At 49.2% G+C, this 141,028-nt stretch overlaps 4 protein-coding genes and 1 long non-coding RNA gene across 8 annotated transcripts; 2 read left to right on the top strand and 3 right to left on the bottom strand.

The window, feature by feature from the left end:
• Nucleotides 1-35,235: 35,235 nt before the first annotated feature.
• Nucleotides 35,236-37,582, bottom strand: FOXL1 (forkhead box L1). Its single transcript, XM_054199781.1, has 2 exons — nt 37,291-37,582; nt 35,236-36,321 (listed from the first exon to the last, which is right to left on the bottom strand). Exon 2 carries the CDS (start codon nt 36,157-36,159, stop codon nt 35,236-35,238), a length of 924 nt encoding a protein of 307 aa, XP_054055756.1. The 5' UTR covers nt 36,160-36,321; nt 37,291-37,582.
• Nucleotides 37,583-43,213: 5,631 nt separating this feature from the next.
• Nucleotides 43,214-45,072, bottom strand: FOXC2 (forkhead box C2). Its single transcript, XM_054199780.1, has one exon. It carries the CDS (start codon nt 44,687-44,689, stop codon nt 43,214-43,216), a length of 1,476 nt encoding a protein of 491 aa, XP_054055755.1. The 5' UTR covers nt 44,690-45,072.
• Nucleotides 45,073-51,156: 6,084 nt separating this feature from the next.
• Nucleotides 51,157-68,568, top strand: MTHFSD (methenyltetrahydrofolate synthetase domain containing). 3 transcript variants are annotated; one of them, XM_054200787.1, is made up of 8 exons: nt 51,157-51,220; nt 51,377-51,480; nt 53,016-53,129; nt 53,882-53,995; nt 55,900-55,990; nt 56,854-56,966; nt 57,182-57,307; nt 65,540-68,568. In XM_054200787.1, exons 1-8 carry the CDS (start codon nt 51,193-51,195, stop codon nt 66,053-66,055), a joined length of 1,206 nt encoding a protein of 401 aa, XP_054056762.1. In that variant the 5' UTR covers nt 51,157-51,192; the 3' UTR covers nt 66,056-68,568. The 3 variants fall into 3 exon arrangements, with proteins under 3 accessions (XP_054056762.1, XP_054056761.1, XP_054056763.1); XM_054200786.1 differs by lacking the exon at nt 53,016-53,129 and adding an exon at nt 53,177-53,290; XM_054200788.1 differs by lacking the exons at nt 51,377-51,480; nt 53,016-53,129 and adding an exon at nt 53,177-53,290 and having other exon boundaries at nt 51,159-51,220.
• Nucleotides 68,569-76,994: 8,426 nt separating this feature from the next.
• FOXF1 (forkhead box F1) lies at nt 76,995-81,474 on the bottom strand. Its single transcript, XM_054199606.1, has 2 exons — nt 80,376-81,474; nt 76,995-78,673 (listed from the first exon to the last, which is right to left on the bottom strand). Exons 1-2 carry the CDS (start codon nt 81,436-81,438, stop codon nt 78,513-78,515), a joined length of 1,224 nt encoding a protein of 407 aa, XP_054055581.1. The 5' UTR covers nt 81,439-81,474; the 3' UTR covers nt 76,995-78,512.
• A 1,144-nt stretch (nt 81,475-82,618) lies between these two features.
• On the top strand, nt 82,619-103,201 carry LOC128908892 (uncharacterized). Of its 2 annotated transcripts, XR_008466154.1 has the most exons (5): nt 82,619-82,723; nt 98,579-98,792; nt 101,119-101,288; nt 101,445-101,644; nt 102,406-103,201. It is a non-coding gene; the product is annotated as an uncharacterized LOC128908892 (long non-coding RNA). The 2 variants fall into 2 exon arrangements; XR_008466153.1 differs by lacking the exon at nt 102,406-103,201 and having other exon boundaries at nt 101,445-102,395.
• Nucleotides 103,202-141,028: the final 37,827 nt, after the last annotated feature.

Below are 141,028 nucleotides of genomic sequence, written 5' to 3' on the forward strand. Positions count from 1 at the left end.
TGCAAGTGGGTACATAGGAAGTGTGTTTCAGGAATCATCTTGTCTTGACGTCAAAGCAAGCCATCACAGAGAATGGGGAAACTAAAGCCTCAGGAGCAGAAGATGACTTTGCTCTGGTTTTTGACACGATGTATATTGTGGGCAGCAGGATTTTTACTGTCTGTGACTGAAAGGAGGGAAAAGGAGATTGAGATCCCCCAGAGACTTGGTTTTGGATGGTCAAATGGCCTGCAAGAGCATGCAGGCATCTGCCTTTCAATAGTGAAAGCTGGGTCAGGAGGAGTTCGTTCCCAAGGGAGAGAGATCAGGGCCCTGCTTCACTCCACAAACTACAGTCTGGCAAAAAGATGGACAAACGCCATAGGAATCTGAAAGATGTCTTATTAGGATATGTGTGGCTCATATTTCATTCTACCAAATGTCTAGCTATATTAATGAAACCCACGTTTCATTGTCTCAGAGAATTTTAAGGCCAAAGGGACAATTAGATCATCTGATTTGACCTGGGTAACGTGGGCCAGAGAATTTCACCCATAGAGACAAATAATGTGTGTTTGATTAAGTTCAGTTAACACAATGTTTCACCAAAACAATAGAAATGGATGCACTTTCATAATCCATATTTTTAGGAAAGATCTTACAATTTACGTTTTCCCTTTGGGAATAGGAGCTCAGCCTTTATTGTTCTTTTAAACGGCAGCGCTGCCCACACTGGTGGCCTGGCCGCACTCCCGTCGAGGGGGAGGACAGGGAACGGAAGCCACAGCCACATCACAGGGGACCACGCACCATCATATGTTGTGCCAGTGGGGCTGGAGCCCTCCGAGTCCATTATACCCCCGAGTCAAGCCTGTGGGGCTGGTGGGGTCTGCCCACAACGCACCTTGGCCTACGGAGCGAATCCAACTAGGGAGATCCTCCCTCCCTCTCCCCAAACCCGCTCAAATGAGCAGTGCTTAGATTGAGGACGCTTCTGCAATTTGCCTTTTATTCATCATCATCATCATCATCATCATCCATCATAATTAGCAGAAACACGGTGGAAGATACTCAGACGTTCTGGCCATGAGCAGAGAAAGAAGCTTTGAAATAAAATATCGTTATTATGGCTGCATATTTCAGCTGGCACCAGATGAAGACTGTTGCGATGAGCACTGCACAAGGAATTGCTGGAAGACACCATGAACAAACGGCAGGAGAAGACCGTCTAGTGGCGAGAAAACCAAAATATCTTTACAACCACTGGAAATCGTTGAACTTTTGACAACATTCTTCACGGCTTCCCTCTCCTCTTTCATCGGCTGTGGAAGTGATCAGCAATTTTTCCCATTCAAATTTTGGCAAAAAGCTGTCTTTTGCATCCCACAAAAGAATATCCCGTGTTCGTATTTCCTTATCCCAAGTGATAAACAGAAGCACAAAGAGACTTTCCTAAGGTCACGCAGGAAGCCTAAGGAAGGGGCTGGGAATCAAAACATGAATTTCTGGGTCTGAGTCCGTCATTACAATCTATAGAGAAAATGATGACAAATCCTTTTATTGGCTATAAGATATACAACGCACATTCCTTAGCCTAAATAATGTACATTTCAAAGAGGGATAATTATGAAATTAGGAAGAGCAGCAGCCAGCTATGGCAGTTTCCCAACTACTGCCAATGCTTGTGCAGAACTTCAAATTGTTTAGACGAGGGGGGAAAGCTTTGTCATGGGCTGCAATCACTGCCACTTTGCATTTTTCTGACGAAACCCATGGAAATGGTTATGATCCTGAACAAGTGGCACCTGTGGACACCGTTTTTCACAAAGCTTTCCATTTCCAAACTGGTTCAGCTTAGTTGAACGGAGCCTTTTGGTAACGGAGTTGTTCAAGATGTTCATAGCACATAGTGGAAAACACTGACTCTACTGTCTTTTCTCCTTTCTTTTTTAAGACTCCTTTTTTTATATTTTTTTTTTTTCATCTTGTGGTCCACATTACTCATGGCCTGCAAATGATTCCCAAGAAAGCCACAATCAGTGGATTCTCCCTCTGTCTGTAAAAACAAGGCTGGATCCGACCTGCCGTGACGTCATCGTTAGCAGCCCGTTTTTGGCTGGAACCAAGCCGTGAAGCCGATTCACACGCGCACGGCCACCCCTCACGAGGTTGGCATTGCAGAGGACTAGCGACGCTCCCACGGTCACTGCCTACGGCTCGGGCAGCCCGTCCTGGTCGGTGGAGCAGGACTTCTTCGACCACCCGGCTATCTGCCGCGCCGGCGGGGCTACAAGGGGTTTATGCTTTTAAAACACAAAACACGGGGTATAAAATAACGAGAGCGCAGCGGAGGACTAACTAGTGGCAGGCAGTGGGGTGCCACAGCAGCTTCGCGGGGGCTCAGCACCTCTCGTGGTGCTGAGCTGCTCAGGTGGGGCAGAGACAGGGCAATGGAAAAGGCTCCTCAGACAACCGTGGGCAAAGCGCCTTTGCAGCCCAGGATTATCTGGTTTCCAGGCTGAAACGTCGTGACCTCAGCCCCATTCCCTGCAGACTTAACCCAGCGATGCTAATTTAGCGCCAGCGTCCCGGTTGGCAAAGTGAGCAGGGAGGCCGTCAGCTAAAGCTCTCCTCCACCCATCGGTCCTCCTCAATGGAGGTCTGAGTCACACGGAGCACTGGGAGACGGGCGGAGGAGGCAGGGAAAGGTGTCGCTGGGAACAGTCATCGTTTGTGCTACCTGCCCCTGGGTACAGTGGGACTTTGTTCTTCCACCAGCTTGCACCAACACGGGAGTTCCTCCTCCACGAAGCACATGCATCCCCTTTGCCAAACGGTAGACTGGAGAAATTAGCCTTTACCACCAGAACAGCCTTGAAAGGTGGCAGGTTTTAGCTGTTCATAATCGCGTTGGAAGGGGGAATTAATTTTAAGTTATCACAAAAGGTGACAGAGTTGTCTGTCTTATGAACTGCCGCTGATTCTGTGTGTACTGATCTGTCGAGGAGAAAAGAGCCAGAAGCCTTTATTGGCTTCGCTGTGCCTAGCGAAAGTGTCTGCCCTCTTCCAGAAGATAAGTTCAGCCTTGTTTATTTTCATTTTAGCTATTCAGAAACCTCCGTTATGTGCCGTACCAGACAATATTGCTGTGCCTTTAAAAAGGAAAGGAAGTGTGGTCCTGGCAAACATAACCAGAGCAATAAAATATAAATCTTTGTAATTGTTGTGGAGACAGAAAGCAAAACAAACTGTACTTAAGTACATTGTAAGAAAATGTCAGAGATTTGAGGGAATGGTCATTAGCATACGAAATCATTTATCTCCCATGAGTAAGAGAGTTGGACGGAGACCAACCCATTTAATTTTCAGTATTTTTCCTTTTGGGATTTCTTGGAATGTCAAAACTACTATTTTTTCCTCCAGAAAAGAAGATTGACTTCAAGGCTGATGTTCAGAGACCACAGAAACAAGTTGAACACGGCGTCAGCTCCCCCAGTCACCCCCTGCACACGTGCGTAGCCGAGTGCCCGGCTAGGGGTGCGGGATGCTCCGTCTGCAGCCTCGGACCCCGTGCAGCGTTCGTGGGTGCTGCTTGGCATTGACATCCAGCGCCCGAGACGACTCGCAGACTCCCGTACCATCACCCCCACCCACGAGGGTGTCGGCAGGACATTAAATTTGCTCAAATGAAAGTAACAGTTTCCTGTCGGTCTGCGATTCCCAGGGCCACTGCATAAAACGATCCCAAGAGGAGTAGTATCCTCCTAGCGTCACCTCAAACCACCCACTGTTCAACCGGTCCCGCCGGTCCCTTCCCTGACGGCAAGCTTGCCTGGAAGCCACTTTCACAGACAGACACTTCTTCCCCGTGCCTGACCCTGTGTCATCCCACCAACACCACATCTCCTTTCTTTATTTGTTTAAAAGCTAAATTACAGAGGGAGAAGGCTATTGGGAAAAAACGTGACATGGAGTATCTCCACCCAGAAGGCATCGGGTGATGGGTGAGGTGTCCCAATACCCTTCAGCCCCCCGCCCCGAGAGGGTCCTTCTCCCAGGAGAGCCAAAGGACGGGGATGGGTTGAACCTGATGGGGAGCCCCACGCCGCCGTGCTTGGTTACACAGCTGCCGAGCTGAAACGCATGGAGTTATCTGAGACAGTTATGGAAACATTTGGGTACCCTGAACTTCTCCCTGCTTGGATTCTTGTCCCAGATGGGAAGAAAATGAAGTTCAGATCTTCTGGGATTAATATAATCAGAGAATCTGAGAGGAGAACTCGTGAGTCGTTTTCCTCCTGTCTTTGATGAAGGGGGTGTCTCCAAGGTTAATGAACTGCATCCCTCACAGTAGGCAAAATGATATCACACGTGTTTCAGCGCAGAGCAAGCTTGGAGGTACCGTGGCAAAGGTTTATTCTTTTAATTATAGAACAGGAAAATCGTGTTTCAGCTCCCTAGTAGGACTGTTCCTAGCAAGAAAGTACTGAACAGTACCAAATGCAAATATCTTGCCTTTTTTTTTTTTTTTTTTAAATAAGGTGGTCAAAAGGTCTAAGGGGAAGCAGGGATTTTGGAAGTATGCACAAAGTCAACAGTGCAGTTAGCAATGGGATAGTAAGATTTCACAGCTCCGCTTTGATCAGTATTTCAGAAAAGTGAAGCCGTAGTACTGAACGTCCTCTGAACTGAAACCAAGGCAGGCTTTGTCTTTTATCTCAAATATCAGCTAAGAAAATTAGAATGATATGAAAATGCTGAACTCATTACATTTTATTCGCGGTTTTGCAAAACTGCTCCAGTAAGGCATATGGTTTCTTAATGAAGGTAAAAATTTCTGGGACACTCTAAGTGCTTCGCAGGGTCTATGTGTGAGACAAAGAAGTCATCATCTCCCCAAAATATTTTGCAATTTGAAGCTGCAGTCACTTATTAACTGTCCTTGATTTTTGGAGCATACTGGTGGTTTCATTTTCTTTCCAGAAGACACTTTGAAAGCTGTAGCCGCTAAAAGTCAAGTGGGAAGGCAATGCTTGATTTCGCTTTTCAGCCTGATTAAATATTTTCTCCTTCCCCTCACTTTATTTAGTCCTTCTTCATTATTTTTCTTCAGTGCAAAAGGCCTTACGATGTTTTTTTGAACCAACACGCAAGCAAAAGCAAAATGCCCGTCCATAATTTGAAGCAGATGCAGCTTCAACACCCAAAGCTTGGATTGTACCCGGAGGTTGTGTTATGGACCTCTCTTCAGAAAATAATTAGGGGTGGATTTGGTGACGTCTGTGGCTTTGGTGACTTCAGTGGACTTGGATCAGGCCTGTAGCTGTCTAATTGACATCCATTTTCTTCCTGAACACCAAAATGACATCCACCACCTGCATTTTCATGGCTAAGTGGAGACAGCCCTAGGTGAAAGAGATCCTAAGCAGGAGAACCAAGCATGATGTTAAGAGGTTTTGCTAACACTTTTCTACCTGTTATCTTTTGTCCAAAGCACTGTCTTCCTCTAGGAAGAGTCATTATTAATAAATAATTAATGAGAGCTCAGAAATATTCTTTACTTTCTCCTTATTCTTGTCAATGTGTAAGTTCAGACAACAAAAACTCCTACCAAGCATCTTCTCATCAAAATACCCGCAGAACTACAAGTGGCACACCGTCAAGTGACAAACCCCATCCTCATCTGGGATGACGGCGCTGGTCCTGGTCCAAACCTCTCAGAGGCAATGGGAGATCGGGCAGAGCTGAAGGTCAGGGCCTATTTGTGTAATTATCCTGTGTCTGTTGTTCTTAGCAAAACCACAAGACCTCGCTAAAGCAGCCTCACCCAGGATGCTTCTAGTCTACGGGGGTAACACAACAGAGCGAAGAGTTGTGTGAAATTTTGTTTTCTTTAAAGCGAGCAGAGTCTTTTAAATCTCTTCTGAATTTCAGGCTCAGCATCATGAGGGCTTTTTTTTCGCAGAAAATGAGTGACAAGACCAAAACCGCTCTGAAGGCAGAAGTTCAGCCTGTCTGTGGGGAGGGGGTGCAGGTGGTGGGGAAGGTCAGGGCCACCTCCAGCAACAGCACAGACAAAGTCTCCTTGGAAGTCTTTGGTTTCTAATCTTTAAATTTCATCCATGCCTCTGCACATCAGTACCAAGCGCGCTGTGGAAAATGAGGAATGAAGTGGAGGCAAACCAAATTTTGCTGTTCCGAGGATGAGGAGCTCTTCTTCCACATGACGGTGAAGAAACAAGGGAAACGGTGCTGGGAGTGGGGTGGGATGGCAATGCCGGAGCCCTGGGGCAGGTGTGGAGCAGGAGCTAAGCTTCGTGCATTGCAAACTCTCCCTTGACAGCGGTGCTACCGTCACCTTCGGCTTCCAGGGCTGCTCTGCCATCACAAGCGACCGCTTTGCTTTGGGCTTCGACAGAGCAAATGTCCGTGGGAGGAGGATTTCTACATTACATCAGCACATTTTCAGGGAAATAAAATGCTGTGCTCTGAAGCGCAACTATTCACAGCAGAAACGCCCCACATTCATCCAGCTGAGCAACATAAACAGCTCCACCGCACTTATCCGTCTGCAATCAGGACGCTCAGCAAAATAGCTGAAGAAGCATTTCATGAATCAGTTTGCTCAAATGCACTTTGAGAGAGTGATAATTGGCCTGGCAATATTTCTGAACAGAAAAGGAGGTTGAAATTAATTGTCCTCTAGATAGAGTTGTTGGCGGTTGTCCTCTGGTCTCTTGCTCGGGTGCATCCCTGTTGTTGAGGAGCAGAAGGAGGAAGGGTGGTACAGGACGGGGCAGCAGCAGTTGAAGCAGCTGCTTTGTCCTACTCTCACCAGCGCTGTTCTCAGATACCGCCTCAAGTCCTGATCTTCCCTTCAACAGCACCTTCCCCAGCTCTCCCGACCCAAGCGAGCTGTGGTTGCCCTCACACTTTGCCCATGTCTCTCCTAGCATGGCTTTTTCCAAGAGTTCCTGGTTGACTTAAGGTCTTACTTCTACCTCCAAAACAAATCCTGGGGGGCTCCAGGGAGGTTGTTCCAGCCAGTCCCTGCACATGGGGTACGACCGACAAACCGAGGAACAAAAAACACATACGTGTTTATCTTGGGATGCTCCAGTCGCTGGTGACTAACCTCGCTAAGCCTTCGGCTCCGGGATGCGGCTTGGCTCCGTTTTGCTTTTTTGCAAGCTGGCAGGTGACGCCGTGCCACCGCAACCCCCTTTCCCACTCCAGGAGCTTTTTGTGCTGAGACACACCACCACCCCGGCGGCTGGATGCTTGGTCAGCGCGGAAAGCCAGCTGTTCCCAGCCCTCGGCAGCGCCTCGGTGGCTCCACGTCCTGCCAAGGCACCAGCTCCACACTGCGCGTTTCCAGACGCATCTTGGGACACGAGGCTTCTGGGACACCTTTGCCTGCACTTCTTATATATGAGCTTCCCGCTGTATTTAAGGATTACTTCTCCTCTTCGCCTTCCTGATGTATTGTAGGGGCATTATCAGCTAGAATGAGGCTTTACAGAGCAAGACCCCTGATCACAGATGAAAGCTTTACAAAGTTTCCCCCCACACACACTTTTTTTTTTCTTTATTTCACAAATTCTACTGGTTACAGACCCATAAAATTACTTTTTTCTCACTCCTCCTCTTCCTACAGCCTCCACCAGTTTCCGGTTCAGGGATGCCACAGGAGCAATAGCCTGCCTGCTCTGCTCCCCATGAACCAACTCGTTTTCACCCCCAAAGACAAGGACATCCAGTCGTCCCCAAGCTGACCCTTGAAACTGCTCTTGTCACAAAGGTGCTATAGACTGAGGCAACCCGAAGCTTTTCCAAACATCTGTCTGTGGGGAAAACCAAGGAATTTTACTGGTTTAGAAATGCTTTATTTGTGGGTGGCGGTGGGAACTAAAGCAAGGCTGCTGGAAGGTCACCCATACAAGGGCTTCTCTTTTCGTTCAGAAACAACTGGAACCTTCCTCTGCGTTGGAGGATTTTTATGATAATGAGCGATGCTCTAGTGTATTTAAGCAATTTTCACTTCTTTCTTTTTAATCATGTGGGGTTTATAAGAACCTCCTGATATTCAGAGAATCCACTTTAAACCTTGTTGCCCATACATTTTCCATTGCAGATGTTCTGGGATGAACCGAGCTCTTTCATCAAGGGCTTCTCCACAATGGAAAACTTATTAATACTAATTAACTGCACACCGAATTGTGATCCAGTGCTTGGATCCAGCTCACCCTAAGCTCCATTCTCCCACTCCGTTGTACAAAAGTACTCCAGCACTGCCTCTCCAGTGGCACAGAAGTGCTGACTTCGCAAAGCCCGTAAGCAGATGCAAAAGTTTAACAGTAAGCTGAAATCTTTCTAATTTCAATGAAATCACTCTCAGGCTTACAGTTAAGCATGTGCTTGGAGTCTTTACTGCACCATCGCCTACATGTAGAAAATAAAGCCAATAATAGCTTTCTTTTCCTTTGGCTTCTGTGGTCTTTGTGTCATCGCAATGTGGTGACAGTCAGTTTTTTCCTCTGTAGCATTGTGGTGGTATGTGTTTGTTTAAAAAGAGTTTTGTAGCAGGAGCAATTTGCCTCACTGCAGAAGCTGAAATGGCGATAATCGGATTGTTTCAAATTGGGCCCCTCTGTTATCCATCCCCTTGGAGGCACGGAAAAGCGGTTGGCCAAGGGAAAAACAAGCTCATGAAAATGCTCAGCGTGAGAAATGCCGTTCACAGTGACGTGGGAAATCAAATAGCACTGGGACTGCACGGATCTCTCTTCATCTTCTCCCACTAGAGATATCTTTATTTTAAAAAAATGGAAAGAAAAGCAGCCTCCCAACCATTACTAGATATTCATGTACATTGATATAGGTGCATTTTTACCTGAGCACGGGATAATGTCGTTTTGCCAGAAAGTGACTGTGCTTTTTAACTTTGGTTGGTGCCCCACCCTCAGTAGGTAAACTCTCTCTGAGATCAGTGATCCCTGAGGAACCGTGTCATTTATCCAAGTGTTAGTAAAATTGTGCGTTAGTGTGCTCCTCCCTGGTGTAAATCCACGTGTTGGTTCCCCGTTCACAAGAGTCAAGGGTTTTTTTCTCTATTTCAAACTGACTCTTGAAAATTTACTTCGCAGTCATCAGTTTTGGTAGGGAAAAAAAAAAAAATAAAGGAGGGAAGGAACGGAAAAAGAAGAGGGGGGAAATTCCCATACAACAAAAAATCCATGACAGCAGAATCCAGACAAACAAATAATAAAAAAAAATACCTCCTTTAATTTTAGTTGGGTGCCATGGCTTTTCTGGCTTGGCTAAATTAGCTGAGAGCGAGAGTCCCCGTGCAGTCCCATCGCCGTTCCAGCCCGTACAAACAGAGGAAGTGGTTTCCTGGGAACAAAACCCACGTGGAAGTTTTGCTGATGGTGCTTTACCTCCCATCATTTCCTCCTCTCTTCACATTTCACACGTAAACCCGCCAGCAGGACAGAGCGCCTGGTGCCCAGGTCAGATTTATCTCATCTGAAAGAAGAGGCGCACAACTCATCATCCATTCTGAGCACAACTCAAGTCCCACCATGGCTCAGTTCGATGCCTCCTAAAACGGCAATGCCTCCTAAAATGGACTCCATCACATAGTGATTATTGGTGGGACAAGAAGAGCTAAAAGGGCTTTCTCCCCTCCGTTAGCTGTGGTACATATCTTTGTCATGATGCCATGGCCATGTGGTCCTCAGGCCATATAGATGCTGTGTCTGCCCCTACTTAAAATGATGTTGTTGCCGGGGTTACTTTCTCTTAAGAAGTAAAAGGCGGTTATCTCAAGTTCAAAGTGACTGAATTTAAAAAAACCTTTGGAGCAACCAAATACCTATGGTGGTCAGGTCATTTCTGTGTCTCACCTGGCTGCAAGCAAGGACCATACAGGTCCAAGGGATGATGCCATAATATCAGTCTCCTGACCCACCCAATTCTCGCCGTGAAATAACATGTATTTAAGACTGTAGAAGGATTGTATTTAAGACTGCAGAAGCCTAGCTGCTTCCAGAGGCACATTTCCCAAGTCATGGCAAAGATTAAAAGACTTTAATAGGTTAAAGCACCCGTCTCTGGGGTCAAGACTGCATCCAGAATATTAACTGGACTGTCTCTTGAACGTGGCATGAACCACATGGAGCAGGGATGTGCCTGCTTTTTGAGGAACGATGCTAAAGTACACGCTCTTTAGGGAGCCACAGGACATTTAATGGAGCAATGAAGACAGCGTGGTAAGACCGGACAAAGTAATCAGGGAGCTCATAGTCCAAAAGGTTGTTTCCAAACCAAAGCAATGATGCCTTTCATTGTAAAAATGATATATTTTCTCGTTTTGTTAATTACGTTATGTTAAAATATTGAAAGTCTACATTTTGCAGAACCACGAAGAACAACAGCTCTGCTGAACACCTCAAATGTTAATAGACTGCAGGTCTTACAGTGGTTTATGTCTTGAAAATTAAGCCTTTAACATGTGTTTGAAGATTCAAGCTTCAGCCATTTCAGTTAATTAGAAAGCTTAAAAAATGCAGCTTAATGAATTCAGTGCTTGTTTATGTTAAACTGTCAAGGAGTCAAGCAACGAAAAAGTGTGATTTGGGGAACATCTGATTGCAGCCCATGTGGAATTCCATATGTCAGGGAAGCTGGAAAGCATTTTATTGAGCCATTGTCTAAAATGTGAATTAATTTCCTACTACTTCATAAAAGACTTCTTGGTAGGGTTGACAAAGGATTTATCATAATTATTGCTCTGGCCTGGATCATGATTATAAATGATACGTGTGTGTATTTTGTTTATAAAATTCCCAATTTGCAATTAAAACAAGCTGTAATTTTCTTTTTTTCTGCTTTCTCCTCAGCGGCTGATCTGAAAATCTACCATTTGTTTTCAAAATTAATACCTGTCAAACATTTCTTTTGCTTTACAGTGCCAGGAAGAGTGAAAAAATAAGAAATGTTTGAAAGATTTTAACAGAAGAGGGTTGGTACCGAGCTGGTAGAGAATAACGATGCTTCATATTTGTTAGGACAAAAGCTGCAACCACTTTTCCGTGCGTAGCTGTTTCATTGCCCGAGAGCCAAATCAAACACCCTTAATCATGTCAAGCACTAGCAGATTGTTTGATTTTAGTGAAATCACTTTCTGAGGTTCCTGAACTTGGTTTTTCTCTAAATTATCACTGAAAGCGTTTGCATGGGTTTTGTTGCAGGTGTGGATGTCAGATGCACGAAAGGGAAGTGTTAAATTAACAGGATTTCGCGTACTTCTCCAGGTGGATGTGTTTCCACTCCAGGAACAGACTGGAAGGCCTGCAGCATCCCAGGACTTACCTGGGCAATACGTCCTGGTTGGTGAATATCAACTAGTCATGCAGCATTGACTTAAAATACTACGGCCATATTACGAGGGGAGAAGGTGAGAGCAATCCGCCGTCCTGACGTGGCGTCCCGTGGGAAGTACAGAACACCAGCAGAGCAAAAGCCAACTCGGGCATTCGTAAATCCGATGAACTGAGGATGCAATGAGAGGGGTAAACGGGTCTTAAACATGCCTTGGGTCTTACTGGGGTCATCGCCCTCAGCAGAAATTTGGCATTTGTACAGCTGGGCCTGGAAATGAAGAGTCTCAGCCCAAGATAACGTTATGTCCTCTGCAACTCTCATTTCAGACGTGTAGATGATCCTTCAAGCCATAACACCGTGTACCGCAGCAACAAACATGTGCCAAGGTAATTCAGTGTGGGCATTTTGAGTCCTCTCTCTTTCTTCCTCTTTATTCTATTGCCTGGGGGATTTCTTTTACATCCCAAACACTTAACCCAGTCCTTTAGGATGCACAACGATCTGGGTGAGGAGCTGACTGACTTCAGATGGATCAGATCGATGACCTTGGCTTTACAAAGTTGTTGTTATTATCAAATCAGTTTATCTTGTAAATGTGGAGAACAGTGGTCAAAGAGGATATTCTGAGTCTATTGAAATACTTACTGATGGTAAAAGAAGGGACCTGAGGGGGACTGAAAAGAAAATTTTGATAAAATTTAACCCAAAGTAGAATTTTAAACACCCAAATGATCCATTTAAGGTCATCTTCTCATTTTCTTAACTGTGTACAGTAGCTTTAAGCCTTTCAAATCTATTTTTTCCTCTTTGATACCATCTCTAAGTTTGCAACTAGAACCACAGCCATCCTGGACTCCTTGACTGCCTCAAGAATAAACAATTCCGCAGACAACGTCAAGCCTACAAATCACTCGTGTCACTTGTGGTTTGTGTAAACCCCTGGTCCACGCTCTTGGAAATTTTGTCTTAAATGCTGTTGCAAACACCAGTGGTACTGGATATACCCAAAGTCAATAGATGGTCCATTAAATATAGTAACTGCCCATGCAGAAGCTTTTTCCCCTCCCAGTAAATCAAGCTCCCATTTTCCATTCACAAAATCTGTGTGTCTGTGCGTTGTTTTTGAAGTTGACTATTTTGGATGGTGTTCAAACATCAATACATTTTTATCACAGGTTTGGTTTTTTTTTTTTTTTCCATAGGAAAGTTAAAAGCCTAATGGGATCGCTGCACAGAGGCGGAAAAGTTCCAGGGGAGGAAGTAATATATGATAAAAAGAAGGGTGTTTGATTTCAAAGACTTCTAATAGAAAGTTTCAGAAAACCATGAATAGAAAACACTTACACTAATACTGCCAGCCTACATCATGTATATCAAATAAAAAAAAAAAAAAAAAGTAGTTTCTTTTTTTAGCTCTTGGGGGAAATTAAAATAACATACTTGTACAGGAGAATATGCAATCTAAGTGAATGCTTTGTTTATATTTAATACAACACAGGGAAAGTATTTTTGAATTCACCAGGGCAAATCAAGCTGGATAGGTTTCGCTGCCCTGGACCGACCGTTGCAATGAGCCTTGCGCTGGGCTGTATCCGGAGCTTGGCTTGGGTGCCACCACGCTGACTGCGCTGACCGGCACCGCCAGGGCATCAGACCAGACTCAGGCATTCACTAAACCCCTTCTCATAATCTTAAACGTGTTTCATTTCTTCTCACTCCTTCCTTTTCTTGTTTGATGTGAAGTTTTCCAGAGTGTTTTTCCTTGGTTCAGTTCCTAATTTTTTTCTCCGGAGACAGGATTGCATCCATCTTCCTGCGAACATTTCTTGACAGTTCTTTGTCCCGGTTCCATAAATACGTGTGAGTTCATAAACCAATTTTCAGAAGGCCAAGTTTTCTCTGAAAAGAAGAAATTTTTTTACACATGATGAAAGTGATAAATAATAGCTATTTGTATGTGTAAGGCAAGGTTTATGGAAGCTTTAGCCAGCTACTGGAACCCATGGAAATGTAGAACGGAGTTCTCGGTGTTGTTTCTGCTTGATGACCTAAGTAGAAACGCTTGGACCATCAGAACATGAAACAAACCTTTACTCTCAGTGGAAGCATCCCACAAGGGAAATCCACTTCTGCGTTCACCCCGGCAGAAGTTTAGCAAACCTTGGCTCAAACTGTGATGCCAGATTGCAGAGAGGCTTAGTAGCTGCACCCGTTTATTTCACTTTTTTGCATTTCTTTCTCTTTTTTCCTTTCTTGGGCTTGTTTGTGAACAAGTCTGGCTTAGCCAGCCCTGTGCTTGCACCCAGGCAAAATCCTACCGGGAGGTTTTCCTCCCCCAGGCTCCCTCTCTGGGCAGCGCAGAGGCGTGGGGTGCTCCGCGGGTCTGAGTTATCCTTGGGCAGCATCAGCCACCGACGATGGCGGTTATTCACAAGCCAAGGCAAGGCAAAAAGGAGGCAAAGGGAAGATGTGGCCGTGTCCCAGAAAGCAGGATTTGTCCCTCATTACATGGGGTGTGGCAGGACACCCGTTCCAGTGCATCCCGTACCCACATCCTAGGAAAACGTATTCACAAACACGCTTGCTAACTCTAACCTGCCGCTGAATTCCAATACGTGCAATGGCTTTTCTTCACCATTTTTTTTTTTTTTTTGCTAACAATGTTTGGCCGGTATTTATTTGTTTGAGTGTTTGAAGAGGGGCTTTTATTCATGTGAATATAGGTATTCATCATGTAAATGAATGTATTTATTCTGTAAAGGCTCACCCCGTCTCTGCTACGCTCATGCAGTTACTTGATAGGAATGTGACAAGAGGAAATTGAATATAAAGTCTACTGGACAGCCAATAAATCAGGCTTATATCTTTCTCTCTACCTCAGACAGGAAGGAACCCAGCTATTTTTAAATCTACGGTCCATATAACTAGCCAGAGCTGTTTCTTCTGTTTAAAAAAAAAAAGAAAAAGAAAAAAAAAGAGGAGGAAAAAAAAAGAAAGACGAACAAAATTTGAAATGTCCTACAATTCCTTAGACTTGCTCACCTGGCCGTGTGCCTGTCCCCCCCGAGGGCATTGCCTCCCCTTCCCCGAGATGCTCACGACACAGCCAAAACCCCTTCGAGGGCCCGATGTCAAAGCCAACATAGGGCACATTCATCAATCCTAACCAAGGGCTGGATAAAAAATATAGCAATAAAAATAATTCTCAGACCACTGCCAACACTGTGAGCCCTGGTCTCGATTCTGGAGCCATCCTGTCCCGATAGGACAAATCCTCTCTGCCAAGCAGGCTGTGACACAGGTCTTTTAAAGTCAAATTTCTCCAGCTCGGAGCATTTTTAAGTCAGCGGAGCCGGTTACACGCACATGACCTCGCCAGGGCTGCCGGGTAAGAGTGCTTTGTTCCAAGCAATCCCCCAGTGTGAATCTTTGCTGATTAACATTTTCATTTGTCTTCCTTTAACAAGCAAGTTACTGCTGATGAGGAGATGAGGGATTCTTAAGTTTCCTAGAACTAAATTAACTATTCCTACTCGATTTGCTCTGGCTGAACTTAGATTATATTGCCCTCAAGGCTGCTAATTTGAAAAATGCTCTTGGATATTTTTTTTTTAATTTTTTTTTTTTTTCAGTGTTCCTGATAGAGATCCAAGTGCTAATAAGGAGTTAAGTTACATTTCTTGGTAAGATTTCTTAATTGCCAATGCTGGCTGAAACTTGAACAGTTCAGAGATTCTGTTGATTATGTCGGCCTGAATGTTATTACATTGAAATCCCTCCAGGATAACTGCAGCTTTTGTTGTATCCATTGCATCATTTTCCTAATGTTCTTCAAACCCAGTGCTATAATAATTTTGTGGATTGGAAGGAAATTAACTGCGTCCATAATGCTGTGCCTCTCCAGTAGGCCCTGCATTGCGATTGTCTTTCTTACAAAAGTTTTTTTTGGTCGTGTTTGCTCCACCACCCAGGTGAAGCTTCACAATGTTTTGAAGGAAATATTCACCGGTCTGTAATTCTTCACCCACACAGCTCAAATATTTTAGGGCAGGATGGGAGAAGTTCCTGCGTCCATGAGCTCAGAAACAAGGGCTCCAGAAGAGTTAAAATCCACATTTGCTCCAGGGGTACCCAATTTGGGAAGGCTGCTCTGGTCCAGTGGAGATGCCCACGCTAGGGTTGGATGCTCTGGGAGGGAGATGGACAGCTGGAGTGAGTCCACCCAAAAATAGGTAATGAAATATTTCTGCACAGACGCAAAGCAGAAGACCTGGGTTCTTTGAAGGCCAATTATTGATTTCAAGAAGCAAATTGAGAAGCGGAGATACGCATGGCATTGCCCATTTCCCAAGCCCTCCTGTGGTCCCTGTACCCATACGTCTTTCAAAGAGGGCAGCAGTGGGACATATCCCCAGACACAGAGCGATGCTCATCCCAAGGCAAAGCATGGAAATCCACTGGGACACCAGGACAACCTGTCTGCACGAGGTCCATGGTGCCTCAGCAGCCTACCTGCCGCTCACACCAGAACCCACTTAAAACCATGCCATTTCTACACGCGCACCTAAAAAAAAAAGAAAATGCCTTTAGACATATCATCCGTCACCCTGAGTCACCAGCAGCTTCAGAGGCCATTTGTTCAGTTTGAAAAATCGCGTTTCTGAAGGTACAATATTAGCTTTAAGCTGCAGCTATCACTGTCTCATATATCAGCTCATTAAGAACACAGCTCGTCTCGATGGGGCCGATGCAGATGATAAGAGACATCAAGTAGCAGCCCATGGCAGGAGGAGCAAGAGAGCCCTGGCCAGGCTGATTGGACTCAGCTGTCCGTTCCTCCCCATCCCCGGCTCCGCGAGGAATTCGCAACTAGGTCTTATTTGCATGGTTGCTTTTAGATCGCTCTCACTCAAGTTGCAGCGAGACGTCTTGTTTGTTTTTATTCTCTTTTCAGGAAATGCATCATTTTCTTCCTTGCCGCCTGCAAAAATTGGTGCGCTCGCAATGCGTCCTCTGCAAATTCAAATCCTTGCTCCAACGAGGAAATATGTTTCTCGTTTTGCCGGTGTCATTTTCTCAGAAGTAATTTCTGTATAAACTTTCCACCCTTCTTCTCTTGCTGTTTTCTGTCTTGTGTTCAAAAGGCCCTGAAACATGTCAATTTTCTGTTTCCTCCTATGGTACAACAATCTTTTTAGTAACTATGATAAGCATCTCTGCTGAAGATGCAGAAATAATCCACTGCAGTTGGCTGCATATTTCCCTCATGTTGCGTGTGCACCGGGAATAAGCAAAAGATTATTTACAACCCACAAAGCCTGACTGGATCTCTGAGATGAATACAAACACTAGAAAAATACAATCGATGTCATTAGAAATTTTAATTTCTTCTATATTTACATGTACTTGGTTATTTGCAGTATTCCCTAAACCTGGGAGGAACGGCGCAAATCTTATGCTAAATGGAAGCCTTACGGGCGATGAATACAGGCAGGATTAAGAAGGTATTTAAAGTTCCGAGGAATTTTGCTTCTGTAATATTTGCTGTTGTTTCTCATGACCTCCCTCTGAGAGGAAAAGTAGTTGCGGTTCTTTTTGGGATGATTTGGTCACTCAGATTAATGAAATCAAGTTTTCAGCCTTGGTTTCCGAAACCCGCTACCGACCTCCCGTGTGGCTTGGGTTGGGTCTTTCCATCTCCTCATCTTCCTTTTTTCCCTCCAACAATAAACTGGGGACTGTGTCACTGCTGCGACAAGAAGCAGGTTGAGACGACTGCCAGGAAAAGGCACAAAATTGCAAAATGTCAGTTTTTCTTTTGTTCTGTGAGATTTTGGTGAAAAAAAAGAAAGGAAATTTTCCATCCATGGTAAAGGAGACCAAAATCTGAGCTGTTTTCTCTCCTGGTTTCACCCTGGGGCACGCGGGCTCTGCGATGCTCGGAGCCGGCACCGCAGCGCTCTCTCGGCGCAGGGGATGCTGTCGCCCGAGTCTCACGCCCGTGCAACGCGATTTTCTCTTAAAGCGCGAACAGGTTCTTGCGGGGTGAAAAGTTCAGATCAAAAATGTTTCCATCCCGAGCCTTAACCTTCCTGCCGTCAAAACCGACTGCCAGATTCCTATTGATATAAGTGAAAGCAGAATCAGCGCTCGCATAATGGCAAGCTTTGTTTTTTCATGGTTTATTATTGCTATCAGTGACTCCTATGTTACTGAGGGTTTATTCACGCTGTCTCCTGGATCTCTCTCCCTCTCTCTCTCTCTCTTTTCATATTCATTTTTCACTTCTTTGCACCGTCCCTGCCTGGGTGGATGAGATCATGGACCTGGCAGTGTTGCTTTTGGACGGCCTCTCACCTTATCAGATGGGATCAGAGTGTCCCATCTATTTGACAAAGCTGCGTTGCCGGTGAATTCTGCACTTCGTAGGAGCTCAGTTACCAAACCCAGTGTATTTGTTTATGGACCTGAGCTTCTGTTGGGTGAGAAAATGCCACAGCGAGCTCCATCTCCCCAGGGCTGGTCTGGGCAGCGATGGGCTCTCCTGCCCCGGGCATCCTGGGAAGCAGCTCCGACACCCTGGGTTGGGAGCCCGGGAAGTGGGGAAGGAAAGCAGCCAGCCCTGAGAGCCGATGTTGTGTGGCAGCAACTGCGGGGTGATGTGTTTCTGTCATCTCCTTTGCCGTTCCCAAATGCTGTGAACTAGAGCTGGCCAGAAAAACAAGGGTAAAGGGCATTTATTTATTTATTTTCCCCCCATTTGGTCAGAATTTTAAACAGCAAGAAACCTTTTGCTGACTCTCCGGGTAATGCTTGATCTGCTGTTGTTCCCATGTACATGGAAGAAATTGGGAAAATACCATATAATCCCACGACTTCTGAAAACAAGAGTCTTCCAAAGAATGAGAACCAAATTATTTCCCCCTCCTTTTGCCTTTATAAAAGATCACAACCCTCCAATTTGGACTGCATTTCAGCTTCCAGTCCAGCTCTCTGAAGGGTGAAAGAGTCTATAGCAAGCGATAATCTAATTTATTAGTGCTGGGGCTGAGAAAACAGGGATAAGTATATGGGAAGAGAGAAAGGGGAATGCAGGATAAAATAGGAGATGACAGGAACCACAAAAAAATAAGTTCTTGTGACTGAACTTCTCAAATCCTTTCACTGATGAGCACACTTTTCAACGCGGTTCTGGCAGCGGGTCCCACCTCGACGGCTAAGCTTCCCCTGGGTTTGCAAACCAACTTTTAAATGCCACAAGCCCACTTGGGGTCCCGACCCTTAGTTTGGGATCCTCGGCCAGGAGGGATGCTCCAGGTAGACGGGCAGCCTTTATTGCACCATCAGAGACAAAATTGCCACACCTTAACGGGCAAAAATGGCAAGAGCTGATGTCGGTGACTTGATCCCATGAATTTTATTCCAGTTAGCAAGGGAAACTATCAGATGAGAAGGTTTTGTGGCATTTCTAAAGACAGGCAAGCTTCGAGTTCACCTGACACGCACCAAAAGCAAAGGTGATTTACTAGGAACAACATGTCTAGGGACGAGCGAGGCAGCGGCCTTAATCGCGTGCCTTCAACCCAGCACCTCCAACTGGCATCGCACCAAAAGGTTTCAACCTTCAAAACATGCCTTTGTTTTTCTTCGGGGTTTTTTCTTTCAATTTCTGCACTTCTAAGTCCCAACCAAGATGAGAAGAGCCCAGAGCGCCATCAGAGAAGGCAGTTCGCTCTTCACCAGGAACAGAGGAAGGAAGAAAATCAGAACATACCTTCAAACCAGATAAACCAGTCCCCAATATTTATCTTCTGTGATGCACCAGTTTCATTTTTGCTCAGTGAATAGCTCATTCTCTCTTCAAAGTCTGCTTGCCAGAAAGAAAATGGATTAAATAAAGGAAAAGAGAACGTCCCCAGAGCCAGTATCTAGTTAGCAGATAAACTGTCATCAATGGAAGAAAGTTAGAAGACGATTTCTAGCAGTCGGAGCCTTTCCATAGTGCTGAAGAGGGAGGGAAAAGCAGGGAAAGTTTAAGACGGAGTTGACTTGTTTGAGAAAAAGATCACATGAAATGGCTGACTGTGCTTGGAGAGAATCTGACTTCACAATCCAAATTTTCCCTCGCTACAAACTGCGTGAGATTCCCCGCTGCCATTTTCAGCGCCGTCTGCACCTTTTCAAGAAAAGGCCGAAACTTTCTCCAAAGGCAGTTGGTTTGTTTCCCGTGCTAGAGCTTGCAAAAACAGGAATCCTACCGCACCAGAGTGCAAAATCAGGGATCCCACGGTCTGAGTTGCGTTACGCATGAAAGCCAAGGCGTGTACAAATGAACAGCTGATGACTGCACCATCATGCTCTGCCGCTGAGCGAAGCCACCTCTGCGGGGGAGAGGGGGGTTACAGCTACACCGGGAAGCAAAGCCACTAAGGCAGACACGACTGGTATGCCAGGAGTGGCATAATACCCAGGGAAATTCATCTAGCTCAGATTTCTTCGCTAGTGTGCTGGTTTCTCAAGTGGAAGCAAAGCATTTATAACCTTTAACGTCCTCCTGGGTTAAGGCAAGGAGGAGGAGAGGCGGGCATCGATCCTTCGGCCGCCGGTGGGACCTCCAGAGACACTCCTCTGTCCCAAGCGTCAAGAAGCACGGTAAACAGACTAAAGGGACTTACTCACTTAACTAATTTAGAGAAGCGAGGCACCCCCTCCAAATATGAAGTCGGAGAGGCAGAAAACTGCCTTGAGTCCACCACGGCATCCCTCTGTGGGGTGGCTGAAGGGGAAGGGGGATGCTGGAGACCTGGCTCTTACCCACTGGGTCAGCCAGAGAGAGGAGCTCCAGCACGCAAATGCAGGGCAGCGGTGAGAGCTGACTGCTGCAAGCCCCGACCACCAAAGGGACCCAACCCAAAGCTGATTTATTTGCCCTCACTTTCGCAGGCACTGGATGAGCCCGGGTCCGGCCAGCCCAGTCTGAGGACGACGTGCAGGCTCTGTTTTACCCCCTGTCACCAAGAGAGGGATCCTTTCGCCTGTCCCTGGAGGCCCGCCTGACATTTCTTTTAAAAATTAAGAAAACAAAGCCGCGTGAGTTGAGTGAAAGTGCAATTACACAACGCTTTGAAGTGCCTTGCTAATCCTCTTGCTCCCTCGGGACATGAGGCACAGGTTCGCGGAGTGACAGCCACATCGCTTCGCCCAAGTGTTGACGCTGGCTCACAGCAAAGGTGGTGGAGGAACTGCTGTCTCAGGACAACGCTGTGCACGTGGGCAGAAAGTGGCCCAAAAGCCCTGTCCAGACAGAGCCCCCTTTGCTCCTTGCGTGAGCAGAGGAAGAGGAGGTATCCCAGCGGAGACGATAACCCCAGCGGGTGCAGAAGCAGCCAGTATTGGTGATAATTATAAAGTCAATCGAAGCTCCTGTGGATGAAACCAAAGACTGTGGTAGGAACGTGGTCTCTATACTATTTAGGATACCTCAGTACAGCTCCCAGGATGCTCTGCAGAAGAAGTAAGGCCAAGTGAGGCTGGTCTTGACCCTACCCTGCCTTCTTCTTAACCCTGACGCGGCGCTGAAAGGAGACGTGGTTTTGCCTCCTGCCTTCTCAGCACCTCCCTCCTTGGAGCCAAGGGATGCCCCAGCTGCAAAGAGCAAAGAGACCGACGAGCCGCGGGGCTCACAGAGGGACTCAGGAGAGGCGTTCCCACCCGCCTCCAGCACATTGGCAGAGCCATTTGTCCCAGTCTATTTACACAGCGTTTAATGCTGCTCTTGATGTCAGTGTAGAGATGTGTTAATAACCCAATTAAACTGTTCATCCAGCTATGTCAAATCCAATCGCTTGGGGAAGGCTTGTGTGTTTTGCTTTGTAATTCTTGTACCGCGTTACAGCATGCAAAAGGGATGTCCTTGCGGCTGACGCCTAGCCCCGGCTCGTCGTCAACAGGATCTCCTGCAACATTAGGCAGTGAAGTGCTAAAATCTGAAGCTGTCTTGCATGAACACCACCTGCGCTAGCTGACCGCTTCCTCCCCATCATGAGGACGGAGGCAAAGGCACACAAGCGCATGAGATCATGCGTGAAACTTGGCAGACGTGCTCAGGAGCAGGTCATGGCCTTCTAAGGTGGGAAACGGCAAGGCAAGACCTTGGCAAGTGGGTTGCAAAGGGGAGGGATTAAATGCCTATGGCAAGGATGTTGCACTGATGGCAGGACAACCCAGCAGCTGCCCACCGGCAGGGCACGGTGCAGAGCGTACATGGCACCCACCATGCCAGCTGGGGCTACGTGCAGGCAGCAGGACGAGGGCTCAGGTCTGCCTGAACATGCCCATGCACGGCTGACACATCCCATCCAGCGACGGAAGGCAGGAATGTTTCCCTGCCCCACTCGGTTTCTTGGGAGGCTCCAGTCACTCCTGTCCGCCAAGGGATCACAAGTCCCTATTTTGCAGAGCTGTTGCCCAGAAAAGACCAGCTATTAATGTCCCTCTACCGTTGCCCTTGGTTGTCATCCTCTGGATGTAAGTAAGAAGCCTGTGAAGCACAGCACATGTGCAGGTATGTATGTGTCCATATATATCCATATGTGTCCATATATATCCATATATGTAGCAGATCTATGCATATATACCAGTTTATTAATCACCCAATATTTGGCTGATGAGGTTTGTATTTCCATGAGACTGATCTGACTTCCCTCTCTATTTAACAAAATCTGTAAGCTCTGAGCGTCCTCAACACTGTCCCCTCAACTATGAATTTAATACAAAAACCTTCGTGGAGCAAAGAAATTGAGAACTGTGTTACGTGGTCCCACTTGAAGAAAACATCTCCCCTCCAGACAGTTCTTAAGCATGCGCTTAACTGTAGGCATGTTTAACGCCGGCTGGTATCCGCAGAGCTGCAAAACACATCAATAAAGCTGAAGTTAGCTTTGACAATTCACTTAAGGGCTGCTCCGAACAGGGACCAACTTAAGCATGTGCTTAAATATTTTTTTGAATCTAAGCCTGTGTTAGTGGAAAAGTCATTGTTCCATACTAGATTTTTATATGTCTGTGACTTTAGGATAGTTTTAGTATTCTCAGTAGATCGCTTCTTTGGATGGATTCCTCCACTCATCATTAATATTTGGCGTCAACTGTCTTTCTTTCTCATCCATTCCCAGAGACAAGGAAAAATTTTCCCTTCTTTCCATGGATGTATTTATGTTCCCCATGGAAATTCTTCTCTGTGATATATGAACTATTTTCAGAGGAGTTTAGCAAAGCCTAAATCACAAAGGGGAAGAAAACCTCCTCGGCTTGAGTTCCTAAGGGGAAAAGTTGGGATTGCAGTGACCTGTAGTGTGAATTTTTTTCTTAAGTTTAATTATTATTTCCACTCAAATCCCTTATACCCTTAGCCATAAATAAGACTCCTGAATAATCTTTAATTTTTGTCCCCATATCTGCCTCCTGTAAAATTAGGAAGGAACATTCAGGATCTGTCAAGATGACAAAGTGTCCTTTATGGTGGCCGAATGAAAGAAAGAATATAACTTTGGGAGAAAGCAACATGCTTTCCTTCAGCGTAGGATTTCCTCCACAGAGACATCATCACAGACTGTCAGAAGCTGGGCAACCCTCCAAAGGTTAGAGACGGGGCCAAAACTTATAATTTCTGCTTTACAGAGGGCCATTTCTGTCTCTGAGATTTTAAATGCTGTCTCACCGCAGCTGCGAAATTCAGAGCTCGCAGATTGCAGCTAGCACAAGACGTGAGCTCGCCAGCCTGCGATATTTCACATCTAGGGCTGTACGGGCTATTTCTAGTAAACTGGCTGGAAATGAATTTTAAAGCCCGAATGCCAGCACCGACGCAGCCCGATCTTGCGAGACGACTCGCAATCGCTGCAACCACCGCAACCGCCATGGGAAAGATCAGCTCCGCCGCCCTCCCCCTCCCTCCCTCCGCCGCGAGACGTGTGGAGGTCTCCATGGAGTGCCCACACCAAACCACCCTTAGACCCGCTGCCCCGAACAACCTTCCCTCGCCCTCTCCTTGCAGAGCCGAGTGTGGTCCACTCAGCCGGGTGCATATCTCCGTGCCAGGGGAGCTGAGTCACTTAATTGTTGTTGGGGTGTTGTGAGGAGCCCGGGACACAGGGATCTTTGTGTGAGAGCTTCACGGAGACACAGGAAGACAAGCGGTCTTGAATATTTCACATGTGAAGTTTCCGTGGTCAACAAGGTCACCCTCTGGACTGGACATTCACTTGGGGTTCAACTCCTACGCCTGCCGCCATGCCTAAGCCAGAGAGAGATGGTGGAGAGGAGCCAGGCTCTTCTCAGGCCACCCAGGAGAGATGCACTCGTTACGGGACCCAAACGATTCTCTCATTAGCTGAGGACGGGGGTAGGGTGTAGCTGCCCTTGACAGACAGTGGGGTGACTTCACCTTCGGCGCCGGAGCAAGCCGCTCTCTCACAAGCAGGGGGTGGCCTCTGAAGGTACAAAACGCTGTACAAAATGCCACATCCACACCTCTGTGTCACGTACACAGGACTGCAGAGATTTGCACAGGACTCTGTGTAGCCATGATCTTGGTTTTGCATCCGAGCCCTTTTCCATGGACGCAACGCAATCCAGCGAGAAGCTGAGCCTGGGAAAGGTCTGCGCAGCCCAGCCTGGCTCATCGTCCTTTGGTCTTACCCTCACTGGGGCAAAGTGAGCCAGGATTTACGGGCTCACAGATCATAGAATCACAGAATCATAGAATCTTCATGGTTGGGAAGGACCTCTGAGATCATCGAGTCCAACCATACACACGCAGACATAAAAAAACAAACAAACAAACAAAAAAAAACCAACCTACAATCTCTGCCACTAGAGCATGCCCTGATGCCGCTCTATGCACTACACACACACACACAAACAAACACACAGGAACCCCCAGTTCACCGGCTCACAGATCCTTCCCAACCTCAGGAAATAAGAGACGGATTTTCCCTTAGACATCATTACTGCGATAGAGTCTGGGAGGCAAACGCACAGCCCTGGCGCTGATCCAACCAAGTAAGCCTGGGATAGGTTTTCTTTCAAGGATTTCAACCCATTCGTGTGCTTTCTTAATGATCCAAAGTCTTCAAGGGGTTGCCTTTTAGCTTTAGCTCCCTTTCAGCATTTGTCATGTGTGTCAAAGTTGATTCTTCTGTTCCCTCTGTGGCTTAACACACTCAAGGAGAAGCTTCAGGTTTTAGACATTTGAAAGATATTTTTCCCTATTGATTTATTTTATTAACGGAAGAGAAGACGATCACTTTTAAAGCAAGGAGCAAAAATATACAAGCGTGACAGCGGAGGCAGCATACCTCATTTGGAGACTTGATGCTAATGTCCGAGCATGGAAATCTTAATGAGTGACTGGAGGAGGTCATGGAGTCACTTATTCCTCATTACGGTTGGATAGACAAGCAAGTTTTGGTGCAGAACTGGTACCTTAAAGCCACCTGAGTAGAGAGACAGTAATTTCTGTTTTCTTCCTGGAGTGGGGCAGGGTTAGGTAGCTCACGCGCGTGTTGTCCACTTGCACCAGTGCATAGAATCATAGAATAGAATCATAGAATGGTTTGGGTTGGAAAGGACCTTAAAGATCATTTAGTTCCAACCCCCCTGCCATGGGCAGGGACACCTCCCACCAGACCAGGCTGCTCAAAGCCCCGTCCAACCTGGCCTTGATTCAGGATATGCCTGAAACACTGCGCCTGGCGCAGAGATATCTGCGTGTGAGGCATCTGTTTATATTGTGTACGAAAGGTGGAGGCTAAATGGGTCGCTCCGGGATGGAAGCAAAGCAGGGTCAAAGGGAACCAGAAGTCACGTCTTGGGCAGCACTTGCACCATTCACATCAGTCTGACGTACCAAGAGGCGTTGGAGCCACTGCTGCACAACTGGCTTGCAGGTACCTGTGGGCAGTGACCACTTTGCCCAGGCTGCTGAGTTCTTGGAAACCCTGGACAAATGCCCTACACTAGGCGGTCCGAGCAGGAATGGGGATGAAGGCCTCCCGCCCTTCAGCCTCTGCAGGAACTCTTCTCACAACACGCCTACACCTTCAGAAACTCAAGGAAAGGCCAACAGGTCTTCAACATTTGCTGAGCCACCAGGGTGGCGGATGACTAGTCCTGTCGTGACTGAGGACTTAGCAACAGCATTTGGTAGGGCAAGGTTGGTCGAACAATCCAACAAAGCCCCATTAGATGCCTGCCCAGACAAAGCCTGCGTATTGCAAATTAAGCGCTCAGGGAAGCTTGCCTGAGCCCTGAGACAGGGAGAGACAGAGTCCTCCTCCAAACACTCCCTTTTGCTCCTCTTGGCCCTTGGCCCCAAGGAAGCCAGACCAGCAGGAGCTCCTATGGCCAGGAGCCCAGCCCCACGTCTGGAGCGGCAGGAGAGCACCTCCAACGCCATCTCCCCGTCCTCGCCTCTCACTGCACCAAAGCTGAGATTCTGCAGTTTGCACACCCCCTGCAAACACCTGATGTCTAAGAGACGTCTCCAGTTAAAATGCAGGTTTTTCCCGCTGTCAGGGGCTTTACTTTGGTTTTGGTTTTTTTTTTTCCCCCAGCGACAGAGATGGTATATGGATACAAAAACCCATTAGTCCATGAGATTTCAAAGAGCTCACTCACATCTCAGTCTGGTCTTGGGCCGTGTCTGTTCAGCCACAAGCCCTATCAGACAAAGGTGTTTCTGCGTGCTTTGCTACCTGATTGCATTTCACCTTCTAAACACGATTATTTTCTTAATTTTATGCGAACCACGGCTACAGGTCTTTCCCGTTTTGTTTCGCTAACAGCGAAATATCTCTGAAATAAGCTAAGAAAATAAAACCGGTCAATCAAAGGTTCCAAGAGACCCACCATGCTGCAAAGGCGTGCAGAGCAGCTAGGTGCCCTGTTTTAAGCTTTAACTTAGCCTGTAACTAGTTACTCTCATTAAATCCAGAGTCCTCTGGCTTAATTTGGTTTGCCAGGAATTTACTTTAGGATAATTTGGTGTAGGATCAGAGTCACCAGGCTTCCCCCCCGCCCCCTTTTAGGAAAGAGGATAATAATAGAGGAATTTTTTTTCCGTGAAAGCATATGCAATTTCCTCCATAGCCATCCAAAACAAATAATCAGGAGATTTCCCCATGTTTACAACGGGGCTTTCTACTGACCTTCCCCGCAAAGCACTTTAGGAGAAATCAATGAAAAATACTCCATAAGAAGTGGGTCACAATTGCTGTTATTGTTACTTAGAATTAATGTAACGTCTAATCGGAAACCAGACACAACAATTAAGGGCTTCTCTTTGCCCTTTTCATAACAAAGCAATTATATTTAACAGTAGGTACAGTTAAATTGGAATAAATCTGGTTTGTATACAGAGAGGTTTCATGTATATTAATAATCATTGTGTCCACCGTGTTTAGACCAATTCCAAATATAAGCTACAGCGATGTATAAAAACTTTTCTCCTTTGCATAATTGAGTCATCATGACTGACTTGGCTCTCCCACTTTTTTGAAGGACTGTAATCGCCTCGGGGCAAAACCGGACACATGAGCCTCAGTCTGTAGCAAAGGATACGATGGGCAAAAATGAGGGTAATGCTTGCAGACCTCATGGGGAAAGGGATTTACTGGGCCCGTAATTTGATGAGTCTTTGCGAATTTCTTTATCTAGTAAACCGCTTGGGGAGGCAACTGCTGGGCCACTTTGAAGGCACATCACTGGTGGTCCGTTTGGGAGTCCCTGCTCCAAATCCTCAGTGGAAGGAAACCAGTCATGTCTTACCTCCACTGCAGCACAACCCAACCAAGAACGGCTTGTAAGGAAAATAAAAGGAGCCCTTTGGACGAGTTTAGAGAGGACTTTGTTTCAGTAAAAGTTGCGTTTGCCAGCCAAGCTGACAGCTAGTCTGGAAGAAGCAATCTGCTGCAGGTAGGTTTCACCTCCCCTAGCGCTCTAGAGCACAGACCTTACCCAGCTCCTCCATATATAATCGAAGGGTGATTTCACCCACCCTAAAGCCTCGGGTGGTTGGAAGTTCGGCTCCCTGGAGGTGCTTTGCTGTCCTGGTAGATTGTGGAGACGGTTTCGATGGCCAGCGTAGACCAGGTATTGAGTCGTTAGAGGATGAGCGTTGACTGAGATGAATCCCATGCAAAGTGCCCTGCCTCAGTTTGCATGAGAAATGGTAGAGATGTAAAGAGATTTCTGGGAAATAGCAACCTCACCTCTGCGCTTTGATGTTTGGGGATGAAATTACGATATTTTATGCAATTCATACCGGGAACTTGAGGCCCACATTGCCTTCAGGACTCAGATCCTTGTGATGGAAGCAAGTGAGTCTCTCTGCTGAGCTCAAAAATACAGCTTGAGGATGCTGCTACCATGATATGGCTGATCACTGAGTCCCTGTTCCTGCAAAGACCTCCGGGAAGATCTTGCTCCTGTGGAGCTCTCGGTGAGACAGGGACAAAAAGGAGAGACACTGCTTTTCAAATTATGGTTAATTGCTATGAAATAAATGAGATCTGATGCGGCTCCAAAGAGTCCTGCTAGAAAAGAGATCTGTTCTGTTCTGTTCTGTTCCGTTCCGCGAGGACCGGTGCTGGTAGAGGCAGTGGGTGCTGGGACAGGAAAACTCAGCGCTAGACCCCTCATATAGTTAAGATTCTGCAGGACTAGTTATCATTACCATCAAAGCCAATTGCTGCACAGCTCAAAAGTACGGAGGAAGGGACAATAAGAAAGATGAGAGACTAAGGATGATGAAATAGAACCTTTTGCTACTCTCTGTATCTGCCTTTAGGGAGGTAGACGCTATCCGTTGATTGCTCAGCGTCTCGCTCGTTAGGTCGCTGCTGCACTGATGGATGGGCGCGCGAGCAGCTGAGACAAGCGGAAAGACAACACCAGCGTTTGCAAGAGACGAGGAGCTCCTTACGCACTGCGAGATCACAAATCCATCACACAACGTCTAATGAGGGGGCTGAGCCAGTACAAATACAACTGTTTAACAGTTTATTTTAACCGTCCAATGAGAACGAAATAACTTAAAAAGATTCATGTTGCCAACTATCTTTTTTTTTTTTTTTTTTTTTCCCCTCCTCCCTTTCTTGCATGGTATTTGTTAGAAATCAGGATTTTCCTTAACTAAAATGTCTTGTGGTCTCCTTAGCTTTGTTTCTTAACAGGGTTGTCTTTATGTTAGTTTTCTTTGGCTTCCCAATAGAAGAGTAACAGATTTCTTTTGAAGTTTTTATTGATGAATGAGCTCCTATAAATAACTCTCTGTGGCAGCAGCTTGATCTCAGAGTTTACTCTGGAATAATAGTAGCAATGGGAATGGAGGAAATTTATGGCAGCATGACATGAAATAGTTTAATGGGCTTCATACTGTTTAACTTAATCTTTACAGATGTAAAAACAGAAATACAATTATTTTAACAACTATTATTACATATTGCTTTTCTAATGAAAACAACGACTTAGTAAGCAAATGAAGATAGGTAGTGAAGAATGAAGGAGTCCACCTCACTGCAGATTCGGGAATTAGTGTGTTGGGCCAGTGGATTTGCAAACCTCCATCTGAAGAGCCAAGGGAGACCCCAGGATCCGACGGATCTACAGGTGGGACTCGGCGCTTGCGTGTAAACCTGAGTCACGGCGCTTCAGATCAGGACGTAGATGCTTGAAGCTGCCTGAAACCAGTGGAGGCGGTGGAGTCCTGTCTTTGGAGGAGAAAAAAAATAAATAAATGCCCTCAGTGTTTCCTCCCATACCTGCTTATTTCACCTGTCTGCTCGGTGAGGAGCTCATCCCAGTCCCACCAAAGCCCCTGGGTGTCTTTGGACTGGGGGGACACTTGGCCACATCCCTTTTGTTTTGTAGCCCCGTGAACGGTACAGCTCTAATCCTCCCACCTTAAAAGCCGAAACAGGTGTCACACTCGCACCAACCAAAGGATGGAAAGGACGGAGGGAGACGATGAAGAATGAGCGTGACTTCCAGGCTCCAGCCCTCCGATACTGACCCGATAAAAGAGGATTTAACTGCTTACCACCACAACCCTGCTCATCTTTGCTTGTTTCTCTAAGGCAACGTCACTTAACACAAAGATGGTCCAAACGCACCTCTTTTACCTGGGTAAACTCAGCAAGGTGATGGCAGAAGAAAGGAAAAGCTTAAAATCATCTGCCTTCTGTCTAAATGCCTGACGCGCAGGCAGACTGGCGTTTAACCCGGCTGAGGGTTTGGCCCCGGGGACTTCCACCAATGCGCGAGGGCCGGGTGTAAAAACCCGGTATCGTAATGAGTAGGAAGGGCCCAGGGCCTAATTCAGACCTCAGACTTCCTTTGCAGGGCGTCGAATGTGGCTTGAAGCCAACCGCAGCTCCGTTGCGCTTTTTGGTGCTTTGCAAAGGGCTTGGGTAAATATTGAAGCCCGTCGGCGCGCCGCGTAGTTTCTAAAACAATAGCCGGCTGCTAATGGCGTTGTTTCCTCCGTGAGGGAGCAGTATTGGAAATGAAACGGCAACGAGGATTATTAGCGTTGTGTTTTAAACTGCCTGTTTAGCGGGAAATCTGCATTATTCACGATGCTTTCCAATCCGCAGAAACTGCCTGTGCAAGAAATAACTTGCAAATTCTGACTCGATTTCCAAAAATGTGGGAAAGTTTATTTATTTCTCCATGCATTCCTGATTCGCAATGTGCTCTCTAAAAATGTCGCTAAGATTTAGGCTAACCAAGCTCATGCTAAATTTAGCAACTATATTTTAAATAAACATTCTTTACGCTTTACTGAACTGGCTTTGAAGCTGGCTTAAAACAAATTGCGTTCACATGAACATTAACAGTGTTTTACTTTGGACTAAGTGAACATCTGAATAAGTAATAATGTATCATTCAGTATAATCTGAAAACGAGATTTAAGAGAGCTAATTCAGCCAATTTAGGAAAGATTCCTATGAGGAATACCGAATCAGACCCATATTTATTTCTGGAAGGGTCCGTTCTGTTCTACTTGACCGCACAAAACTTTCTCCTGGTGTCGTATCGGGCACCGCGGGCTCCGAGCCTCGGTGAAGTCAGCTGTGACTTAGCACGCATTGCGTTTGAGGAATCCGGCCCATTTTAAAGCACTTAATGATTTGTCTGGATGAAGCACTAAAAATATACTGCGGGGAGCAATTATGCAATGTCCAGACTGATGGATTGCATAACCTCATAGACCTTTTCCATCTGTAACTTCGCTAATTCTGTGATCTTGTCTTCTTGCTCTTTCGCTTAGAATCAAATACGTGATCTGTTTCCTATCCAAAATGCTGTCTCCCAGGAGACCTCTTTTCTGGGTGTGCGGGGCTATGAATCAAGTCGCGAAGCAGATCCTTCTCCCCTTCTCCTTTCAGGAATTGGCTGCTCTTCACGCCAGGCTTAGGAGCAATTAGCAGGAGGCCGGTGGGTTTTGGTGTGAAAAAGGATGCTCTCTCCGCTACGCGCCTTCCTTGGCAAAGGGTAACTGTTAAAAGTAACTATTAAAAGGTGGCGGGGGGGAAGTAGAAGTGATTACCAAGTCTCTTAGAGCTATGTCACCTTGAAATCAAACACGAGCAGCCATGCACTTTGAGCGACAAGTCCTGGAAGTGGCTTCTGCTCATGTATAAATCCTTGATTTCTTTTTTATATGCTGTGGGACCAACTTTAAGAGAACACACACCGAGCACGTTTAAAGACTGGAAGCCCCATTTATGAGAAATTAAATTCCCGAATTATTTTAATACGCCAAATTTTCAGTTCCTCCCGTAGGAAACCTGCGTTTGGAGCGAAGCTGCTCCATGAACCAAACGACTCCGCTGTGAGCCTCTTCCACGGCGTGCTCCTCTCCGCTCCTGCGAGTTAAAATTGGCTGCAGACCTCGGAGACGTGAAACCTCGCTCGGTTGGGAGAGGTCATTCCTCTCCAGTGGAACGGAAAGGCATATATATCGCCCACACAAGAAGCGTGCTGTTTATACTGCATCCCGGGCTATTTTCTACATTTCTTCGCCGTATTTCAGACTTGTGTTTACAGCCAGCCCCGCGAGGTCGGGAAAACCGGGAGGGGGAAGATTCCAGGGATGAGTTAAATACTGGGTGGCGGTTTTGTGTTGGGCAGCTGCTTTTTTTTTTTTGGGGGGGGGGGGGAATGAAACAGGTGTGAAGCCGTTGGCATCGATTATTTGCAGCTTGTCGAGCCCTGTGCTTTCGTAAGACGCGTTGTCTGCCGGGTACTGCACGGCACCGAAACTCACGCCAGCCGGGCGCAGAGGATTAAAGGATGCTCAGTTACGTCCAAGCGGCAGGTACCGCTGTATTGACACGCACGCTCATTTCCCCGCACCGAAGTGCTGTCGTTTTTACTTGTATGTGCCGTTACTTCTCCTCCTCTCTATATAAACAGATGACGTGCAAAAGCCTTGCGCAGTTAGTCATTCTGCATGTTGGCAATAAGACCCTTTTTCTCACTATTCATCCCCTGCAAGTTACACCGATGGCCCGATCCCAATTAAATCTAAATCGCCACCCCTAACGATTCGCTCGGTTCTGAGTTCGTTCGAGTTAGAGTCCCTTTTGCGCAGAATGCGTTACGTCTGCTAATTTTACCCTCCCGAGCGAAACCAAACTCAGGCACGGGGCGGCTTTTAACTGCTGCAGCTGTACTTGGTCCCACTCCACCACAACGAAACAGAAATAAAATCAAACGTCCCCGTGAGCGAAGCTTCGCAGAAGAACAAATTCCCCTTGCATAGAAAAAGTTACGTCTCAAAAAAAAAAACCAAAACAAAACAAAAGAAAACAAAGCGTGCCTGTGGTAAAGGTATGCATCGTGCACACATCAAACTGCAATCCTAATGTAAGACTTACTCCTTCAGATGATTTTTATTTTTTTTTTTGACCAGGACCTGCCACTAAAATCTGCCTTTGTACAGAAAGGGCCCTGAGGTGGAGGGGGTACACCTGTACAAGCAGGAAAGGAATAAAAACACTCTTTGCTGGTCCAAAAAGGTACTGTGGGAGCCAAAACTTGGGGGGTCACAGCTGGGAAACCGAGTGAGGAGAAAGGGGAGCAGAGGAGCCCGAAGACAGAGGTTAAAACTGCTTTGGGGGGAGGGATTTAGTGTATTTTATTTTGTGGGGGGCTGTCCTCACGCTCTGTGCGTGCAGAAGCAAGAGTTTGCCCTCACTGAGAGCATCTGCTTGCCAGCACCTCCCGGACACGTGCGGACAACCCCGGGATGGTGAAGCTGCTCCGCTCTGGTCCGTGCCCCTCACAGCTCTCCCCAAGCCTGACGGGAACATCCGCTGCTCCTTCAGGGAAGGGTTTTTAAAGAAGCAAAAAGTTTTTTTTTTCTGGGAATAAACCACCTTGTGACCGAGAGCATAAATAACCGCTTTCTGGGGGTAAAACCTTTCCAGGCTGCAGGGATGCCAGGGATGCAGGATCCCCACCTGTGGGAACCGGCCCCACAGCTTGATGGAGGCGCAGCTTCGAGCATCCTCGGAGGCATTTCCTCCACCTCCCGTTTCACATACACATCCGAGTCCTAGCACATGCAAGCAGCTGGGGGTGGAGAGATGATCTGAGGTCTCTGCTGGGCAAGAACTAAACTGGATCTTTTCCCTCCCCCTGCAGCTTCCCGTGAGTGATGTTACCACACGGACTCCAAAAAGACCAGCGATGTCAGCCCCGAGCCTTGAACAGAAACCTTCTGGCAAGGTGGCCACTTATTGAACTTGCTACAATACCTGTCTTCGATTACACGCAGGAGTGGCACCGTAGGGACGCGGGATTTCACGCAGAGAGCATTAATCCTCTCGGCGCTTGCCCAGCCCTGTAAATCATGGTGAGGGCACATGCGGCTTTGGGCAGTGACACCTTCACTTTGACAAGCTTGTGAGGTTTTTTTAATTCAGTGCCATAGCTTTCAAGGATGGACTCAATAGATATTCAAACAGGAATTCTCAGAAATAGGAAGGATATAAGAGATTTTATTTAAATAAAGTCTATCTTGAAAAATTTATATAAAAAGCTGACATCCCCTTTTTTACTCTCTTTTTTCCACAGTGAGAAGCTGTAGTTCTCCCTACCCAGGGATCCACCTCTGAGCATCTTTCTTTTGGGAAATCATCGTCAGTTCCCACCTTTTGGAGGTTTTCTGTACTTCCCCAAGTACAGAAAGTACTTCCCCAAGAGCTCTTTGCCTTCTGCTGAAATGAGCCCCTCGGAGCTCCTGGTCCAGGTGTCAAGGCAGTTTGACGCTGGCCGTCCTCTGCAAAAGCTGAATCCCAACTCACCTGAGAAACCCAGATTTCCAATAGTCCGGGCGCTAATTTAAGGACAGGCTTTGCCGGTGAGACGGGGTGGGATGGAGGAAGGGGAGGGAGGAATACAATCATTTTGGGAACCATTATCTCAGTCACAGGGAATGAGTAATTTCCCAGGCCCCTATTTTTAGCCTCTCCCGCTTTTTACCTCTCCTGCAGCGTGATCCATCGTGCCATCACCGGGATATTTGCACCAGAGCTCGCTGCTGTGTCCAGCAGCGGGGCCTTCTCCTCGGTCCTCCGGCTGCACAAGCCAAGGGGTGTTTTACAACGCATCAGCCACAGTCCTGAACAAAATACTTTTATTGGATATAGGTTTAGTTTCATAATGAAAATCGAGAATATAGATTTTTTTTTTTCCAAAAGGGCATTTATCCACTAATATACAAAAAGCCTCTATTTATGGCAAAAAAAAAATAATTATTCCTGATTGCTTGTAATGTGTCTGGATTCTTCCTTCTTTAAGAAAAAAGAAAACTTCAGAAACATAGCTGATGTCTTTTTTTTTTTTTTTTTTTTCCTGGAAATTGTCCGGGTCGTTAACACGACTACTTCAAAACACAAAGACCAGCCTCCACAACCCTGCTCCAGTATTTTTTTGGTCAGAAGCAACTGCTCCCAGCAAGACGTGGAAACCGGCCACTTCTCCACGTTCACAAGGTGTTTGCTCGTCCATCCCCCTCTCTCCGGCCACATCAGTGAGACGGCAACGCTATCACGATACTCGAGAAGCACAAGTGCTAGGCAGGATACCAGCTTGCGTTAACGCCATGAATTATATACAGCGCTGAGTCAAAGCAAACAAGATTGTGCAGAATGTCTGGATTGTTTGGTCTGCCTTTATTTCAGCTCCGGTTACCTGCCTTTTACCCACTCGGAGGACTGGGCCGCTGGGGCAATATCAGGAATTATTACGTGCAGGCACCCGCGAGTACTAATGGGAAAATAAAACTCAGCCTCCTCCCCCAAGGATGGAAGGGGCGGTTTTTGTTTTCAAAAGAAAAAGAAAAAATAAAAATAAAAAAAAAAAAAAGAAGAAAACCGGAGACCTGAAGGGCTTGGCAGAAACCAGATGTGGGACACCTGAGGGATGCAAAGACTAAAGGTGCAGAGCAAACCCAATGGGGCTTGGAGGCCAGCATGGGACACCCCCCCACACACTGCCTGCCTCCGTATCTCCACCACCCACGGGAAAAGAAAGCCGTTTTACCTTGAAAAGTCGATCTGGTAGGGGTGGGAGGCAATCGCTAAAGAGAGCTCCGCAGCAAGACGTGCCTTGAAAATGCCCTGAAATCCTGAGTCACCTTTTAACATCGCTTCTTATGGGGTTTTTTTTGGTCTTTACCTGCTTGGTGAGGTCTGAGTCTGGTCTCTCCCTCCCATCGCACCCCCGGAGCAGCGAAGAGGGGGGACGGGGAGGCTGGGGGCGGGGGGGGGAGGGGGTGCTATAATTCTGGGGCAGCTACTGGAAATTAAATACCGCCTCGGAGAAGTGGAGAGGGAAGCAGGAGAGGAAGGGGATGCCGATGTGGTAGAGCCTCCCGTGCACCTGGGAGTCGAGCATGAGGGAGGCATTGAGGGCCGGCCCGAAGCCACCGCTGGCCACCAGGGAGCCGCCGAGGCAACCGACCGGGCTCTCCCGGGCCGCTTTGGGGGCTGCCCCGGGGGGCGGCTGCCGCAGCCCCTGGGCGAGGATGCTCTCGATGCTGAAGCTGCGGCCCCGCGGGCCGCTCTTGTGCGGCGGGGCGGCGGCGGCGGCGGCGGCGGCGGCGGGGGCGGGCGGCCGGGGGGCGGCGGGGGCCGGGGCGCCGGGGGGGACCGCCTCCCCCCCGCCCGGCCTGGGGACCCCCTCGTCGCCCGAGTCCGCCGCCGAGCTCCCCTTGGCCCTTTTGGGTTCGTCGGGGCGGGCGGCCAGCCCCGCTTGCCCGCCGTGCGCGGGGGCCGAGCCGCCCTTCGCCTCCGGTGGCCCCGGGGCTTTGGGCTTCCTCTTCCTCCGGCGGTAGTTGCCGTTCTCGAACATGTCCAGGCAGCGGGGGTCCAGGGTCCAGTAGCTGCCCTTGCCGGGCCGCCCCTTCTCCCGCGGCACCTTGACGAAGCAGTCGTTGAGGGAGAGGTTGTGGCGGATGCTGTTCTGCCAGCCCTGCTTGTTGTCGTGATAGAAGGGGAAGCGGTCCATGATGAACTGGTAGATGCCGCTGAGGGTCACCTTCTGCTCCGGAGCCTCTTTGATGGCCATGGCGATGAGGGCGATGTAGCTGTAGGGGGGCTTCTGCGGGGGGTCCTGCCGGGAGATGGCACCGCTGGGGGCGAAGCCCAGGGCGGCCGGGAGGTACACCATGGAGGGGCTGCCCATGGCGGAGAGGTGGCTGCCGTAGATGTGGCTCATCGCCGGCGGGCTCTCAGCTCCGGGTCTTCCCCCTCGGAGCCCAGCGAAGGGACGGGGCAGGGCAGGAACCTGGGACGAGTCCACCGGGGAGAGATTTGTGCGAGCTCAGATCCCAGCCCTGCCTGAAGCAGCTCGCTCTGCCTCTGTCCCTGCTTCATAGCTCTTAAAAAAAAAAAAAAAAAAAAAAAAAAAAAAGGGAGGGAAAAAAAAAGTTAAATAATTGTTGTAAGTTTGCTATTATATGTTGACTTAGCACTGGAAAATAAATTGTCTCTGATAAACAGTCGTTTGTGTTCTCAGCCCACCCACATTAATTAAAATTTCATTGCTACAAAACTCCAAGCTCTCTCCACGTGTCTTGCTGGTACCAGCCAATGGTCTCCGGGTTATTCCTTCATTTGTTTATAGAATTAGTCTGTTGATAAGTCTGCCCACCCAAGTCGAATCAAGCTGTGTTTATTTGGAAAAATTTCCGGGCACCCAATATATAAACGCACTGATCTGATGTTTGAAATATCACGTCCACCCTTTGACGCTGCAAGCACACACAGCAGAGCAGGATGTTCGCTGCTGGAGCTCGGGGAGCAGCGGGCAAGGATCCCCGCAGGAAAACCGGGGCATTAAACAACAACAACAACAACAACAAAAAATAATAATAATAACTAAAAATTGAAAGAATGGAAGAAAAAAGGGACCGATGAGAGGAGCAGGCAGCGCTGCGACGGGGAGGAAGGGAAAGGGGCTGTCTGGAGTCCGGAGGAAGGGGGGGGCCCAGGTGTGGCGGGCGTCCCCGGACGGAGCCTGCACCTCCCCGTGTGGGGACCCGGCTCGGAGCGGTGGCCGGGGCCGGTCCTGTCCCCCCCCCACCCCCCTCCACGCCTCGTCGCGACGGGCCACCCGGGAGCGGGTGGAGGGCGAGCCCTGGGCTCAGCCCCGGGCAAGTAGGGCTGCGCCGGGGGAGTCGCCCGGGGGCTGCAGCGAGCTTCATAAAAGGGGAATTTGGCAGGCGCGGGGAGGAGAGTCAGTATTTGTGAATGCGGGCCTGTTGCTTTATATTATGTACTTTCCTGTTTATAACAAGGAGGGGGATTATAACAACTTTACAAGTGCACACAGCTGGCCGGTGCTTACATTAGGAATTTGTGATGCTCTTTTTCTGTATAAACGTCCAGGTTTGGGGCTGTGTTTTGTGTTGTTGGATTTTATATATATATATTTATTTTCATATAAAACTGATGTAACAGTTTTAATCCGAGGCCCCGAGGGATTCCGATGCAGTTGGAGGTGTCGGCTGTTTCCCCAGCCCCCCGCGGCTCAGACCTGCGTTAGCCCCCGGGGAGACCCTGTTCCGTAGAGCACCACTTCTCCGGGGGGAGGGAAGAGGAGGATCCCTTCTTCCTTCGGAGAGAAATATCCCATCAGTGCAGCTCCCACGACCGTGGTGGGACTTTTACCTGGCAGGGGAAGAGGTAAAAGCCGGGCTCCGAGGTGTCCGGCCCTGGCGATGCCCCCCCCCCCCGCCCCGCTCCGCCTCGGACCTCCCTGCAAGCTCCCCAGCACCCGTGGGGTTTCTCACCCACTCCTGCTCCCCTCCTGCCGTTCCCCCAGTCAACCACCGGGCGAAGGGGTTGCACCCCCGGGCTAAAAACCAGCGCGCTGGCTGTGGAGCCCCAGATGAATCCTAAAGGCTGCAAGCCGCCATGCGAGCCTGGGAAATACAGCCGGGGTGCGGAGGGAGGTGGCTTCTCGGGCGGGGGTGGGGGGGGTCTCCCCGCTCACTGGCTGGTCCCACGCAGGGGAAGGGAAACCCACCCCTCTAACACCGCCCTTGCCGCTACCGCCGCATCCACACACACCCCCCCCTGCGGCGCACACACCCGCCGGCCCCGGGAGCTGCAGGAGCCATCCATAACGCGTGCTATAAATGCAATAAACCCCTAAATAAATAAAAAAAAAAAAGGTGAGGCAGGAGAAGGGTTTGGGGACGGGCAAGGCTCCTCTCATCTCGACCCTGGGGACCAGCACTCCCAGGACCCCCCCCGCCTTGAGCATCCTTGCCGGGGAGGGATGGGGCAGACCCCGGCTGCTCTAACACGCCCGGCGCATCCTCAGGGCAGCCCTGCCGAGGCCAAGGGTGCCCCCCCCACCCCCCCAACCCCCTCCTCTCCCCACCTCGGGGAGTCCCCCGCTCCTTGGGACGCTCCAAGCACGGATTATTAAAACAATAAATACTCGCGTGTACGGCAGGAGACAGGCACACGGGCTCCCGCTCACTCCCCGAGCTCCCTCCCCCAGTAAAATTCTTGCTTCCTCCTTGTTTTCCCCTCTTCTCCTCTTCGCGGTAGGAAATCCTTGGAGGCGGGGATGCGGCTTTTCTGTCCGCTCCTTCTTCCCGGCTCGTGTGCTGCCTGCCGTCTGTTCCTCCTCTGCCGGCGGCATCGCCGGAGCTCGCCGCGTTATCCGCCCGGGAGCAGCCCTCCGAGCGGCTCCGACGGATGCGGGGGGGACCGGGGGGGACCGGGGAGGCGAGCGGTGCGGCGGAGAGGGGCTTTGTTGTTGTTGTTGTCGTCGCTCTTCCCCTGAACGGAAAAAAAAAAAAAACAAAACACGGAGCCGGCGGTGGAGGCGCTCCTGGACGTGTTTCCCTTCCTCTCCGGCTGACAACCCCCTTTTAAAGCAGCAGCCAGGAGCGCTCCCGTCCGGGGCACCCGGGGGGAGCGGAGTGTAAAATAGGTGCTCCCCACTTCTGCTGCGTCCCAGCCTCGGGGGCAAGCAGGGGTGTAAATCAGTGCTCCCCACTTCTGCTGCATCCCGTCCCGGGGAGGGAGCAGGGCACGAATCGGTGCTCCCCACGCCTTGCTGCACCCCCCGACCGTGAGGGAGCAGGGATGTAAATCAGTGCTCCCCGCACCTTGCTGCATCCCGGGCCGGGGAGGGAGCAGGGGTGTAAAGCAGTGCACCCCACTTCTTCCTGCATCCCGGCCAGGGGGAAACAGAGGTGTAAATCCCTGCTCCCCGCTTCTGCTTCATCCCGGCCCAGCGGGAGCGGGGATATAAACTGGTGCTCCCCACTCTTTGCTACACCCCCGCCCGGGGGGAACGGGGGTGTAAATCTGTGCACCCCACTCCCGTCACAGCCCGGCCTGGGTCGCCTTAGACACGACCCCCGGGAGGGGCCCGGCGGGAGCTGCCCACCTCTCGCCCCCTCGCCGTGCGTGGCGCTGTACAGCTGCGAGGTCGCTCGATACTGACCCGAGGTTTGGGGTATATTTCTTTCTCTCCCGGCCTTCCGGCGCCTGGTATGAACTTTCTGTAAAGTCCCCTCCGAAGTGACAGAAGAGCTAGCGGCCTTCCCCAAAAACCTCCTGTGCGGCGCCTTCCCACGGCGCGTTGCCGAGCTCCAGGGGAGGTGGGACGGCTTGGGGGGGGACCAGACAGCTCCGTGCCTGGGTTGTGCAGAGACCTGGGGGGCTTCCTAAAGCCCTAAAGGGATTGTGTTTTACCCGTGTCCTGAAGCACCAGGGAAACGCTCCCTCGGCCGGGCTGCGAGGATATCTCACGCAGGGACCTTCCCGGCGGGAACGAGCTGGAAAACCGCTGTCCTTTCCCCTCCCGAAACCCTGAGGCGTCTGGGCTTTCGGACAGGTTTGCAAATCCGTAGATTAATGGCAGCGCAGCAAGAAAAAAAAAAAATAGTAATAAAACCCCATCCACCAACCTCATCCACTGCCCGGAACAGCGCTGGGCCCCGGCCCGGCGCAACGGGCCATGCAGCAGCTTCAGCCGCCCCCCCCTGGGGCCGAGCTTGGCCCTCCTGATCTGCTACAGGGGGGGTTTATGCTGGGCCTTCAGCTGCGAGGGTCTGCGGGGCCCGATCCGGCCGCGGCTGTCTGCAGCAGCTACCCCGGGCCTTCCTCCTTCCTTCCTTCCTTCCTTTCTTCCTCCTCCTCTGCCCCCGCCGGGCTGAAGTCACCTGTCGCGACAGACGCCTATCGCGTTATCGACCTCCATATCTCAGCTTTTAAATACAACCCCGAAAAGGTCCCTGCGCCCCGACTTTGCTCTCACCTCGCCTGCAAAATCAGCCCACCCAAAGGGGCTCCCCTCGGAATGGTGGGGGCGACTGGGGCTCGACGGAGAGGGGCAGATGACACCTGGGACAGGGCACAGCAAAGGGACAACGCTCTCAGCCCCCTGCCCCTGGGTGGGTGGCAGGGCTGGATGCCCACCCTGCTCCCGGTGAGGTTCCCTGCCAGCGGGAAGGACTGATCCTGCAAGCTCCCGGGCCCGCACCGCTCTCAGCAATAATTAGAGGCCTTGGTTTTTTCTGCCAAGCTCCTGAAATCCCGAAATCCTGAAATCACGAAATCCCGCCATCTCCGGAGCGCAGCAGCGCAGGGAGACAGGGACCGGGAGCAGCGCAGACCCCACGGGGGTGCATCCCACCGGGACAGGGAAAAAAAAAAACACACTAACAAGGGGTTGGGGAGGAAAGGAGGACCCCCAAGCCCAGCTCAAGCTGCGCCCCCCCAGGAACTGTCCAGCAGCAGCGGGGGGGGGGGTGGCAGAGTCCCCGGGGGGGGACGCCCCGGCCCCCAGCATCCCTGTCCACCGTGTGCCCAGCGCCCTTCTCTGTCCTGGGAAGGGGTGGGAGCATCAGCGGCCCCGGGATTTCTCGATGCGGGTGGGAAAACCCACGGCAGCCACCCGATTTCAGACACCTCCAGGAGGGCAGGAGCCCACCCGGCGCCCCCCCTGCCGCCGGGCTCCAGGCGGGGAGAAAACACGCGGGGAAGTGGGCTGCGCCATGGGAAGAATTCTTCCCCGCTTTTTTTTTTTTTTTCATACTTTCACCCTATAATTCCTTTTTACCCTTTTATCCTGTTTATTGTCTTTTTACCCTATTTTTTTTTACCCTTTATCCTATTTATTTTCTCGCTTTAAAATAGCACATCGGGTTTTGTTGCATTAAAAAAAAAAAAAAAAAGAGAAAGAAAAGAAAAAAATAAAAACCACCCTCTGAGAGCCAGGAAAAATGGCAAGAGTTTTACAAGAATGTTCCTTAAAATACAGATCAAGTGAGACTCGGACATTTTTCCTCATTTAAACCGAGAGTTTCGGTGCTTTTTGCCAGCTTTCTAGCGCTTGTGAAATTTACCCCATCAAAACCAATTTATATCATCGATTTTAACAGCCTCCCACGCGTATGACCGCTGCCTAAGCCAGCCAGGGCTACGAGGGGTATTGGGGGGGGGGGGGGGGGCTGCGGGAGGTGGAAGCGGGGCACGGCCGGGGAACGGTCCCGGGAAATGTTGGACGGCTGAGCCTCTGGGCAGCTGAGAAGTCCCAAAGAGCCCTCCCAAAATCTGCTTCGGACTCTCCCGGCATTTCCATGCCTTTGGCATTGCTGTTCCCCTGCGCTTCTGCCTTAGGTTAAAGCTGCTTTAGCAGGTTAAGGTTGATTTGGGGGGGGAAAAAAAATGCACAGCATCTGTCAGCGCCCGGCATCGCGAATAGGAGCTTAAATAGATAAGGAGAAGGTTAAAATCAGCCAAATCTTCACACGGGAGAGGATTTTAAAGCTTTAAATGATTCCGAAATAAACTTTCCACCTTCTTTTAGGCACCGCAGCGAGTTCGGGTTTAAGCGAGCGGCCTTAGCACCCGCTCGTAGCTTTTCGGGTTTCCTTTTAAAAAAAAAAAGGGTGTTTTTCTGTTTGTTTTCTGTCGTGGGAAGAGCCGGCTCCGGGCGCTGGGACAGGCGAAGGACCGCACAAGGCCTGCGCTTGCAGGGACGGGGCAAAGGAAGCAGGAATCCTGCTCCCTGACGCTCCTTTTTTATCCCGTTCTCCTCATCGGAGGCCTGGGAAAGTTCCCCCGAATTTCAATCTGGCCAAGGATTCGGGATTGAGGGAGAAAGGCGATGCTCAGACCCGGCCGCCCCCGCGGTGTTTTACTCATTTCCCCCCCCCGCAGTTGTATTATTTCCAGCTCCCCACGTGAACTAAACCTTAGATCAAAGATGTAATCATAATAACAAATCTTTAGGCTCCAGAAAAAAAAGACTTTGCTTTAAAAGCAGCTAGTTTTTCTCATGAAGGAAAGATGGAGGGAGGAAAAAAAACCCTGCAAAACCCCACGTATATACACAGACAAGCGCCAGACTTGGAGCAGAAAAAAACAGCACGGATTTATTTTAAGGTAAGTACAACAATTAGGACCACATAAGACAAACGAACTTTGAAGCAGGTTAAAGCAAATAGTCCTTAGGAATGGTCAAGATGAAATCTATTATACAAAACATCACACGTCGTAAATAATAATAAAAAAGTATCAGATACTTTGTCTTTTTTTTTTCTTTCTAAAAAAAATCCACCAGCAAAAAATAAATTATTTCAACGTCTTGCGAAAAGAACAGCTCTAAAACGAAAGAAACTCTATTGCATAATTGTACAGAGAAGAAAAAGAAATCACTTGTCATTAATTTGGACATTAGGAATCGTTGGGCGAGACAAAAATAATCCAGTGAACTCAACTTTAAATATTATATTAATGGCTCTGAAAAACAGCCTGATTAGAAATCCACACATATTTTTACAGTACAACAGAGAACTTTAAAAATACCCAGGACATATATTTATATATATATATAATTATATATTTTTTTCTTTTAAAACGTATAAATGGTCGTTGTGATATTGGTCCATAACTTATTTTTTCTGAGACCCCCTATACTTTAGCATATAAAATTTGCCACTTTTAGATAGACATATATATAAAATTATTCCTTTTTTTTTTTTTTGTTTAGGAGAGACCCCCCTTTTCAAGTAGAATTTACTTGCCTGGAATTTAAGGAGGCCCCGAACGGGGCTTGGGATCTATAAACTCTGTGGTCCCCAGGTCCACGGGGAAGCTGTCAGATTATTTTATTGTATTTTTTTCCCCTCCGTCTGAAGCGTTTGGTGTGGTTTTATTTCCCCTAATCGTTTTTTAACAATAATAATTATTAATAATTTTTTTTTTTTTTGGCTTGGGGGGGGGGGGGTCGCGGCTACTCAGTACTTAGTGCAGTCGTAGGAGTAGGGGGCGGCGTGGCGGTATAGGGAGGGCGCGGATCTGTAGGGGATCTGACAGGCGGAGTTGCTGCTCACCTGGTGGTCGCTGAGCGAGGCGCTCTCCATCCCCAGCCGGTGCGAGGTGAACATTTCCCGGACGTTGGGAAAAGTCTGCTGTTGGGAGCCAAAAGTGTGGCCAGGCAGGTGGCTCAGCTCAGCCCCGTGGTTGAGGTACCAGGAAGCGGTGGGTTGCCCCCCCGCCGCCCCTCCGCCGCCGCCGTGGGGGTGATGCCCGCTCCCCAGCCCGCCCTCCTGCCCCGAGGGCAGGCTCAGGGTGCCGAGGGGCGATGGGGCACCGGTGGGATGCTCGGCCAGACCCTCCTCCAGCGGTGCGGGGGGCACGCACATGTGGCCCGGCCTCTCGCCGCTGTAGAGGCTCATGGCCCGCATGCTGCAGTGGTAGCTCCCACTAGTGTCCAGGGCCTGGCTGCACGCCGCGCTGTAGCCCGACGGTTGCCCCGCCGGGTAGCCCAGCGGCATCCCGGCGCCCGTCCTGCCCGAGGCGGCACTCACCGGGCTGAGATCCCCCGCGGGGGAAGTCCGCAGGGTCATGATGCTCTCCACGCTGAAGCCCGGTAGCCCGTTACCGGCGGGGTGATGCTCGGGCAGCGAGCCCTCGGGGGAGGCGGCGGCGGGGGGCGAGGCGGCGCTGCGGGGGCTGTCCCGCAGGGCCCCGCCGCTGGCCGGGCTCAGCGTCTCCACCTTGGTGATCACCGGCAGCTCGGGAGACGCCGTCTCGCTCTTGATCACCACCTTCTTCTCGGAGGCCGGCGCCGAGGCGGAGGAGGAGGAAGAGGAGGAGGAGGCTTCCTTGGGGAGGTCGGCGCCGGGCAGCCCGGGGGGCTTGGGCTGCTCCTTCAGCAGCCGTTCCCGGGCCTCCTCCTTCTCCTTGGAGACATCCTTCTTCTTGAAGCGTCTCCGGCGGCGCAGGAAGCTGCCGTTCTCGAACATGTTGTAGGAGTCGGGGTCCAGGGTCCAGTAGCTGCCCTTGCCCGGCTTCTTGTCGTCGCGGGGCACCTTGACGAAGCACTCGTTGAGGGAGAGGTTGTGGCGGATGCTGTTCTGCCAGCCCTGCTTGTTCTCGCGGTAGAAAGGGAAGCGGTCCATGATGAACTGGTAAATCCCATTGAGCGTGATCTTCTTGTCGGGGGCGTTCTGGATGGCCATGGTGATGAGGGCGATGTAGCTGTAAGGTGGCTTCACCAGGTCCTTGGGGGCGGCGGGTTGGTGGGGGTGGTAGGGGCCGTAGGAGCGCCCCATCCCCGCCGCGTACTGCTCGGCGTGGCCCGAGTAGACGCTCATGGGGTTGCCCATGCCGCCGTACGTCCCCGCCGTCCGGTAATAGTTCTGCTCGCTTAAATACGGCACCACTCCCAAAGCGTTGGGGTCCGAGACGGAGTAGCGAGCCTGCATCATGGAGAGGGGCTTCCCGCGGCCGGGGAGGAGAGGAAAAGGAGGAGAAGGAGGAGGGTGGAAGGGCCTCACCCCCGTCCGGGACCCCTCTGCGGAGATGGAAGAGGGGAGAGAGAGTCTCGGAGACGAGCTCAATCCCGGCGTGTCCTCTAGCAGCGGCACGGCAGCAGCATCCTCCGGGTCGCCGGGGCAGGGTGGTCTCTGGCCGCCTCTCCCTCCCTCTTTATTACTCTGATATACTACACACCAACGGCCCGAGCCCGGGAGGCGGGGAGTGTGTGTGCGTGTGGGGAACCCTATTCTCGCAGGAAAAGGGAATTATATATATATAAAAAAATATAATAATAATAAAAAATAAGGGGGGAAAAAAAAAAAAAACAAAACAAAAAAAAGAAAGCAGCCTTGCGGAAAACCAAATCTTGTCACAACCAAGGGCCCCGAACTCTCCCGGAGCCCGCCGGGCCCCTGCCGAGGGAGGGAGGGGAGGGGGGTGGGTGGGTTCAGCGCGGAGCCGCCGAGCTCCCTCCCGGCCGCGCCGCCGCCTCCCGGGCTCGCCCTGCGCCGCCCGCCCGCTTTTACCGCCCGCCGGCCCCGCCCCCCGCCCGCCGACCCCGAGCAGCCAATGGGCGAGCGCGGCCCCGACGCCGCAGCCAATGGGGAGGCAGGCGGGGGCCCGCGCGCGGCGCACGCAGGCACACGCCACACACACACATACACACGCGCGCGCGCGCTCGCGCGACCGCGCTTTACTCTCAAATTATACATATGCCGTTAAAAAATTACATGTAGCCCCTTCTTCTATAATTTTAACGTTTTGGACCCACAAGGAGCCGGCGCAGAGCGGGTCCGGCCGGGGGCTCCGCTCAGCCCGCGGCACCTTCCCTCGCGCTGCACCAAAAAGCGAAGTATTTAAGCACTTTTTTCTTTCTTTTTTTTTTTTTTTTTTTTTTTTCGATCGCAAGGACGGCGGGAGTCGCGACACAGCGCGTATCGCCCCGCGGTGCCGACGTAACGGTGCCACTCTGCCCGGCAGGTCCTTCTCCCCCCACACCTTTTTTTTATAAATATATCTATTTTCAGTGAAATGGGCCGGCGGTTCCTCGCCCGGCGCCAGGAAAGGCCACCGGCTCCCTCCCCGCCGTGCTCGCCCGGTGGCGAATGGCATCTCGTCCCGCTTTGCCCCTCGCACCCCGGCCCCGCCGTCGCCGGGGGCTGAGAAGTTCCTCTGCATCTTTGGGGGATTTTGAGGGCATTTTACTATTTTTATTATTTTTTTAAAAAAAGGAAACAGTCCGCACACATAAGTGGCTTCCTTTTTTTTTTTTCGTTCCGGCCATTGAGACGGATTTTCTTGTGTATGTGAAATCCGCCCCTCTGCCTTTTCTCTAATGATTTCATTAGAGGCAATCAGAGGGGGACAATTAGGGACGCGTGGTGACCAAGTGTAAACTCGGGTTTTGGGAAAACCGCTGCCAGCCGCCCTGTCCCGCCCGGGAGAAGCGAGGATCTGCCCGGCGAAGAAAAGAAGGTGGGAAACAGCGACTTCCCCCTTCCCCGCTCCGCCAAAAAAAAAAAAAAAAAAAAAATTAGCCGCTGCAAAATCGATTCGAGCCCGATGAGATCGAGATAAGGTCGAAATTAATTAGCTGTCACTTCGGCAAGTCTCCTTCCCGCTGCCTCCCCCGAGTCCCGGGCTGCTCCTGCTCTGATTCTAAGTGGTGATTTTTTGGTTTCTTACACTGTAATTCTGCCTTTCCCTCCTTGCAATTTGTGGGGCTTCGTAAGGCTTTAAAGAAAGATTTATTATTTTTTTTCCCCCCAAAGTCAGACTGTGATTTTTGCTGGTCCCTTCCCCGCTCCCAGCCGGGACGGTGGCGACGAGACCGCAGCCGGCTCCGGCCGTGGGAACTCGGCGGTGCTGTTAATTACCGGAGATTTTCTTAATAAGAAAGGAAACGATTTTATGCGATAGACGGGAGAAAAAGAAAAAAAAAAAAACAGAGGCAGCTCCTCTACAAAGAGGTATCATTAAAAATTATCTGCGATGGAAAAATTGGTTGGGAAGTTTCGCCGGACGCTTGGAAATCGTTATTTAATTTTGATGGAAATAAACGTAAAAGTTCTGTGGGTTTTTTTTTCATAAACCGAGCAAACGTCCGGGGGATTTTTTATGAAAAAAAAAATAGTAAATTCTGCGAGGTCTGCTGATACTTTCCATGTAAATGTAAGACCACCGAGAAAACATTTTTTATTTTTTTTTCTGGAATAATTTGAGAACGACTTCACGTTTTTATCTTCGGTTTTCAAAGAAATCATATTTCTTATAAAAACTAGGGCGTTTTCTCAGCGTACATAAGCACACAGGATTTCTTAAACAACATAACTTTTGAAAAGGCAGGAATTTTTCAATGCAAAAGCTTGAGCAAAGCCACCCCTGCGGTGTCCTAGAGCTGTCCCTTCCTAGAAGCCTGGTACGCTCTCGAGAAATAACCTTGATGGAATCTTACCTCTCCTCGGCTGAAAACTTTACCGAGATTAATTTCTACAGAAAACCGAGAAGCAGCAAAAGGTCTTTGCTTGCTGCAGCTGGGAACGTAACAGAGACTCAACCAACGGGCTCGGGAAAGCCCAAACTTCAAATCGCAGGAAGGGAAAAAAAAAAATAAATAAACCCCATCATTATGAAAAATACCCAGCTTCCAACGGGGGGAGCGCAAGGAGAGGAGTCCTTCCCAGCGAGAGGCAGGGGGGAAGCGCTCTCTCCCCCCGGGCACGGCGGGCTTCTCCCTCCCGTCCTCCGCGGGACTCCGGCGGCGGCGTTCGCCCGACGAACCCGCACAGCCCCGGGCCGGGAGGCGGCGGGTTTCCCTCCGCAGCTTTTATTTGCCTTTGGCGAGCACCCGAGAGCAGCAACCCGGACCCTTCCACTCCCCGAGGGCTCTCCCCGCGCCTCGGGGGCTGCCCGGGCCCCGGGGCGGGCGGGCGCTCGGGGCGGCCGGTGCCGGCGGCGGGAGCAGCGCTCACCTGCCCGCCCCGGGGACTCGGAGCGGCGTGTGCTGCCCCCCAGGGGACACCGAAGGCCTTGCACGGCCCCACCGGCACAGCACCGCGTCCTCGGTTGTGCGGGAGTAACGCGCGGGGGAGGAGGAGAGGGAGAGAAGGAGAGACAGGGAGAAAGGGGGCGAGGGAACAATCGAGGCAGGGGGGGAACGAGACAGAGGATCAAAGGGAGAGAGAGTGAGCAGGCAAGAAAGAAAGAAAGAAAGAGCAAGAAGTGTGTGAGAGAGAAAGGGAATGGGAACAAGAGAGAAAGCAAGCATCAGTGGCAAAAAGAAAAAGGAAGAGGGAAAAAAAGAAAGAGAGGAGAGAAAGAGAGAGAGAAACAAAGAAGAAAAGAAGGAAAGAAAGAGAAACAGAGAGAGGAATAAAGAAGGAAAGAGAGGGAGAAAGAGAGAAAGGAGAAGGAAAGAAAGAAAGACATAAACAGAGAGAGGAATAAAGAAGGAAAGAAGGAAAGAGAGAGAAAGAAAGGAAAGAAGGACAGAAAGAGAGGAAAAAGAGAGAAAGAGAGAGAGAAAGAAAGAGGGAAAGAGAGAAAGACAAAGAAAGAAAGAAGGAAAGAACAGAATAAAAGAAGGCAAGCAGGAAGGAGAGAAAGAGAGAGATACAGGAATAAAGAAGCAAAGAAGGGGCGAGAGAAAAAGAGAAGGAGAGAGGGAGACAAAGACAGAGAGAAAGAAGGAAAGAAAGAAAGAAAAGGAAAAGCTCTGTCTTGGCAATGCAAACAGTGGCACCAGTCCAGCTAAGACCCACCGATGCACGTGGCTTTCTGCTTGTTCACCGCTTTTGCATCTGTACTGGCACCGATGCAGGGGACGGCACCCACAGCTCGCACCAGGGGGGCTGACACAAGCCCCACACTTACTTCCCAGCAGCAGGGGACGTTGCTGGGCTCAGACAGGTTAGCCCGGGCCAGCCCCACCTGCCCTAACGAGCCTCCTTCTCTGGGTTATTTCGTATGCACAAAAATTCAGTCATACGCTGTTTATTCACATGTGGAAATCCATTTCGCAGTGGTCAGAAAGACTAGTTTCTAGTACCCAGCTAATATGCTGTACGAATGAAAACCTCATTAAATACCGTTGCCTCTAAAATTTGTAGGCTATTTTTAATTTTCAATATCCAAAACCAAGCAGAGTGATATCGCTAGCTCAGTGCTCCCCTTTGGGTGCATTTTGTCCGTTTTCCGTGGCTGGCCTTGTGTGCTCAGCCTGCACTTCAGAGAAATGATTCCCGCAGCGCAAGGAGTTTCTTTCTCCATTGTTCACAGGGTTTGTATTAATCTGGCACTCCCTTTTTCTAGGTGTTTTCACAAATTGTGTTTCAAGCAAGAGCTGCATTTTGTCTTCTGTATGAAAGCCCGGTGTCCTTTTTTAACCTCTTTCACTAGACTATTTTATTCAATTTGTTAAAATGGATGTTAGAAGTGATCCAGGCACCTCCAATAGACTAATTCCATTTACGGGGATGTTGGTGGCCCTGTCTGCTTCCCTCTGAAGAGAGACTTTCTGGTGGCATCTGTACCAGCCACACCAGGCTGCTAGAGCTAATGCTAAAGGCTGCGGTACATGTCATAGAAGAAGCCCTGGAAAAGCAATTTGGAGCAAATTTCAGACCTGTACAATCAAAGCAGAGAACTGAACCAGCGGAAGAGACATCACCTATTAGCAAACTCCTTGTTTGCTTAAGGCCAAGTACCCTGATTTCTAGAAACCCAGCTCAGGCTCTTTTTTGGAAGACAAATCCACGTAAGGAACAGCTTTACTGGGCGTCTTTCATGGAGGTTGAAGGGAGATGTAGGTGGTCTGGTAGGATCTCAGCCTCCCTTGATTGTTAACGTATCAATTAACATCACTGTTGCTACCTCACTCACTTTCCCTTCCTCAAAGGAGAGGAGGAGCAGAGTGTGTTGGAGTGGAAACAAGCCCCACGAGCTGCAGCGTGGCGATTTGGGGTGACAACGGACAGACAGACAGCGTCAGCACTCGCAGCCCGGGAGCACAAATCGCAATGCTGAATTACAGAGAGGTTGTAAATTGCTCACCAAAGGCCCGATCCTGAACTCCCCGCAGAGATATCAAAGTCGCTGGGAGTTTTCCGTGAGTAGGAAGTGGAGGAATGAGCTTCAAACATTTAGGCCCAGCTCCACATGGGTGGTCTATTATGCCTGGACGGATTCCCACTGGCTCCAGCAGCACTCCGAGGTAGTGAAAAGGCTCTTCCTAAATGCACCCCATTGCAGAACCAGGGCTTTAAGTACTTTCTTTGAATGCTTACGAGGGATTTCGTTGGAAAGGTGAAGCCCCAGGCTCACCGCAGCTGCTCCGCAGCATTCAGCCCAATACGTTGACATTAAACCGAGTTTGAAAAACACACATAGTTGGAGGGGGAAAGACTCCTGAACCCAGCAGAGTCCCGGCCTTTCATTCGCACTGTGAAAAAAACAGTTCGGCAATCAACAGCAGCCACAGAGAGAAAAGGCGTTTGCATCTGCCCGGCTACATCTGTAACTATTCAGAGAAGAGCATCCGAATTTGTTCCGCTTTTTGGTTGGCAGCGCAACAGTCGGCTCTGACGGTGGATGTGTATCGGTAGCATCCAAGCCAAGCAGATTAGAAACCAGATTCAAAAGCCATTCCGCGCCCCCCCCCCCCTTCCCCGACGCACTTTAAAATAAACCTCCGTCTCATTGTTCCCATGACCCTTCCATCCCACTCCGCTCAGGAATGTCGGGATTCTCAACGTCCTCCCTCTTCTTGGGGTAATTGTCAACTACGTTAATTCTATAAATAATAAATCATGCAAGCAATTTACTATTCTGTGAAATGCAAGCAAGAAGTGTACTTTCTGAGAACTGGCAGACCTGGAATACCCACGTAAAGGTTGGGTATTCATGACCAGCCAATTTTAAATGGAAAAAATTATTGATTTGGGAGGTTTTTTTATCAAAAGTGGGGTTTCCCCCCCCCCCCCCCCAGCTTTAATACGTGATCAAAAGACCGTGGTATTTCTGTAACATCAGGGGGCACTCACACATTAATGACATGGGATGTCCTTTCCCGTGTTTAAATTCGGAAGGAATGGTGCTGCTGCCACAGATTTTGGGGTGGGCGACCCCTCACGCCCCTCTGCCGCCAGGCCCGACTCCCTCAGGTAAGGCCTCGCCATTAGGCCCAGGTTCCCTCACGGCCTTTACCCCGCACAAGGGGGTGCCCCAGCAGGAGCACGGCCTTCCCCTCCCTGGGAGGGGTCTCCTCGCCCAGGGGTGGGCGAGCCAAGAGCAGCCTTTCCCGGGCCGGGCCCACAGCCACCATCCCCAGCCCAGCTCGTCCATTTCGCCTTCGAGGTCTTTTTGGCCCCTCCGCGCCGCCGTGGGCGCGTGCGGGAGGGCGGGGCGAGGCTAAGAGGAGACTCCGCCCCCCTCTCTCCGCGCCGGCGGCGCCGCCATGGATGGGGGCGTGCGGCTGCGCGCGGGTGAGCGGCGCGGCTACGTCACGGCGCGTGGAGGCGGGGGGGCACGGGCGCGGCTGTTGGCCTGAGGGAGGGAGGGAGGGGGGTGGCGGGGCCGGCGGCGGTCGCAGCGCTCCCCCGTGAGGCGGCCGCCCCTTCAGCTCTGCCCTCCTCCTCCAGGTGCCTCCAAGCAGGACGTGCGGGAGAAGGTGTGGGACTACCTGGAGACCAGCGGCCTGGCCGCCTTCCCGCGGCCGGTGCACCGCCGCATCCCCAATTTTCAGGTACGGCCACCCGGTCTGCGGGTCTAGGCCGCTGCATTCCGCTTCCCACGGGAAGCTCCCACCGGAGCCCAGGCCGGTGGGGTCCCCCCTGACCCCCTGCCTACGCCCCGACTGTCGCTGCAGCCCGCAAACCGTTGCGAACCGCGCGTCCCTGCGGGCCGTGCGGTTGGTGAGCGACGGTAGAGGGTGGCAGAGCTCTGAAAAACACCGCGACACGAACAGCACGCGTATATAATTTACAGCAAATAAAGAAATGCAGGTATTCAGGAAGAAAGTTTTCACTATGAGGGTGGTGAGACGCTAGCACAGATTGCCCAGAGAAGTTGTGGATGCCCAGTCCCTGGAAGTGTTCAAGGCCAGGCTGGACAGGGCTTGGAGCAACCTGGTCTGGTGGGAGGTGTCCCTGTCCATGGCAGGGGGGTTGGAGCTATTTGATCTTTAAGGTCCCTTTCAGCCCAAATCATTCTATGATCTCTATCTGACAAGACATGGCAGGTGTGTGCTGCATTTTCATCAGTGGATACAAAAGCACCTTGTGAATGAGACAAATATAATTATGCCTTGGCAAACTGAGGCATTTGGAACTAGATTTCACTCCCCGGGATCTTCATCACGTCCAGTGGGGTGGAAGGCTGAGGTCGTCCATGTTGTGGGACTTAGCCTAGGAACATACAGTGTGCTGCTGAAATGGGAATGGTGGCCAAGTTATTGCTGGCAAAGTGTTGCTGGGCAGTGATGGGAGAACCCTTCCTCCTGCTCTGGCTTCATTGTGTCCCTAGTTCGATGGGTGGGAGGAAGAAATAAGAGGACTTTCGAGTATTCAGTTACTCAGGCCACCACTTTACTATCTGCCTGTTTTAATCCAAGCTCAAGGTGTGCAGCCATGTATCTGCCATACGTGGAAGAGGTGATGACCAAAATAGCATTGTGGGGATGTTTTAGCCCATGAGCAGCGTTAGGAGGTGGGCTCTGCTTTTCCTCAAGGGACTGGCAGAAACATTCTGCTGTAGTTTGGAGCTGAGGTACAAAAGGTGCTGAAGTGGGTGGAGGAAGCCTGAGGCTTTATCATACCCTTAAGCAAGGGGATATCAGCTTAAATTACAAATGGAGCGTGTGCTCTGGTAAACCTGAGCACCTTATGCAGTTAAGAAGTGAATCTTCTGAGTTCAGTATGGTCTCTGTAAAGAGAGTGCCTTGCCCAGAAAGTCTTCATCTAAAAGAGTCTCTGACTATGGCTTGTGTTTAAAGGAATCCAAAGAGGGAAACTGGTCTCCAGCTTTCAGTTAGGTGTGAATGAGGGTGAAGTTAGGCAAAGTGAGTGTGCTTGCATCCCCTTTTTTTCTGAGGCCTGCAAGATATTAATCAATTGTTCAACATCTGTTGGTATGTGAGAGTTTCCCATAGAGAAATCTCAAAATTAGCAATATGTCCCTCACTTAAAATTTGGGGAAATCAGCCTCTATGGGAGGAAAGATTGTAAATTTCCCATCTCTGCTGTGACTCCTTGGTGATACACTGATATCTTATGAAAACAGGGTGCCTCCCATGCTGCGACAAGGCTTCTGGGTTTAAAGGAGTTCAAAGCTGCCAATACTGTAAAAATAAATCCCGATGCTCCCCAGAAGAACGCTCGCTTTCTAACGCTGGAAGTAAGTGAATGTATTCTCTCTCTCTCTCGATGCCTTTTTTCACGCAGGGGTCTCACCAGGCTTGCTGCTCTATTAAAGAGCTGGATGTGTTCAACAGAGCACGTGAGATTAAAGTGGATCCTGACAAACCGTTAGAAGGTGTTCGGCTGGCTGCGCTGCAGGTAACGGCACCTTGGCACCCCTGAGCAGGAGAGTGGGACAGAGTGCAGCACTTGCTGGCATCTCATGGCCAACGCCTGCTGTTTCTCCCATGGGAGCTTTACCAGTCCTAAGCCTCATGAGGTTGCTTGTGTAAGGATGTCTTTGCCTTTTTGGCAAATGGTGAAGGCGCGGGTAGTGTTTGGGGAAATTACTATGTTTCTGCAGAGCAATAGCTGTTTCACTGTCATTGTATTCTTATTCCCCAAAATGCGTAAGGTAACCTTGCCTCGAATTGCCTTACATTTATCTCAAGATGAATGTGTGACAGGCTTACCTCAGACCTATGCATGTTCAGTAGCTTATGTGTGTAGCTCATTTGTGGACATGCACTTTAGATCAATAGGTGTGTCTTGCCATCTATTTCTTAAATAAAATCTTGGCTGGAATTTTGCTGTACTGGAGGGGATTCATCTACAAGCATTACACGATCAACAATGCTAACTGCTCCGTAACAAATAAGATGTTTGACCACATGGAGACTTACGGGACAGTAAAAATATTTCTTTAGCAGCCCACCTCCTTTTAATGTGATAACTTCTTTTGTTACACAGGCAAGGAAGACTTTGTTGGTTCCCACACCACGTCTGAGAACCGGGCTGTTCAATAAGATTGTTCCACCTTCAGGTGCAACTAAGGAGATCCTGCGAATATGTGCTACGTCTCAAGTAGGAATGAAAAATGGGGGAGGTCTGAATTAACTTGTAGAATGTTGTGTTATGATAGTCCAGCTAGAGGTTGGAAAATCAGATGCTACCTGAAATACTGTTCTGCTAGTATGTTATTCTTGAGTTTGTGTACACATCCACCATTAATTTTTTTTTTTTTTTGGTACTGAAATCGTGGGGAAATTTAGTCTTTTCGCTATATTTTGGTAGCAGAATGGTATCAATATTTTGTGAATGCTTTTTGGAACATTGTGAGCAACTTTCATAGGTGACTTAGGTCTTTAGGTTTCTAATAAATAGTACTCCTGTATTCTTCTGCAGTTTTGAGCTAGTGAAGCCTATAAGGAATATTTCGGTGTTTACAGTTTTTGCATAATATGCTCAAATTTTAGGTGTTACTAAATAGAAAAGATCAGTTCTTTCAGAATCCTAAGTCTAAAGAAACATTGATTCTGTCATTTGCATCAGCGGAAGTACAAAAATGCGTTAGCAGTTTTCTTTTGAAATGTGGTATGTTGCTGCCCTCTGGTGTTAAAGTATCATACTGTACAGCTAAAGTCATGTGGCAAAGAAACCTGCGTTATTCTAGCCGTGCCTTTATTTGATATGAAAACACGACTGGTGCAAAATGAATAGGACAGCTATATAGGCTTTATTTCTTTTTTTATCTCCTGCTACAGGCAATAAGTTCTACAGTAATCCTGTATACAACTGAGGGTTGTAAATGGATGGTAATTAGTAGCGACTTTGTTGGAATTTCTATTAAAGTCATTAACTAATTAGGTTTTTCAGGGTTGAAGAGCACTTTTGGAAGAGACCTTTCTCTTGAAAGGCCTCATATCTGATTTGTGATCTTACCACCATGTGTCTGGTTTTTTCTCCCAACCAGGCATACTAATGAATAAATACTCATTAATAGCAGTTTATATTTACAAAGCAGTGTGCAAACAATTCTTACCACACTGCTGTGAAGTGGATAATGAGCATTATTACTGATAGTCAGCCACAAATTACTGATCTTTTGGGGTTTGTGCTCTACACAGAAAATGTTTGGCTTTTTATTGTGAAGATTACTTTGGCACAGAGAAAGAGGGGGGAGAGAGGGGAAGAAAAAAAGGATGTCGAGGCTATGTAAGGTTTTTCTTTTCACTTGTCGTGCACAGTGTGTTTTTCTATTTGTTGGTATCTTAGATAGCAGGTTTTGGTAAAGGTAACTTAGCTTGGCAGTGGCACATCCTGAATGATGGTCACACAGCAAAGCGTTAAGGAATGTAGTCTCAGGGAGCACGTAGGCAGCTTTGAAAGGCGCTTTTAAAGATACAGGTGTGGAGAAACAGGCAGTGCAATAGATGCAGTGTGAAATGGAGAGTGGTCCAGCTTGTGTACCTGGTTGTGCTTCAGTGAAGCATTTTGTGTGACTTCAGACAAGCAGCTTAACATCTTTATGCTGTAGCTCTCTGCGTCTAAATTAACCTCATGAGAATTAATTTAAGAATTTGTAGTGCTCTGATATTCCTCATGGGCATGAATTTACATATTATGACTTTGAGTTAGTAGTAGTAGTAGGGTAAGAAGTGTCATTTGCCTTCATTTTTAGAAATAGATGTCCAATAAAGGGTTTCAAAACACGAGTTTTTGATCCTAAATAAGTAACCTTGCTTAGAAAAGTGCCCACCTCCCTTAGCTCTCCTTGAAGTGTGCCAAAATTCTTGTCACTGTAGTAGGGAATGTATTCTAGGATTCCCTAGAGGATAACTTTCCAGACATGTACAGCTTGGCTATACATGGAAGAAACACTTTGAAATGTGGGGAGTTACTTGGATTTATCAAAATATTCTGGAGTTCTGCCTCACTGATTTGAAGACTCTGCGCTCTGTGAGCTGAAAATTATGTTTTTCTTGCAGGGTGTAAAAGAATACAGTGTGCCTGTAGGTCTTGATGGGAAAGCACGAGTGGACTTGGTTGTTGTAGGATCAGTGGCTGTCTCTGAAAAAGGTAAGATAAAGCCTTGTAAGCTTTAAATCACAGTGCACAATGTCAGTAGGCTACACGATGTGTTCCTTTTGGCAGACCCAAACATATCTTTGGGATTGAATTACGGTCTTGAATTCTGTCTCTTCTGTGTGACAAGTCACTGATCCCGATCCAACCAGGAAGAATCAATGCCTGCTTTACAGCAGTGCTGCCAGGCACCGTGTGCAGACAGCGGTGTGGTTTAGAGCATTCAGGCCGGTGTTTTGGCCTTCAGTAGAACTATTCAGGCAAGCAAATTTTTATTATTTTTTTTGTCTTTTAAAAGAATCAGAGGGCTACCTGTTCAGAGGATCTGCTCTGCTCTCCAGGGTGTGTGGAAGGACACATTACAGGTGCTGATTCAGTACCTATTTGGGGATCAGATTTTTCATTTTCTAGTATTTTGAAGACCTGCTGGTGGTGAAAAATTTTCCACTGACTTTATCCATTGCCTAAAAATAACATGCTCTCTGTGTGTGCCCCAGACTCCTCTACCCACACAAAGTTAACCTATGTTTGACATGAAGAGTGGGTTCTAATTACAATAGGTAAATAGGCTTCTGTGTTAACTGAATTGGAATAAATTTGGTTTATTCTGAATGGGAGGCTCATGGGATCCTTTAGATGTTCATTGAAACTAATATTTTGTTTTAATTTCAGTGCTGTTTACAAGGAAAGTTGCGTTCTGAGAGAGACGCTGATTTGAATTTTTCACAAGTTGCAACTCTGTGCGTGGTTTATCCATTGCAGACTGCTTAGTTTAATAGCGTGCTTTTGACAGCTACCATCCTTTCCACTCTGCTGTTCCCATGTTCTCTATCACCGTTTGCTTTTGCATGTTTTAGGCTGGAGAATTGGAAAAGGGGAAGGTTATGCAGACATGGAATATGCAATGATGGTGTCAATGGGTGCAGTGCAGGAGGATACACCTGTAATTACTATTGTGCATGACTGTCAGGTAAGTTAAAACATCCACTCTCAAGTGACGAGTCAGAACTGTGTGCTACTGAGTGGTATGTCTCAAGAAGAGACTTGGAATGATGTTGGTGTAGCATCTTTACTTTGTTTCCACTCTCATTGGCAGATTTTCATATGTTGCGAGGCATCAGGAACAGCGCGCAATTATTAGTGGATTTGTTTTTAACTATTTACCAAATCTCTTGTTCCATGTAGGTGGTTGACATAGCAGAAGAGCTTCTTGATGATCATGATTTAACTGTGGATTACATACTCACTCCAACAAGGACTGTCAAGACAAATTGCAAACGACCAAAACCGCAGGGAATAATATGGCATAAGGCAAGTTACCTCTGCTAACAGTGGCTTACTGGTAATGACATTCTGTTGATAAGTCCTCCATTTTTACATATAAACACGTTTGTTGTGTTAGAAATACTTGGAAAAGGAGAAATGTGTTTGTCAGATGAAGCAAAACAACAGCATATGTGTTCAGCATTGTTGAACGCTGGTGTTACGTTGAGGAGGAGAAATATATTGTTGAAGCTGAGGCTGCTGTATCAAATGGATTATAGGGTGAGACTCACTGGCAATATTGTTCGTGGATTTTTAAGACAGACATCATTTCTTGTAGTCGTTTGCAGTATAAGTTTATGTAAACTGAGGGGCTTCTCTATGTGTTTTATTCTTCAGTGCTCATTGAAATTGGCTCTGTTCATTTTCTGGAGGCAGTACCGTAGAGGAAACTTTATGATATTAAGCCACACGGAAAGGGCAGAATATGTGCTGCTCTGGTTGTGACAGGAAAGCGTGACCTAGTGGCTGATACATTGCTGCTTACATAATGGATGTATGGGATTCACTTTCAAAAGATAGATGAATTTGTGGCTGGAGCTCATTTTCAGGTGGAGGAATCGTGACTTTATATTGCTTTAAATCACAAATAGTTATTTTTTGATAAATACTGTTTAATGGGCTTGACCTCCTCCTCCTATTGTCAGAAACTTTAGCAGCTTCACAAATGGTTTCATAAAAGCATTTAGTGAATTGTTTTACTGGAAGTTCATGCTGGGAAAACTTTGTCATTAGGTTCTCATTCCTAAAATCATTCCATTAGGGAGCAGACGCAATCCCACATGATTGAGTCACAGTAGGAACACTGAAATGAGGAATAGCGTACCATGTCTTGCAGAAACCACTGAGGAATTATTAGTGAATACTTCTAGGGAAATCAAGAGTTGTTTGTTAAGCATTTGCCAACCAGCAAAAAGAGTTAAATTTATTAAGGTAATGTATCTACAACAAACAATTCTAGCCAGTACTATTTTTATTCCTGTGGTGGGAGAGTATTTTACCCTGCCTGTGGTTGAGGATTTGAGGTTATAAATAAATAAATAAAAGCTCTGTCTGTACTAGTGCATTTTTTCCATTGAATTATTTTTGAATCACTTTTTTTTAGGATATTATTGAATGTAATTGTTTTGAAGGCCTACCCCTTCTGCTCCATCCATCTTGCCAACATAGTTTTGATCACAGTCTGTCTGTCTTAGTGTCAGACTTCAATCTCAGTGACATTTGCTAATGCTTTTTTTTCTTTTTTTTCTGTCTGATTCCCTTTAGCAGCGACATATTTCGAAGGTCTGGGGAACACAGTCTCTTGTGGGGGCCATTAAACTTTTGTGCAACTTTTAGCACTCATGAAGTGTCAGTCAGTCCCAAGCAATGCATCGAATTTGATGTTATTTTTGCATTTCTTCGCACTTTAGAGAAAAAAACTAAAATCAGTGTTACAATACACACCTCATAAACTAATGAAATATTTGCCACTGCTGCCTTGTGCTTGTGTCTAAAGCTTGAAGAGGTGCTTCATAGGGTCATATGTAAAGCTTGCACCACACTGAGTTTAGCCAGTTTGCATGAGACAGGAGAACTTTTTTTTTTTATAGTAATCTCTACATTAGTGGTGTTTTCTGAAAAGTACAGCTCTCAGTGAATTTTCTGCAGCTTTCACTGCCAAGGGAGCACATTACATGACTGAGCCTTTATTTGAATATTTGAACGTTGATTTAAAACCTAAAACTGCTTTGGGCTGTTCTTCAGAGCATATATTGATTATATTAGAATATTGGAGAATACTGGCCAGAGCAGGGGTAATCATTACATTTCTGTTTTTCTGGGAGCAAAGCTTTTTGTCTGCACGAAGAAGAAAGAAATTAGCATTATTTTTTCATGGGGAGCTGAACAACTTGTATATATTTTGTTTGTGATTGTGGTGGTAACGGTGTGATCAACTCTTGCACAGAAAATCTTGGAGGTGGGAGGTCTAGTTAATCGACAGGGTATTAAAAACGCAGGATTTGATATGGGGTACTTAAGTGTTTGTCCTTTGACTTTTCCTGGCTGCTTCTACATCCTTTCCTCCTCCTTTTCTCTACACCCTTTTCTCCTTCAAATCCTGGCTTTACTGGTGCATTCCTGTTCCTCAGAGCAAAACTAAATGAACCAAGAAGTAGTGGGTAAATAAATAGCCCACTTCTAAATATGGTGTTCTGTCAACAGAAAGTAGCTTAACTTTATTGTTAGGATGTGTGATGCGTAAAATACGTTGCAAAAAGTTCATCCTTCAGGAACATGGCTGGATCAAGCCAAGACAATGATTTAAGAGTTTAAATTAAAGGTGTTTGTAAACATGGGATTACAGCTAAGCATTGTTGCAAAGGATGGGCTTTCCTGAAGCTGTTAGGAAGAATAGCCATTAATACTTACACTGTTTTCAGCTCAAAAGAGGTAAAAAGGTACTTAGGTAGCAAGCATGTCTCCAGGCTAAATTTCTGTGCATTTTCCTGAAGTGTTTTTGTTTGTTATGCGCTACGTAGGAAGGAAATAGGGTGGCAGATATGGGGATGGGGTAAATAGGTGTTATTCTGTGAGTAAATTGTTACTTCTTGGGGTAATTGGCATAACTTGCCCTCAGTTGCCTCCTTTCAGTTCTTCTCAGTGCAGAATTTCCAGCTGAGCTATTTCTTGCTGTCGAGGTAGTTCTGTTTTTCCAAACAGGAAGGTGTGAATTACTTGCTGTGATTTTTGTCACAGAAATCCTGATTTAAAGACTTCCGAGGAAGTATAAGAGCCACAATATTATTAATACCGAAGAAGCATTATCAGTGTCAGTGCTAGGCACTCTAGAAACATGTCTAAATACAAAGACAGTACTGGAGTGGGTATACGGGTAGGTTTTCTGCATCTGAGTTCAGGGTTTTGAGAAATCAGTGTGTCCTTTTGGAGGACAGCAAGAGCTGCTAAGAGCTGAGCACTCTGGCAAACTTTATTTGGATGGCAGTGGAGAATTATTTGGCTTCATCTGCCTTGAAAATCTAACCCATTGTTTCTGGGAACTCTAAATTAATGAAACGACTTACTTTCTCATTTAGTATTTTGTATGGGTAGCTGTGATCTTTATCTGTGACGCTGTCTATTATATTTGTTACAATTATGAAGTTATTTGTGCTGTGCTTATTTTAAATTGACACTATACAGACCAATTAAAATATCTGGGGTCATGAAGAGGGAAATGAGAATAGTTGGAGGAAAAATCACTAGATTCTAGCAAGCATTTCCTTCTGTTTCTTTAATCATTCTTTTGCTGAGAATTTTATAGAAGTAGGAAAAGATTTTTCCCAAAATGAAATGAACGGGGGGAAATCCCTGGGTCTAATATCGAAAGAGTTTAGTACGCAGTGGCAGAGATGGAAACTATCTGACAACAAACAGCTTTTGATTTGCGTCTGCGATAGAAAATTTGGAAAGTAAAATGATGTTGGTTTAGAGCTCAAAAAATTCACACATTGTAGCTGGCAAAACCTTCAGCAGGGACACAGTGTTGCTATCAGAAGAAAACTGCCCTCAGTTTAGCCAAGGTTTGTTTTATTTTGTTGTTTGGAGGGATAGCGTGAGCAGGGCATGCTTCCATGCGTGGTTAAACATCTCAACACCTTTGCAAATCTGACCCTTGCTGCACAGTCCATGGAATCGGTTTTTGCTGATAGATTCCAAATGTGGGTTGCATAAGTTTCTCCTGAGGGACACTAGCAGCCTTCACGGGCTGCCAGCTCCCAGAAATATGCCCTCGGGTTGCGTGCACATATTTGGACATTTTGTGCAAATGAACGATAAAATGTTCAACTGTGCTGGCCCGTCCTAGCTGCCTTGGCTTTGTCTGTGCTTTAAACCCCTGTGAGTTCAGTGCTCCTTGACATAAGCAACTGATGAAGGACACAACATGAGAAGTGGGCTCTGTCCTGAAGGCCTTTATGAGGAGTCAGCAAGGGTCAGAGACCCCTCAGGGTGGGCAAAGATGAATATTCAAACACCTTCTGCCCACCAGCCTCAGTACTTGGAAGGGCTGGTGGATCTGCTCTACAAGAAGATCGTTTGGTCTTGTTCTTAGCCTTCCATGGCAGGGCATGGCAACAGCAGCATCTGTTTCTGTCTCGAGCCACATGTTCTTGTATCGGTTGGTGTGTGCAGATGGGTAGCTGTGTGAAGCAGAATTAAATAGCAGACCTAGCATGCTCTCCAATCTATAGCTGTCCTTCCCTCATCTGCCGTACATCACAACTGCACCGCCTCTGCTGCCAGGGAAATCAAAGCGGTGTTTGGCTTGGCCTGCGCTGTATCAGGGGTCAGCATTACTCATTCTGTCAGAGGACAAACACATCTTTCATTTTCCCCAGCAAAATATTGAAAGTGGCTACGTTCACTGTTCTGGAATAACAGAGGTTGAAGAGAGCCCCGATGTTCCAGCAGAGAGGTTGCAGAAGTCCGTCTGCCAGTACGTTGTTTTGGGACCAAACCAGGTGTTGTAAGAGTGGATGCTCGGGGTTAAGTGCTGGGAGATTTGTATTGGCTGTCAGCATCCAAGGCTGTTTTCTTCAGGTTTCTGTCAGAAAGGGGCCACATTTCCCTTCTCAGCTCCTTTCCCATAGCCCGGTAATTGTGTGCCAGAAGAATTCATCTACCCTGCTGTCCTCTTTCCCCAAGGCTCTCCCAGCTATGGCAGGGAGTAGGCAGGATTGTTAAATGATTAATTGCCTTTGGTGGAGTTATTTTTAACCTGAATCACTTCAGTTACTGAGTTTACAGCGCAGACCCACAAGCACTTCTCTTGGCCAACCCCAGAGGGCTGAAGTATGGAACTGGCCTGGGAGTTGGTGGTCGAGGGATAATAAGAAACTTCTTCAGCTGGCTTCACTGCCAAAGCCAATCATTTAGCTAAATCCCAACACTCAATACAAAGTTTACAAACATCAATAAATGGTTTGGCCTTGACTTTATAGGCATGGGGGAAGCAAGGGAAGAAGCTTCCTCCACTGGGTTTGCCCAGGTCCACATAACTGGATGAACCAGACTTGGGGTAGAACCCAAGCCCTGTGCATCCTGGCTTAGCCTAAAGCAGTAGGCAAGGCTGGGAGGAGTGACCAGCCGGCACAGGACCAAGAAACGTGCAGCTTGTTTGAAAGCGAGGAGGAATATCTTTGGCCTCTCTCCACATGGAAATAAATCATTGCAATCCTCCACAGCTCACAAGACAAAAGAAACTTTTTGCATGATCGTAATTAGCAACACATTGTACTACCACAGAGTTCTTTTGTTTGCTGTTTTGCAACAGAGCAGAGCAAGCTTTTTCCTCTCCTCTGCCACCCACTGCCCTCTTTGCCCTTTTGGCTCTCACTCCCTGCACCCCAAAAAAGGTAGTGAATTGGTTTGATGCATTGAAACTCAGAAATCCCAAACCGAGTTTCTGACTTTCTTTGGCAGAAAAGTGGGGAAAAATAGGGAAGGATTTGAAAGCTTTGACACAGCTGAAAGATTCTCCTAGACCCCAGGGAAAACAACCCTTAAGGTAAATCCTCTGTCTCACTTTTGTGGCAGAAGGATGTTAGTTGACAGTTGACGGTGTCAGAACTTGTCTAATGTAGGTTTTTTACAGAATGTTTTGTATTACAAAAAAAAAAAAAAAAAAAAATCTAAGTGCCAAATCAACTGCCTTTGTTGCTTTGGTACTGTAAAGGCTACTGAATGTTATATACGCATAGGGCTGAATTTAAGGTAATAATAGATTCACTTCATGGTGGTGTTTGATCAGAGCTTCGTCTTTTATAGAAAACAACAGTTCATAGCTCTTATGAAGACACGTATGCAGTTGTAACAACATCTTCCTGAGTTTGCAGGGAGCCTGAAACAGTAGTTAGAAGAGCTGCAGTCAGATGCCAAAAACTACGGATCACTCTAGGGAGAGGAGAGGCCATGTTGAAGCCTGGCCAGTTGAAGTGTCTCAGAGAGTGTGCTGTTTCCTGGATTATCTAAATCCTCTTCTTGGTTTGTCCTTGAAAGGCTGGGAGTTCCTGAGATGATCCTCTCAGTGTCCATCTCTTTAATTCCCTTAATATACAAAGTGGTGAGAGCTTGCCCTTGTCAGCATTGATCTTTCTCACAAAATACCCAGTCCGTGCCTTGGGAACGGAGTTTAATTTCAGAGTGAAAGGAACTGTACGTACACTTGGTAAGAGGTTGAGGTTGTGCTTTGGGCCCAGGAGTGATTAGTTGCATGAGAATAGAAAAATGTTTTTCCTGTTTGGTTTAATTAGCATAGAGCTTACATTTCACACAGAAATTTGACAGAGGACAACAAATGTTCCTAATTGTTGGCCAGTAAAAACAAAGTAAGATGGCTTCAGCCATTGATTTGATGTTGTATCGCCCAGGGAAGGGGAGTTTGCTGTCAAACACAGCAGTCTGAATTCTTGGCTGAGAAAAACAAATCACTCCAAGAATCCACAGAGCAATAACTCTTCAAAATCTGAATATGGCATGTACCTTTCAGAGTGCGGAGGCTCCCAGAGCCCCAGAGGAAGTCCTTCCCTCTCTGTACCGGCTGCCAAATCAGGCCAGATTTGTTCAGAAATTGTTCTCAGTCATGAAGTTTGCTTGTTTAAAGGGCCTGATCCCAAACACCTTGACTCTGGGTCTGGAGTGTGGCAGAATAGAGGTGGCCTCTGCCCATACTGGTTAGTCCTGTTCTGCTGTTTGATATTCTATTGACAAGATAGAGCTAGGACAGGCTTTTTGTAAATCATATTTTTATTTAGTTTCAGCCTGAAATAAAATGTCCTTGTTTGCTCCTCAGAAGAGGAGCCCTGGGAATGTTTGAGAGACTTCTGTTGACTGGCTTTCCTGTTACCTAAACCTAACATCGCCCTCACCCTGTCTTTGATTTTACTTGAGTCACTACAGAGCCGGGCAGCTCTCCCTAGAGACCTGTAAATTTTAGACTTTGTGTGGTGCGGCCAGATCCGGACTCACTCTGACTGTAACTGTAGAACCAGGAATTCAGGAGCTCTGAGATGAGAGAGATCTGAGCCGGGAGATCCGCAGGCGTATTCTAGCCAGGATACGCTAGTGCTAGTCCAGCACAGCCTGCTGAGAAGTAGTAGCTCGTAAGCTCGGGTGCAGTACCCTGCTAGAGTGGCTTGCTTACACTGTGTGGGCTACTAGCTTGGGTCTCTGCTAGCTCAGGCATTGCTTCCCTAGGCTCCCTAAATTTAAGAATTGGATCTTGTGTTGATGGATGTTCTGCTTGTCCAGCAGCCAAGTACGAATTATTCCTCCTTCCAACTGCAGTCTGCAAGCCAAGAACTAGACCACATTAGCTAGGGAACCACTGTGTTTCCTGCCAGTCACTGAGTGCAGCCTGGGGCATCTCATGCCTGAGATGGATAGGGTTCAGCTGTTGAGAGGAAGAGCCCTTCCAGAAAAGCTGCTTGTGAACTGGGGATGGATGGGAGGGGTAGAGGGTTCACAGTTTTGAAGTATAGTGTCCGGGCGTTCTTCCGTTCTGTGATCCAACCCAGCAGACTGGTGTGGGATCTGATGAGTAGCTGCGGGCGGTGTGGGAGGTCAGATGACAAGAGGGAGGCTGTGGTGATGTGCCACAACCAGAGAACGTGCCTCCAGCTGGGCCCACACTCATAGGAGCCCCGCTACAAGGCACGCTCCCCAGCTGCAAACTTAACACCATCGTCCCTCCCCATTGTATGACCCAGCCTACGGGATATCCTGTGTTGGGGGAAAAGAGCACGAGGAGGTCTGCAGAATGAAAGTGCCTGATGGTCTGGTGAATTGTCGGTGTGTAAGATTCTGCCAGAGCAGGAGCACAGGCCCTCGGTCAAAGCAAATATTAAGGGATAACAATAAGAATGTGAATCTGAAAGCACCCTGATAAATAATTGTCAAAATTGAATAGTTCTGAGTTTGGTTTTGATTTTCCTGCTGGATCTACATTGTGCTGCTTGCTTAAAGAGTAACTAATGTTTATTTTTGTCCTACAGTGTGTATTTAGGGAGCAGCTTCAGAGTCAGGCCAGCAATTAGTAATATTTTGAATGCTCTGGCACTCTGAATGGTAGCAATATAATAAGGTTCCTCTCTTTTTATGGCACAAATGGGTCCTGATGGTCTTCTCCTTTTTCTGGAAGGGGAGAAATCTCATAATTGTATCTGTCTTCCTCCTTTTTAGGTCAGCTATGAGATGCTGGAAAAAATCCCCATCCTAAAGAGCCTTCGATACAGAGAGAAGCAGACCGGCAAGGATGTTACCCTCCAAGATGAACATTCAGACCTGGCAAATACCAACACACCAGCAGCGTTGAATGAAAAGGCAATGGCTGAAAATACAAGACCGCAGGCTGCAATGGGCTCAGCTCAAGTAGGACAACATTATGTTGAAAGTGATTCTTTAAGTCCCAGATTAGGGGGATCTGGCATGATTACTACTGTGTATGTGGGGAACATACCTCCCAGCGTAAGAGTGAGTGAGCTGAAATGTGCTTTGAGGGAATTCCGTGCAACTCCTTTACGACTGAATTGGCAAGGAGCACAGTACAGGGCTTTTCTCGATTACAAGGATAAAGCAACCGCAGAGAGTGCTGTATCCTCTTTGAAAGGCTTGAGCCTCGGGGGTAATACTTTGCGAGTTGAGCTGGCCAAGAATCAGAGAAACAAAGGGCAAGTAGAAATCAATAGTCAGAAATGAGTATGAAGAGGGGGAAAAAAATAAGCGTGTTCTCATTGTTTTGTGAGAAGCCAACCTAACTTTTCAAGGATATTAGTATATCCTCTGATTACTGCAGGCTAAACAGCGAAGTGCAAAGCCAGCTTTTCAAACAAATGAGGCATACATCTCACAGCTGACTTGCCTGCCTCGTTCCTGCAGTTGTACATGCGAAGTGTGTTTGTCAAGACAGATGAGAGAGGGGCCATTTCTCTAAACAGTTATCCAGAAGGTACCCACACCCTGTGTATTTGTTTTTCATTGGCCCTGGGTTGATTTGCGGTTCAGTGTGTACATTTGTTAGGCCTGGATCAAAAACCTGCCCCTTGGTAGCTGTGTGCAGCCACATGTAGCGAGGTGATTGTGTTCCGTCATCTAAAGGTTGTACCTGCAAATTTGTACTCGTGAGCTTAAAAACCAGATGCAGAAAATCTGTCTTAAGGGTTACGATTCTGTTTACTAAAAAATCGGGTTTGCCTGTTGGGAGTTTTCAGCATATTTTTCATAAAAATGGCCGGGGGGAGAGATTGCCCTTTTTGTGCTCTTGAAGAACGGCTGTGGAAACACTGGCTCAGCCACTGAGTTCTAGTAATAGCTGTTAACATCAGGTGGAAGAGATGGTAGCCCTGTTCTCAGCTCTGTTTTGTTAATCCAGCCCTTCGTAAATCTTATATTTCTTATTTCGGTCTGGCAGAGGTAAGTAAAGACCAGTTTCTCCTCTGCTTTTCCCCAAAGCACTTCAGTTGTCTGTTTCATGGATGCAGATAATTATAAAATAGATGCTTTCCCTGATTGTCTCTTCTCTTATAATTTGGTGTGATTCCATTGCCTCTGTGAAATTATGTTAATATTTAATCATTAGAGTGGAAATGAAAAGCAGGCAGACCACGGTCAAAACTTGTGGGTGACTAGTGTGGTGTGGAGTTGTTTGAAGGGTTGCTGGAGATAGTAGCAAAGCCTGTTCCTGCTGTGCCTTTGTCACCGTCACTGTGGTCTTCCTGCATCCACAACATCAGACAGTGATGAGGGTTAGGCAGCAACACTGGCAACTTTTCATTGTGAAAGTGCTACCAAGTACTAGCTCAAACAGTAAGATTTGCGCACACTTGAACATTCACTTACGGTGTAAAGGAGAATGATGATTTATTCGGTATGGCTTTTATTACATTTTTTTTCTCTTCGGTTTCCTATTCCTGAAAAACAAGTTGAATTTTGGCTGAACCATCCTTTCTAAACAGAAGCGCTTTTGCCATTGATGCTGGGCACATAGTCAAAGTAAGCATCTAAATGGATATTTTTTTAAGTATGAGTTGGAAACTTTTTTTAGCCAGAGGGTACTGTTAAGTATATTTTAAGCACGTTATTATGCCTCAAGGGTCAGACATTTCGTACAGTATTAAATAAAAAGTTCTCATCGTTATCATGTACTCTGTACAGAGGGGCTCAAGGAAAGCATTGCTTCAGCTTCTTGTAAGGTCAACAAAGGAACAGTTTCTGAAAAAAAATAGTGCCATGCTCTAAAATGCTCTCTTTTTCTCCAGCGCAAAATTATTTTCAATACCACTTAGTCTGAATTAAAACGTAAGCACTGCAGAGTCCTCTGCATCTTGTTTCAGTGCTTGTGTACTTCAAGGCTAAGAGTCAGGGGTTATGTTACTACTTAAACATACTCATTACATCATGAACTTAGAAAGGGAAGGAAAGAAAAGCAAAAAAAATAACTACACGTCACCACCTTCCCCTTCCTAATGATGGCAAATTAAGTAAGGTGATCGTTTGATGTTCTTTTTGACTCTTGCCATACTGCTTGCTTTGGTGAAGATGCCCAGGCGACCCTAGGAGTTAAAAAGCAGCTATACTGACAATGAAAACTTCCAGCATCTCAGACTTCCCCATGTTGCATTACAGATTGAACCAGCCTTTTCTGGTCAAATTTGTGGGAATTTCATCCTCCACCTTACTTCCTTTCTTAACATCTGAAGTTTCAGTGCAGATATGTTATGTGATATGTAGATATGTTACGTTTGCTTGCTTTGCTCTCAACGCTGCGTGCAGTCGGGGCTGGTTTTGTTTGGAAAAACATGTCTAGATGGTTTTCTGTTGGCAGTTGTGGTTCTGTGTGTAACCCACAGGGTGCGCGGTGCTAGGTCTGGGTCCAGGTGGGCAGACCTCTGCCGTTCTCTTCCTGACACTTCTTTTCTGTCATGTATTGCGAGGCCGCATTTCACAGTACTACCTAATATCTTGTAGCTTTCCCAATAAGCAATTAAGCATCCAAACCAAGCTATGGAGAAGATATTAACTAGATAGAGGTATGTTACTGTAGTTAGGCTCAGAGAAGAAAAATAATTACTATATTTAAGCTAATGCACTATTCATTAGCATTTTGAATGGAGTGGAATAATGATGTTGATGCTGTGATATTTGTATTTCCAACTTAAATAGTCATTCTTGATACAGGTTATTAATAAACGGCAAGATCTTTTGGGCCTTGACATCTTAAAGTCATTAAAGAGTGTTTTTAATTCAAAGTAGCAGCTGCTCCAGGCCAGAGTTTGGCAGCCTATTGCAAACCCATCTGCACCAGCAGCTTCAGCGAATCAGTCCCAACTGAAGTGCAGCTCCAAGTTCATTTCTGTCATCTCTGCTTCAAGAGCAACAACCTGCAGGGAAGGAATTAGTACAGGCAGCTGTTGAAAATGGAGCCTGAAGCTGCAGAAGGCTCACCAGGCTTCAGAGCTTCTGCGGGGGTCTACTAGTAAGGGGTTACATGGAGGCAAAACAGTAGTCCTTAGAAATCACTTTTGGGTTGCCAGAGGATTCCCACGGGGAAAACAAGCATTTGAGTATTTCCGTTCTGCAAAAAAAAAAGCAGCAAGACTTGCAGCAAAGCTGTTCTATAAGCTTACCTGTGAGGAGGAGGGTACAGCTCATGCTCTGTGAAATGCATCGTGTACCAACACAGCAGGAGTCTGAGCCTCTGCGCTCTGAAGTCAATGCAATTTCTGTCTAGGACAGCAAGGGAAGCAGTGACGAGGATGGGCCCTTCCTGCTGCTTGGGAAGTTGCTCGTCTTTAGCTAAAAGACACTGCAATGCAAGATGCTAAATTGCTATTTAATTGAATAACGCAAGACTGCCCAAGGCACACGCCTACATGGCCTTCTGGTGTCTTTAGCTGTATGATGTGGATTTTTTTTTTGTGGGCTGACCAAGTTCCTACTTGAGGAAACAGCAGATTTTGAAGGAAAAGTGAATGGGGCAGTCTGCGTCTCTTAGATCTATTGTTTCAGGCTCTCTGCATGCTCAGGAAGACATCCGTTATACATGAGTCTCCTCAGACTTTAAATCCACAAAACTCTGAAATGCAATACATTTCAGTGAATCCTTGGACTCTGATCTCATAATGGAACTCAAGGAACCGAAGCCTGCTTATGTTTTGCTTTGACCCAGACCAGATATTTTACTGACAATCGAACCATAAAGTCTGTGCCATGAAGAATTTAGTCTTAATTAATAGGATTTAAGGGTGAGAACCTTTACGCAAGTAATCATTCTTCATTTTTTACCTGTTGTAGTTGTGGTCCTGCTGTTAGCATGTAGGTTGAACTTGGCTACGTGTACATAGATACAGTTTGTGCGTCATCTCAGGTGGATACTGGCCCTTACATCCCCCCTTTCATGCTGTGACCAAAGCACCAGTCTGGGACTGCAGAGGACTCAGTGCTTCAAGCCCGTTCTCTGTAATGGCCTTTCTGTGACCATTCATGCCTGGAGCAATGGGGAGAAGGCATCTCCAAGCAATTTCCCCGCAGTTTCTTTCTGTAAAGACAGTGGGACATCCTTGCTTCTTAGGACTCTCATCATAAAAACATCTACAGTGACAAAGAAGTGCCTGGGCGCTGCAGAAAAGTCTGAAACGCTGGTGATAAATGGGTAGTCTGCTTATAATAGAGAATGCAATGATCCCTAACGCAGGCTTGATTTTAGCTCACTTGCAGCAGCGGAGGAGCCTGCGCTTTGCTGCTGTGTGATGAGAAGAAAAGTTCAGCAGTACAATGGGAAATACTTTACTGAGCCAACTTTGTTCAGAAGTAATTAAAAATGAGGTCTTTCTATTCTCTCTGCAGCCTGATGGCCTCGCTTGTCATGTGGCTGAGCGCATTCTTTCCAGCTCCTTTCATGGCACAAACAAGTTAGGAGGATGTTGTTGTTGCACACCCCTCTTTTTGAGGGTTCAGAGGGGAAAGATGCTGAGCAGCTCCAGAGGCTGGTCGGTGTGAGCAAACCCAGCTCCGCTCTCACGGCAGCTGGGAGGGTGTGGGATCCGGCAGCGACCACCCCAGGGGTTACATCAGGGACGGGAGCTTCCCAGGGTGATTCTACCCCTCTTCTTACCCTCGCTTGTGGGCGAGATGCGGAGAAAAAACAGTATCGGATGAACGGAGCCTCCACCAGATCCACTGGGCTGGAGAACATGGTCACTTTGGAGAGGATTTTCTTTTGTTGAACGATATTAGTCACAGCGTGGTGTGTGGCACAGAGCAGTGAGGCAACATTGTAATCTGCTAACAATAAAAGCGAGGTGGCGAACTGCCACTCAGTGCTGAAAACTATACAATCATTAGGGTTTTCCTTCAGACAGCTATGTCCATGCATTGCCTGGAACGAGGACAAGGCCACACAGCTTCAATCCACCAAAGACAACAGCGAGTAAACAAGCCATGTTGCCGTGTAGTCTTCTCGGGGTGACAAGAGTCGGAGATTGTTTGTTTCCATGGAGAGAAAAAGGAAAAAAAAAAAAAGATCCTCAGCATCAGGGTGGGAAGGGAGTAAAGGCCCCTCCTGGGTCCTGCAACCAGGTCCATCCCTCCCGTGTCTCCGCACACATCAGCCCCTGGTCCCCTCCCAGCAAGCACTCCTTAAGGACAGAGGCTTTAGCTCATTATCTTTGGAGACCAATAAAATATCTCGGAAAAGAGATGGTTAAATACTGTCTTCAAGTCATGTCTTTTTTTTTTTTTTAATTTATTTATTTTATTTTTCATTTCATCGTCTTCCACTGCTCCGAAGAGAGAAACAAATGTTTTTTAGGGGAATGTTTCTACTGAAAAAAAATCTAGCGCTGGGGCTGCGTCTTTCTCCACAACTGCAGCAAGGGGTGAGGAGGGGGAGGAAAAGTCAGTGCTGGGATTTCTCTCATTCCGGTTCCTCAGAAGGAACAGCCCCACGCAGCACTTCTGGCTCTGGAGGAAACATCTGTGGCGGTGGCCATGTTAGTCAGGCAAACATACCCCTCCGTGAGGTAGGCTCTTGTGTACGAATGCTTTTATTTCCTCATTGCCATCTATTAAAGATTATCTCCCTACAAGAAAAGTGCACCATTTCCCATGTTTTCATGTGCAATGTCCGTGATGTCTGCTATAAACATCATGAAGCGTTTCCCTGCCCCTGCACTGACATAGGTATAAAAGTCACTGCTTTTCATCTTTCAAAGCGCTGCAGAAATGTTTAGGGTCGTGTATCCTGCCATTGTTCTGGGCTGGGCATCCCACTGAAGTCACTGGGAGAAATGAGTTCAGGATACGGACCTATCTAGTCCATCTTTACAGTGGCCCCGGTAACATCCACGTTTTACAGATGGGAAAATGAGGAAGGCAGAGATGGCTCCTGATAGACTAGATCCAACTGGTAATTCCTACCACTTTGGAAAACAACTGGAGAGAACAGACTAGAAGCTCATCAAAAGTTCTCAAAAAAACCACAACAACCAACCCCATAGCGTGGTAGCCTTTGGACTTTTCTATATGACTGGTACCTGATGTCCCAGATGGGCACCTTGTTGCTTCCCAACGCAGAGCTGCAACATTGTGGTCACTCTGCCTCCGCACGCCGGCCAGAGACACCAGCTCTGTGGCTGGGGAAGGTACAATCCTGCGAGTCCTCCTGCTCCAGAAGAGTCTTCCAGTGAAGGCACCCCACACAAGCTTCTCTCCAGCCCAGTGGCAAACCTCGGCTCTCTTGCCCTGTGAGACAAGACATGAGAGAGAAACTGAGATACTTTTCCCAAAACGTGCCTCCTCCAGAGGTCTAGGAGGTCACAAGAAGTGTGTTATGGTCCATCCATCCCATGCAGGAACACAAGGAGCTAAAGCAGGGTGATTTTCTTTCTTTAAGGACTAAGGCAAACATAGATGGAAGGGAAAAAAGGGCAGGGGAAGAAGGGAAGCATTCATGAAATGCTGCAAGAGCTTCTACATTTCTAGGCATTAGTGTATCCATTGCTGCTGCTCCTTAGTATTTTTGAGTGAATAATTGTTCAGACAAGAGTAATACTTACATATTTCTGGAGGGATATCGTGTTTTCAGAGCGTTTCCAGGCACCTGCACTGCCCAGACAGCAAAACGTGGCGTTTCCATCTCTCTGAAGAGGGGATTACTCGGGTAGCTGGTCTGCGGTGGCTTTTCTTTACCACCACGGAGGAGCACAACTGCTGTAGCGAGTTCTGCTCCGAGCGAACTCTCGGTACTGTAAGTCCCTGCAAAACTTTCCAGGCCCTGTCGTCTTGCTTTCCCAGGTGTGTTTGCTTATTTTTTCAGTAATTAGCCTGAAGCTGAGCCGAGAGCCGCAGAGCTGCGTTTTCTGTACCATTCTGGGTCTTTCAACTCCTGCTGCTTTAAATAAAGAAACGCCTATGTTCAGGCTTGTGTGTTTACACCAGCCTAAGAACTACTGAAGTAAAGTGGCACTGCCAGTGTCCCCGCGTCTCTTTTTATAATTAAGCAGTGATGATTGGATCTCTGAGGATTGTCATTTGCTCTCTGATGCTTGTACCAGTGGCCAGCAGGATTCTTGGGATCTCTCAGAGGACCTGCGAGAAGTGTCTGAGAAGAGGAGATTCATGTTTACAACACGGCAATCCACCTCAGTGAATGTTTCCGAAGGATCTGCGTCTCCCTTGCAAATGTTTAGCTCATTTTAAGATTGGAGTTAAAACCATTTATGAGAAGTTTGATGGATCGGAGCAACCTGTGATAATGGGAACTGGTTTCAAAAAGCCTGTGCAAATAGATCTTCAACCCAGAAGCTCAATAACAATGTTTCATCCCTTCTGCTGTCTTTCCTTAATGATATTCTGATTTTAGTTTCTTACTGGGCGAGATGAATACTGGCAGTGAAAGTTACTTAAAAAAAACCAACTGAGCCGCATGCCTTTCCTCACTTGTTGAGCCAATCTGATAATTGTTTCTATGAATAACACCAGCTCACGACAGCAGAGCTGCTGCAAACACTCAGGGCATCTCCTGCTCATCGGGGGGGGGGGGTCTCCTGTAGCCAGACGCACGCTCACCTGCACCAGGTATTTTGTCCCTGAGGATGGCTCCCAGTGGCAAAGATTTCTTGGCAGGGATGTCCAAATGCGAAGCCCACAGGAGGACCCCAGCACTGGCTCTTCCTGCAGAGATTGGTGTCGGGCAGCAGTTATGTTTGTAAACACGCGTGGAAAGGGATCAAATGTTCAAGTGTGGTCTTCCAAAAGCGTTTCGGTGGTGTAGAAACTAGAGTCCCCTTTTCAAAAGTGAAAAGAGCCATGGCTTGGATCCCACAAAGCACATAGGTCCCAAACTTCTTGGTTTTGAGGGAGAAATCAGGCACCCAATTATTCTGATGGATCTGGTCTTTAACCTGACAAGAAGTTGCTACCAAACTCAGAACTTGGCCTTCCGGATACCCGTTTAATAGTAAAGATGTCTGTTCCCATCGGTTAAGCCTCCAAGCCACTCACTTTTCACAGAATCCCAGAACAATACGGGTTGGAAGGGACCGTCAGAGATCATCTAGAGTCCACCCCACCTGTTAAAGCCGTTTTTTCTGCTAGTCTGAGTAACCAACCCCATCTGGGAGCATCGTGTGCCCAGCCTCCGTATTCACGGGCTCCTTCATGCTATCCCGTGCCAAGCATCCCCATCTGTCCCACCTGGGCATGGAACAGGCCTGATCCAAAAGCGTCCTACAGACGAGTTTCGCTTGGTGTGGTCCCTCACCGTTATTGCGGTGCTAAATCTGAAGATAACGGGACGTTCGCCTTCGGAGCTCTGGGTGCCAGAAGGAAGAAAATAAATAAATAAATAAATAAACAAACAAATAAATAAATAAAAGCAAACCTTTAACACTAACCCCGTGGTCAGAAACCGGCAGAACCGGCCGCGTTTTAAGCCCGATTTGGGGAAAACCGGGACTGGGCGGGGAGCGGGGGCGCGGGGCGGCTGGTGCCGGTGGTGACGCTCCGCCGCCAGCAGGTGGCGCTGCCGCCAAGGGAACGGCCCCCGTGTCCCCCCTTCGGCTCCCGTGTCCCCCCCTTGGCCCCGGTGTGTCCCCCCCCCGGAGCTCCCCCATCCCCAGAGTCCCCCCCCCGGCGAGCATCCCTGCAAATCCCCCTTTTCCCCGAGAGGCCCCTCGGTGGCATCCCTGACCCCCAAAATGGACCACAGATCGCCCCAACGACACCCCCCCCCAAACCTGGGTCCTCCAAACGTGCCCCCCCCCCCCCCAATCTGCTTTTACAGGGGCTCCACGGTGCATGTCGCTCCTTTGGGGTCCCTGCCTGACCCCGTGCTTGCTCCAGCTGTGCCCCCACACAGGACCGTGTGCCCCCCCCCATCGGCACCCCTGGGGACACGAGTCCAGGGGCAGGTGACAGCGGCAGATGCGGAGCTCTAGCTCTGTGGTGGCCCTTCAAGGGTAGGAGGGAGCACCCAGGGAGGAGCGGAGGGAAGCGTAGAGGCTGCCAATGCATCTCGCCATCCGAATCCTTGCTACAGCCCTGGGTGCAGCGCACCCGGGGACACCAGGTCCCCTGAGCTGGGGGTGCGTCTTGTGCTACATCCCGCTGGAAACACCAGGCCCTGTTTCTCGTCACACTCCAGAATTTCAGCCCTGTAGAAAACTTATGGGCCTGCGCAGAGCATCTACCATGAGAAACTCTTTTCTATAGTAGAAACACCAAAAAACCCGGAGAAAACCGTGGTGTTGTGTCACCTACAGATCAGGGAGTGGGCAACGAGGAGCAGAAAGCAGATCACTGATACCGAACTGAGCCCCAGCAGCTGACCACGGTCAGATCTGCGCTGTTACGTGACCAAATACTGCATTTCTGAGCAAGCCTATGTCTCGTCTCCTCTCACAGGGCTCCAACAGCATTTCTGAGCAAGCTTATTTCTCCTCACCTCCTACCAGAGCCCAACCGATCCTGCAAACCGACAAGCGGAGCTTGTACAAAGGGACTGCTTGTGACAGCAGATAGATAGGTTTATTGCCGTCCCCTGGGACAATACACGCAGGGAAAAATCAAGTTTGTCTTGTGCCAAAGGCAGGAGCCTGTGGGGTTTCATCCTCTCCTCCCTGATGTAGGTGTCTGCGATGGAGAGCTGTCTGTTTAGACTGCGCTCACTGGCTTGAGGAATATGTGGCGTCCACGGTATGTGGTTCTGTTTTTCCAGGTTTGGAAACCGACGGGACGGAGAAAAATGAATCATGCAAACCTTTGTTGGGGACCAGATATCAAACCCCTTCAAGCTGGACCTGAGGCTTGCAAGGTGCCTGCCTGCCTTTTCCAGCCCGGCACAGGCCAAACTGCGAAGGCGTCGGCGGCTGCAGGCAAACGAGCGAGTCCAAAAATTAATCTGAAGGATGAAAATGAACCTTAGGAGTGACAGTGAGATCTCAAGGAAGGAAGAACCACTTGGCAGAGACTGAACTCCTAACTCTGGACCTTTATCTCAGCCACACCTAGCACAGATATGTGCTTCAGGAGCAAAAAACTCAGTTTTTAGTTTGTATATAAAAAGGATGGTAACAACACGGCTCACCTCCAGCAGGGACGGGCAGCAGCACAGGCGAAGGAGGGAAGGGTCAACCCATAAAGGCGTAAAAGCAGCGAAACCCCAATAAATACTGCAGGTTGATCGCCGCTAGCTTGAACAGACCTACTCTCAAAAAAAACACCCCCAGACCCCCACAAAAAAACGCCAAAACAACAACCAAAAAAACCCACTCCCTAAGAAAGGCCTCCACCAATTCTGATAAAGCCTTTCCCACCTGCCTTAATTAAAAGAATAATTCGATTTTATACTGTTGTTGTTACCAGCTAACTTTGCTTTTAATTAAGCTGATTACACACAGATGGGATAATTAGTGTGCAGTAACCTAATTTCCCTATAGAAAGCCAGCAATACACAGTCGATAATCAAATTAATTCGTGTGCATCTATTTTTTATGCGCGTGTGCATTTGAAGTATGAGTGTTGATACGGACATACTGGCCCACGGATTAAAGCAAAATTTCCTGGATACGGTAGTAACCTTAATCACACCAAATAAACCCAAACTTCGCAGGAAAAGACCTGTTTTTCAGGTGAGCCGGGCTTGTGTCCCCGCCGCCTGCTCCTCTCCCCTCGCTGCGGATTTCCCGCTGCCCAGCGCAGGAGGGTGATGGTGCAGGAGTTCCTCTGCTTGATTTGTATTATTTTTAATTTCTTTTTTCAGGCGGAAAAAAAAAAAAAAACCAACAAAACAAACCACAACAAACAAACCAACCCGCGGGCACTTTTAGCGCGTTCCTCGGAGCGGCCGCGGCCGTTACCAGCGGAGGTTCCGCGGAGCCGGCGTCGATCCCGGCGCGGCTCCGCGGGGGATGCGCGGCTCCGGCTGCCCGAAAAACGCCCGTGTCCCTCCCGGGGTGGAGGAGGAGGAGGAGGAGGAGAGAAAAGGAGCCGCGGGCGCATCCCCGCAGCCACTCGCGTTGTCTCCGAGCGAGGGGCAAAGAGCTGTCAAACGCCGCCTTTCGCTTTCCCCTTGGGTGGGGAAAATTAAAATAATAACAGCAATAAAAAGATAAAAATAAAACTCGCCTCCGCTTTTCCTCCCTCCTCCTTTCATTATCCTCATTCTAAATATTTCTGCGTAGCGAAAGGGGGGGGACCCGCGACGAAGGACCCTTCAGGAGCCGCAGCCAAACCCCAAAAAAGACCCTTCCGAGCCTGCACCGAGACGGGGAATCGTCGCACCAAGCGCAGGAAGGTTTGCAGCGGCCGGGCCGGGCGCTCCGCGGAGCCCGGCGGAGGCCACAGACTCCTCAGATATAATTACGCGTGTTACACCGCATGCTCGTTTATTTGCTGCTCATACAATCGTGAAGCCCATGTACAAATAACATACATGTTTTATTTCGGTTCGATTTTTTTTTTTTTCCTTTAGGGACAAAACGTACACAAAAGGGCAGGGCGAAAAAAAAAAAACCCAAAAAACAACCACCCACATAATTACAATTTTATACAGTGCAGAAAGAATTAAAATAGGTGTCACCGAACTGTACAAAGTCAGGGCGAAAAAAAATATAGAGGGGGGAGGGAGGGGAATAATCCTTCATTATATATATATTTCTATAAAAACATACGGAGGATTGTCTTTACACAGAGACCATGATGGGTTTAAAATTTACAAAGGTTAACTAAAAAAAAAAAATCTATATGGCAAATATTGCCAACAGAGATTCACCGATTTAATACTGATCAACTGAGACTGCTCGTGTCTCGATTATTAGCAACAACAACAAAAAAAATGTAGAATAAATAACAGAATGAGCATGGCTGTCTCTTTTCAAAGTGCCTTATTCTCTCTGCGTAGGGTCTGATCCTGCAGTTTTCCTGCAGGCAAAAAAAAAAATAATAAAAAAAAATTAGGAAGTGAAAAAAAAAAATCCCTTTGAGAGATTTTTGGTGTTTGCCGGCAAAAAAAAAAAAAAAAAATATTTCTCGGAAGAAGGGGCTCGAAGTGAGACGGGACGGAGGGGGTTGGGGCGGGGGAACCCCGGCGGCGACCCCGCTCCTCCCCGCGGTGCAGCGCGGAGGGGCCGCGGGATGCGCCGGCGCTGGGGTCGGGGTCTTTTCCAACCCCCCCCCCCCCCGCCCCCATCCCGATCCGGCTCTGCGGCTCCCAGTCGGGATGGTGGCATCACTCAATGCCAATTACAAAACTGAATTAGTAATTTAAATCTAAAAAAAAAAAAAAAAAAAAGGAAAAAAGGAATCAAACTCTCATTTTTCAAACCCTTGACCCAAATTCGCAGTCGGGGGTTTCGGGGGGGCTGTTTTTGCTTTCCTCTCGACCCAGCCCCGAGCGAAGAAGCAGAAGAAGGCAGAGACCGTCGGTGGTTGAAGACCCGCGATGGAGGCCGGGTCCGGCCGATGCTCAGCTGCGGGGCGGGCTCAGCCCCGGGGCCGCACGCCCCGGTCCCCGGCCGCTCCCGTCTATACCTCCTGAACGAGTCTGCAGAGACCCCCCCTTTCCACCGAGAGGGTCCTTTGTTGGGGGGGGGGGGGGGGGGAAGCGGTGCCCGGGTCAGGCCTTGCCGGTCCCAGGAGGTGTTTTTTCCGCCCCGTATCACATAACGCACGGCTTGATGTCCTGGTATGTCACTTGTTGGTGGTAATAGGAGCCGCTGCCCGCTGAATGCATGGAGGAGGAGGCCATGGCGTTGAAAGAGAAGACGAATTCCTTTCTGTCGCACATGCTCGGAGACTGGGAGTGATACCGCGGGATGCCTGTGGGACGGGGGGGAAAGATGGTCAGCCAGCGGAATTATATTTAGTAGAGGAGGTTGAGGGCCGAGGGGCGAAAGCCGCCGTCTGGGGTGAAAAAAAAAAACCCCAAACCCAAACCCTCCGCAGCCCCCGGGTCTCAGCGTGAAATTGGATGTATTTTTGCACGCGTACAAACACACGGACGCTCCCGGCGCTGCCTCCGCGGGCGCGGACAGGTGCGGTGGAGGAAAACACCGCGGCCGCGGGACGCTTCCAAGGAGACGGCATTTGCTCCGGGTCGGGTTTAGAATTGGGTTTGTTTTTTTCCCCCATTTTGCCCCCATGAAGGTGCCGGCTGCGTTTCCCCATCGCGTCCGCCCGCGCGGAACGTCCGCGGGGTGCGGAGCGGGGAAGCGCGTCCGTCCAGCGGGGCCGGCGGCAGAGACCGGGCGGAAAGAGGCCGAGCGCGAAACGCCGCCGAGAACCGGGCTGCTCCCCCCGTTTCTGCCGCCACCTCGGGACAGAAAAATGCCCCGAAAATTTGGGGTGCGCTGGGGAGAGGCGCCCGCCCCGGGAACCCCGCTCCCCGCCGCTCCGGCGCCCTTAATTTGGGTGTTAATCCCGAGCATTTCGGTTAAGGCCGCGGGGTGGGCCCGGTGGCTCCTCGGGACGGATTTTTGCTGAGTTTTCCAGCGGATCTGGGTGCGCTCATCCGGAGCAGGGACCGACCCGGGAGCCAGGCGAGTGCCCGGTGGCGAGCGCTGGCCCCGGCACGGGCCGATGCTGTTCCCGGGCTCGGCCGCTCCGGCCCGGCCTCGCTCATCCTTTTTCCCCGCTTCGCTTCGTCTTTTTGACCCGCTCCCGCTCCGTTTCACACCCGTTTCTTCCAGACACTTCCCCAAGGTGCCCCAAGGTTCCCCAAGGCAGGGGGTGATGTGCGGGGACCCCCCAAACCTTCCCCTTCACCGGGACACGGCTCCCAGCGCTCCCCCGTTGTGTCGTCCCCCCCACGCCGAGGTGAATTTGGGCCGCAGGACGAAGCCCAGCGCCGGCCTCGTCCCTCCCGAGGCCTCTTCCCGGCCAAAACACCATCTCCCCCTCCCCGCCTCTAGAAGCCAGAACAAATCCACCCCCGGCAGCTCCGTCCCGGGGCGCGGGGGGCCCGGACCACCGACTTCTGCACGGGAGGAGAAACGGAGGGTGGAGGAAGGCCACGGGCCTGGAAAACACAACCCCGAGAAGAGCTGATGGTGGGGGACGGGCGGATGGCGGACACCCCGGTGGGGAAACTCCCCTCCTCCTCTTTTTCCGCCTCCTGAGCCCTCCAGGTCTCCATGGAGGTGGGAGACCCCTCGGGCTCATCCCCGGCGTCGCCTTCCCGCAGCTCCCCGCCTGCCTGAGCCCACCGGCCCTAGGCCCGGGGCGGCCCCGGCGGCAGAGCAGCCGCCCGGGGGGAGCGGAGCCCCGGCCCGGCGGTTCCCAGCCGCGCAGCGGCGGGGAGCGGGTCCCCCCACCGGGGCGAGCCCCGACGGCTGCCCGGTTGCCGCTGGGAAGGGAGGCGAGGAGCGAGGGGGACGGCGGCTTCTTCCCCGGGGAGGGGGGCGCATTAAAACCGTCCACGAAGCGGGGCCGGCATCCACGCGTGGCCGCGGAGCCCTCCCGCCCCACCGGCACCCCCCGGCCGACCCCCGTGGGGTCTCTCCCACGCGTGTCCGCCCCTTACCTTGCAGCTCGGCGGTGTTGTGGCTGTTCTGGTGCAGGTAGGACTGGTCGAGGGAGTGCGTGGAAAGGCTGGAGGAGAGCGGGTTGGCCGTGGGGTTGCAGGGCGAGAGGGGCTGCTGCTTGATGTAGGACGCCCCGGTGTTCAAGGCCGCCGAGGCGGAGGGAGCCCACGCCGAGGCCGAGCTGGAGTAAACCGAGTGGGGCTCCATCACGCCGCCGCCGGCGAGCAGCGGGGAGGCGGGCACGGAGCTCTCGTGGTGCGGGTAGTCCCCCGCCGAGGAGCCGGTACAGCTGCCCATGTAGGAGTGCCCGCCGTTGGCGGGCAGGTGGGGCACGGAGTGTCCCGCCAGGCCCATCCCCTCCACGTTGCTGGACAAATGCCCGTTCATCATCCCCAAGCCCCCTTCGAGGGAGAGGCTGTTGGGGGGGCAGGAGAGCCCGCCGGCCGAGCCCTGGAAGCCGTAGCTCTCGGGGAGGTGGTTGAAGCTGAGCCCGTTCATCATGCTGTACATGGGCTTCAGCGCCTGGCATTTCCTCCTGAAACCGCGGGGTCGGCGGCGAAACGAGCCCTCCTCGAACATGAACTCGCTGGCCGGGTCGATGGTCCAGTAGTGGCCCTTGCCCGGGCGTCCCAGCCCCTTGGGCAACTTGATGAAGCACTCGTTGAGGGAGAGGTTGTGGCGCACCGAGTTTTTCCAGCCTTGGTAGGAGCCTCGGAAGAAAGGGAAGCGGCTCTGCAGGAACTGGTAGATCTCGCTGAGGGTCAGGCGTTTGGAGGGCGAGCTCTGGATGGCCATGACGATGAGGGCGATGTAGGAATAAGGCGGTTTCTCCGGCCGCCGGATCCCCGCGTTAGTCTTCTTCGCCTTGGGACCGCCGCTGCCCGGGGCCCCGCCGCCGCTGCCCGGAGCGTTGCCGGTCGCCCCGCCGGGAGCCGCGGAGGCGGCGTCCATGGCCGAGCTCTGCGGCTGCTTCTCGGCCACGGAGGACATGGGGCCGTAGCTGCTCTGCACCGGAGGAGGAGGGGGCTGAGAGGACAGAGCCTGCTGCGCTTCTGCAGTCATCTACGGCCAGGTCCGCGGCGGCCAGCCCCGGCCCTCCTCCGCCACCCTCCCCTACGCGCCCCCCCACAAGGCCACGCTGCTGGGGGCTCGCCGCCACTCACACCCCCACCCCCCCCACCCCGGGTCTCCTCCCGGCCCCCCGGCGGCGTTTCTTTCCACCGGGAGACTTCACCCCTCCGTGGATAAACAAATGGAAGCGACGACCCCCCCCCCCCCGCCCCCCCCCTTCCCCGCTCCTTTTCCCTCCTCCTCCCACTTTATCCCTAAATCCGAGCCCGGCTGCAGAAGGCGAAGCGAGAGGCGGAGGGTGGTGGGGGGGGGGACGGACCGCAGGGAGGCGGGATGGGGGGGGCGGGTGGAAGCGATCTGGGCTCGGCTGCTGCGAGAAAGAGAGAGAGAGAGAGAGAAGCCGGCGGCCGCCTCCGCCTGTCCCGCTGCCCCTCGGCGGGCCGGGCTACCGGGGCCGCCGCCTCCGTCGCCAGACTCCCCCCCCGCTCCCCTCGGGCTTCAGCTGGGCTGTCGCTGCCGGTGCTGCGGGGAGCTGCTTCCCATGGCGGTGGCTGTTGAGTCTGGCCCCGTCCCCGCCGCTCGCCTTTTGCTTTATCTCTTTGCAGCGGCGTCTGCCGCTCCTTGACAGACGTTAAGAACGGAGAGGAGATCCCCGCCCCGGCCCCGCTCCCCCACGCCCTCCCGGGCGGCCCCCTCCGCCGTCCTGTCCCGGCCCCCCTCCGCTCCCCGCTCACAGATGGCGGGCAGCTTTTAAAGAGCCCTTTCCACGCCGCCCTACCCGACGCGGGGGCTGCGACACGCATCCCTGCCCCGCGTGTGTCTGTGGGGGTGTGTGCGTGTGCCACGCGTGACCGCGGAGCTGTGTGGGCCCCCTCCCTGTCCCGTCCCGTCCCCCCCCCCCTCCCCACCTCTGCTGAAAATCACGGGGGAGGGTGGGAAGGGCCCCACGCGGGCCGCGGAAGGGGCCTGCGGGCAGCGCGGAGGTTCCGCGGAAGGCGGAGGGGAGGGGAGGCGCTGCCCGGCCGCGGCCTCCGCGCAGCGCGGAGTTTCACCCACTTTAAACCCCCTCTTCGTGCGCTCTTTTAAGCTCGGCGGGCCCGGGCAGGATGTTTATACTGCGCAATGTAAACACGGGCTCGGGGGTGCTTTAATAAAAAGAAATCGGCGAAAACTCCTGCTGCGTCTCGAAATGCCCTTTTCTGCCTCCGCCGCCGGTCCGGGGATGGGAACGGGCTTCGGACCCCTCGCCTGCTCCGAGGCTGCTCTAGGGATGAGGGTGGGTTGTTTTTTTTTTTTTTTTTGGGGGGGGGGTGTTATATTAATCTGTGCTGAAGGTTTGCAGTTGAATGCCAGGAGCCCGATGCTTAGCTCCGGCGGATGCCACGGGCAAGGGGTGGGGGGAAGGAGAATAGGAAGGCAAGGGGGCAGAGACCCCTTTTCCCCCCAGAAAAAACCCCCCCACAAACCCCCTTTTGAGCATCGGCCCATCAGGAGAGCTGTCACTCAAGGTAAGTCGCTTGAAAAATTTGTCACCTTCTTGCGGTACCGCGAGTGGAAACCTGCGCTCCGGGGGGGTGGGAAGGTGGGTGGCACGGCTGCAGGAGCCTGGGCTTTCAGGGCTGCTGGCTGGGAGCAGAGCAAGATGTGCTGGCTGCTGCAGCCTGCTCCCTTTCAAGATTGGGGAAAGGAAGAGAGAAAGGAAAGGGGAAAAAAAAAAAAAAAAAAAAAGGGAAGAAAAAGCTCCCCCCCCCCATCCCTCCCCCCGTTGCAGGCCGCGGCGCAGAGCTGTGGGTCCGTCTCGCTGCATCCTCTGCGGAGAGAGAGGGGGACACCCACCCACCCCCCAAGCCTTCGTCTTCCAGATTCGCTTTTAAAGTTTTTAATGATAATTTAATACCTTTTGAAAAGAAAGATAGATACCGATCGGGTTCCCAAACTCCCTCCGCGTTATTCGCGGGCAGCTGTGAGCAGCCTCCGGGGCGCCTGTCACATCTGTGATACGACCAAGAGGGATTTCACATCAGGGGCTTTTTTTTTTTTTTTTCTTTTTTTTCCCCCCTCTCTCTCCTTCCCCTTCGCATCGTCTGCCCCCTCTCCGGAAAATAAATCCTCCCGCAGAAAGCACCGTCCCTCGTGTTCCCGGGGCAAAGGGGGAGCTTTGGGGACGGGGACAGGCAGGGAGAGCCCTGGGCAAACCCCGGGCCGGGGGCAGGTCCCGGGGAGAGAGTGGGAGAAGGGGGGGAGCGGTTATTTCTGAAGCTTTTCCCTTGAGGAGGAGGACAACGAGCTGCTCCGGCTGCCCGGGAGGCGGCGGCCGCCGCTCCCTCCCGTCCGCGGCCGCCGGCGCGGAGTGGAGCGCGGAGCACAGCGGCTGCTCAGGCAGGGGGAAAGAAACACCCCCAAAATGGCTTTTTCGGGAAGCGATCACCTTCCCCGGGTTTTTACATCCCCGGGTCGGCTGGTGCAGATTAAACTCCCCGCTTCTCGCTGTATTTCTTTTGATTTTTGCCGGGGGAGCGCATCGCCGAGCCTGAGCTCTGCTCCGCATCGAATGCCCCCCCCCGCCTCCCCGCGGGCGGCGAAAAGGGAGTTTTTCTTTGCTTTACATCCCTCTGCGACTTAATCTCCTCGAACTGCCCCCAAAACACTCGGGGATGGAGCTCGAAACACCACACAAAGGGCTCGTGTAAAACCCACGTTCAAAATCGTCGCCACCGGCAGCATTTTCACTAGAAAATAAAATATCTACGAGAAAAGAAAAACCTCTCAAAAAATTAAACCATTCCCCTTCAAAGAATATCAGTCTTCTCACGAGTGTCCTTTCTCACTCTGGCGGTATCTTTTCGGAGCGTGAAGATTTGGTTTCCGATGTATTTATTATAACCAGCAAACTTTTAAATGGAAATATATCGCCTCGGGTTTTACAGGCCTCGCCGTGGGAATAGCAGAAACGTTGGAGGGTTTTAAACCGAGCCCGTGAATTGGGGAAAGGGGAATTTTGGGGAGGAAAAGCCGGGCCGTGTCGTGTCTGATGTACGAGGGGGATGATGGTGTTGGGGGCTGGACGGACGGAGCCGGGTTTGTAGGGATGGACGCCGGGAGAGGGGTTGGTGGTGACACTTTATTGCTTATAAAACCTCCGTGCAGGTCCCAGAAGCACTTTGAGATCCAAATTGGGCCTGGGATGTGTTTTTGGAGGGGGAAAGACGGGAAAGCTTCTGGGTTGAAGGTGCGGGTTGGCCCCCGCAGATGAGCGGGACTCGCTTTTGCTGTTGTTTGCTGATGGTTTGGGTGGTTTAATCAGGTCCGCCCCCAGCCCCCGGCGGGGGAGAGATGCAGGGAAGGGGGGGGGGGGTGTGTTTAAAAAAAAAAAAAGAAGAAAAAAAATAAAAGATCATCTACAGCAATTTGCCCTGCTAATCCCGGCACCGTTTGGAGCCCGTTTTGGCCGGCTCCGCATATTCCCCGCGACCACCCCCGGCCCCGCTGGGCTTCCCAACCGGCTCCTTCCCAAACCCGCTCCCCTTCCCTTCCCCTCCCCCCCCCACCTCCCCAAAACTCGGCGGTGTTTTGTGTAAAAATAGACAAATCCGAGCTTTCTTCCTTTTCCTGCGCCGAAGGTATTTTTACTAGCTAATTGCTTAAGTGAAGTCAACTTTGCAACCAGGCCGGGTGTAATCCGAGTATGGAAATGTATATAGGTGGTATTGTTATAGGCGGGCTGGGTGCTGCTCGGAGAGGGGCCGGGGGGGTGTTCCTGCCAGCCCGGACCACCCAGGGCGAGGGGAGTGACCGCCTTGTGTCCCCCCTCCCCACTGCCCCTGCTTTGCATTAACACCACCCGCAGGACCCCGACACCCACCCCCCCCCCCGCGCCTTTTCCCCAGCACCAACCCTTTTCCTTCTGCTTTTTTTTTTTTTTTTTTTTAATTCAATCACGGCCATCCCCGTTGCCGCTCGCCCCAAATCCGCGGCAAATTGATCCCTAAATGTTTATTTAAGGCCGAGGGGGTGCGTTCAAGCGAGGGGCTCGAGGTTGGGCAGAAGGAGAGGGGCGCTGCGGGGGGGTGTATGTGTGAACGGGCCGGGGAGGGGTGGTATTTCGGGGGACACACGCACCCCCCCAACGATTTTTGCGGGTCCATCATAAGGCAACGCTTTTCCCCACGCGTGTGCGTGTGCCCGGTGGCGGGCGGGCCCTTTCCCGGTAGCACCCAGAGCCGTATCCCCGGGGCTCCGTGCGGGCAGAGCCCGGCCTTCAGGACCGAACGGGACAGGGTAGAGATTTTAGGGAAAAACAAGCCGAAATTGGGAGCGGGTGCGAAGCAGAGCTGCAGAAGCGCCCAAGGCGGGTGCGGGGAGGTGCGGGCTGACTGTCAGCCCCAGCGTGTCTCAGGCAGAAGTTCAGGCTTTGGTCAGAAAGGGAAAACAAAAAAAAAACCAAAAAAAAAAAAAAGGGGAAATCTTACGCTCCCCCCCTGCTTTGTCTCCCTTTTCCCCCCCTCTGCCCGTCCCGAGCCTGCCCCCCCCCCCCCAAAAAGCCCACATTTTCCATGACGTCCTTCGATGAAATATTGCAGCACAGGAATTTACAGCCTTCTTCAGCGCAGGATTTTTTAGGCGTTTTCTGGCAATAACCCTGCAATACGAATCGGTTCCAGCGATAATAAGCTCCGAGCGCTACCACTTAGACACAATCGCTTCCCACAGAGATCTTCAAAATATCTCCGGGTATTTATATCCCTGCTTAGGGACGGATAGCTAGAATACTTTCCCGGAGGGATGCTTTTTAGGCTGGCTGGGATTCAGACCCGAGGACCTGGGTACCGAGGGAAAGAGCGGGGCTGAGCCGGCACCCGGGGAGTGATGCTCCCGGTCATCCCTTAGCAAACAAGTTCGCCCTTAAAGGCAGCCCGACTTGTAAATTCAGGTGTAAATCCAGATATAAATCCAAGCTGGCATTGCTGAGCCATCCATGCTTTCTCGAACAAGTTTTCTTCCCTTGGCGGGGGCTCCTTTAGCGACGGGGCCCGGTGCTGGGGATGCCTCAAACCAAACAGGACCCTCGGGATATGTTGCCCCCCCCCACCCTTTCCCAGCTCCTTGGCAGAGCAGTGTGGCAGGCAGGCAAAATGGGGAGCCGTTTCCAGCTTTTCTAGCCCCAAACTGCCGTGGGTTAGAGGTAAAATAGGGACGGCGGTGCCGGGGATCCGCTGAACTTTTTTGAGATCGGGAATCGCCTCCATCCCCCGACGTGTCCCGGAACGAAAAGCCCAACCGGGCCGAGCCGGGGCGGGGGGTCCCCGTCAAACGGCGAGGGCGAGGGGCTTCCCCGGGGCTCAGCCTTGTTTACAGGCTTATTGAATTCTTTTCGTTGTTTTCTTCCCAACTTTGAACCAAAATCCCCTCGAAATCGCATCGGTGTGCCGGTGCTAGCGGAGGAGGGCATTTTTAGCGTCGGGCAGGCGAAGGCTACGGCCCCCCCGTTTCGGGGTGTCACACAAAATCCGTCTGCGCGGAGAGGTGAGAGAAGTTAAAACGGAATCGCCCAAATCAAGGAGGAAAGGGTAATTTTCTTACACGGGTGCTAAAAACTACGGGGCCGGTGTATTGTCGGGCTTGGTAAAACCAAGCTGGTGGCTTCCTCTGCAAGTAAATATAGAGACATGTGGAAAATAAACCCGTCGGTTTTTGGGAAGAATGCGGCCTTCTTGTGCTGCCTCTCGATGCTCAGTCCCGGGAGAAAGCAGTGCCCGGGCGCGGCCGCCCGGTGCGACGGGGAATCCCGGTCCCCTGGGCTGGGGATGCGGGCACCGGGCTCCCTAAGAGGAAAAACCCGGGGGGGATTGCGGGGACCCTCACTATCCCCCGCCACCGTGCAGAGTCTCCGGGTCCGTCCCCGGTGCTGCGCGTCCGGGTGGGCTCCTCGGAGGGAGAAAGGACCTTGTGCAGCACGGCCCCCCCCGCCCCCCTCCCCGGGACCACCGAGGCAGGAGCATCACTTGGCCGCGGAGGAAGAGGGGGGTCTCCTGCACCGGGGTCCCCAGCAGCCACCGCTCCTTCTGCCTTGTCACCTGCCGAGCGGGGAGAGGGGGCCGCGGCGGCAGAGCCATCCACGCAGGACGCGGCCGTCCCCCGTGGGGAGGGATGCGGCAAGAGCAGCGGCTGCCAGCGAAGGATGCTGAGGGCAGGGATCCCCCGGGAGAGTGGGGAAAGGCTGGCACCGTCTCCGTGACAGCGACCTGCCGGCAGGTACCCACCTCCGCAGGTACCTGGCCGGGGGAGCAAAGCCCCCGGAGGGTCTCGGCTTGCGAGAAGACCACTGGGGCAGCAGAGGGATTTTGTCCCTCTGGTCTCTGCTCACGGAGCTCCCACCCGGCACCGGCCAGATCCTCTTCACTCGCAAAAAGCGGCTTTTGCCGGAGGGAGCCCCGGAGCATCCCTGTGTGGGGGAAAAAAGCCACCCCCTTGGGCCGTGTCCTTTGCTGCAGGGAGAGGGGCTGGGCTGCAGAGCGGCCTTGCAGCCCCCAGGCAAAGGGGCAGCACACGCTAGGCTGGGGGGGGGGGAGGTGGGGGGGCTTCACTGGCCACGGCAAAGGCCCGCGGCCCGGCTCGGAGGGGCTACAGGGGGATTTGCCCGCCCGCCCCGGGGAGACCCCCCCCGCCCGGTCCGAGTCCAGCCGGCACAGCTACCGCCCGTGTCCCAGCGCAGCCTCCTGGGCTTTTAAACCTTGTTGCTGTGATAAATCCCTCATCTAAACTCCGTCCCCCCCACCTTCCCCAACACAAAGCGGCAGTTTCAGGACTCGCGTTCGCAAACAACGTGAAAAATCCCCTCTGCAAACAACCGCAGTTCCCCTCTCCCGGCTCCCCTCTTCGCAGGGACGTGGGGAGGGCCTTCCTTGGAACCCCTCCCGGCAAAAACTGTTTTCTATCGTTATTATTGTTATTCTTTTTAATGACTAAGTTCCCAACTAATGATATATCGCTTAATTGTTGGATCCCGCCAGCTCTGCAGGGCACCAGCGGGCTCTGGAGCCACTCCACGGGATGCTGCAGATTTGGTACCCCCTTTGCTTTGCAGTTACCGGCGCAGAGAGTTAAAAGACACTGAAAATTGGTTATTCATTTTTCCCACCTCCTTAGAAAAAACAGAAGAGTTCCTCGTAAGATGATCCCTTTTGCACGGCCGGTCCCTTGCTAAATATTATAAGTGATTTTTTCTGGGGGGGAGCTTTAAAAATGTTCTGCAGGGAACAGCGTGCTCGGTCGGCGCTCCCGGGAAAGATGCTCAGTGGATACACGAAATGCCCGACCCTGGGTGTGAAGGCTTTCCGCTGCACTGATTATTGTGCCCCGAAATCAACCGATTTCTGCAGCGAAGCAGTTGTTTCTTTGTGAGAATCAGGCTGATAACGGGAGCGGGTACATCCATCTTCCCGCTGCGCATCTGGGTTTTTTGGGAAAGGGGATGTGCGTGTGCAAAAGCCGGGGAGGGAAGTGGAAGAAATCTGTAAAGAAAAAGCCACAAAAACTGGCGCAGAACTCACTAAAAATTCGAATAACGAACGCAGGAGTGGTTTTGCTTTTCCTGTTTTCAGAATCGTTCGCTGGGTTATAAAAAACCCCAGCGCGTTTTGCGCAGCACCCTCAGCTCCGCGCTCTTAATCTCCCTTAAATTCCAGTTCTTAAAATACACACAATCATTTTGCATCTAACCCTCTTAAAATCGGCGAATGAGGGAATTCCTGCCAAGGGGCTGGAAGCAAATCCCTTTCTCCAGCAGATTTTGCGGGCTACCTGCGAGGAAAGGTGCTGCCCGAGGGCTTAGGTTGCAGCATAATAATTTTTTTTTCTTACAGGATTATTCGTTTCTCCTTTGGAAACGATGGAATTGGAATTCTTCACCCAAAGCACGGCGGGCTCAAGGGACATTTCTCCTCCTCCCCCCGCCCTCACCCCCCCCGGCAGCGGTGTTTCCCCCACCGAAGCGGGGGTCGGGGGATCTGCCGGTGCCCGGGGTCACCCGTGTCCCTTCCCACCCCCCACGCGTGGGACGGGGCGATGCGGAACCCCACGATGCTGAGCCCTTAAAGCGTATCGAAATCTGCCCGCACAGACCTGCCGTCGGGGAGGGGGGGGCGGGGGGAGCGGGTCCGACCCCCGGGGGGCATTGGAACCCTCCCGATGAAGGTGAAATTGCTGTGATTAAAGCAAACACAGACGCGTTGGGAAATTTGCGCTGGCACATCGGGAAAGGTGGTTTTCTTTACAGCGGGAAGAGGCTTTAGGGCAGAGCCGGAGCGGAGCCCTGATTTGCCCCGCAGCACCAGACGAGGAAAACAGAAGTGTCTCCAAAAAATACTAAAATAGATAAATGGGTACAGAGAGAGACTGACCTGGAGGGGAGAGAAGGAGAGAGAACACGAGCGTGAGGAAGACAGAACAGACAGAACGACATACAGAACTACATACAGCAAGAGCGAAAGACAGAAAGAAAAAAAAAAAAGAGAGAAAGAAAAAGATATCAAGAACGAGAACTAGAAAGAAAGACAGATAATATGAAAAAGAAAGAAATAAAGAGAAACGAGAGAGAAAAAGAGAGGTATTAAGACAGAGAAATGAAAAGAAAAAGAAAGAGAAAATGTGAAAGAAAGAAACAGAGAAACATGGAAACCGAGAGCCAAAATAGAGGGAAACACGAAATTAGAAAGAAATAAAGAGCAAGAGAAAAATTGAGAGAAAGAGGGAAAAAATAGAGGGAAAGAGAAAAAGTAAAGAAAAAAGAAAAATAAAGAGAAAAGTAGAGAAAAAGATGAACAGCTGGAAAGAAGGAAAGAAAGAAAAAGAAATAAAAATAGAGAGAAAACGACAAAGAAAGGGAGAAGGGCAGAGAAAGAGAGAGAGAAAGAGAGAAAAAGAAAAATAAAAAGAGAAAGAAAAAGAGAGAGAAAGAAAAAGAGAAAGAGAAAGAGAAAGAGAAAGAGAAAGAAAAAGAAAAAGAAAAAGAAAAAGAAAAAGAAAAAGAAAAAGGAAGGACGGGAGAAAGAAAAGAAGAAAAAGAGAAAAGAGAAAAAGAAAAGAGAAAGATAAGCGAGAAAGGCAGAAAAGGGGAGAATGAAAGAGAGGGAAAGCACGAAAACAAACAAACAAACAAAAAACAGGCAAGAAAGCAAGTACGAAAAGGGAAATTGATTTCCCGCAAAACCAATACTAAGACATAGACAATGTAATTTTTCTTGGAAAAGAGGGGTGAGCCGGGAGGAAACTTCTCCCGCAGGCGGAGCAGCCCGTCCCGTCCCGTCCCGTCCCGTCCCGTCGGGGCGGCGGGTACCTGCCCCCCGGACGCCGCGAAACGGGGCGACGGGGTGGTGGGGGTGGTGGGGGGGCAAAAAAATCACAGCCCGCGCTTAGATTTGGGTGGGTGGGTGGGCGGGGGATTCGTGTCGGTGTTTTATTATTGCCTTAATCTTTTCCCGGAGAGGGGAATTGGCGGTGCGTGAACGGCTCTTGCCTCTTACACCCACCCGCCCCCCCAGACACACACACAGAGGGGACAGGGACGCGAAGGAAAACACAGGTTGAACCCCCGTTTCCCCGTGGGTTTTCCAAGCAGCTCCTGCCCGGGGTGCGCGGCCGCTCCGCGCCCCTTAAACGCGGCTCGATACCCGCCCCGAAAGCGGCGCGACCGGCTCCTCGTTTACTTCACTGGCTTAGTAGGTGGCCGTGTATATTTTTGTTGAAGTAGTGTTTATGTTAATGAAAAAGGCTGAGATTACAAACAGACCACTGAATGCCCGGGATGTGGCTGCCGGATTGGTCTAAGCTGTGTACTTTAAACCTAATCAGTTTTTGGGAGCAAAAATGATTTTTTTTTTTTTTTTAAATTTTTTTTATTATCATTATTATTTTTAGCAGAAAGACATTTAGGATCTTTGGGGAGCCCCCGTGCTGCCCCTTCCCTCCGGTTTCGGGGCTGCGTTTCCCGGCCGCAGCGGGCAGGGATGGAGGGGGGTTGCAGGGAAAAGCACCTCCAAGAATTAGCCATAAAAACCAACGAAAACGAGCCCGGGGCTTCTGGAGGAGGGCAGAGGAATTGGGGGTTCAGCTCGCCCTCCCTGAGTCCCCCGCCCCGACCCCGCAGAGGGGTTCCCGGTGGCAAACGGGAGCGTGTCCCCCAAAACCTCGGCTGCGGGCGGGGGGGGGACCGCAGGCGCGGTGGGGATGGGTCGGGCTCAGGGGCTTGTTCTTGCCGGGTGGAGCCGGGTGCAACCTGAAATTCGCTGCAAAACCCCCGGTAATTTACCCATTTAGGATGGTTAAAAAAAAAAAAAAAAATTCCAGTCCTTTTAAATGCTAAATAAGCAGGAATCAATTAATCAACTTACATAAAAATAAAAATACAGAAGTTGTTTTTTTTTTTTTTGCTGGAGGAGCAGAAGTCATCGTCCTGTTACTTTGATTTTAGAGTCTGACTTTGGGGTCAGTCTCCTGATTTTCTTAACAAAAAACCTTCTCTCCAAAATCATTCCTGTCCCTCCAACTGTTTCTATCCCCGTCTGTATTTGCGTGCTTGAACTGCTGATAGTGTAGAAAAATTGGATTTTTACGGACTTTTTGCCCCCACTCGGTAATTTCTCAGCATGGAGGGATTCACTTTGGGTCCCAGCGAGCGGGTTTCTCCCCCCCATGAGCTCTGTGACCAAACGTGCGCGCAGCATTTGGCATCTCGCTCCTTTTCAACACTTTCCTTTTGTGGGCAAAAGCTCTCGGTGGAGGAGCCTCCCCGGCAGAGCCAGGCAGACCTGGTGGATTTTGTACATTCAGATGTTTTACTACTGTTATGATTCCTCGTTGACCAAAGCACAAAGGAAATCGAAGGGTAAACAAGTCGCCGTTGGAAGGGGATGCGATCAAAATTTGGGGCGAGCGAAACTTTAGCAGGGAAGGGATTCAAGACAACAAGGGGAAAAAGGGAAAAGGAGAAAACCCTACCCAAAGTTTTCCCCGTGCAATGGTTATCCTGCACTAGAGCTGCAGGGGGGATTTCCCCCTGGGTTTGGGAGGGGGGGAGCAGAGAAACACCCTGAAACCAGCTTTTTCTCCCTTAAAATATCTGTAGGGGATCAAATGGTCTCCCCGCAGAAAGGGGACATTCCCAGTGCAGGGCTTAGGGCTGACCGCAGAGAGGGTTTCTTTGTTCTCTCCTCGCACCTGGAATTAGCCTTTATGCCATGATGCTTTTTTTTCCTCTTCTTTCTTTTTTTGGGGGGGAAAACACTGTTGTTTTTTTTTCCCCGGTGACATTAAGCGATTCTGTAGGAGGGATTGTCAGGGCAAAATAAACCCCCAAACGCGGTAGAGTAGACGGCTTTGGAGAAAATGTCACCAAAAGCAAGGCTGTGCTGTCAGACCCAGGTAGGCCCCGCAGAGGTGCCTGGGGTGGGGGGCAACAGGGTTGGGGGGTCCAGGGGTCCCCGAAACACACAGCCCTGAAGCAGGGACAGCCCTTGCGCCGGTCACCGTGGGCAGCCCCTGCGTGGGGACCAGCTAAAGGACGGGCACAAAGGGCTGTCCCCTACCCTGACACACACACACACCCACACACCCACACCCTCCCAGACACCCCCCCCCGGCTCCTCTAACCCCCACATCCGACCGCGCTGCTCTCTAGAAGCACTAATGATGCCGCAGACCAGCTATGCGGTGCGAGGCAAAAGCAGATGAAAGTGATGTCACATTAATGTCAGCTCACAACTCGAGCCCACACAGCCTTGATTGCTCTTATTAATCTTGCCAATTTGTCTGTCAGCACTTGGCTAATCCCTAAATAGCCTCCCAACAGGTGCTTTATGCTTCCGCCACATCCCTGCTCCCCGGCACCCCCCGGGAGCCCCGCTCGCCCTCCCCGGTGACACCGGCTTTCTCCTGTCCATCTGGGACCGGCTCTTTTCCCCCGGGAGGGCTGGAGGGGAGAGAGGCGACTTTGCAGATGTTGTTTAGTCTCTCCAAGGAGGGGTCGGAGCTTTGGGCTTCCCAAAAGGAAGTGATGACCCAGGGCGGGGGGCGAGAGGAGACGCTGGAGAAACCGGGGGGGGTGTCAGAGGGGAATTACCTGGTGGTAACAGGGCAGAGGGGGTGTGTGTGTGAGCAAACCCTCTGTGTGGGGTTAGCCCCGCACCTCAATGAGAAAACACATTTACGGCACCCTCCGCCTCAACCATCGCACCACAGCGAGCCCCGTCGCTTTTATTTGTCGTGGGTTTGGTGGTTTTCTTGAGAGGGGAGAGAAGATTAAAACAAAAGGTCTGAACCAAAGCCGCCGTGGGGAAGCCACGTTGCGCCCTAAGCAGATTTATGCTGCCGTTAAACTGAAGGTTGATTATTTTACTTGCTACGCTATCAGAAAATCCGCTGGCTAATTATAGTGTATATTTAGCCATAAAGTACCAGCCGTGTGTTGAGTAGAAGGCTAAAATTATTGTGTTGCAAGGCTTAATCTTCCTAACGTTGTTATTTTGCACAGTAGTCTTAATCACAAACCACAGATTTGGTGGGTTTTTTTAGCAGTCTATTAACTGCTAAACCCAATTAACTGCTAAAGCAGAGCCTGGTCTGCTTTTCGCTCTCCGCATTGAGAAGGAAAAAAAAAAAGAAAAAAGTATGTTTTATTTCTGTTTGACAACTCTGCTGCATTAAATGGTTTGCACGCAGGTTGCAAGCCCTGTGCCTCGCCGGGGTCTCCTGCCGCGGTTCACCTGGGAGATGCTCTGGTCCGGAGGAAGAGCTGCCAAACCCGGCTTCGGTGCAGCCGGCTCCTCTTTTATATCCAAAGTTGGCTCCGGCTATTTCCAACAGCAGGAAGGAAGAGCTTTCAGGACCATCTTCAACCATTTCTCCGAGAGCCTGGTCCAAAGCGGTCCGAGTCACCAAGGGAAATATATCCACTAATTGAGCTCAGGGCTGTTCATCGTTAACCCTTGGGTGCTTCGGATCAGATCCTAAAAGCTCCCTAAAAATACCATTCACGACTGCAAGCTGTTTCACTCCATCCTGACCTGGATTTATTATCGGGAGACAGATAGATTTTTTCTCTCTTTCTTTCTCCCCAAGCCATTTATTTTACCCAATAAGACTATCCATCACGGTGCGCTGGAACCGGCCAACGATCGGAGGATATTCTTAGATATGCAGCATGTCAGGAAACGACTAGCAGCCCCGCATGATGCAAATATTTGGACGACCGAGAGGTAGGAAGGATTGTCCAAATGTTTACTAAAGGCTGTTGATAGCCTAAGGATTTATAACTGGTGTATAACGTCTGCCCCCACACAGCTCCTCTAGCAGGTGCATCCAGTTTCAACATGACACATGGTATGTGCGCGCTCTGGGAAAGGGGATGCAGGAGAAAGCCGGTTTCACAGGTCTCGGCTCCCTTTTCCCAGCTCTGTGAAGTTGCTTGCTGGTTTGGAGCCCATGGAGCAGCACGAGAGGAGCCCAGGATCCACTCCAATGGCGCATGCCCGTGATAGAAATTCAAACCATTGCTAACATTTAAAAAGAAAACACAAGTGTCGAACATGTTTCGTTGGAATTTCCTCAGTGAAACCAATGCTCTGAATTATTTAGGCCCATCAAAATATTCCCTGTCACACTCCTTCAGTGCTGTGGTGGAGGAAATTCGTGACATTGTTCTAGTTATTGTTCTTGGCATTTCACTTCCTAATTTCCACCACCGGGATTTGATCTCTTCTGTCTTACCATAAGCCCTAATTGCTGCTACAGGCCTATCAGAAGTGCTAGTAGATCAGTTTTAACTATTTCTGGTGTTCAAATAGCTACAGCTTTCCAGCGGTGGTGCAGACCCCGCTGGAAATGCCCCGTACCTATTGCCGGGTAGCCTCTACCTCTGCCCCGTCCAGCCAAAAGAGGAGTTTCCATCCAACATAGACCAGGCTGACAGACTAGAGCTGGAAATATAGTCAAGGGAAGACTTGGTACCTTGCCCAAAACCATTGACTGATCCAATGGCAGAAAGGTCTACTCTGGTGCCTCGATACCCCATCCTCTAACCTACGGTCCTGATGCTGCCGCCAGCCCCACCTCCTGCTCGAAGCAGGTCCATCACCAGCACTAGCTCGGGTCAGCTGTGGTTTTGTTCAGCTGAATCTTGAAAAATTCCAATAGATTGAGTCTAACAACCATGACTGTTGTTAGTCCAGGTAGCAGAGGAGTGTGTCCATCCAACCAGGCTCTCAAGCTCTGCTATCAGAGAGAGTTTTTGGCTGTGAGCGTTGCTACTACCATGTTATTGAGAAACAATATCCTATGAAACGGGAGAAATTAGCATAGAGTTGAGTCACTCAAGCCTGGTAATCACCTTCCCCTCCACTATTTTGCAAGTTTTGTCTCTGCTGGGAACACAAACGCATGCGTTTAGCCTGCTGCAGGCGCCCGGACAATGTGCTTCTCTGAGTAACGAACAGCAATTGTATCTGCTGCAGAAAAGCCTTTAATTCGTTACAGCCACGGACTAGTAGAGTTTACCGACTGCTCAGATGGGGAATACAATGGCCCTATTGTTTTGCCAAGGGAAGATTTCTGAGTTGCACGCTGTTGCGTAAACTGTATGTTTTCTGTTTGTTACCTGATTCAGTTCGATGAGCTTCCTTAGACAGGGTTAAGACCAGTCGTTGTCCTGCGCTGACGCAATGAAAGAAACTGTCGCAGGCTTTGGAACCAGATTATTAGTATTATCTCTCTTGGTTTGTTTAAAAAACTAAGAGGAGAACTTGGTGTTCTTCTAGGGAGAAGAAATTGCATAATAAAATATATGGGAAAAAAGAAGTAAGTGCTTGAATTCCAAAGTCATCTGTTACCCTTGATGAAGGTTTTTTATATATTAAAAGAATTCGGTCCTGGGTTTGGTGTCACATTCTCAGTGTGACCTTAGATGTGGAGTCATAACTCATACTCATCTGGATTCCTCTCGCCTTGAACCTATTTCTCAACAATCACCCACCAGTGCTGGAAGCGCGTTTCTTAGGCAAGGACCTTGAGCCATGGGCTGGCTCCAACCCAGAGGGATGCGAGGAAGAACCAGTCGCATCTGGGAAAGTGGTTGGTTGGTAGCTCCAAGTTCTCACTGGGGCTGGTGGCATGGGGACCAGGTGTCCCAGGGACCAGAATTGCAGGTGTAGGGAGATCACGGAATCACGGAATCACGGAATCTTCAGAGTTGGAAGGGACCTCTAGAGATCATCTAGTCCAACTCCCCTGCTAGAGCAGGGTTGCCTAAAGCACATCCCTCAGGGCTGCATCCAGGCGGGTCTTGAAAATCTCCAGAGAAGGGGACTCCACAACCTCCCTGGGCAGCCTGTTCCAGTGCTCTGTCACCCTCACTGTAAAGAAGTTTTTCCGTGTATTTGAACGGAACTTCCTATGTTCTAGCTTGTGCCCATTGCCCCTTGTCCTGTCGCTGGGAACCATTGAAAAGAGCCTGGCTCCGTCCTCCTTAAACCCACCCTTTAGATACTTGTAAACATTAATCAGGTCCCCCCTCAACCTTCTCTTCTCCAGGCTAAAGAGTCCCAGCTCTTTCAGCCTTTCCTCATAAGGGAGGTGCTCCAGTCCCATAATCATCTTGGTTGCCCTACGCTGGACTCGCTCCAGTAGTTCCCTGTCCCTCTTGAACTGGGGAGCCCAGAACTGGACACAGTACTCCAGTTGTGGCCTCACCAGTGCAGAGTAGAGGGGAAGAATGACCTCCCTCGACCTACTGGCCACAGTCTTCCCTATGCAGCCCAAGATGCCATTGGCCTTCTTGGCGACAAGGGCACACTGCTGGCTCATGGATAATTTGCTGTCTACGAGGCAGAGCGTTAACTGCGGCATCGCGTTCACTGCAAGAGTGACTGTTTCTGGAAATGCGTGCGCCGCTTGTCTTGTGGTCATGCTGTGCACAGCCCAAACCTTTCTTGACAGTCACGCCAACCGCGCTTGTGCATCGATATGCCCGGTTTTTCTTACCTGGGGGCCTTGTGATTATATTTGCACTCCGGTGGGGATGTGCTATGGGGCTGGAAGAGTCTTACTGCAGGTCTCCCTCCCTGGAAACTCGCCAGAGCCATTGCACATTGGTGTGGCTGGCTCACCCCTTTCCCCAGACCCAGGGCTGGCTCAGGGTGCAGCATGGTGGGGAAGTGAGGGATCAGGTGAAGGAAACGTCAGGCTGGGATGCTGGGGACATAGACACCATCGTCTCGCCAAACTGCCCGAAGCAAATCCCCTTGGAGAGGGAATTCAGACTCTGTCTGTGTTATGTTTCCATACTGCTGGGCCTCTGGATAGGGAACTCATGCCCTCTTTTGCAGCTGTTTTGGGGATGGGTTATGACTTTTCGAATACTGCAGATACAGCTGTAGGTACAGTAAATTTGAGATTTAAAAGAAAAAAAAAAAAAAAGGTATTTCAGCATTTCAGACCAGAACTGCAATCCTAGAACCTCAGTTTGCCCGTTGTCTGAACCTAGAAGCACCCACATCGCATGGGGACAACTGCAGGCTCAAACTTCTCCGGCAGAAGAGAGACCTCGCTGCTCGCCCATTGCAGATCTATCCTCTAAACTCTGTGTCAGGGCAGTTTTAGGAGAGAAAGGCCACCGATACCAGCTTTCAGAGGAGGGGTTGAGGGATGGGGGCCGCTCTTCTGTTTTAGCGTTCACTGCTCTCTTCCCAGCTGGCCCAAAGCAGCTGCACTCGGAGTTACTGGTTTTAGGTAGATGTATGCTCGTCAACTTGTTTTTGAAGTCCTGACCCTCCTCAGACCCTGCACAGGGACTTTAAGCATCTCACATGGGCTCTTCTCACTTGGAAGCACTGCTGCTCTTTGTCCCACCTTTGCTACTGAAGTCCAACCAGGGGGAGTTTGCAAAACCAGAAGGATTTGCCCCAGGGTTAGCTGAAGCAGAAATAAATGAGCTCAGTCCCCGGTACGTTCCAGTGCGTTTGGGCTCCGAGGCTGTGAGCAACGGCTTGTGGTCCAGACCAGTACGGTGCTTTTAGCTGCGCGTAATTAGATGTTTTTCTAAAGCAAACCATTACTGACAGACTGAAAGGTTTTTATTCTACAGGACTTTTCCTGCCTCGTCTGCCAGGAAACATGCAGGACTCACTCGAACTCGGCTTCCTTGGAGTAAATCACAGCGTGGGGCTGCCTTATCTCAACCAGAGACCCCGTATAGGAATGTTGCACAGTCCAGCCCTCGGGCCACCCACCCCTGGTCCCAGGCATCAGCATCTGCTCCAGGCCCAAGCTCTGACCCTCCGGAGACATATTTTTGCAAGGTCAGGAGGTTGGGTGGTAAAAGGGGAGTGGGGAATAGCAGAGAGACAGTTGAGGCTGGCTCTGCAAAGAGATTTCAGGGGGATGTTTACACTGGCCATTAAGTGCAGAGTTGAGCCTGTTCTCCTCTCCAGATTCGCAGCCCATCTGCGTTGTTTGCAGGCAAACATGCACCAGGCACGGAGGCAGGCCCAGCTTCAAAGCCTTCTGGATGAGGGTGGCCCATGCATGTTCTGCAACCTTGGTCCTTGGTCATGCAGCTTGGTCCAAGCGGACCAAGGAAGGATCGGGTAAGGCAGCCAGCCCTGCTATGCGTCAGCCTATCCCTGGTTCCTTCAACAAGGGCAACAGGGATGCTTTTAGCATGAGCTGCAACCGAGATGCTGTGGTATAACCAAAGGGAAGTATAAATAATAAGCAGAAAAGCCATATGGTAGGGGCAACACAGGAGAAGGGGCAAAACAGCTCTGTGAGATGGAAGTAGATGGGTGTCCATCTCAAATGGATGGAGGTGCAGCTCTGTGTATTGCTTTCGTCCATCACAGAACATTCCTTTTTGTGTCGTGTTGTGATTCGCCGCCCGCTAGCTTGTCAGCAGAAAGGATTACGGTAAATACCACTGCAGTGGACAGCTAGGGTCCATTTTGTACACGTCAATGAACCATTTCCCTCTGTGTGGAAACATCGTCCTTTGGGATCAGGTCAACAAATGACTTCATGTGAAGTTTCTCTGAGAAATTTCTGTTGCATTTGCCTGGAAGGGCCAACTAACTGGCTTCATCCATGAAATAGCTGTGGAAGGGGTCACTGAACGTGGTCTGACTGCCCGTCAGGAACAGGGAGAGACTTTCTACGTGCATCACACCGCTTTCCCAGGACGTATTCAATAAAGAGAGGGAAAGGGGGAAAAAAGAGAATGCTCCAAGAAAAATTCTGATTTTCTTAAGTTGCTAAACTGAAATCAAGTTATCATTTTTTGCACGACTTGTGTATAAATCCTTCTTGTACGAAGCGGAAAATGTCATTTCCTTTTCTCTAAGGGCTGGTCTCAGCAAAGACTCCAATCCGTTGCCCAGTGAAATAAGGATCCAGGGTCCAATATAGAGGGCTGCACGGTGAATTCTTCCCTAGCTACTCATTAAAATAAGCCACTCATTAAAGTAAGCTACTCCAACTCCTACTGAGCCTTTTAAGCAAGTGGCTCATTTTCAGAAACGAATTACTAAGCCCGAAGTCCAGGAAGTCATCCCTGCCCATCACCCAGCCCAGGCTGCACCTCCCTGCCATCCTGTCCCCGTCCCACTGACGAGCCTCGGGGCTGAGCCACCCACCGCAGCGTCCCTGAATTCAATTCCTGCTTTGGCCCTCGCTTTCCTCCGTGGCAGAGCATGGGAGTCTCCCTCTCTCCCTCCCTCCCTCCCTCCCTCCCTCTCTCGCCGTGCAGCTGCTCAGCTCTGCGAGGGAAAGGCTCCCAGATGTGCTCGGGAGGGAGCGGGCAGAGCCCTGAATTCCACTCCGTGCCGGGTGGACTCTTTGTATATTTTGTTTTAGAGAAGAAAATATGTAGAGAGTCCTTGGAGAAAGGCCGGGGACCAGGCACGTCCCTGCGAGCACACTAACCACAGGGCTAGGAGGTCCTGCAAGTCATCTGCCCTTGGCTTGCCTTTGCCTGCAAGATGGACCGGAGGCTGATGGGCTCAGCGTCGTCGGCAGCTGAAGTCCATCTGCATCACACAAGAAGTCCCTAAACCCTTCCCTGGAGATGGCTCAAGGCGACCAGATCCTTTGAGAAAATGAAGCTTTACTCAAAAGCCAGTAAGCGCTGCAACACCTAAACGCCCACGTTTGGTATTTTTGGCTCATAAGTGATGTGCCGTATCAGATCAATAAATATTCACGCACGCATAAGCGCTTTATGGAGCTGGTTTCATTGCATTTTAAGTGCATTTAGCTGTGGTACTTGGTAGCTACTTGATTATTGCGTGAGACAATACATTTATGAAGTGTTGGCCTTCATTTAGTTAATCACTTCATTGATGTGCAATATATAAAACGGTATGAAACTAATTGTTTCCATGGAAACAGGAACCCAGCAAATGATTTCATATCACAGCTTGGCAAAAGAAAAAGAAGAAACTTCTGTAATTGTTCCCATTAACCAAGCGCAAAGGATTCATGTTCAATCTCTACTACACTCTGCTTCACTTCTGCTGTGAATTAGGGGACGAAAAGTCAGCGCAGAACCACATAAAAAAGCACCAAAACAAGCCGTGCTTTATTGAGTATTTGTAGTTCTGCCACCAAAACCATTTCCCTTCTGCTTTACAGGTTTCTGGCCAGCAACACCAATGACTGTCACGTCCAACCCGTTAATTCGGAGATGTCATGCACGGGGAGCTTTAACCACGCACGAGCCATATGGTGAGGAGGGAGGACGTCCCCGACCACGCTGCAGGACCGAACTGTGGGTTGTGGGCAGGACAACCCTCACCTCAAGGGTGAGTGCTTAGAAAGTATAGGCAAAGCCAACTTTTGGAGCAAGAAACTGAGGTAAGCCTCCCCAGCCCTGGGCGAGAAAGGTTGCCATGCAAATCAGCCTGTGTGTGATAACCCAAATCTCATCTTTACTGAAGTTTTCCCCTCTTCTTCTATAGGACGTATTGATGACTGGGTCATCTCGAGGGCTTGGTTGCTTTCGAAAACCCCCGGTCTCACTGTACATTTTCCAGTTCTCTGAATTTCCCACCAGACCGCGATTTCCTCAACCCAGGCAGACCAGTGAGGGGCAGCAGGTCCTAGCAAGGTGCTTTGTGGTCGTGGACCGTCACGTGCAAGATCAGCCTGGCCACTTCCAGTAAGACTAATGGCTTTACAACGTCATGGGGTGGCCTGTCTGTGCACCCATGTGGAGGTGCGAGCCTCCCACGCACCCTCCCACCCCCAGGGTGGAGGGACCTCCGCCAACACCCCATTTTGCCAGGGAGCTCTGCCCCCAAACCCAGCCCCATCGCGCACAGCAATAAAAGGGAACCAGCAGCACAAACCCCATCTTGGCTACCAGGCCAATGGCCACTCAACCCCACCAGCTTCTCTGAAGGGACCAGGAGACGCGGACCTGCTCCACCCCAGGAACCACTGCAGAATGGGTTTCTCGCTAGGCTAATTACTGCTAATTGTGCCACTTTGCTATCTCGCCAGCCTTGCCCTGAACTGGCCTGATAGGGTATCAGTCAGATAAGGAGCACTCAGCACAGGTAACTGGTAAATGTTGTCAGACCCGCGGTGGGGTGAGCTGCCTTCTGGAGGGGTTATCTCTCCTGCCAAGAGTCCCAGGCACCAACCTCCCGAGAGGGACACTGCGGTCCTAAGGATACGTGGAGGGTAGCTGCCACTGGCACGCTCCTCTAAGCTTCTTAGGAGGTGCTGTAAGGGATTTTGGTGACTCAGGATTTGCAAACGCTAGAAAAGCAAGCTGGCATTCATTTTATAGTAATTCTGTTAAATTTCCTTAACATGCAGTTTATTCTTTTGAGTGGTTTTTGCTGTTGTTAATTTAACACTGTGAAAATGAAGGTTTCATCATTTCTCCTTTTTTTTTTTTTCTTTTCCCCACAGAGAAATAAATTCTGTTCTTTTAACAAATGCTGTACCTCTCAGTTCTTTTGTTATTTTTCACCATGTCTGCTGGCCTACGCGAAGGAATTGAGCTCCTGCCCTGGCCCGAGCACTAGGTAGGAATTATTAACACTAAAGTGGAAGCTTGGACAAGGTGTCATTGTTGTTCCGCAACGTTTTTGGAAAATTACTTGCAATAAAATACTTGAAAATTTTGCGGCCAACTCAGAGAAAAGTCTTGTGTGTACATGTAGCTTCTGGCTGTGCGTATAATCACACATCACACCTGGCAGGTAAAACACACCGGTACGCAATTCCCGGCCTCATCAATACCTACATGTTGTCTCGCAACTTGGGTATCTCGGTGCTTGTCGCAAAAACTAAGAGAGCACCACTGCTTCGTTTGGTGGATGAGTCAACAGAGCTTGTTCATGGCTACCGAAGTCAATGGTGGGGCAACTCACGCACCTAAGAAATCCGCTGGGTCGTCTAACCCAAAGCTTGGGATATTTTCCGTGTCAAGTACCTCCACATACAAGAGCAACAGAGGAGAGATGGATAGGCAGACAGACAGACAGAACATTTTCTTCCTCGAGGTACCTCAATCATCTGCTTTTCCTTTTACCCCGCAAGTCCGGTCCGCTTTCAGTTTGGTTTAAGTTACCAAAGTTTCTCAGCTTGTTACAGTAAAGCTCATAACAAAGTCTGTGGCCAGCTCTTTCTTTGATAATTCCTTTCCCCCCATTTGTTTATCTCAAGTACTGAGCTTTGTTCCAGGCCCAAAACCAAAAGCCTTTCTGCCCTGTTCTCTTCTTGACTTGTTGCAGATGTAACGAAATAAATCTTTAGAAAGAACAAACCTTCACTTCCTCTCTCCCGTCTGATTCAGTCACAAACCCCAGGAAAGAAAAATAAATCACGATGTGAGCTCGCCCAGTCTTGAAGGATACCACGTCTAGTCCTGTAGGCCACCATTCAGACTGGACGTGTCCATCCCTCAGAGAATTCAGTGAACTCAGCGACCGAATCAGCAACACCAGCCCAGGTTATCGCGTGAAACAAAGCCCCGTGTGTTGCCGTGAGCCCAGTGCCCATCTTACCCCCGCTTCCCGATTCTCCGCGCTATTTTCCCCCTCCAGGGTCTGACAATGGGAAGAGATCTGATAACCATGAAATCCTTATTTTGAGCATGGCCAAAGTCAAGGATGCACACGATCCTGGGGCAAAAAGCATATTGCGATCGGTCTGAATTGAAGCTGATGCGTGGCCAGTGGCGGTCGTGAGATCGACGGAGCTGTTGGCACCTTCCTGGAACTTGTCCCTCGGGCACCAACGGGTGATGTGCATTGTTGACTTTTCTCACAGCTCCACCGGCAGCTCTGCCCCTCTCATCTCTCCCTTGCCACCCACCTAATGCATTTTAAACTGTAATCGGAAAAATCATCTGCAAGATATATTTGTTTTTCTAAATTGGGCATAGCAAAGAGGTAGAAATGTATGTCCAAACAGAGTTTCTCCCCTTCCTGAGAGATGTTTCCATGTGAAACCTGTGTTGCTCTTCCGTCAACCTTTAAAGGAAGGCTCAAACAAACTTTAAATGCATCCCAGTTACTGTGGCTTATCAAATTGCTGTTTCCAGCCAACGTGCCAGAGATCCCATGTACGTTCTCCTACCCTGCCCCAGCTCTAGGGTGAAACACAGCAGCCTGAAGCCCTTTCCAGCGCCCACTTCACTTTGCATCACCCTGGCCTAGGAAAGGGCAGCCGGTCACAGTGTCCCCACCGTGGGGATCGCAACCAAAGTGGGGCACAACTTCCTAAAATGGGGTTGCCTACATTTGCCCAACCATGTCTTCGGATGACAGGGGTCTAAGTTAAAGAGAGACCTGGCTTTAAGCTGTGGAATGCTGGAATTGTATAAAAAGGATGATCTGGATTTACACCAGGTAGCACCTGGCCCGTTGGTTTTTATTCTTTCAAGGGTACTTGGGGGAGGATGCACAGAACCACGAACGGTGCTGAAGTCAGAAGACATTTGGGTTATGCCTCTAGCCCCAGACCTTCACTCTGGAGGGATGAACGGAGAATTTTCTTTCCTTTTTTTAAAAAATTTAAACAAGACGTCTTTGCACATTTGAAACAATCTGTACAGTTAGCATTGAAGAAAGTGTAATTAGACACTTTGAGAACTGGAAGAAATTAACTCCAACCACAGACCGTCACTCAGACTATTACTTAATAATACTTCCCAAATGTGCAAAGTACTTAGTTTTAGAATAACAGGAAAGAAGTATAACTCCTCACCGAGAGCAAAGGCTTCGGCCCAGGAAGCATGCATGGAGAAGACGAAAGCCACTCTGCTCCAAAACCCGAAGACGTTTGCCACCTCTCGCCACCCAAGGGGTACGAGGACACCGGGCTGGGTCAAACCTGCTCGTCTGGGCTGCGAAGGATGCGATTCACGGTCCACAACCCCTCGGGGCTTGAATGGCTGGAACAGAGTCAACGGGAGCGACCAGCCCGAGGTGCAACGAGCTGCGTGCGAGAAGATCGCCTTCAGTTTCCAACATGCCAAGGAAACCGCTGAGAAATTGCTGTTTTCCTTCTTCTCCAGCAGCAGGCAGAGCCGTTGACTCACCCCGCGCTACAGAGGCCTGGCTAGAAAGAGATTATTGTGATTTCTGCCTGTTTCTTTCCTCACTACAAAAGGCCCCATTCATCCGGGCTAATTTTGAAGGGAGAGCAAGGGGTATCAGTAGCATGAACTGTATCGGAGTGTCTCGACCACATTTCAGCAAGCCACACTTGTTGGCCAGTCCAACCCGGTGAAATAGATATCTTTCATGTGACGCTTTTTAGTGGATAGTTTCTCTGATTTTAAACAGAAGTATCTTTTCTGGCCGTGGCAAGTTTAAAAAGTACTGACGAAGCAGGGACGGCCATTTCCCCAGCGAAAACAAGAGGCCATTCAAAAAGTGGTGGGGGGGAAAGTTGTTCTCGCCGCAGATACGTGTTTCTGCTTGCGGCAACCAACACATCTACGTTCGCCCACCTGAACGCACCCCACGTAGATGCAATAAGGCCATTCCCGGAATAGTGAATCTCTCGCCTTCTTATTTCAAAGAATGGATTTTTAAAAAAAAATGCGTCCGTGATGCCTTATATGCTTAACTGCCAGCCTTTGTGGAGCACAACTGGGACTGCCTGTGTGTGTGGGAAGAGCTACGGCATAATTGCTTTCAGCAGAATATCGCTGTAGTCTATAATTAAAATATACAAGGTTGCCAGTTTCAAAATTTTTAAGTGATTTCATCTGTATTTGGGTGATTATGTCTCTCTGAGCGGCTCATTTAAAATGATACTTCTATTTTCAGCGCACAAAATGGTTGCCGGGCCAAAGGGAAAGACAAATTTGTCCTCTCCTTCTCGCAGTCTCCAAGAAAGCATCTAGGGAAGCCTGGAGAGACAGAGCTCAGGCTTCGCCAGCGTGTCCCATCACCAGGGAAATCCTTGGTGAAAGCTGCTCATGAAGTGTCCTTCCAGAGAGGGAGTGGAAGGTGCCACAAAAGAAAAGAAAGGGAAGAAAAAAATAAAAAAAAAAATCACTAACAGAAAAATCTGGCACCTCCTAAATCCCAGTGACAATTTCAGCACAGTGTTTACACAGAGTAGTAAAAATAAATTGTCTGAGACTGATTATACCCACATGCCACTCGCCAGGCAACAGGGATGTCCCGCGGCATCGGAAACCAAACACGAGGAAGCACGTGCCCGTGGCAATCATCATCAGTGCGACAGCGTCGGGGCCAGGGCTGCTTTCTCCCCAGCCTCAAGAAGTGGCAGCAGCGGTAGGAAGAGGGATGCGTCCCTCTTACCCCCGGCTCGGACACGACTGCGTGAAGGGTGGCTTTTGAGGCCACCGCAGATGAGGAGTCCTGTGAGGACCACGGACCGATGAGCACTGTGGTTTTCGGGTATCCTCAAGTTTTGATAAATTAAACCGGCGTATTCATGCCGCATGTATATTCTCCCACAGCTGGGATCTGTGGGATCAGCTGGGGAGTCGGTGACTCCATCCCTGGTCCTTTCCTAAAGCCCTCATCGTCCCATCCAGTTTGCAGCCAGACCTACCCTGAACCTCATGCGAAAGTGAAGGGACCTCTGCTCCATCCCCTCTACTTTAGGAATAACATCAGGGCAATATCCTGACCCCATCTTAAGGAGAATAACTCAGAGCATGTCTGCCCTTAATACACAAAGTGTCCCAGCTTAGCACGAGTGGGAGGTGGCCCTTTTCTCACCCCCATCGTAACACCCCTAAAAGCCTTTCTCTCATTTCTGGTCTTTTTCCAAGGTAACTTCTGCCTTTAAGAAGAGGTCTCTGACCCAGGAGGCCGGACGGCTCCTCACAGCGGCACAGCCCCACGACATGGAGCATGGCTAGCTTTGGTGGCCTTAATGTCCCCGGAAACCTTACAACTCCGACGTTATCCTTTGCTGGGGGCAAAGGCATCAGCTACCTGCTGGGCTGCTGTGTCCCTGCAGGAGGCGGTGAATGAGCCCCGTCCCCTGTCTAAAAACGTTGCGTGTGGTGACCTAATGAAGGGGGTCAAAAAACGGAGAACGAAAAACTCAGCACAATTAACGTATGTGACCACATCCACCTATCTCCAGCAGAACGAGGGATGTAGCTGGTAACTTCACCTGGTAGCAGGGCCAGAGCGGGCAATGCAGACACCAAGTTACCTTGCCAGGGTTCTGTTGCTTTTAAAAAAAAGGAGAAAAAGGAAGAGATGAACCCTCTGGAGAACAATTTTGAGCAAGAGAGGACAGCACGAGTGTGCTGACTGCAATACGCGACAGCTCTCAGGACATCCCAATGATACGGATACGCCCAGAATAAATTCTGTGCATATTCCGGTCACTCGTGGGGCTTTGGCTTTGAGTATGTGTAAAATGTCTTGACTTGGTGGCTTTCAGCAGAGCGATTAACCAGGGAGAGGCGTGCTCCGTTCTCCTTGAGGGATGCCAAGGCCAGCCGTGCCTCAGCGCTGCTGGGGAGCATCCTCTTCCCCGCGCAGGAGCGATGCGCGCTCACGAGCTGCTAAAGGTATGCGCGGCAGGCGGCGGTTTTGATCAAAAATGAGTAATCTAAGAAGGCAAAGATGATAGCATCGCTGTTATAATTGTAATGAGTCACAAATGCTATTTTGATGGTTTTCTTTGAAAGAAATACACAAAACCCAAGCGATTTAATTAAAGATCTCCAAGGCTTTGCAATCAGCATGGCCACAAGTGAAGGCAAATCTACTTTCATGTGGCAGAATACATGAGTAATTTCCCCATTAAAATAAAACGAAAGAAGAGAAAAAGACATTTCAAGGAGTTTTGTTTATAAAGATACTAGGACATGACATGAAGGACCCATATCCCCCACGTGAGAGAAAGACTGTGATTAGCTTAGATAAAGAACAGTGGGTTTGGGGTTTTGTTTTTAATGGTTTATGAATACGTGCATTACTTTACACGCGTCTGCTTAACACTGAGCACGTCTCCAAGGAGCCCTTTGGCAAATGCCTTTGGGAGCAAGAAAAGGAAGAAACTCCCAGGGAGTGAAAGAGGCTGACAGGTAGTTAGAAACATCCACCCACCTCAATTTCAGAAGCCCTTTCTGAGCTTTTTCAGAACAAAGGCCCAAAGCCCAGGACACAGAAGCAGCCTTTGAAGCGGCTGAGATCTTTAAACCAAAGCAATAGGATGGGTCACTCCGCAAACCGTTTTTATTTTTGGCAAGCAAGCCTGGAGAGAGCAAGCATTTTGTGACCTGAGTGTGCATGGGGCTCCGACCACCTGGGACCGATCCGCTCGGAGGAGCAGGAAACACCATGAGGCTCAACCTGATAGAAATAGCTACCGTTTCCTCCGCATCGCATCGCCACCGCGCCTGCGAGGTGCGCGGGACCCCGCGCGCGTCCCAGATTTGCTGCGAAACGTCAGGGAAATGGCGAGAGGGCAGATTAAACCCGTTTACTCCGAAGAAGCCCGTGATTAATGCAACTTGGATGGTGCCGTAGGAAGGGGGGTGGCTTAAAAAGATGGAAGGAAGTCTGTGGCCGTCCTTACTTGATACTATATATGGTATTTGGTCAGTTCTGCTTTAGAAGCTGCAGCCAGAATCGCATTTTTATTGTATTTCTTTTTAAAGCAGAAAAAAAGGTCAAATAACTTCACCGCGCCCAAAGAGCCCGCGGTGATGGATAGTGCTGCGAGTGGCAGCTGCTAAGTTTTGTGCCCTGGGAGCGCTCGCGGGGGCTGCTACAGGGGTTATGGCCCCCCCCCCCCCCCACTCCTTGCCCTTTGCCAGACCAGCAAGCCCTTAGACCGGGTGGCCTGTCTGCTCCTACTCCCCCGGGACTCCCCCAGCCCCGATTTTGACCCCTGTGGACAGGCTCAGTGGGGAACTGTGTTGGGTTTGACGCACGAACCCTCTGGACCAGAGCTGCAGTGTCTGCGGAGGGGACAGCCACGGGCAGGCAGGACCTGGGGCTCTGAGGAAGGAAAGGGTCTTTCTTCTGCTTTTACTGATTCCCCCGCGACAAGTGAGGGCAGGACAGCGCTAGGAGCTCTAGTGCAGTGACTGCGGGCATTTCAGCCGACCAAAGAGGTTACTCATAGGTGACGAGGCAGCTGATGGCCACGGACCGACAGAAGAACATCATGTGGGACAACGGGGCAACCATCAAGAAATGAATCTCTGTCTACCTCGGAGATGTCCCAGCAGATCACAGCTCCTTCCCTGTCCCATCCCGCTGCCAAGCAAGCCATAAGCTCACCTTTATCCTCAGCCCCCTGACATCTCAGTGCTCCTTCCAGCCTGCCTGACAGCTCCGGCTCGTTTGCTCGTTTAATGGGACGGGGCTTTGCTAGCAGGACAGGTCCACCATTTATTCCCGCTACGAACCGGCCACCCCAGCAGGCTGATTCCTCAGGGCTAGGGCCATCTGGTTGACCCACCTCCTCTCCAGCAGCCCCCGGTTAGGGTCCAAAGCCACTTGGGGGCTGCACGTTTTGCAAAGCCTGACGGCCCTTCCCCTCCCTGATCCAACCGGCACTGATAACCAGCGCTGCTGGAAGCCCAGGAACATCCCCCCTTCCCTCCACTCCCCTTTTACATCTGCTCTACATTTGCATCTCAGAAATTAGAGAACTTAGTTATGCGGAATTACATAGCTCGGGCTGGAGTATGGAACTGATTGGGTATTCAAGCTAAATAAGACGAGTTTAAAGATCTTTCCAGGAAATTGAGTGGAACACCCAAACTGACATTCGGTATTAAATATTATATTTGTGCAGTTGCTCTTTATAGCCCGTTGGCATCGAACATCTGGGAGCACGACTTATAACATACAGAAACTGAATACCTGCTCAAAATTATGCTCATCAGAGCTCAGAAATTAAAATATTACTGTGTACCCTCCGAGCCAGTCCATTCCTAAAAGGTAGGGCTATTAAAATGTGATTAGTTGAGCCGTATCTGCTCTCAGAAATGTCATACACCATTACAACCGAAAAGACCTTGATGCAATACTATTGGCAAAGTCCCCTGCTTCATCAGCAGCAAGATGCCAAAGAACGAACCTTGCAAATACTCGCGCCAGCACCAGGAGGGAAATTAAAAAGAGAAGGGGGGGGGTCTCGGAGCTCTTGGTTGTACAGATTGGGGTGGCTTTGGCTTCTTTCTTATGGCAGGCAAGGGCTGAAATCTTGCACGGGATTTTTGTCTGATGCGAGAAGAGCCCCCCTGCCCTTCGCCGCCTCGAGCGCACGTCGCCTCTCCGTCTTCACCCAGGACGGGAGGCGAGGATCGTCCCCTGCCGCAGCCCCGTCCCAGTCCCCAGCAACCGCAGCTCCTCATCCCCCGACATGTTCACGTTTCCAAGAGCTCTGAACTCTTCATGGGTGGTCGGGATGGCATTTCCCCCCCCCGGCCCCTTTGCCGGAGAATAAAATCCAAACAACAACCACAGAAAACCTGCAGGGACTGGGCTCAGGTTGGGGTAATTACGATCTTCTTCCGCCTCTTGCAACACAGCGATATATATATATATGTATATATATATTTATAGAGGTATAAAAAAAATCCTTTGCAATATACGATCATCTCTCCTAATGAGGCGGACTGACCTCATCAGGTCGGCGTTGCACAGCGTTAACCACTGTAAGCATTTCTGTGCTGAAATCCCTGCAAAGGGCAAACCACCCCACGGGCAGGGCTCAGCCCAGGGCAGGGGCCGGGGGGGGAGGTTGGCGCTGGGTGCCCCATCCCCAGCGCCCCTGGGCAGAGCCCTCCAGGCCTGGGCTGCTCCCAGATCCAGGAGAAACCTCCCCCCGGCCGGGGCTGGCCAAGGGGTTCGAGGCCGTCGCCTGCCCTGGAAAAGTCAGTCCGAGGCACTGATCGGTCGGTGCAATTAAAACGGCAACAAAATCCCCCCCAGCCAGCCCTTTTTCTCCGTAATTGAAGACATTTCCCATAGGCGGGTGGCATAATTTTTTATTTATTTTTTTTTTAAAGCGCGGCTGCTCTAGACCAGACATCCAAGTAAGATGCATCTTGCAAAAACAAGGCAGAAAAGCGTTTTTTTGGTTTTTTTTTTTTTTTGGTTTGTTTGGTTTTTTGGGTTTTTTAAGGTCTTGGGACCGAAGCCAGGCGAGGTGCCCCCACTTCGCTGCTCTCTGCCCCCCTTACACGGCGCAGGATCCCCCCCGAAAGCGAAGGCAGGGCTGCGTGTCCCGGCCTGGCGGGAGCTGCCGCCCCCCGGCTTTGTCAGGGCTTATTACTCCGTGTTTTCACACTTATCCCCAAGGTGTTGAACTCGCCCTGAAGGTTAATTAGTAATTTATTGCGCTGTCATCAGTTCGAGGCTACTAATGGCTTCAATTTAGCCCCAGGGCTTTTGGTTTTTTTCATTTTTCTTTTTTTTTTTTTTTTCTTTTTCTTTTTTTTCCCCCTCCTTTCCTTTCCTCCTGCCTGCTTTGGAGGAGACGGGAGTTGCAATGTGCAGGAAAAAGGCAGATCTACTCGGAAAAGCGCCTGGAAATAAGGTCCAAAGGGGCAGCTGAAGGCGCCCCCTCCCCAGCTCCTGGGAGCGGATCCCAGTGGTCCTGTATCCCTGGCCTGATCTGCAAAGAAACAATTTAAAGCAATTCACACAGAATTGCAAAGCTGAGGGTGTTTTGAGGCGCTCCTAAATGCCCAGCTTGAAGCAACGTCCTTTGGGCAGCTTTTTTCCAAGGCAAGGTGGCCACGGAGCACGAAACTTGGGCCAAACGGTGCCGCGTGAGCTGTCTCTGTTGCTAGCAGCATCCCCCTTTGCAGGGCACAAAACCGTCTTGGCTGGAGAAACCCGGACCAGCTTCACCGGCAGTGAGACACCTGTGAGTGGGCAGAGGGCAGCCTGCAAGGAGGACACCCCGAGCCCATCACCCCGGCGTCTGGGCACCTGGTTTTTGCATGCGTGGCTGCAGGGCTTCCTCTGGCTTAGCCGAGAGCTGTGGTTTGATCCAGCCAGGATGGGGGGCTGTTGAGGAGCGGAACTATTTTGCCCTTCCTTTAATGTGCGTCCAGCGTGCCTCAGTTTCCCCATTTATTTATACAGTGGAGGTGCAGCTCGCCTCGCCCAGGTGCACACGCAGCCCAAGGGGCAATCTGAGTAGCAAACCACCCCCCCAAAAAACCACCCCCCTGCCCCAAAAGCCCTCCACCCACCCAGACAGGACTTAGATGCCGTCCCATCAGCAATCCCTCCCCATCCTGCCCTCAGATGCTCCCCCAAGGCTTTTTCGCCCCCTCCATCACGGGGATGTTAAGCCAAGAGAGTGCTCGGGTTGTGTCCCCTGCCGTGTCCCCCCAGCGTCCCCATCAGCCCCGTCTTCCCTGGTGGAGCGCCTCTTGCAAAACAGCCGCACAACGATATTTTTTTTTTTTTTTTTTTGGAAAATAACCACGTTTCCTGTGTTTATATAGGCCGTTAGGTAAACCGGCCGCAGGGAGGGGGGAGGCAAAGGCGTGCGAGGTGCCGGTGAGGTCCGTCCGGGACGGCTGTCTCAGCACAGGAAGGGATGGCTGGGACGGAAGCGTCCCACCGGGGCTGAGCCGCGCTGGCTGCGGGGACAGGCGGCACCGGGTGGCCTCGCTGCCACCACCCACCCGGCCCTGCACGGGCACTGGGGACACGGGGACAGCAATTGCGGGGCTGTGTCTGGGCATTTCTGGGTGTCGGGGCTCCCGGAGCATCCTCATCAGGGTTCATGGAGGAGACGGATTGGGAGAAGGGGAATTGGGTTGATTTTAAGCAAAAAGGGAAGGAATAGGTCTCATCAAGAATATGGGGGGGGGGTTTTCTTTCAACCAAAAGGCTGCAACAAATCCTTTGGAATGTGCGAGGGAGCGACCCGGTGGCAGAGCCCAGACCCGGCGGGGAGCAGGGGCAGCGGGATGCCTGCAGCCTGCCCAGCCCTGGGACCAGTGCCGGGGCCGAGGGACGGGTCGGTCCGGGGAGGAAGGTGGAAAGGTGCATTTCTCAAAACCGTGTGACCTGACTGTCAGCCAGAAAGGAAAAAAGGTAGAGACATTTCTCCGAATTTTGATTTTAAAAGAAAAAAAAAAACACCCTATATTTAGCTTTCACCTTCAGACACACACACACACGTGGATTCCTAGAGTAACATCTGCTCTTCCCCTCCCCTGTTTAATTTATGGCCGTTAACTTTAGGGCTAAGGACAGTTTATGGAAAAAAACACCTGCTTTCCCCTACTCCCGGGGCAAGGGTGGAATTTTCTCTGACTCTGCATCCTAAATAAAGCTCCGTTCCAGGCCCCGATGATTCATAGCGTGGCTCACGCACACATGCCTTATGTTAGGAGGCCCTGTCAAAGATGCTCATGCCCCTTCGGAGTTGGAGGACTCGCTTTGCGCGGACCTCATTTATACACATCACCGGGGCTTTCTGCAGAGCCCAGGGGAAACCTGAGCCCTGGGACCGGCCGCCCCGGCGTTGGGGTATGGCCGTGCCATGTGCCAACCTCTTCCAGAAAGGCGCGGGGAGGTCTGTCTGCATTAAAGTCGCCGGGACTCCAGTAAAGCCACCCAGTTCTGGCTGCCAGCCTGTTTTTTTGCTACGTCCCACACCTATCCCGGCGGGCTCCGTCCTTCCCATCTCTTCTCCAAATGCACCTTCTACAGGCAGCGAGCTCAGGCCAGCCCTCGCGCTGCTTTCTCAGCAAGGCACTACCTCGGCCCCTTGACGCACATCCCTGGCTCTGCTTCTGCCGTCGTTGTCTTTCCGTGATGGAGCTTTCACTCATGGACTTTTATCAAGGGGGAAAAAAAAAAAAAAGGAGGGGGTGGGGGTGGGGCGGGGAATCAAAAAAGGCAAAAAAAAATCAAAATGGGAATTGTTGGCAGCAAACGGAAGATAAAACCTGGACGCTCATCCAAGCTTGTATTTGAAAACCGATAGCCAGCTCTCAGGCGGCACGCACGGACCCCCCACATAGCAAACCCCCCCCCCCCCCCCGCCATCCCCGGCCCTGGTCCGGAGCACGGTGTCGCAGGCAGGGCCGAGCCCCGGGAAGGCTTTGCCCCTCTCCGGCAGCCACGCCATCACGCCACGCACCCCGGCATCGGCGCCGGGGGAGGTTTGCCGCCTCCGATGCGTTTTTCCGAAGGGCGAGCAAAGCAAGGTGGTGGTGGAGGGGGTGGGAGAAGCCTATGACTAATCTTGTAACCTTTCCTTTTAGTGTTTAAGAGAACCTAAGTCTGTTTACAATAAAACGGAGTGATATTTTTCATCCTTCCAAATGGAACAAGGGTTATATAAACAAAGTAACCTCAGACACAGCAAACACCTGTTGAAGGGAACCGGCTTGAAAAGACACGCAAAAAACTATCTGTCCATCTATCAAAGGCCTCCCGTTGACTTGTGGTCAAGTTCAAGTTGAAGTGCACGGCAGAGATCTGCTGATGGGAGAAGGCTGCGACAAGCAAAAGCACGAGCCCGTAGCTTTTGCTCGGGAGGTTAGCGGAGGAGCAAGGAAAGAGCTTTCTACCTCTTGGAACCGAGGAGTTTAGGTCTGTGCATTCCTAGATAATTTCTCAACTGGCTTGGAGCAGTTTTTCCTGGTCTCCGGTATCTCACTTCCAAGAAGAAACCCCAAATTAGGAAGTTACGGAATAACCTGTCACGAATCTCCCTGTCTTCCTTCTACCCTTTGGCTCAGGTTTCAGTCCTGCACCAACACGTGCAGGCTTTCATTTCATCCAAACTGCCGCGGTTTCGATTCTTTCCCAAACTAATCAAATTGAACGCAACCGTGTTCATATAATCCTACAAACTAGGTTTGAAATCGTTAAGTCCTTCGGCTTCGGCGGTGTCTTGTGGTGGTGAGTTCCATGGATTAATTATGCATTTCTTGCCACAATATGGGGCTACATCGTATCCTTACTAATTACCGACCTAAAGTAACTGAATGAGTTATGTCATAGCCTTTTATTTTGCATTTTTTCCCAAAGGTTTGTCAAAACCACCCAGTTCCTTGAGCAGAACCAGAAAGTCCTACACCTTCAAGCCAGCCATGGTTTCAGGATGAGGTCTGAAGCAACACACAAATGAAAGACACCCAAATCCTGGTTCGGTCTGTTGTGCTGGCAGCGCCTCTGAACATCCCTGCACCTTGGGACCCTGCTGGGAGGATGCACCTGGAGATGCTCCAGGTTTCAACCACTCCGGTGACACCTCCAGGCTTGCTGGAAGCTGCAGCCCCCAGGGACCACAGCAGCACGAGCATCGGAGCCATGGAAGACCACCCTCCTGCAGGCCTTGCTGCTGGATCAGGCCCATCGCCCGGGGCGGTCCACGGCTGGATGTTTTATTAGGGTTTGGCATCTTCCCGTGAAATGCAGGAGACACCAGCAGTAGGTGTGCCTGACGAGTCGTTTTACTGTGTCGTTTTGACTGGAATTGAAGAGACGAGCGCAGACTTTTCCAAAACGGAACCGGAGGAAGGCGTGTCATCCTCCAGAAGCCATTCCCCTCTCCCCTGAGAAGTGATACTCCCCATGAGCTGCCAGAAGAGGAATTTCCAAAGCTATTGTTCAAAACCATGACAATTTCATCCTCGTTAGAACTTTTTTCCTTTTCCCACCCCTCCAAGAGCAAGGCAAAGAAATATTATCTATCCCAGCACACTGCGGAGCAGATTTCTCAGCTTGCGTAAATCAGGGTAGCTCCACTGACGGCATGGAGGCACGACAGCTTACACCTATTCAGGAATCTGGTCTCCTATCTTTTACACCCCGGATTTCGGCAGGCGTCCCCGGCCGAGGATGAGGAAGGTAGTACAAACTACCTGTTTATCCGACATCCCATCCCAGTGGACAAAGCGACGTCGCAGGACCACGCACATCGGAAACGCGGCTGATAAAGCACGAGGGAAAACGTCGTCTTCCGCTGTGCGCGCGGGGTTGTAATTCTTCCGAAAGCTTTGCTTAAAAAATGTTTTTCCACCTGTAATGAGAGAGGCTGCCTTGCTCTGCCTGGGCTCTGGAAGCGCGCCCTGACAGGCTGTGTGTAATGTCATCTCCTTGCTTTAAATCCCGTTCCAAGCTCAGAAATCCAGCGGGCCGGAGGGAGGACTGCGCCGAGGGATGGGGGAGGAGGGTTATTTTATTTTTTTAAGTTTTTTAAGGGGGTTGGTTTTGGTCCTAACCTAACAAACAGGTTGACACAGGTGATTAATAATCAACGTGATTTAAAGTCAAGTTGTCCTTCAGGCCAGCAAATAACTGCGCTCACTTGGTGCCCAGTTTACCATCTACCCGCAGCAGCCTCTGCACCCATTTCACATTAAAAATGCCCAAGATTTTTCTTCATGCTTCATATTCTACGTGTGCTATCAAATTAATTAATAGTCGCACCCTATTTGGGTCCAAAAATTAGAGGAATTAAAGGCTGGAAAATATACAGGAGGTTGTTGTACGTTCTCCCTGTGAAGCGTCCTCTCCATGCTGAGGAGATGTGCTCCCGGAGGGACCCTGGCTGGTCGCTGACCCGTGGCCCCACTTGGGGGCTGCTCCGTCGTACCGGCTCCTCCCAGCACGTTTTGCAAATTGGGGTGCTGGCACCCAGAGTCCTCTTTTCCAGCAGTCTGAATCAATGGGAATAACGAGGCATGGCGCTCTCGGTATTGCGGGATGGTCCCTTACTGACTTCAACTGTAAGTCTCGAAGTCTTCGGAGTCTCAGCTCTTTCCAGTTACCCCATCTGTCCTAGGCTGGTCCTGAAGTCACAGCAGTCCTTCGCGTGATCCCTCTCCTGCTTGGTTTCACACATCCTCTGCAGATCGTACAGTAAACCTCCTAACCCACCTTGTTTCTGTACCTTTTTCTAGACCGTAAGAAGGAGGTAGATTCTTGGAAATGGTGACTTCTTCCAAAATCCACCTTTTTTCAGCCTTTCCAGGCCCACCTGCTCCACCTCATAGACTCTGGGATTGCACTGCCATTTGTCACCGTCTATCGAGTCTGTGCTCAGGGCACAGGGCTGAAATGCAGGATTTCACCAAGACGCTCATTGCCCTGCGGTATCCGCTCTTGGCCCCAAATGTCTTTCCTTAATTTGTACCTGTATCTCCTATCTACCAAGACAGCAGTATCTAATAAGCAATTAACTGTAATTTGGTTTCCTGGCACTGCATGCGGGACACACTTTCTGCCCTGTTCTTTGGGGTTCTTTTTTTGGTTTATCAGTCCTTTCCTGTGAAACTCTTCATGTTGGAAAGGAGACAGTAAGTCACGGAGCTCTTGACATTTTCTCTTCGTGGAGAAATGTGGCTTTTCATCCTTAAATAATTATTCAACTTGTTCCTCAGTATAGCCTTAATGTAGCTGCTTTACAGAATTCCAGTAACAGCCAGGCACTATCTCATAATAGTCACTCATCTTCTTATCCAAGACTACATATTCCTTACAAAAACACACAGCTGAGTGCTCTTAAATATTTATTTCGTCCCCAAAAGAGAGATGGGGCCGGTATCAGTAGATCTGAGCCAAGGCTCACATCCAGGTTTAGGGCGCAAGTTCTCATCTCACCCTGCATTTTCTAGAAGGGTCAAATCTGAGCAGCGAAAGCTTGCCTCTTGCCTTGGCTCAGAGGTCTTCATGCTGTCTCCTGAACAGCAGGGGAAAAGCAATCCCATCCTGGCTTGGGGATTTTACTTGGATGAATAGAACAGAGCAATGAGACAAGGGGAATCCAGCACACCCTTCGTAGGTTGAGTCCTGCAGGAGATTCCCAAAGGACAAGAGGATGACTAGGCGCCGTACAAGTCCAGCATCTCAGACGTCCCACTTGAAAGCAGAAGGAAACATGACCGCAAGTTCAGCTTTGAGTTTCTAACGGAATGTTGTAAGATTGACTTGCTGTAGATCAGGTCGGACCAAATTCTGATCCCACTCCCACTGATTTTGCAACATTGCAAAAAGTGCTGACACTAGCCAAGTCATTCCCGTATAAACAAGAACAAAATGAAGCGGATGAAACTTGGATCTGGACAAGGGTGCTCAGATCCAACTTGTTGGCTGCTTGAGCTTTCCTGTAACTAACGTCCAACTTGGGCAACAAGAGCAGCAGAGGAGAACTTGCATGACTTTCTCCTTTCCCAGCCTGTCCAAGGAGCCATCGTTGTCCGAGGCAACAACCGTCGTTTCTAACACTCAGTGCTTTCTGTATTTACACGTACACACTCCCTCAAGGTCACCTTTTGGCTGCTGCTTGTCCACCTCCTGGAGTCCAGCATTATCTCTGCTGATTGCTTCCAACTATAACACATTCTTGATTTTTTGACTTTTCAGATAACATCAAAACTTCTTCCAAGCTACTTTGTCTTCCCGCCAGTACCTTTTCAAGCTGATGGGAAATGCACATATCTTGTGTCTCACAAGACTGGCTTCTCACTTGAGGCATGCGGGCACAATACGATAGTGCCAAAGCGTGACGTATAACACAAAATTGGACTAATATAAAGGCAGCTTTAAATTAATAGCAGTTCAAAATGTATCAATACATCCAGTTGGATGACTAGGCTGTTGGAAAGCCAAACTGAAGGTGCACACTCAAAACAATCACAGTCCGGAGTAAGATAACATCTCCTCAAACTGCCTCATACAAATTCCTGCTGGGTAGGCTGGCTGCCTTTGGATGGAGCTCCGCAGTTCGGTGACTTTCACTGGTTTCCACGGACTAAGCAAGGAGCCAGCCACTGCAGCGCAGATTCAAGCACTAAGGGCAGATGATCTGCCCTTACCCATATGGTTCACCAAAAGCTCTGCAGAATCACAAATCTGGGCCAGCTTGAGTTGAGCAGCTACAGCTGTTTTGTTCGTGCCAACCCAACCGTAACCCTGGCCATTACCTCACGGCTCCGTTTCTCTGCCTTCACCTTCCTCCTCCAATTCCCCTGCCCAGCACAGCAGCAGCAAGAGCCCAGCTTGGCTCTGGCTCCTGAGCCTTTGGACCACAACACGCAGCTTCGCCTAAGCTGCTGAGAAATCTTGAACCGCTTTTCAAAAATCCCACTCCCACCAAGGCCAGCGTGTCAGGTCCTCGGTGGCTGCACATCCCACTGAAGCCACCGAAGCCAACAGAGCTGTACTGAAACGCACCACCTGACTCACTTGGCTCTAACCCTTTGATTATTGACTTCAAGGAGAAGAAACTTGGGGCCTCCATGACTTTTTGCTGACCCCAGAAGAGTTTAAGCAATAAGCTGTTCTCTTGTCATGTGCAACTCCCATCGGATCCTTCAGTCGAACAGACCACGCGTGTTTGCAAGGTAAGCAGCCCAGCATTTGGAGAGCACGGCGACGACGCTACGGCTGAGAAAGTTAATTGTTCTCCATCGCCCCCAGTGATTTAAACATTTCATAATTCCTCCGCTGGCTGACAGCTGGATTCTTCCCTAATTAGAAACCAGTTGTAGTTGAAAAATCAGACATTTCCTGGAATTTAAATAACCAATTTTCCACCACTCAGCGTCCAACAACACAATGCTACAGTTTTGTTCTAAGCACATTGGAAAAAATCGTAGGAGCATGCTGGATAAGTAGGAAAAAAAGGGATTTCGATGACTTCACGCACTCAAATACACCGCTGGATCTTTGCATTCCGGCTACTTTTGTAAGGTTGGTTTTTTGCTTTGTTTTTTTTTTTTAAAGACGGAAATAATACCAGTCACTGACAAAATCACAATTCAAGGTTTTTAAAAGGTGGCATGTCCTTAAATACCGTGAATGAATCTTTTAAATACAGAGCTGGCACCTGACTATAAAATTATTCATCCGTGCTGTAGGAAACACATCTTTATGCATAATCAATGCAGAATAAATATTGATTTTTCCTCAGCCGGCTGCCAGAGGATTTGTTCATTTTCTTTCTGCAGCAAATTGCTATGATAGTAAAGAATAATTCTAAACTCCCAAGTCTTAGCCTATTGAAAAGACAAAAGGAAAAGTCCTTGGACAGCTGCTGGCCTCCAGGAAACTCCATGAATGGAGACCTACGGCGCTGCATCCTAATTGCATCCTTGGGGAGCAGCAGGGAAGACAGAGCCCCGAACACCCACGCCAGTGGAGGCAGTAACAGCGATACCGTTTGACAGCACATCTTCTCAGCTGCTATTTTCTGTTCCAGAACCCCCAGTTTCAGGCATATGTAACTTTATATGTACTTTTTTTTTTAAATTTAGTTTTTATTTTCCAAATCATTCGCTCTCTTTTGTGGTCGTGGGAAAGAACTAACCCTTCAGCTGCAACTGATTAAAGAGGTTGGTGCTTGAGTTTGCAAGCAGCCTGAGATGAGAGCTGGTAGAAACGCGCGAAGAGCCTGCTCGTCCCCGTGAACTCTGTGCAGTGACCTCCCGAACGGTTGTCACTTAACCGAGCCTTTGCCTTAAGTAAGAGACGACAACTGCAAATAGGGGAAAAAAAAAAGCATCACATACTTAAGATGACCTTTGAAGCTGTGACTGCGTGAAAAAACTGCCCCGGTTTGGGAACCTTGAGGCAAGAGCTTGGAAGTTATTGCGTCTGGGGCATTTGCGTACCAAGCACTTTCCAGAGAAAGCTGTTTTGTTTGGGAAAGGAACGACTTTGTAATGGAACTCAAACAACGTATATATTTTACGTCGGGGGTTTTTTTCCCTTCCCTTGGGAGCAACAGGGTTTTCCCCAGAATATCCTATTCTCACGTTCTCGTCGATTTTGGCATCACCTCTATTTTCCTCGCTTTCCCTCAGGAAGGAGCGCTCCGTAGACAGCCCGGACTCTTCCATTCCCAGCCTGCGAGATGCAGATTGCCTTTATCTGGGAGCCCGGTGCCGTGCGTTGGGACGCGCGCTCAGGGAAGGCAACCCAGGAGCTGGCGGGTATTTGCCCATGTGGGCACATCAAGTCAAAGCCGGGGCAGCTCAGGAGCTCCCTGCTCAGCTGAGCGGGGAGGACGCGCTTGGGACCGTGCAGCATTGCTCCTTCCCCAGCTCATTTAAAGCCCAGGTGAGAAGCTGTGGCAAATGGTCTGGAAAGGACACAAGCCATCACGCTATGTGATTTGTCCCTAGGTAGCGTGTTAGCCAACGTAGGGTTTGCCAAAGGCATTTAAAAAGCTTCTTTGGCCTTCAGCAAGGAAAAGGGAAACGAAGGAAGAACACCTGTTTTAAGGAATAGGAGTAATTCTGGAGAGCATATGCAGAGGCTTCCAGAGGGGTTTTAAACTGGACTTGTCAAGCAACTTAAATGGAAACGTTATTCCCAAAGTTTATTCTAAGATTTGTGCATACTTAACCCGTAAACCCACAGCAAACAAACACTGCGTAAAAGCCCCAAGGGTAAACAGAAATAACAAATCCCGCGCAGATCACTACAGTTGTGTTGGGGGAAGTCTTTTCGGAAGAGGTCGTTTGACTCATTTTCAGTCTTTCTGCCAGCGCTGGGCTGTATGTAGCGCACAGGAGAATATATTTCATCTCGTTAAATTCTGCTTAGCCGGGATACCGAAGCCCGTGGAGCAAAACGACGACGCCAAGCTAAATCTTCCCCCAGTTATTAGGGCTGGAAAGGTAGGCGAACATTTTTAATAATAAGGAAGGTTAAACGGGGATGTCTGTTTTTCATAATTGCACGGCGCTCCCAAGACAGCTGTTCAGCCATCTTGAAAATCAATGTTTTGATGCCCTTTGAACCTTCTTTTCCTGTTGAGTGTCTCTCCTACAGGTTGCTCCCCAGGATGAAAACAATAAAAGCAAATATATAACAGTAAAGGCCTGAGGTTAATGTCTTTAACAAGATAATGTTACTTAAGGGAACTGTAAACCAAATCATTCCTAAATTCCATTTGTTCTTTGCAATTTAGGATATATTATGAAACCATATGTGTGTGTACGTAGCGTGCAAGATTTTTTACAGTAATATGACTGCGTTTTCACATTGCGTATTCCAGTATTCCCATATCACATGGTTTGCTGAGAATGACTATTATTCTAACCATTAATCCTTTTATTAATAACTTGCTATTGCAGCTGTGTCATAAGGAATCACATCGTAACTTATAGCTGGCTGTAAGTCTGATGTGAAAGATCTAAAAAAATTTGCACTGGTTCATTTTACCCAGCAGAATGTCTTTCTTTGGATTTAGTATCAAAAGGTAATTCATTCCAACCGACTGGCACATGCCCTTAATATTTTTTAATTTTCACCAGAGAATAACTCGCTAAAATTACTTCAAGCCGCATTCCTTCTGCATATATTAACTTAAAGAAAAAAAAAAAAAAGAAAAGAAAACACGAAAGGGTAGTCTCCTGACGCACTCGCCCTGTTTTTTATACCCACTGAAAACCCATCTCAAGGCATGTTCATGTTACTCTCTCCAGAAGATACTTTTGCAGCATTCTTAGATATTCCCTGGAATTCAATTAACTTTGGGCAAATTTGATATGGAAACAAGACTCTGACCCTATGTGTGTGTTTTTCCTTGATTTTCATGGCAATAGCAGATATAAATAAGTGCAGACCAAAGGAGCGAGACTAGTTTGTTTAACTTTATACTATCTACAATACTATAAAACCTGGAAATAAAACAGAAACATAATCTTACCAAAACACTCTGGAGGTTTTCCAGAAAAAAATGTGAAGACACTTGTTTCTACTGATACCTACATCACTGGACTCATTTCCATTAACACAAGCGGATGGAAATTCCTGACAGCAGGAATCACAGGTGATCATTATCACTCTGCAATGACGGAAATCGCAGCCCCGTGTGCCTTCAGATCGCGAACCTACATAGGTGCGGAGGCAAAGGATAAGAGAACTTGAGGACACGGTCACCATGAAAACCCCTGACGGTTTAGAAAATGTTGGCCGGAGTCCAAGAGTTCCTCCTCCTCTTCCTCCTCCTGGGTCTAAGTCTTGCTCCTGCCCATACATAGCTCTGGGGTGCCAGGGGGCAATGAGTATTTGGCATGGGGTCTGCCATAGGGATCAGGCAGTAGGGTATGTCACTGTGAATCTGGAATCTCTACAAGCAGTCAAGACGGAAAAGAGAAAGTTCTTCAACACTGTTTATGGCAGGAATAGGCTTAAACATCCCCTTTAATTATCAACATCATCTAGCTATGTTCCTGTGAACCACCAAGGCTCTCTGAAGAGCATCATTGTGCCTTTCAGTACGGGATTATTTGTACAGCCACACAAACTGGAGGCTTTGGAGGAGTCCATGGATGAGCATGGCAGGACTGCAGGGTCTTGCCCAAGAGAATTTCCTTCTGGATAGAGAATAGGTACACACGGAAATTTGGGTGAATTGCCCAAGACCACCCAGCAGGTCAGTGGTGGAGCCAAGGACCCACATCTTCTGCATCCTCCCACTGGATCACTGAGTTTCTTATTAGTCTAACAAACTTCAGCAGTTTTTTCCTCGTCTATTCTTTGTGGAAGAGCAGCAGCCTTAAGACCTCTGATGTTAGCCCGTGATGGGTACCCATCATCTATCAGCAAACCCTACGAAGCACAACAAAATGATGCACGGCCGGGAGGAGACCTCCCTCTCCAGAGGCAGGAGGTCATGGACTCTGCTTGGACATGAGCCACCTGTGCGGTGTCAGCACATGCCGCGACCTTTGCGGGCAGTAAAGCCATGGGGTTCCAACAAGCTCAGGTTTAACGGGACTTGTGCAGGTGTTTACTGCTGCCCTCTAAAATGCCTTTCATAAATGGAAACATTACCTCTTTCTTCTTGCACACATCACAACGTTTTTCACGCCAAGACATATTTTTAGACAGGTTCCAAGTCTCTCGCTTTCTCTCCTAGTATTAATTACAGATGAATCCAACTGCATCACGCCATTGCAGCTGCTGGTATAACGCAACCTTGGGGCGATGGACATGTTTATCTCATTAATTGTCACAACGCTTCCTTCTGTGCCATCGGCAGAAGTGTCGCCCCACAGCCCAGAGCAGAAAGGCTAAACCAGCACCATTCTGTCATCCTTCCCAGGATGCAACCACACTTTTCCCAGCTCAGGTTATACGTCCCTCCCTCCGTGGAGTGTCTATAAAGGGACAGGAGATGGATGCTGTTTAAACCAGCAGACGTTTTCATATGTATTTGTTACAGGAAACAGATTAGCAAGGTGACAGATTTTTTCCTGATACCAAATATATTCCCAGAACTGGCTATCTTCAGTAGGGGATTAGAGAAAGATCTCACGGGATGACTAAATGAAAAAAAAGGCAGAAAAAAAATCACTGCCACTCAATTTAAAATTTTACACTTGGAGAAAAACCTGAATTACCACTTGGGAAAAGAGAAAGCTAAAAAGAGAGGAAGAAGATTTGACCAACATTTAACCATGAGTGGCAGACAAAGGGCCTAAGGAACAACTGCTCACTATTTCTCAGAAGCTGGTAACTTCAAATAAAATGATCAGGGAGTCGTTCTGAAACAAATTGAGTATTTTTTTTCATACCTCAGCATCTTACACTGTAAAAAAGCATTGCCCTATGGGTGTTTTGGGTAACAAGTGTATAAATGGGTTGAAAAACCCACAGTCCTCTCTGCTGCCACTGGGGAAAGAATTACAAATTTGAGTACAGACATGTAGCATTGAATGAAATCAGCGTATTTATACGTGAAAAACTTCTAGCATTTTTTGATATCCTCTCCGTTTCCACTGTTTTAAAGTTCATCAGCTCTGTTTTGAAGTTCATCGTGTTTTGCAACTGATTTTTATAGAGATCAAATACTGTGGCTTTTTACTCTGCGTTCACCAGCGTGAAATTTTCATTCTGGAAAAAGGAACCCCGTTTGCGTGAGTCTCGGGATCCCTGGGAGTGGAGACATGTGTATTTCAAACATTTATGCCAGAAAGACGGACTGACACTCTATACTAATAAACATATTCCAAAACAACTGCAAAGGAACATTTACCTCGACCTCCCACCAACGGGTTATTTTTAGATTTTTTTTTTTAAATTAAAGAAAAAAAAAAACCAACAAAAAAAGCGCCCCCAAAATCTTTTAATCTAATCTTGGCTATATTTTCCCCTTCAATGCCTAAGGGATACAAGATTATTTATAACAGGAAACCTTTGATTTCTGAGCTTTTATGTTTTTGCAACCTTCCAACTTACCAAAAAAAAGCGTGTTGGTTTTTAAGCAGAAAACAAATTGCAGCGTGTAGCCGGGGCTAATTCTCCCCCTCATCAGAGCCACCCCTGCCGCCTCCTGCGAGCGCGACCTGGAGCAGAATGAGGTCCATGGAAAGGGTTTTGATAAACCCACCCTGAAGCAATGCAACCTCCGGAGCACGCGAAGGCATTGTAGAGCAGCATCCCTTTCTGTGCCTTACAGGAACAGCCATGAGACGTGGTGACAGACACGTTAAGGACCCCCCTGGGCATTTGCCTTGCCATTAGCATGGCCAGCGCGAGGTTTGCGCGCCCGGTCAAGGCAGGGACCGAGCATCTCCCTGACAACAGCGCGGCCGTAGGGTCCTCCCCCTGTCTTCCCAAGGTCGGTGGAAAATTTCCCACTGACTTCAGAGATTGGAATGAGGGCCATGAGAAGCATGTGGATGGCACTAACCCATTTTCCAACATTGCACAACACATATGTAAGTAAAATCCAGCTGCGCTTCTTGGAGAGGAGCCTCCTCTCCTCGTCATTGCCCCATCCAACGTGCCTGTGACCCTGCCCTCGAATCAGCCTGTTTTAGCTCTGCCAGCCTTCTCTTAAAGATGATCTCACTCCTCTCCCCATCAACTTTGCTTCTTATATCTGTAGCTAAACACCTCCGGTCCCAAATGGGGAAGCCACCGCCTTTGGGTGACACGTGTCGGTCACGCCAGGTGACAGCGTGGGCACAGGGCTTTGTCCGAGCGGGTTTGGTGGCTCGTGCAGACACAAAGTATGCTCGTACAAATTGCTGTGATTTTCGGTAAAACTATCCCTACAGGACACAACCCAACGGAAAAACGGCTGCTGACCAAACTTCAGCTGGATGGGGCCCATTCAGCAGAGGCAATTTTGGGATCAGGTGTTGGACCGTCGTCTCCCTGTGATTTTCTTTTAAAGTTTGGTTGTTTTTTTTTTTTTTTTTTTAAAAAAAAAGCCTTTTTGATGCCTTGGTCCTTATGAGGGCTCAGGATGTTTATTATGAGAGATTAATTCTTTTTTCTCGGAAATTTCTGCTTTCATTCATTTAACGATTAATAAGCTTGCTGAAAGCAAAATGAGGGTAAGAAGCTGCTCAGTGGATCAGGTTTTGCTGCCAGGTCCTGTCACTTCCACCCACAATTTCTTTCTAGTGATATAGTATACACTGAACAACGTGAGTAAAATTGGATGGGAACACGTTCGTAAAGACAGGGCTCGGCATCAGAGTCTAAGTGATTGCAGACCTGGAAAAGTTAAAAAATATTTAAAAAAACTCATGTGGTGATGTATTTCCTGCGAGCTTCAATGCCCAGAAAAACAGGAAAGTTTCTTCGCATGTTTTAAAGAAATATATATATGTGTGTGCACATAAAATTAGGTCTTTTTTAGGATGGCAAAATGAACGCCAAGCTCAGCTTATGAGGGGTAAATCAGATTTCTGCCCACAGAAACTTTCCTCTTCCCACAAGTGCAGGTGAAATGGGACTTTAATAAAGGCGTTTAATCAGACCCCGTATAACTTCAACACCAACAGCTTCACATGGTCCCTTTTAATCTCACCTTAATTACGGTTAGGAAGAATGTGATAATGGCTTTTTGTTTGCTGCCAAGCTGGGAAAACTCATTTCACTGCCGGCTTTGCCAGGCAATTTTGCAGGCAGATGGGCTGAGCCTGGTGCCAAGTGCGGTCTGAGGTCGGTCGATCTCCTGGCTTCCTCACCGAGGAGATGAGGATGGACAGGGGAGGCTGCAAAGGGGACACTGCAGCACATCCCTGGCTGCACCAGCCAAAATCCCATCTCTGAACCTATCGTTCCTTTTCCGATTGTTTCTTCACTCCTATCCACACACAAAAAAAGCCAGTGGCTTCTTTCCACCACGGCAAAGGCTGGAGCCATCACACGCATCCAGCAGAGAACCCACCGGTGTAGGAGACAATTTGGTTGATTTTTTAAAAATTATTATTAGGACAGGAACTGACTCCTCAAGCCCGGATAGAAAATTTTTCAGAGGACAGAGAAAAGATGTGGCAGAGAAGGGATGCGACAGACGGAGACGTTATTTCCCCCAGTCTTCTCAAAGTTACAACCACTGGGGCAACTGCACAGGCTGGTCCGCATGTGAGTAGAGGCTCGATCCAGTCTGGTTTTCTCATGTTTCAGAGGTGGTCAGCTATCGGCTAGGAATCCAAACCCACAGACTAGAATAAATCTTAGAAGATCACTTTGAACTCACAACAGCTAGAATAATAAAAATAAAAAGGCTGCACTGAGCTCTGGCAAAACCGTTCCTTTCAAAGTTTAATTCTTTTCCTTCCCCATGAAAAATAACGGTTCCCCCCGCCTTTTCTCTACCTTTAATCCCAGCAATGCTGCATTTACTCTAGTTGACCATGTACTTTCCTTCTCCTCTCCCTCCCTCTTGCACCAGAGCATTAATGAATGGGAACATTTTTCTTACTTTCAGAGGCATTGCGAAAGGTTTCAAAGTAAATTCTCCGGGAGCCCAACAAGAGCCCACACTTCCCCCTGTAGCGCGTTCATGGGGAGGAACCCAGCGAGGAGAAATCACCATGACCCCATCCTCGTCAGGAAAAATAAATACGTTTTCTTCCATCTGAGCTGCAATTCTGCGTGGAACAATTTAAGCCTTTCCTGCCACCTCCAGGCATTGAGGTTTGTAATTGAAATCCTGAGGAACAGAATTGGCCAGCAGACAAACAAGGAACTGTCATCCTTTTGCGTCTGCTTTCCTTTTGGATGATTTAACTGGCCAATTGATCTTTGCTTTTCATTAATATTTAATTTTTTTTTCCCCTCCTCCTGAGCAGGGCAAGGTGTTACGAGCGTTACTCCTTGGAACCAGGAATGAAAGCTTCAATCCACCGTGCCACTCTGCTGAGCTACCTCCAACCCAGCCTGGAGAGATTGCTCCGGGGGGACTAAGGAAACCATCTGGCTTTCTGGGATGCTTAAAGTACTCGGCCTTTCTGCCAGCAAGAAGCTGATCACTGCCAGCTCCGGCAGAAGGCTTTCCAGTGTGACGCCTGCCTATAAGAAATTAGATGGACCTGAGCAACCCTGTGCAACTTCAAAGCTGGTCCTTCATTGGCTGGGACCAGAAGATCTTCAGAAGTCCATTCCAACCTAAATTATTCTGTGGCTATCATGACGGCTTTAGCATAGGAGTCTCAATGTTCATAAGATGATAAAACGCAGAGATAGGCTTTGATTTGCAGTGTTCCAGCCCAAAAGGGAGTCAATATCTTCTGAAAAACGACTTACGAGTGAACCTTGAATCAGGAAAGGGGGGAGAGGGAGGCTGCGGGGAACCAGCCAGCTGGACTCTGGAAACCTGGAGACATCGAGCTCCAAATTTCCAGCACCCAACTTTTTTCTAGGATCCTTCCAAACACCCCTCATGCCTGGACAGAACCAAAAATCCCTTCAAAAGACACCCATGTCTAAACACAAGAGGCTGGTAGGTACCGGCAGAGCTCCAGTAAATTCTTACAGACCTCCTGGCTTATTTATGAGGCGTCTCAGGCATTATAAACCGCTTTTTTTTGTTGTTGTGAATCGTACCAAGAAAGGAGCAGGGCAAAAGCTAGGAAACTTGGCTTGAGAAAACACCCAAACACAGCAAGATGAAGAAACCGTACAACGCCTGGAGCGGGCGTCAGTCAGTCCTTTGCTCCCCCCTTCCCTCCTTGGAGAGCATGGGGCTCCCTAGTGCTTCATGGCTGGAAACAAAGCGTGTCACGAACATCCATTGTCATTTTCCTTGGACTCATGCTGATGCTACAAAAAGCTACTCATCCGCCCGCTCTAGGTGACCCTGACATAAACCTTTAAGGAACGTAAGCGAGTGATATCCCAATTAAAACTAGCTGGAAACTATTCAACAGATATTTTCCCCTTTCCAACACAGAAAGGCTTTGACTGACCAAAGATACTTTGGAGAAGTCATTTGCTTTCCCGAGGCATGGATTTTTATTGAGTCTTTTTTTCCTCCTTTTTATTAGTGGAGAAAAATGGGATGCCCAGATAATTTCTGCAGCACAAGCTCTTTCTTTTGGCTTTCTCTGTCCTTTATTTTTGTTTTTAACCAGTTTTGGGCTGAAAGAGCAAAAGCATCCCTCGAAATATGGGCAGCAAAAATGGAATAAAAGAAAAAGCCCGTGGTTATGAGCAACCTTAGAAAGCTCAGCTGCCATCAAAAGAAGCTTTGAGCTCCAGCCTGTGGCCTCATCTGCACACTTTGCAGACAGAAGAAGATGCCCTAACCCAAAGTGTCCTCCCACCTGCGTGTGCCCTGTTTTACCTTTGGAGCCAGAAAAAACCCTTGTTGACAGCTACGAAAATCCTGCATATCTACAGACATCCCAGCCCTTTGATTGACTGTCTCTCAATTACGGTGCAAGCAACTTTTTCACGAACAACGTAACCGGGGAAGATCTCCAGTCTGTCACAGCACACCACAGGAAACTTTGGGAGAAAACCACCAAGACGTACTGGATAGAAAGAGCACCTTTTGGTCCTCCCAGCTTTCTTTTCCCGTTGTGAAGTTCTCCATTTCACTGTCTTGGACTCCGAAAGTTTTATGCCATCTTAGGGAAAAAACCCCTGCATACACACATTTAAAAAAAAACAAAACAAAAAGACTATCATCTTGCTGTACTCTATATTCTACCCCGATGAGCACTTTAACAAATGTAAATAAAAACAGCTTTTCCTCTTCTGACTTGTCCCATGAAGCTTTAGTTGGGCCTCCATGTAATCCGTGGGATTTCTGAAGCTTTTAGTTTTAACTAAGTAATTTGTGCGGCAGCCTGAGATGCTTCCAAATGTACGGTAACTCGATTTTGGTATGCTCCCAACCACCTAATTAAAACCATGGAATAAAATCATTCGGCTTAGGTGATTTTTAATTCTTCTTTCCTCCTCCTTTTATTTTTTAATCAAAAGAAATCTTCTGAGTCACATATCTAGGGGATTATTCTAAACAGTACTTTGGAAAGGGCACACGCTGGAAATCCTATATAGCAGTGGAGGAGAGTTGTCACGCATGTGTGTAGAGCTCGTTTAGACCGAATGCCAAAGGTTATGGTACACACCGGAAAAAAGTCAAATTGCTTGTGATCCTCCTCTTAGCGCAGCATCCCTTTCAGAATGATGTAATAAGGAAAAGAAGATTTCCCCTTCCAAAGCCTTCAGGAGGATTTTGGAACAACTAATGAAGGAGCGGCCCTGGGGGAGCCCAGCGCGGACGTCAAATGGGTTCAAGGAGCATCAGGGAAACGGTGTCCTTTGGGGCACCGGCTCTGTGCACAGGTCCAGAAAAACCTTGTGTATCATGAGAGCAGGGAAGAGCTTTCCTCACCCAGAGGAAGTCTCTAGTCTGCTACACACAGCCCTCCATGGAGAGAAACCTGAGCAATGAGACGCAAAAGCTTTCCCCTCGGCAGACGCAGCCTATTTGGAAACAGCAGCCTGCGAACAAGGAATGGCTTTTCTCCTTGCTATGTGGATGTAGCCAACAACCAAGATCTGTGCCTTGTATTGTAATTGTTCGGCGCAACAACACACAGATTGAAGTTTGGTTTTCGCGGTATCTGGCTAGGCATGTTGACCTGATGTGGATCAAAGACTACATGGTAGAATTAAGCAAATATAATCAGTGTAATATGATTCATTCTTGTCCTGCTGAGCAGATGTTTGAACAGATGTCAGGTAAAAAAAAAATAAAAAAAAAATGTGCTAGGGAGTTAGTGCATTATTTTAAATTAGTGCATTTAAGAGAAGGGAGTATCTTTATTAATCCCATTTAAGGTGAAAGAGAGTATTTATGACTTTGGTTACTGGGAAGTTATCCTCCCTTTGCCTTTTAGTGGCCAGCGATCACTAGCTCCCCTATCAGAAACACGACAGGGCTGGTGGGCTAGGATGCTTGCCTATCAGCCTGCTCGGCTTAAACCTCCATCACCCTGGCAAGCAACATTTAACAGGCCATGTAAAGAGTGGGTTGAGAATTTTGAGTCGCTTTTTGTTGGGGGAATATTTTAAGTTGCCATCTGGGGAAAAAGTTCAATTTGGACTGCGTTCTACAGTTGCTGTCGTTATATCGATGGGAGCTCCCTGGGGCCCTCGTTTGCTGTTTGGGAAGCATGCTAGCAAAAAACCAGCTTTTCCTGGTATTTCGGGTCAGCACCAAAACTGAGGAAGTCCTTTTATGCACCTGATTGGCCACACAATTACAGTAACTGGGTGCAAATTCGGTAATTATTGCGGCAACACCAAGCTACGCACTCATTTGGCCGTATCTCTGCAGACTTAGTAACCACACAGAGATCCCATCACCCAATTTAAAGTCCATAGGCATGACCGGAGCAGACCTTGAGCGTCCACACTTTGCTCATCCAAGACTGTTTCTGCAGCATTTAAGAGCTGAGCCTCCTTTGTTCATCAAAACTCCACAAACCCTAAAAAAGAACGTGTAGCCGACAAAGAGCTCCTTGGAAGTGTGCCTGGAGATGACTAACCCATCTCAAATTCTAGATAATCAGAAGAAAATTGCCTGGCCCGCCAAAGCGGTAGTGCAAGAGAGGTTGGTGGAGAGAGGAAGTGAATTTCTTACATAGTCGATGAGATTCTTGTTAGATTATGTTCTAGATTTTAATCAGCTGATGGGGAAAAACCTCGGGTTATGGGTGGCCCTTCCGTACCAGTTCTACTGGCCGGACAGCTGATGTACTGCAGTGATCACTCTTTGAAAAGGAAGACAAACCAAAAAAAATTAAGTGGGAAGGTTTGGGGTGACTTTGCTCCTCCACTCAGCAGTTTTGTGTCAGAAAGGAACATCAAGCCCTTCATCTTTGAAGGTCATCAATTTCTTGAGGGATCCTGGATGGCTTCCCTAGGAATCTCTATGGAGATGATTCTTTTTACAACTATCTCATGTCACTGGGGAAAGCTTCTCCAGCCAGCGCATTCACTCAGCCACCAATGCTGCCTGACATTTAGCCTGTGATGTGGCTTTGTTAACTTTGTCTGGCTATGCAGAGGCATCCACATAAGGTCAGCCTTCGCAAGAACAAGCAATTCCACAGCTGTAGCCATTCCATAGCCATTAAAGCACCAGTGCTTGGAAAACCGTCCTTCAACCAAGTTGCTTTATTTACTACTTATTTCCCTTAGCCTTAAATTTGAATGTTTTTCTCCTGTTTTATTCCCTCTCCTCGTTTTCTTTGCCATTAAAACGTATTACAGCTCTGTCTGCTGCACACAGAGAAGTTCACATGTTTTGGAAACCTTTCAACTGTTGAACATATTTAGATGTGCTCCTGAAACACAAGCCTGCACTGCTGTTACAGGGGTACGGATCCTGCTTTAGCGCCAGGGCTTGGGACTTCAATCGGGAGACGTGTCTGTAGCAGGAGGCAGCAGCAGTCCGATGGCCGAACCTTTTCCTAATTCAGATTTGCTCCGCTACTAAGGCGCCCTGGGACCCTCACCCTATCACTTCACCTCCACACGTGCCCGATCCCTTCCCATTCATTTATTTCACCTATTCCAGAGTCTGGTCCTCAAGTCAGCAAACAGGCTGGATATCGGATCCAGATCCAAAAGCTCCTACCTGGGCTCATTTCCAGCAGCGTATTTGTAAAAAGGCTTTGCTGAAGAAGCCTTTCAAAGAGCAGCCAGGGGAACGAGTGCCCCCGCCTTGCTATATTTCAGAGCAAGCTGAAATGATCCCCTTAAGCAGAGCAGCATCTCCTCTGTGATCCGGTGATGGACTTCTGTCCTGCTTTTCCCCAGGAGCTGCATCGTAACGCTGCTGGTTGACGGGGACCACAGTGATTATTTTAATTTTCAAAAGCAGAAGAAAAGAGACAGAGAAAAGAAATGCTCCAGGCAAAATTCTTGCACATGAAGTGCTCTAGCCCTAAAGGTGTGATGAAAGCATAATCCTGCACATAACCCTTAGTTCTGCTGCCTAAAATAATACTCCAGGATGCTGGCAGGGGAATACTACGCTTCCTGTGAGTGTTTCAGTTCACATTCTCCCAAAAATAACACAGCGACTGTTAACACCTGCACTTTTCAACGTTTCCTTGCTAACAACAAGGAGATTAATGGGTTCCATTCAAAAAGACCTTTTTGACCTCATTTATGATGTTGAGAAACTCAGGAAATTGCTCGCTAATCCAAACCTTGATAATCCCAGTATTCTTCAGAAACATCACTGCTCGAAGCATACGGCAGGAGAGATGTTTTGTCAAGGTAGGACAGGATCCACAGGGCATCCCAGCGGGTGGATCCCTGCATTAAACAGAGAGCTGAAGAGAGGACCGGGGATGCAGGAGCAGAGATCACCCAACCCGCCCGGTGCGGCAGCCTACGCGCACGGCTTCATTTGCCCAAGATTTAGCTCCCACTTTGGAAAGCCCAGGAAGATGGGAGTGCAAGGGGGGAATTTCAGCAGCTCCCCGGGAGCTCCAGTGCTCTCCGGTAGGATTAACCAGCCTGATCAGGCAGACGGATCCCAAAATGACCCAGAGATGCCTGATCCAGCAGCTCCTGATGGCTCACTGCCGCAGCAGCCAGGGAACTGGCATGGGAGCCAGGAGCTGCAGGTTGGCAGCTTCTGGACTAGTTCAGTCAGGCAGACGGCATCGCTTCGTGCAGGACCTCAGCGCCTGTGATTTCCAGAGGAAGTTCTCTTCTAGTTTTTCATATGCAGTTCCAGCCTTCTGCTTTCAATTTTGCAGAGGACTGGAAGGTTGGGTGGTTTTTTTTTTTTGGTCTTTTTTTCTTTTTTTCTTATTGTAAACAGAAAATGGATCAAGCCACAGGAGGTTACCAAAGAAGTCCACTCTAGAGCAAACAGCTTTCCTCAGACTTTGGAAAATACGAATACACCAACACCTCTACCTGCCTCTGCTTAAAGAAGCATTCACCCGGTTGCTCCAATGACATCTTAGTGTACAAGCTTTGTTAAGTGCACACATGAGACAGGAGATGTGCAGGGGTCAGATCCTGCTCAACTCCTCCACAATAGGAGGGAAAACAAAACCACAACCCGCTCCTCGGGTTCAGCACAGGATGGCCAGGTATACCGGGGTGGCAGCTGCTCACTTGCCACCTGCCAGAGGACACGCTGAGGATGGTCTTAGAAAAGGACCAGTCTCAAAGAAGGGATGTTTGAACAGAACAGATACTCTTCTATCCGCTTTTATTTTTTCCCCGCAGTCTTATGGCTCTCCACAAAGCAAGATCAGCCACCAAGTAACCCAGAGGAGCTAATAGACACGTGCCTCTCTTGGGGAGGGAGATGGGCATTTCTCAATGGCTGGAGCAAGTCTTGGGGTAACATCCTTTCCCCCACCAATAAGCAAGTTAAACTCTGCACCTCTGTGAGATGGAGAGAGCCGGTTTCACCTGAAAAGCCCTGGTGAGGAGGGATGCTGAAATAGGGACAAGGCAAAGAGCAGCAGGCAGATGCAATGGCTCAGGCTTTCTCGTTTGGGTGAAGCTAACCAGATCCCTTCACTGTCAGGCAAGAAGAGGACATCCAGACAGTGACCCCAGCCCAAAGAGGTCCTGAAACTTCAGATGGCCAAATCTAGGCTACGCTCCCACCGCTGGTGCTCCCTCCCTGCTTGCTCTGATCCTCTTGCTTTCGTTGCCTTCACCTCCCTCCTGTTTATCTGCCATCCTCAAAGGACCATTTCAGGTCTCTTTCACCCCCAAGGCTTTCTGCATTCAGCCCAACTAGCAGTCTTACTGAGCTCAAAAATGCTTTTTTTCCCAGTCAGCATGGGGTGCAAAACCATCAGGTGCGCGAGCAGGAAATAACAATGTACCACCATTGTAGAAATTTTTTTACAGATTGTACTACTCGAGTTGTTTTGTAGATACCAAGCAGGTGGAGGAGGGAAACCGATGTGGTCATTTCAATCCATTTGCCCAATAGGAAGTTTTCAGGCAGCTTCAAACAATCGGGGCTGAGAAAGTACAGCTGACGTTGTGCGTGTACAGAGCGGTTTACAGCCGAAACACAGAAAGGTCAAGCCATTGAAGGCTGGTAGCCGGAGCCCATTGTTCAGGAGGCCGGGTTCCCCATGGACCTGCAGGAAGCACAGGGCAAAGCTAAGGCTACCCTTGCCAAAGTTTCTGCAAATATTTTCCCAAGACGCACTTTGTATGCTGCTTGCAAAAGCAAAAAAAAAAAAAAAAGTATGTGGCATGGTAAACAAGTCAATAGGCACGGGGGAAAAAAATACCTTCTGACAATAAAGAATGTGGATGCTTTCCAAACGATGATATGCATGTAATATAGGGGTCTTGGTAGGGTCATCTCGAGTGAGAAAAGATGGTAGGTCTGATCCTGTCATCGGAGAGAGATGCTAACATCTGTGCAAAGGTGGCCTTCGTGGGCATAAGTGTCTCTGAAATCTATCCAATGAATTATTTCAGCTGTAAAACTCTTCGCAATACAGATCTTAGACCAGCCAGAAAGGTTCTATTTCACTTCGTTGTACTGTCTCCCCCCATGTACTGCTTTCTGGGTTGGTCAGACTGGAATTCAAAGAAATCTGGTCAAAAGCGCGTAGACACTTTGCTGTCTCCGTCTGACAGTTGTTTACTCTCTTAAGAAAAAGTGGAAGATGACCTCTAAAGCTTCTCCCCAGGTCACTGCCTCCTGATGCCTTTTCCCCATGTTGCTCAGTCATTCCATCTTTCCGAAGGCAACTTCCTTTAACCTTATATGAGGGAAGTCAGTGGCTTTGGACTCAAGCTGCCGTAAGTAACCGTTGGATCTGTTAATTTGCCAGCGTTCTTATCTGACCATCCTCCAAAAAATGACTCGATTCTCTTTAAACATAAGCTACCTACCTCTGACACTGCAAATAACTACTGAAGATGGTTAGAAAGCTCGACGTAGTCTCTCAGGCTGAGATCGCTTCATGTTCTTTAGGTTCTCTCAATGAGAACATCATGAAATTTGTGTGCACCATTACCGGCTCCTTTCAATCCCAGTTGCAATAGCATAACTGTCTCAGCTAGAAGGTAAAGTGGGAGATATGCAAAGTACATAAAAGAAAAAAAAATATATATGGAAAATCGTGCAAAATGTCATTAACTCTGAGCAGAAAAGAGCAAAGTTAGCACTTTTATCCTAGAAGGATAGCCAATCGAGAAATCTTATGAACAGGCTCCCTACTTGGGAGAGAGCCGAAGGATAGGAAAGTGCTGCAAGAAAATTAAAGGATAACATCATAAAACCTACACGTGAGGTTTTCTTCAGTGCTGTTGCCTGCTCTATGCGCTCGCTGACTTCTATCCCGATACAGTGCTTTCCCAAAGCTGGGCACGTGTTTTCATTCAGTCTCTAGAGCCGGCTGCAAAGTCCCTAGCAAAGCGTATCATGACCTCAGACCCAGCGCAAGCCCATGTCTTGGCATAGCGTAGAAGCATTTGTGCTTCACTGAACTGCAGTAACGATCTCTTTCAAAAATCAAAACAAAGATGGGGAGAAACCACCGTGTTTCAAAGCTGGCAACATTTTACCCTTCAAGAACAATGAATAAAATACAAAAAAACCCCAAGAAATACATGCCTGACCGATGCATTACTCCAACTTTACATAGGTTTTATATGGGCGGAACAATTTGACATTCATTTGAGAGTCTCAGGTTTCCCTTTGTAAGAACAAAAGAATGAAATTCGAGGAAGACTTCACATTGTGATGGTCCTGTACCTGCATTTACCCCGACTGACGTTTGTTGCGTGGCCTGCAGACTCTTGGATGTACAGGAACCATTTCTAATGGATCCAAGAAGAGTAAAGAATCTTAAATTTGCTGCCTAAAACCTTTCTCCAATGGTGAGAAAAGCAGGATCTGAAAATCTCCCCCCAAAGCTGTATTCTGATAAGTCCCTGGGAAATACAGTGAGTTGAACGACAGTTTTCTGATTTATCCCAGGCTAAAGGCAGGATTAGGATCAGTTAGCTCGAATGCAACAAGTCTTTCTGAGAGGGGGAGAAAAAAAAAAAGACGACTGAACACTGATGGGTTTCAAATGCAAGAAGAGCCAAACTGCAGCAGTGGCTCCACCCTAACATGAGTAATTAAATATTTTTCAGTTTTTCTAAGAAACAAGATAGTTGATTCAGAGATCACGCTCCGCTCATGATCTGCGCAGGATAGAGTAACTTTTCCTCTGCTCATCCAACCTCCTCTGTGGGGTTCCTACTTTCTGCGTTGCCTGTATGCCAAGGCAAACACAGACACTCCAAGGAACAGGAGGGATTTTAAAAACCTGCCCTGCTTTCAAGCAGAATAACCATAAAGCTGTTCCTAGACATGCACGGATCATTTTGTGCTAATCAGAGAGCAAACTCCCCTGCAAAATATTATTCACGGGACTGAACATCAGCCAACTGCAAAAACATTTTCTTAGCTTGTGGATAAACAGTTGCACAGTATCTGCTTAAGACAGAAAGGCCTCCACCTCCCAGCATTAATGTAATTTCACACTTTACCAAATAAAATGCCCAGAGGTTCCCAAACCACATGCGGGAAAATTGCAGCAAATTAAAACATGTGGCAATTCAGTTTTGGCCAAGCCGCTCTGGTCTTTGTTTCAATTTATTTGCCTGATTTGATCCGAGCTTCTGAATTAGGAACAGTGAATCTGTTTTGTTTTGGTTTTCGAGGCGCAGTTGTAGGGGATGGTGTTATTTAGAGAGCACAGGGCAGGGAAAGAGGCCTACCAAGGTCAAGAGAGAAAGAAAAAGCCAAGTAGGAACTAAACAGGGAGACAGAGTATGCTGAACAGACACCACATTGATCCTGCCTGTCCGCATCCATCTGCCATCTCACCTTGTGTTCGGATTCGAGACACGAGGGCCAGGGACCTCATAACAGACCACAAACCGAGCCTTTGAAGAAGCGTGAACGTCCCTGCTTGGTATCAGAAGTGATTAGAAGGATTTCTAGCACCACATAGCTGAGTTTTTGATCCAGAGCAAGTTCAACAAGGCCACACCATCATTTCACAAAGCTCATTAATTGGTACCCTGCTAGCCACAAAGAAAAGATGCAAAAACTCTGCCTTGGACATCAAGGACTTTACTCAGCTACAATCCCAACACCAGTCACCAGTTGATTCTCCAACCCTGGCTCAACACTTGCCTCTCCACGAAGCCGAGCATAGTTTGTCTTGCTGCATCGACCCCAGAAGAGGAGCCCAAAGTCCTTCCCTGACTTTACTGAGACATTGGGCAAGCCCAAAGCTGTGAGTCAGGTCTGAGCACCGCCACGTTTTAGGGCTGCTGGAATGTGACCTTTTAATCCTGGTTCATCCCGGAGAGAAGGAACATCTCCAAGCAGGTCTGTCGCACACGTTTCAGCTCGTTTTTCATCCTGCTCTTGATATTCGGATCAGTAAGATACCTCAAGCCCTAGCACATTTAATTATAGCTCATGCCATCGTTTACCTTGTCCACTAAGCCTTTGATTACATTAGGCAAGAAAGCAAATTTTGTCTATGTTATCCAGTTATTCCTAGCATGATCCTTAGTCTGAAAATAAAACTAGAATTGGCTAGAAAGAGATGATATTTTTCTTCAAGACAGATGAAGGAAGCATAAAAACCTCTGTCCAGGATATCCGGAACTTGGCTGGTTCTCTTCTCTTCCCTGAGTTTGCTCACCAAACGATTCTTGTTTATTTTATAAAAAGTCTGTTCCTCTTTGACAGGTGTCCTATAGGCAGAAAATGTGTCTTGGCCAGGGACATGGGAGGGAATTAGTTCTGGGTTTCTTCTAGGGAGTAATGGGAGTTTCTCTGCTAAAGGCCTGCACGCAGGCAGCGATATTCCTTTCCACGCTTAACTTAGTGCGGCGCGCTCAGGCAGGGAACTTCAACAGTGATAAAATTATTGAGAATTGAAAGGCTGCGACAAAAATGGAAGTGAACTTGCAGCAACAGGTGAAATAGGGCCTTTGGAACTGTGAATTAACCTGAAGAGAAAATTCAGGTCAGGTTTGCAAGGGTTTGGCAGTTTCAGAAAGGAGCTTCGCAAAATCAAAAGTCCAAATGAAGAAACCAAGACAGACAAACAGGCAGTTACCCAGCTTTCATCTGTGTTTTGTGTAAAAACACTCGGTTATCATCAATTGCATAAATTGAATTCAAACCTAAGCGTTCTGCAAGTTCCTCTAGCAAAAAAAAATTTGGGCGAGTCTGCTCGAGCAGTAAAAACTGGTTACCAGGAGCAGTGCTGCTCAATTCCACCTCTGCCGCGGACGCTCTGCAAAACCTCAGGGTCACTCGTCACCCTGCCCCGTTGGGTCAGTCCAGAGTCACTAGAGCCGCAAAAATCTCAGTTCCATTGGATAGGCTCAAGCAAAAGGCGCCATCCAGTAACGGGGAGATTTACTGCATGACCCACCGTAGCTTTTTAATTTAATACCTGCGCCCTAGTAATGACAGGGCTGTATAAGGGTACGGCCCCCACTCGCTCGTCCTTAGGACGAGCTGACATGCTCATCCGACTCCACGATTAACTCATTCAGCAGAAAACTGAGCCCTACAAAAATCGCACGGTAGTTTCTGCTGGCTCAGCCACGCCAGACAAGTCCTAGGGCCAGCAGAAGGCAAGCGATGGGGGTAACATGGCAGGGCAGGAGAAAGGCAGGGCTACGGCAGCAGCGCTGGAAATGGATTTACACCGCTGCACCGCACACGCAGTATTTTGACATTAGGTTGCCATCACTGAAACGATTTCTGACTTTGCCGCCTGTCACTGCAACGTCATCCAAGCCGCCCTGTCATTATACAGAAACTCAACTCTTAACGCTTCCTTGAAGGAGAAGCCGTTACAGGAGTTAACGTCTCCTAAACAGTAAAATCCAATGAGCCAGAGTTGGCTTGTTTTCTGGTTTTTTGGTTCCCCCCCCCTGCCCCGGGCAAGCTCAAGGAAGAAACAGCAAAGGAATGAGTCAGCAAGGGCTGGGAAAGGGTATCGGATTAGTAATGCGAGTCAGGGGAGGACAGAGAGTAGCGGTACACATCACCCACATGAGCCTAGCCCACAAAACTCAATATATAACAAAGCACCAAGAGTCGTGTTTAACTTTAAACATGTGTCCCACTCAGTCAGTTGCTTAATCACGCTAATGAATACAAATCGCCTCAAGCGTTTAAAATGCTCTAGCAAATACGAGCGCCCTTGAACCAACGCTGGCAGCGGAACAGACCTCTCTGCACCCACGGGTAAGGGTTAATCAGCGTTTCCAAGAAATTTTGTAACAGATAATTTGTACCTTGAGTAGAGATACCAGGACCCTCTATGGAAGTTATTTTTGTAACTTTTATCTCATCTTCACTGTGAGACTGCCCATTTGGAAGCCTTGTTTTGAAAGAAAATGCAGAGGAAGAAGCCTGTTTAGCAGATTTTGCAAATAACGGGCAGACTTTATTGACTTGGGGAAGAAAAAAAAATAAATTGAATTTCACCTTACACAATGCTTTTTGTAGGTCCCTGGCCACTGTAGGACTAATTAGAAAGGTTCTTCATGAGCCTTGACCACGAGCTGTGACAAATTTACACCAAGATCTGCTCCTTGGGACCCATCAGACTACATCATGGCCACCTTTGGAGCCTAAGAAGTCAGAGGGAAATTCTTTAATGTGGGAGAGAGACTTTAACAATAGATGAAATAAGCGAAGCAGAGCTCAGCCAGCCATTTTAAGCGTCTTTAGCGTGCTTCAGTGAGAGCTTTCATGCTATCCCATGTGCGTCAAGCCATCCTCTTGGCCTGGCAGGCATCCAGGCGGCAGTTCC

This window comes from Rissa tridactyla, chromosome 4, assembly GCF_028500815.1.
Source record: "Rissa tridactyla isolate bRisTri1 chromosome 4, bRisTri1.patW.cur.20221130, whole genome shotgun sequence".
NCBI classification, from domain to species: domain Eukaryota; kingdom Metazoa; phylum Chordata; class Aves; order Charadriiformes; family Laridae; genus Rissa; species Rissa tridactyla.

Bases quoted from the DNA above. Each gene is read 5' to 3' on its own strand.
- FOXL1 (XM_054199781.1), bottom strand. From the start codon at position 36,159: ATGAGCCACATCTACGGCAGCCACCTCTCCGCCATGGGCAGCCCCTCC.
- FOXC2 (XM_054199780.1), bottom strand. From the start codon at position 44,689: ATGATGCAGGCTCGCTACTCCGTCTCGGACCCCAACGCTTTGGGAGTG.
- MTHFSD (XM_054200787.1), top strand. From the start codon at position 51,193: ATGGATGGGGGCGTGCGGCTGCGCGCGG. The intron at 55,991-56,853 runs GTAAGATAAAGC...TGCATGTTTTAG, and splicing joins AGTGGCTGTCTCTGAAAAAG to GCTGGAGAATTGGAAAAGGG. The intron at 56,967-57,181 runs GTAAGTTAAAAC...TGTTCCATGTAG, and splicing joins CTATTGTGCATGACTGTCAG to GTGGTTGACATAGCAGAAGA.
- FOXF1 (XM_054199606.1), bottom strand. From the start codon at position 81,438: ATGACTGCAGAAGCGCAGCAGGCTCTGTCCTCTCAGCCCCCTCCTCCT. The intron at 78,674-80,375 runs GTAAGGGGCGGA...CCCGTCCCACAG, and splicing joins CAACACCGCCGAGCTGCAAG to GCATCCCGCGGTATCACTCC.